Source organism: Bos taurus, chromosome 11 (genome assembly GCF_002263795.3).
Source record: "Bos taurus isolate L1 Dominette 01449 registration number 42190680 breed Hereford chromosome 11, ARS-UCD2.0, whole genome shotgun sequence".
NCBI lineage: Eukaryota > Metazoa > Chordata > Mammalia > Artiodactyla > Bovidae > Bos > Bos taurus.
Window position 1 is genome coordinate 8743550 of NC_037338.1, and position 144179 is coordinate 8887728.

General features: G+C 42.3%; 1 long non-coding RNA gene across 3 annotated transcripts; it reads right to left on the reverse strand.

The window, feature by feature from the left end:
- Positions 1-623: 623 nt before the first annotated feature.
- LOC112448748 (uncharacterized) lies at positions 624-81364 on the reverse strand. 3 transcript variants are annotated; one of them, XR_003037095.2, is made up of 4 exons: positions 81154-81364; positions 67045-67125; positions 5990-6028; positions 624-889 (listed from the first exon to the last, which is right to left on the reverse strand). It is a non-coding gene; the product is annotated as an uncharacterized lncRNA (long non-coding RNA). The 3 variants fall into 3 exon arrangements; XR_009496370.1 differs by lacking the exons at positions 624-889; positions 5990-6028 and adding an exon at positions 46180-46973 and having other exon boundaries at positions 81154-81356; XR_003037096.2 differs by lacking the exons at positions 624-889; positions 5990-6028 and adding an exon at positions 46180-46976 and having other exon boundaries at positions 81154-81355.
- Between the last annotated feature and the right edge of the window lie 62815 nt (positions 81365-144179).

Here is a 144179-nt window from a genome sequence, read left to right on the forward strand (position 1 = left end):
CGAGAAGAAACCAGTAATTCATGAGTGGTGAGGTTCTTCCTCAAGAATGGATGGTGTAAACTATGAAGCATTTCTTTCACGAAGTCAAAAACATATTTATATCTTTCAACTAATTTTTTGTATTACACTTAAAAGTTTTACATTTAAAAATACCTGAACCCCTGAAGTGTGTATAAGGTAAGATATGACAATTTATTTTTCCTTCTTTTTTTTTTTTGATGGTGTTGTTTGATGCGTATGCTCAGTTGCTCAGTCATGTCTGACTCTGCAACCATTTGGACTGTAGCCCACCAGGTTCCTCTGTCCATGGAATTTTCCAGGCAAGAATGCTGGAGTGGGTTGCCATGCGCTCCTCCAGGGGATCTTCCCGACCTAGGATGGAACCCACGTCTCCTGCATCTCCTTTATTGACAGGCAGATTCTTTACCACTGAGCTGTTGGGGAAGTTACTAATAGATAGTCACTGATGTCAGATGTACAGGTGATTCCCGAGCTCATCAGAGTAACACGTTCCTGCAGTGTTACCGGGCATATTCTTCAGGTCTCCTTTCCCAAACTACTGACTCAATTTAAGATTCCATCCTCCATCCTCTGCTTGTATTGAATCTGCCTTGTAAAGCTCATTCCTTTCAAGTGATAGGGTTTTGAGAGACATGAGGGTGGGGGGGAGTTCAAGACCAGGCATGAGATTCATCCGATGCTATTTCTTTAACGTGATCCATTCTTCCTTTGATCTGTGAAGTTCCCAGCATCCAGTCAAGGTTATTGGGATCCAGAGATGGAGCGTTGGCAGCCGCTTCAGTGTCAGTTGTCTGGCGTTAGATGATTTTTCTCTCAGCCACATTCTACCCGCTACCTTTGAGGTATGGCATTCAGCCTCACTGCATCACTGAGAAAAGAAATGGTAAAATTAAGTACATTTTAAAACTGCTCATTGAACGCACATCATTAAATAATTCTATAAGAAATTCATAAACAGAGACAAGTAGGAAGATTAAACTGCTACAAATTATGTGGTGGAGGTAGCAGGGAGTGTACACTTACTTTACTCTTTGTTCCAGCCACAAAGTGTCTAGGGCTAGGCATGGTTATGCCCATGGCTTAACAATGAGTACCTTTAAGGAAGTGTGACCCCTGAGTGCCCCCAAAAGGGAGACTATTGTAACAGCATTTAGCTCATATCTAGGAACTGGTAAAGAACAGGTCTGCCAATGCAGGAGATGCAAGAGACACAGATTCAATCCCTAGGTCGGTAAGATCCCCTGGAGGAAGGCATGGCAACCTACTCCAGGATTCTTGCCTGGAGAATCCTATGGACAGAGCAGCCTGGTGGGCTACCCTGGGGTCCATAGGGTCACTAAGAGTTGGACATGACGGAATCAACTTAACATGCCCACACATACAAAAATTGGTTTAAAATGTCTTTGTGTTGCTCAAATTACAGTTGTTCTCAGTTGAGGCTTTAAGTTTCTATCTTTCTTCCTTTCTCTGTCTTGGTCCTTCTTCACCTTAATTCCCATCCCACTAGCAGCAAGTAAGTGGGGAAAGGAGCAACTTCCTCTCCTTCACCCCAAAATGCTGTGACAGTGCTGGCCACCGGTGGTCATTCCTATTCTCTGCCATTCTTCCTGACCATCCCATCCTATCTCTTTGACAGGTGTTGAGTCTACTTACCTCTGTTTTCTCTGTTTCTACCTGTTCTGTATCCTTCATGAGACCAAGGGCTTCTGTGTTTTCAAACAAATGAACCTCAGCACACGAAATGGCACTGGGTCCCCAGGTGGTGCCTTAGCATCCAAGGCTGTGTAACAAACCACTCCAGAATGTAGCTGTGCAAAGCAGCAGCCTTCCCCTTGTCATCTCTCTTGTGGGGTCTTTGGGTCAGGAATTAGGGACGGGCTAGTTCCTGACACACAGGCTCAGTGGTTCTGCCTCAGGACCTCCGAGGCAGTTGCAGGAGACATAACAGCTGGGGGCTTTCTGGGCATCTTTTTCTCTTCTGTAGTCTCGAGGGCTCTCCATTTGGTCTTTCTTCATGGGGTTAGTTGGGCTTCTCCAGAAGTGGCTGGGTTGGCCCCTTTCTAGGTGTTTCAAATAGAAGCTGTTTAATAAAAGAGATCAGAGAAGGCAATGGCAACCCACTCCAGTACTCTTGCCTGGAAAATCCCATGGATGGAGGAGCCTGGTGGGCTGCTGTCTATGGGGTCGCACAGAGTCGGACACGACTGACGCGACTTAGCAGCAGCAGCAGCAATAAAGGAGATGACTATGCAAACATCAGAAGTGCAGAAAATGACATGAGGGTCATGATCCCCTTCAGATATAGCAACATCATGAAGGACCAGAGGGATAAAAAAGGGACAACTGCGAGGCATATTCAGAGAACCCAGTGGAGTCGAATGTTCATCTTACTGAACCAGCCAATGACAGCTCCCATCTCTCTCCAGGCATCACAGAAGGTGAGAAAGTTATTTACTTAATCTGCTATATTCATTGAATCTGCTGTGATCAGGGTTTTATTTTAGCCATAAAGAATCCAAAATGTTCTGTAAACAAAGTTAACCTAAAATGCACACTGTACTTCATCTAATCACTTCTCCCCATTTATTTATTTATCACTTATTTGTTTGCTTTAGCAGCCCGTGTGATAGACTGTGCACTGGATGCGTGCGTGTCCTCATGTGTCATATACTGTTCATCATAGAGTCAAGACTGTAAGGAGACAGACTTCTAAAGATCTCATCTCTGCTTCCACTACTTTTTTGAAAAAAATTTTTATTTTACATTGGAGTATAGCTGATTAAATTTCCTTGGAAGAAAAGCTATGATCAACCTAGACAGCATATTAGAAAGCAGAGACATTACTTTGCCAACAAAGGTCCATATAGTCAAAGCTATGGTTTTTCCAGTGGTCATGTATGGATGTGAGAGTTGGACTATAAAGAAAGCTGAGTGCTGAAGAACTGATGCTTTTGAACTGTGGTGTTGGAGAAGACTCTTGAGAGTCCCTTGGACTGCAAGATCAAACCAGTCAATCTTAAAAGAAATCAGTCCTGAATATTCATTGGAAGGACTGATGTTGAAGCTGAAATTCCAATACCTTGGCCACCTGATGCGAAGAACCAACTCACTGGAAAAGACCCTGATGCTGGGAAAGATTGAAGGCAGGAGGAGAATGGGACGACTGAGGATGAGATGGTTGAATTGCATCAAAGATTCGATGGACATGAGTTTGAGCAAGCTCCAGGAGATGGTGAAGGACAGAGAAGCCTGGCATGCTGCAGTCCATGGGGCATGCCACGGAGAGAGTCAGACACGACTGAGTGACTGAACTGAATAGCTGATTAATAATGTTGTAATAGTTTCAGGTGGACCTCAAAGGGACTCAGCCATACACGTGCATGTATCCATTCTCCCGCAAACTCCTTTTGCATCTAGGCTGCTACATGACATTGAGCAGAGTTCCCTGTGCTATACAGCAGGTCTTTGTTGGTTATCCATTTTAAATGCAGCAGTGTGTGCACGTCCTTCCCACACTCCCTAGGTAACCCTTACCCCATTTGTCCCCCATGGCAACCATAATTTCATTCCACTTCTTTTTGAAGCAAACTATTCTGTTCCAGGGGTGTGTCTTTCTTATGCTCAGTCACTTGTATGCAAGAGTCAACCCAAGCCACAGCAGCACACTTAACTCTTGTCTCACATCAACTCACATTCCATTGGCCGGGGCAAGTCATGGGGCCACAAACAACATGAATGAGGCTCAAAAGCGTTTTTCCCCACAAAGGGAGGGGAAAGAGAGAGCTGGAAAATACCTCTCTCACTTTCCCATGCGTCAGAATTCCTGGAGGGTTTGTTTGTTAAGCCTGACTATGGGTCCCAGTGCCAGCGTTTCTGATTTGTTAGCTTGGGGCCTGTCGATCGGCTTTCCTAACAAATCCCCTAGTCGTACAGATGCTGCTTCATCCAAAGACGACACTTTGAAAACCACTGATCTAAACTCTCACTGTTGGCATCTGGAGATGCCATGCGACGCCTGAGTAGAGAACAGGAAAGTGTGAGTGCAAGAGGAATGAAAACCCCAAATGATAAAAGTCTTGGGATAGTCTTTGTGAAAAAAAAAAATGCAATAGGATCTTGGTTTAATTAGCCTAAAGCAAGGCAGCTAACAGAGAACTTAATGACAGTCTTCATGTCCGCAATGGAAGAGGAACAGCTGTTTTTTTGGAGGATGAGACCGGTATGACAATGCACTGGGAGAGATTCAAGGTAGCCGTGAGCAACAACAATCCATCTGCAAGGCTGCAGAGGTGACGCGCGCACTAAGGACTCTGAGAGAAGCAGAATTAGATCACTTCAGGCACAAGCCATAGCCACTCTGCAATTATTTGACTTTTGTTCTTTCACTGGAGCAATATGAGAATTGTCTCTGAGGGTCGCTTTCGGCTCCGTAATGAGGATAAGGAAAACAATGAGGAAGAGGTAAAGACCAGGGGGAAAATGTCGTCTGCATTTGTGAGTGCATTTCAAGATGCCACCAGTCGTTTTCTGTAAAAGCAAGCATTTCTTAATTTTGCTGTCACCCCTAACATGTGATGAACCTCATTCCATTGTGAAGCTGACCTTTCTGGCTGAAAAAAGCATTCCAGAAGACAGAATACCTGGCTCAAAGTCTCAGTTCTGGCATATTTCTGTTGTTGTTGTTGATTGCTTAATTACTTCAATCTTTCTGAGTTTCTTGTCCATAAATGAGGTTAATAATTTCAACAGTATTAGTGTGCTGCAAGGATCCAAAAAGCTAATACATGAGAAGCTGCTTTGCAAACCATAGAGTGCTGTTGGCAGGCTGAATTTGTGGTGATTGTAGGTGGGGAGCGGGGGAGTGGGAGGGATGCCGTCTTAACGGGCAGCTATGCTTCTCCAACAGGAATTTCAAAGTGAAAGTCGCTTGGTGTGTCTGACTCTTTGCAACCCCATGGACTACATATAAGCTGCCAGGCTCCTCTGTCCATAGAATTCTCCAGGCAAGAATACTGAAGTACGTTGCCATTCCTCTCTTCAAGGGATCTTCCCAACTCAGGGATCGAACATAGGACTCTCGCATTGCAGGCAGATTCTTTACCATCTGAGCCACCAGGGAAACCCAAGAATACCAGAGTGGGGAGCCTATCCCTTCTCCAGGGGATCTTCCCGATCCAGGCATTGAATTGGAGTCTCCTGAGCACTCTGAAATTCTGAGGATGGTGTGTGTTTTGGACCTCAGATAATGAAGGCAGCTGACTGAACTCTCAGTTCAGGCATGTTATGAACATCAGTTGTCACAAGGCCCTTCTCTTGTCTCATTTTATTATTTTCCCTTTAACCCCATTTTCAATCCTGTCCTCCCTGATCCCTCATTTTTGATATGCATAAATCTTTAGATATGCATAAATCTTTGAAACACAATGCATGCTCAATCACTTCAGTCATGTCTCACTCTCCATGACCCCATGGATTGTGGCCCACCAGGCTCCTCTATCCATGGGATTTTTCCCAGCAAGAATACTGGAGTAGGTTGTCATTTCCTTCTCCAGGGGATCTTCCCAACCCAGGGATCAAACCTGCGTCTCCTGCATTGCAGGTGGAATCTTTACCCCTGAGCCAATTGTTGGGAAGTCCAACAATTAAATATGTATGATTGTGTGTTTTAGACCTTGCTCCATGTTTTACAGAGTCAATTTATTGTATACCTGAAATTAACACAGCATTGTAAATCAATTACACTTCAATAATAAATAAAACCCTGAATACTCTCCAAAATATATACATTATATATATATATATATAATTATGTATATATTATTTACCTATATATACATTCACACATACACACTTTTCTTACATGAAATTTCAGGAGTTAAAGATCCTCCAAGGGCTGAGGAACAACTATCACAGATCTATGAGAACAATTAAGCATTCATCCCTGAGGGATATTCAAAGCTTTACTCACTTGTATCAGAATCACAAGCTGCATCCATGATAGAGCAACCTGGAAGAAGAGGTACATTCTTAAAAGTGTGAATTAACCAACATGAATCCTAGAATCTTCAAGTCCTCTGAGGACAAGGATGACGAATGGAGGCTTGGAGGAATGAAGTACCCCAGCCATCTTCAAGGAGCATTCTGCATTCCCAGTGAGGAGCTCTCTGTGGCTGCTTCTTCCGCTTACTTTCAGGGTGGTGAGTTTTGTTCAGAAAATGTGATTGATAGGGCAGTGTCTCCACACACATCGTTAGCCTGTGGTGGGTAAGCTCAGGTGGTCAGAGCTTCGTGCTAATGAGGCAGAGGTTAGGAGCTCAGTGTGCACGTGGACCACAGCTTTTGTCTCGTTCACATCCCCAGCCTACTCCCAACGTGGGCCACCTGTCTTGGAAATGAATTCAGAGGGAGGAGCCTTGTGGAAAGGCCTGGATGGACTGCTGCACATGTATCATGACTCTGGGTAACCAACTCCTCTCAGAGCTCCTGATGGCTGATGAGGATGGTCAGCTTTATTTAAAAAGGACAGCAAGCATAACACTCAAGACATTCACGCTCTGTGGATTTTGTGATGATGTTAAATTGTCACTAGATTTTATATCCTTGGGAAATACATATTTGAATGTGAATGTATTAGATAAAATAGTGAGTATTTACTGACATAGAGATGGGTGAGCATTCAGTCTGCAGAAAGCTCATCTGACTAAAAGCAACCTTGAATGTTCTGGAGTTCTTAATTGGCAAATCCTGGATGAAATGTTATTAAACAGTTGTTGAACTGAACAAAACTTTTCAGTGTATTTCTCTCATAGAGCAAAGCCTAGATTTGTGGAGCATCCTGTCCATGTTTGGGAGCACTTTAGACACTCCTCATTTTGGGTAAAAGCTGTACAATCCAAAACAAGCCAGAGGTCAGGAAATGGTTCTCAGATCCTCCCTGACCCATAGACTTTTCTTCAACCCATGCATGCATGTTGAGTCGCTTCATCATGTCTAACTCTTTGAGACCCCATAGACTGCGGCCCTACCAGGCTCCTCTGCCCATGCGATTCTCCAGGCAAGAATACTGGAATGGGTTGCCATGACCTTCACCAGGGGATCTTCACGACCCAGGGATTGAACCGCCATCTCTTTTGTCTCCTGCATTGACAGGCAAGTTCTTCACCACTAGCGCCACCTGGGAAGCCCTTCTTCAACCCATAAGAAGTCAAATGGTGTTTTAGCTCCTTCATGGTTGTCATGTCTGCCCCTCCCCACCCTCCTTATTACCACTTCAGCTAAAACCCTGGTTATTTCCCTACTGGACTGGCTACAGTTCACAGCTAACCCCTCACCAACACTGAGGATGAGTTACAAGGTGAGCTCTAGAGTTGGACTGCCTGGTTAAGCTTGAAATCCATAGAACTTCTCTTCCCTCTAAGCAAGCAAACTTGCAAATATCCTTTGAGTCAAACAACCACAAAAGTCATTTGTATTTTTTCTACTGGGTGATCATTTCAGACCTCAAAATTGATCCAACATCCTGAGGGCTTTTATCTTCTCCATGGGACCCTAGAGAGAGGCGGGTGCTGCTTCAATTGGAGAAAAGACATGGAAGTCACAAGCTGTGTATAGTGTATGTTTTTATCGCCTGCCCTCCAAGCTGTGTCTCACACATATGCAGACTAGAGATGTGGCACTTAAATAATTAGCTCTTGATTAGAAAGATCTGGCTGGCTAGTTCTCAGTTCTTTTTCCACCACCCCCCCCTTCATTTTCTTTTCTTTTTTCTTTAGATAGAAATAGCAGATAATAGATAAATAGATAGATGGGCGTGTGCTCAGTCATTTCAGTCTTGTCCAACTCTGCAACCCCAGGGACTATAGCCCACCAGGCTCCTCTGTCCATGGTATTCTCCAGGCAAGAATACTGGAGCGGGTTGTCATTTCCTCCTCCAGGGAATCTTCCCTACCCAGATCAAACTCAGGTCCCTGTGTCTCTTGCATTGCAGGTAGATTCTTTACCACTGAGCCACTGAGGAAGCCCCCAGATAGACAGACAGATATAGTAGATAAATAGATAGGGTTGATAGCTGGATAGATAGATAGAAAGATAGATATATAAAGAGATAGACAAACATGATATGACCTATGATAGAATCAGAAGAGTCAGTCTTGGCGCTAATCTAAAATGATCACAGCTATGCTTTCAAACTGATTCATGTCCAAAGTGCCCCAACACATGGACAGGATGCTCCAGAGTGAATTCCACAGTACAGGCACTCCTTGGAAAGGTGCGGGGGTCAGGGGTGGGGGGAGAAGGGGGAGAAGGGAGGGTGGGTTTCTTTTCACTCTCTGGTCACCCCAGTTAGAGGAAGGTTGGCAGCTCTCAGTAGACCACAAGCCAGGAACTGAAAGCAGCACATTTAAAATAAATAACTCTCCCAAATACAAACCACAGAATATTAGTTACCATCAGAGAAAAAGTGAAGGAGAAAAAGAAATGAGGGGGAAAAAATCGAATCCTCCCCACTCAGCCTCAGAACGCCCCTTGGAGCTGGGCAGGAGTTCTTTATTACTCAGATAATTCAGAAGAAGAAATCTCCTGTCTGGACAGGCATCGCCTCTGGGCTGAGTAGGTTATCCATTTGAACTCCCTTCTGCAGCCTTGCTGCTCCACAGGTGAATGTGGCCTGAAATAAAGGTAGAAATTATCAGCACGGTACATGGGGATTTAACCTTCCAAGGCCCCTTCATTAACCTCAAACCTCCTCTGCCTACAATCACCATGTGGAAAAAAGGTCCTATGTGTGGCCTGGCGGAAGCTAACGCAAATGTTTCACTGATTTTTGAATGAAGGAACAACAACAACAAAAAATAACCCTAACTGCGACCCATAAAAGACATAGCAATTTAGAGTTTGGTTGTTTCCTATGGAATGTGTATGATTTTTTTCACCCCCTCCTCTGATTTTCCCTTTAAAAAAAAAATAATTGTTAAGTTTTTTCAACATTGTGGCCTTAGGAGGTAATTTACTAAACAGGACAAAATTAGCTGATTTTTGGACCATTTAAAAGAACATTTCTTTTGAAAGCATATAAAATGTATTAAAGCAATCTTCGAAGTCTTTACCCCTGCTTGAGATTTTAATTTACTCCAAGCTAATAAATTATCCCCTTTCTCAGAAGCTATTGAAAAATTTCAGTTAAATCCTTTTTAAATTTTAATGTGTTCAATTGAATCCCAAGCAATTTAGACGCACACACTCCCAGCTTGGGGTGGTCAGCTCACCAAGGAAAGACTGAAAAGGGGTCAGATTAACGGGAACCCCCTCCCGCCCCCTGGGATTACCAAGGTGGTATTAACGAATGTGATTTCCCCTGCACGTACAAGGTCCGATTGTTGGATAATTACTTTTCCACAACAGCATTTAACAAACGCTCCTGTTTGAAGGCTAGGACCATTTTCTCTACAGCTGGAGGATGTTCAGGAAAGGCAGGATGATGGGGAGTGGGGGTGGGGGGAGCAGGAAGCCGGGTGGCTCTAATCAGAGCCAAATCGGGTGCTAGGGTCACTTTGGTTGTAGCGTTTGCCCGAGCACAAAGGCTCACTTCATCTCCGGCAGGGCTCTGCACACTTATCAGAAATATTTTTTCAGGCTATCAATTATTATATTTGAACATTGCATCCTGGCTCAGGGGAGCCCTCAGCAAGCTGTAGCAAAAATCAATCCAGTTTTACAACTTTTACCTTGGCAGGGCTCCAGCTCTGTCCGTTACCCGGTAATTTAAAGATGCCATAGCTCTTTCGGTGCCACAGATATATCCCCGAGTATGACATGTCCTTGATCACAGCAATCATTTTTTAAAGTTTGCCCAGGTGTCCTGGGTAGGGTTAACTCTCACGGAGGTTGCAGGCATCACCTTAGCAGTTCCGCTTTGTCCGTAATCATACCTGATGATTGTGGTGAACAAAACACTTCCCCTTCCCACACTGTCTGCTCTATATGACAGCAGCCACGCAAGCTCATTTTATTTGATCAGGTGGAAGAAGGCTGAGCAGCAAAGAATTGGTGCTTTCAAACTGTGGTGCTGGAGAAGACTCCTGAGAGCCCCTTGAACTACAAGGAGATCAAACCAGTCAATCCTAAAGGAAATCAGTCCTGAATGCTCATTGGCAGGCATGGTGCTGAAGCTGAAACTCCAATACTTCGGCCACCGGATGTGAAGAGCTGACTCACTGGAAAAGACCCTGATGCTGGGAAAGACTATGGGCAGGAGGAAAAAGGGGTGACAGGGGATGAGATGATTGGATGGCTTTAATGATTCAATGGATGTGAATTGAATGATTCAATTCAAGCAAACTCTGGGAGATAGTGAAGGCCTGGTGTGCTGGGGGCTTCCAGTCCATGGGGTCGCAGAGTCACACATGACTTAGCGACTGAACAACACAGGAGAATCTGTGTTTTTTTGTTTTTTAACTTTACAATATTGTATTGGTTTTGCCATATATCAAAATGAATCTGCCACAGGTATACATGTGTTTCCCATCCTGAACCTTCCTCCCTCCTCCCTCCCCATACCCTCCCTCTGGGTCGTCCCAGTGCACCAGCCCCAAGCATCCAGTATCGTGCATCGAACCTGGACTGGCGACTCATTTCATATATGATATTATACATGTTTCAATGCCATTCTCTCAAATCATCCCACCCTCTCCCTCTCCCACAGAGTCCAAAAGACTGTTCTATACATCTGTGTCTCTTTTGCTGTCTCGTATACAGGGTTATTGTTACCATCTTTCTAAATTCCATATATATGTGTTAGTATACTGTATTGGTGTTTTCTTTCTGGCTTGCTTCACTCTGTATAATAGGCTCCAGTTTCATCCACCTCATTAGAACTGATTCAAATGTATTCTTTTTAATGGCTGAGTAATACTCCATTGTATATATGTACCACAGCTTTCTTATCCATTCATCTGCTGATGGACATCTAGGTTGCTTCCATGTCCTGGCTATTATAAACAGTGCTGCGATGAACATTTTTGAAATCACAGATTAGGAATAGAGTCCGAGTCCTACTTGGAAAAACTTAAAGCCAACTAGGATGTGAACTGCACGAGCCTCTAGAGCTTGGCTCTTTGACTGACACCCTTGGGGAGATGGTCCTGGCCCAGGGAGTAACCGCCTGTTAGCTGAGTGCACACGTGTGCAGTTTAAGGGCTAGGCTCTGAGGATTGGCACCCTAGAGCAGGCTGTGTGTCATAAGCCAGGGCAGTGTGATTTTAAGAGGATATGGTACTGCTCCGGGAAACATTTACGACCTCTCAGAAGGTGGGAAATTTGGATTGCAGCTGCTGGTTTCATATACGGATGAGTTGCTGTAGATGGCAGGAAACGAGCCACCCATACCAGGCTTTGGAATATCTGTGAAGTAGTAGGAATAAAAGAGGAAGGCTTGCCTTAGGGCTACGTTTGAAAATAACTTTTTAAGTTTATTTTTATTTTTAATTGGAGAATAATTGCTTTACAATGTTGTGTTGGTTTCTGCTATACAAAAATGTGAATCAGCCATAAGCATACATATATCCCCTCCCTCCTGAGCCTCCCTCCTACCTCCCTATCTCACCCTCTAGGTTATGCAGAGTGAAGTTAAGTCAGAAAGAGAAAAACAAATATCATACTTTAATGCATTTTTTGTGGAGTCAATTAATAGAAAAATGGTACAAAAATTCCTGTAGGGCAGGAGTAGAGATGCAGAAGGAAAGAATGGACATGCAGACACGGGGAAAAGGAGAGGGTGGGAACAATTGAGAGAGAAGCATAGACATATATATACTACCATATGTAAAACACATAGCTAGTGGGAAGTTGTTGAAAAGACTTTTTGGGGGGAGGTTTTTTTTTAATTTTGAAATTCCTTATTCTTTTAACTAAAGTATAATTACTTTATAATACTGTGATGGGTTTTTGCCACATAACAACATGAATCTCATTAGGTATACATAGGTCCCCTCCCTCTTGAACCCCCCTCCCACCACCCTCCCCATCCCATCCCTCTAGTCTGTCACAGAGCACTGGCTTTGGGTTCCTTGCAACATACATCGAACTTCACTGACTGTCTATTTTGCATACGGTAATATATATGTTTCAGTGTTATTCTCCCAATCACCTCACCCTCTCCTTCCTCCACTGTGTCCAAAATGTTGTGTCTCCTTTGCCGCCCTGCAAGTAGGATCATCAGTACCATCCTTCTAGATTCCATATATATACATTAATATATGATATTTGTCTTTCTCTTTCCGACTTCACTCTGAAAAGACTCTTTAAGCAGGTATGCTTTAGAAGCCAGGAGCATCTCAATCTCTTCAGTGAATCCGCATATGTAGATAAAGCAGTGATTAGATGGGGCTTGTTTTCGGTGCATGGGGTGAGGTGTGGAGTCCTTAGCATGGAGAATGGAGTGTGGATGTTAAGAGTCATTCATTAACCACCCAGTGGGCTGGCCAAGTTGGCTCAGAGGGTGGAGAATCCCACCTGCAATGTAGGAGACCTGGGCTGGGAAAATCTCCTGCAGAAGGGAACAGCTACCCACTCCAGTATTCTTGCCCGGGGAATTCCATGGACAGAGGAGCCTGGCAGAGCACAGTCAGTGGGATCACCAAGAGCCGGACGTGACTGAGCACTTTCACTTTCACAGGATGAACGAACTGCTCCTGTCTGCCTTGTCTGATGACAACTAGGGTGAGCTTGGGGCATCTTTCTGCAACTCCCGCGAGCATGAAAGTCTAGATACCCTTCAGCTTAGGTGGCAGGAGGGTGGAGTCACATATGCTCTGTCAAGAGTACTTTTGTCAAGAGTACAACTTTAATTGTATAAAAGGTTTGTGTTTGACTCAGCTGGACACCCCCTTCCCCAACCTGTAGCTTTTCCCGGTGCTTTCATGGTTGAACACTTTGGCATTTTCGGGTTGCCAGCTTCGCCAGTATCTGGTCTGAGATTCACGTTGTTGTTGTTCAGTCACTCAGTCATGTCCAGCTTCCTTGCGACCCCATGGACTGCAGCACGCCAGGCCCCCCTGTCCTCCACTATCTCCCGGAGTTTGCTCAAACTCATGTCCATTGAGTCAGTGATGCCATCCAACCGTCTCATCCTCTGTCCGCCTTCTCCTCCTGCCCTCAATCTTTCTAGGGCTTGGGGTCTTTTCCAATCAGTCAGGTGTTTGCATTAGGTGATCAAAGTATTGGAGCTTTAGCTTCTGCATCATACCTGCCAATGAGAATTCAGGGTTGATTTCCTTTAGGGTGGACTGGTTGGATCTCCTTGCAGTCCAAGGGACTCTCAAAAGTCTTCTCAGCACCACAGTTCAAAAGCATCAATTCTTTGGTGATCAACCTTCTTATGGTCCAACTCTCAGATCCATACATGATTACCGGAAAAACCACAGCTTTGACTATATGGACCTTTGTCAGCAAAGTGATGTCTCTGCTTGTTAGCACGCTGTCTAGGTTTGCTACAGCTTTTCTTCCAAGGAACAAGCATCATGAGGCACAAAGAAACCCAAGTACACACACTGACACGTCCTTCCAGAGTCTGCAGGTGCCAGGCAGCTGCCTTCTCTCCACCTTGCAGTGTTTCTAGTTCTTGTTTCATATATAAGGTCCCTGGGTTTCAACTGCTCTCAGCAGGAGGAGGAGGGAAAGGTACATTTACTCCATCTTCCCAGAAGCAGAAGTCTTTTCCTGATGTCTTCTCAAATTATGATTTAGTTTAAAAATAACTTTGTCTCATGACAGTTCTATGGCTGGCTTCACAGATGGACAAATGAGCTATTTTTTCAGTTATTGAACTTTACCACATAGTGGCATTTGTGTTCATTAAAATTTGAAAGTAAATAGAAACAACAAATAGTTCTGATGATAACTGTCTTATTTTAATATTTATGTGGAAGCTGCAGCATCATAAATATTGAGTTATGCTATTATCCCTGTCTGTCCTGGCTTTTAATAAATGTAAAATCTGGCAAATATTACTACATCTATGCTTTCTTTAGCTTTGAACTTAAGAATAGAAAACACATCCCCTTATTAAAATTTGAAAAATGTCTGTTTGGTGAACAGGCTGTCTCCAAATCTCATTTACCATCTCGTTTCCACTTCCCAAATATTCTCCCAGAAGACTCTCCCCAATCTTCATCATTTTTGCAAATGCAGGTAAACACGAGATAATTCACATGCTGTATAGTGATGAAAAAGCAGTGGGATGAGTTGTTTCTCACCTGCTCATGATTTCCTTCCTAGCTACACAGAAAAGGAAGCTGAGAGGAAGGGAGAGAAAAGACAAGGGTAAAACTGGGCACAGGGGTGACAGAGTGAGGGAAGGGAAGGAACGCAGAGGGAAAAGGAAGCTTCCAAGGTATCCTGGGGGACTGACATGGTGCTGCGTCTGCAAGGCCAGATTAAGATACCTCCAGATGTTGGGACCCGGAATTTCAGTATATGCTAACAGATAAATGGATGAAGAAGATGGAACGGTGGGAATTCCCTGGCGGTCCAGTGGTTAAGACTCCACACTCTCACTGCTGAGAACCCAAGTTCAGTCCCTGGTTGGGGAACTAAAATCATACAAGCCGCTCAGTGCGATTAAAAAAAAAAAAAGATGGACTATTATTCTTCCAATTGTGTGTATGCTAAGTCTCATCAGCCGTGTCCAACTCTTTGCAGCCTCCATGAACTGTAGCTGGCCAGGTTCCTCTGTCCAAGGAATTCCCCAGGCAAGAATACTGGAGTGGGTTGCCAATTCCTCCTCCAGGGGATCTTCCCGGATCAGGGATCGAACACTCATCTCCTGTGTCGCAGGTGGATTCTTTACCACTGAGCCACCTGGAAAGCCCCACCTTATGGGGAAAAAGTGTTATACCCATTTACACATGAGAGTAAGAGGCTCAGGGAATTAGAGCCTAGGAAGAAGAGAATGATGAGCTACATGAAGCCATCAGTGCCTGCGTCCCCTCTTGCTGGGATGTGAAGAGGTGATGGAGAGTGAACAGCACCGTGGCCTAAAGTCAGAAGCCTTGGGTTCCAGGTGACTCTGATTCATGACCTGGTGATCTTGGGCTACTCACAGAATGACCCGGCCTTTGCCTGGGGTGTGTAAACAGTGGATTGGACAATCAGATGAAATGCCTGTAGAAGCTTTTGCTTGGCTGTCAAGATGTGTTAGATAGCGTGCCACCTGCCACATCTCACCTTGACTACCTCCCTGAAGCCGTTTAAGTCTGCCACCTCTGCATAGCCTAACTCTTTCCAGATCCTACAATTAACTCCAAATAACGGGTTTTTCCCCCAGTATTTGTACCAAAAATTCATGTTCAGCTTTCAGATCTTGAAACACTGGCTTTATTCTGAATGGAGCACCTGAAATAATTTAACACCTAGATCCTTCCTAAGACGTAATTCTCTGCACTAACCCACCAAATACTCAACTCTTTTGAAGGAGCATATAATTCAGCCCAACTCTTTGTAACAGACATCCAAGACATCAGGTTAGATCAAAGGAAGGGTTTGAACTAAGGTGGGTATTTTTGATCTCAAGTTATGAAACTGGCCCAGAACTCCACCGCTGGGTGTGGTGTACCAGCCAAAGCTTCCCATGGGCCCTAATGGAATTCTGAGGGTGGCCATCGTGCTACCTTCCATCAGATGAGTTGGATCTGTGGCAGGTGAACATGGAGGTCTTCTGGGATTTTTATATGAACCTTCTGAAATGTTTATGACAGATGACTGTGTTACAGACAGAGACAAGTCAGTCGTCAGAACCACCTGTTCATCCCTTTCCCCTTTCCCAAATTCCCCTTTGAGAAATGAGAGGAACCTCATTCACTGTGGAGGGCAGTGTCAGCAAAGAGGAAGCACCGTCTCTGAGACACACACTCCCCAGTGCCAACCCCACCATCAGGCATGCCCACACCTGCCAGCATTCCCAACCAGAGGGGGACCTCCAGCTGGAAGGGTGGCTACAGGAGGCCTGGCCTATCCCTCCTGGAGCCAGGTACCTGCCTGCCACACCTGGAATGGTCCCAGTTGGGCGGGAGTCGGGAGGGGACTCCATGTTTGTGGTTTGACTGGAGATGGATGTGGCTGGGAGATGCCAACAGAGGCACTTAGCACTTCAAAGAACTGAAGACCTTTTTCTTAAACTTGGGGCTCGGGGAGAAACGTCAGGACACAAATAGACTACAGTCCACAGGAGCTAGTGTGCGTGGTAATAGCCAGAGATGCCCCCCAAGGCAGAGACGGATGGGACCAAGGCAGCCAGCGTGATCCTCATCAGGCAGGAAGGCAGGCCGATCGCATCAGTTGTCACCTAAGACACCAAATGCTTTAAGAAGTGGAAAAAGAGAAAATGAAGTGCTGGTCACTCTTGTGGATAAGGATGCATAGCTCTGACAGGAAGGGGAGCCCTGGAGGATTAGTGGACAAGGTGAATGCTTGGACTCTTGCACACTATTGTCAGGCCTGCCCAGGTGGGTCAGAGGTAAAGAATCTGCCTGCCAATGCAGGAGAATTAGGCTCGATCCCTGAGTCAGGAAGATCCCCTGGAGAAGGAAACGGCAACCCACTCCACTATCCTTGTCTGGGAAATCCCAAGGACAGAGGAGCCTGGTGGGATACAGTCCATGGGGCTGAAAGGGTTGGACACGACTGAGAGACTGAGCACGCATGCATGCACGGTATACCTGGAAAGGAGCCCAGCCATTTCAAAAGCTCTAACATTCCTCAGAAATATTGTTTCTCAAGCTTGGAATTGAGTCTGAAATGCTAAGGAGAGGGAAGCTTTTGGCTGCGGGTGAAAGCTCTGAGTTCTGCTCCTAGAGGTGAAATTCCCAGCATTCCACGCTCAAGCATGCTCTGGACCCCTGGACCACACACGGCAGGTGTAAATTCCTCCTGTATCTGATGCTGTCTGGGCGGGGGAGCTGTATGTGTGCGTGCGCATACTACATAAGCAAACGCTCCTGTTGTCTCGCTTTTCCCACTTCAGATGACAGGCTATGTTTTGGCAACCTTGACTCCTGCGGGGATGTGAAAACCTGTGGCCCCAGTTGGTGTCCACAGGTAGCAATAATACGCACGCCACTAAAACAGAAGCACCAGCTCTGAGGTAATCTCTTTTAACAACACCCAAGGGATGGAAACGAGGCATTTCTTTTACCGGGCTTATGGCATTGCTACTCATGAGTAAAATTTAATGTTTTATTTGAAGATGTCAATGGGTTTCAAGGCATTGTTTCTCTTTGGCAATTGCTTGTTTATCGGTGATTCTCTGAGAGCCAACAGCCTGCTAGGAAAATGTACCAGGCCTGGGAAGCACATACATTCAGGATAAAAATTAATTTTGCCACTTTCCCATGCTACTAAAGCACTGGATCTGATTACTACCCTTTGGGTTTCGATTTCATTTATTCTTGCTAATTTCCTAATTTCCTAGGTGGAGAGCATGATAAACAAAGACAGAGCATCCAGTGGAAATGCCCTGGTGATGTTTTGTTGAGTTAAACATAAATGGATCAGAGGCTCAGGGTCATAGTCTCCTGTAAATCACTATACATGGTCAAAAAAAAAAAAAAAGAATAGTTAAAAACTTTACAGACAAAGCAGCTGGAAAAATCAGTGAAGACATCTAATATTTATACTTTCTTCTCAGGAGCAATCAGTGTTTAAGATCCAAAAATGCTTAAATTATAGCATTTTGCTAACTGAAACTGTGATTTATGAAAAGACATTTTAAACATATATAAGATTTTTCAGTAGCACAGTGGTAAAGTATTCACCTGCCAATGCAGGAGACACTTGGTTTCGATCCTGGGTCAGGAAGGTCCCCTGGAGCAGGAAATGGTAACCCACTTCAGTATTCTTGTCAGGAAAATCCCATGGACAGAGGAGCCTAGTGGGCTTAGCCCATGGTGCCGCAAAGAGTCGGACACAAGTAATGGACTGAGCATGCATGCACAAGATTTTTTTCGCAGAATTTTCTGAGATATCCTTTGGTTTATTTGTATGACAGTTGGGTTCTATTTCTTTATTGGTTGGTTCAGAAAGGAAATGAAAACCCAAGTATAATTTTCAGCTTTTATATTTGAAAGAAACCTTCTGAGTCATAGCGATTCCATTTTGTATCTTGACATGTGTAGTGATTTTTATTTATGGATCAAAGAAGCAAAAAAGTTGGCAAACTAGTGCCGTCATTAAAATTGAGTTAGAATAGGGTTATACTCATCATCAAAAAATGTTTTCATTTATGAGTCAAAGTGGACCACAGAGTGAACCCAGGCCCTTCCATTCCTGGATCAGAAATGCACACAAGCCAAGCAGAAGGAAGTCTTGGAATGCAAAACTCCCAAGGCTCTTCAGGACATGTTTGTTTGGTTTTGTTTTTTTTTTTTTTTTTGGTTTTTTTGTTTTTTCCTTTCAATTCTGTGTTAGGATAACTGCTTCGAAATGTGAGACCCAAAAACCAAAAAAGGATTTCGTATTTTCACCAGATTTTAGATCAAACTGACAGGTGTCTAATCTATTTCTGAGCACAATTGGGCAATTTAAAATAAACTTCCAAGAACTGATTTGCATACAATAACTTGTCCAGTCTGGTTTGTGAGTAGCATCACCTGTTATCAGTGCTTAGGGAGCAACAGCAGGGATGAAGAATTGCAGGTCTTCCTGGGTCCCTTCTCTTAACCTTGATTCCTAGTCCTTCAGAAATGCCTAGTTGCAATTATTTCTGGGGACTTTTGCTGCTTGCTTCTTTGGAAAATCAAGCCTGCTGATTGGTAAATGTGAAAAGTGCCAGCTTGTAGATGAGCAGGAAGCTGAAGCAGAAGTGTCTGTTGTGTTCTTGAAGATCAGAGTCTCTGAAATGGGGTTGGACTAGGTTAGTTCCACATGCTTTAAGAAGTATTTCTTTCATCTACAAAGGTCAGGTAAGTTGCACATGAGTGCATGCTAAGTCATTTCAGTAGTGTCCGATTCTTTCCTACCCTATGAACTGCAGCCCTCTAGGCTCCTCTGTCCATGGGATTCTCCAGGCAAGAATACTAGAGGGGTTTGCCCATGCCCTCCTCCAGGAGATCTTCCCAACTCAGGGATCAAACCCATGTCTCTACATCTACTGCATTGGCAAGCGGGCTCTTTTCCATTGGCATCACTTGGGAAGCCCCTCAGTAAGTTACCAAGACTTAAAAGATGCCAATGAAGGAGTTGGAGAACAAACAGAGCTGGGCATGATCAAGCTACACTTTAAACAATTGTGTACATCAAGGTTTCAGCCTGAGGAGTCTTCTTGTTGGTATTTTGGGGGCTTCCCATTGGAGAAGGAAATGGCAGCCCACTCCATTGTTCTTGCCTGGAGAATCCCAGGGACAGGGGAGCCTGGTGGGCTGCCGTCTATGGGGTCACACAGAGTTGGACACGACTGAAGTGACTTAGCAGCAGCAGCAGCTAGTGGCTCAGTGATAAAGAATCTGCCTGCCAATTCAAGAGACACAAGTTTGATCCCTGAGTCGGGAAGATCCCCTGGAGAAGGAAATGACAACCCACTCCAGTATTCTTTTTTTTTTTTTTTTAATTTTTAGGGGCCGCAGCGCGCCCGAGCCCTCCGCGCCCTCCCCGCCCACCGGCCCGCGGCCAGACCTCGCGCCCTCCGTCCGGCTGACACTCTCCCACTCCAGTATTCTTGCCTGGGAAATCCCATGGACAGAAGAGCCTGGGGGACTACGGTCCATGGGGTTGCAGAAGATCAGACACGACTTAACAGCTAGATAACAACTTGATGGTATTTCCTTAGGAGGGATTCAAAATTTTGTAATGTAGCATGATATACTTTTAAACCTATTTCAAGGCTGATGAAGCCTGAAATTTTACTCTTAATTACAAGCCTTTACATCTATAATTAGCAGAATAACTCTTCTTCCACTTGGGTATTTATTCACAGATATAATATTAGATCCTAAATCACAATCACTAAAGCATAATTACTTAAATCTAGGTGATCAGTTATTCCTAGTACCAAGTCCACATATGACCCAACTTTCAACACTGTCCCCAGTCCTCCAGATATTTTCCATAATTAAATACTCATTCATTAAGTCATGTTCGAATCTTTGTGACCCCATAGACTGTAGCCTGCCAGACTCCTCTGCCCATGGGATTTCCCAGGCAAGAATACTGGAGTGGGTTGCCATTTCCTACTCCAGGGCATCTTCTCCATCCAGGGATTGAACCTGGGTATCCTACCCTGGCAGGCAGATTCTTTACCACTGAGCCACCTGGTAAGTACATAAATGCTATGCTATGCTATGCTAAGTCACTTCAGTCATGTCCAACTCTGTACAACCCCACAGACAACAGCCCACCAGGCTCCCCCATCCCTGGGATTCTCCAGGCAAGAACACTGGAGTGGGTTGCCATTGCCTTCTCCAATGCATGAAAGTGAAAAGTGAAAGTGAAGTCACTCAGTCGTGTCCGACTCTTAGCGACCCCATGGACTGCAGCCTACCAGGCTCCTCCGTCCATGGGGTTTTCCAGGCAAGAGTACTAGAGTGGGGTGCCATTGCCTTCTCCGAAGTACATAAATACTCAGTATCAAACATCCAAATCCATAAGTGTAAAAAATTCCCTGTAGAAAAAAATTCTAAAATTTCCACACTGTTTCAATGGAGAACCTCATGTCCATTATGTATGCAATACATTTACTATTGCTAGAAGATGCCACCTGTAAAATCAGATCATTCACAGTAGCTAACATAACACATTTAATCACTTGAGTCTCTGGATAACAAACCCAGGCTGAAATCTGTTTTACACAGTCATTTAAGATTTAAGTATGGTTAATTCTCATGCACAAACTCACAATTCTAATAATCCCCCCAAAACATCCAGCTGGCCTCCTGTGCCTCTCGTCTAACACTTGAGTTTTCTCTCTCCATCACTACGACTCCATTAGGTACCGTCATCCTAATGCTTTGCACTCATCCTCCTCCTTCCACTCAACAGTTTTATGAGCGTTATTCCATCAATCCTCACAAATGCCTCTTTTAACAGAATCTAACATTAGCAATGCATGATGAAGAATTACTGTAAATAATCAACATTAAATACCTTCCTGTCAAAATAAGTGGAAGAGGACGTTTTGCAGTGCAGGACTCCTGATTTTTATTGTTTTTTCATGTACTCGCTAATTTGCAAAATTCTACAATCCACAATGGGTCCTCCCGTCATTAGTGTTAATTAGCGGGATTGTACTGTACTAATAAATCAACATTACCCAAATGCAGCGCATGGAGATACATCCCTGTTTATGCATTTTTAAAAATTAGATCTTGTTCACCACCGAAGTCCTAGTCTTCACTGATAGAGTCTGGATATACATAGATCCCTTTCTACAACGAGGTTTGCATGGAGACAGCAGGTGTGTTTGTAATAATTGTGTTTGTGTATGCTCAGCCGTGTCTGACTCTTTGTGACCCCATGGACCATAGGCCACCCAGGCCCCTCTGTCCATGGGATTTCCCAGGCAAGATTACTGGAGTGGGCTGCCATTTCCTCCTCCAGAGGTTCTTTCCAACCCAGGGGTTGAATCCACATCTGTTGCACCTCCTACACTGTCAGGTAGATTCTTTACCCCTGAACCACCAGGGAAGACCAATGATTGTGTATCTGTTCTCAATCTCACACACTCAGAGGGAGACAGTGACCAAGGCAGGACAGGACCACTGGTTTCACATCATCCAGCACATTAATATAGAAAAAAGAAGCTTGTTCAAAGTCCAGTTGGAACTCAGGTGTTCTCACACCCAGGCCCCAGTCCATCCAGCACAACAAACTGGCCACTCGTGTGAAAAGTGTGAACACGAATCTCCACCAAAGACTTATTTTTCCCAAGCCCATCCATTTCCCAGTCTTCCAACCCCTACCGTTAATGGCACCCATCCTGCCAAACTGACCCTCTCTCTGCCCCTTAACTGCTTAACCGAGAACTCTGTGATTCCTGTGTGTGGCACGCTGCGTGTATTACTTTTTCTCATGAGAACATTCAGTCGATTAAATTAGACTTATGGTTGGGATGTACTTCAGAATTTATCCAACCTGGGATCCACTGACTGAACGGCATACCTTTCTTCTAACCTCGCATCATCATTTAATTATAATAGACGAAAGTGGTTTCCCTGGCCAGTCGGCACGAAGGAAGGTCATATGGCCACTGACCCACATCTGTACAGCTGTTCCTCGTCTCTTTTCACAGGCGCTCTCTCTGGTGGCCAGTAATGGCTCAGAGCCTGTCAGCACAAATGCTTCCCAACTGTATTGTTATTCTACAATAAATAATGCCCACCAGTGCTCAGGGAAGACCTCATGTTTCTCTGCCTCTTGACAAGGAGATGGGTGACAGAGGGAGAGTCTCTAGATCGCAACAAAAGCAAGTCATCCAACGTCACAGAGACAGGAAAGAGGCCGGAGCAGCGTCCTCTCTAGAGACTCTCTCCAGAAAGGGGACAGTTTTCCCTTTGAAATGGGAAGGGATCTTCCAAAGAACTTTTAAGTTCTGTGGCTCTTTGATTCTCCCGGCAGTTGCTTTGAATTGTCATTTCTCCCAAAATTTTGTGATCTTGTCACCAAAGGCACATCTATATGCATGGATGAATATTCAGTGTATCTATGAACAGTATATTGGAAAAAAACTCGAGCATAATTTTAGTATCCCCGTCCTATACAAAGGGTACTCAGAATCTCGGTAATAAATACACTGGCACCCTCCGCTGCTCTGTAATCCAAGATGGAGAAACTGTCTGGTTTCTGTTAAAGCTGGATGAATTAAGAAAGACTGTAAGATTGCATTTGGACAAGAACCCTGAAATTTGGATGCTTATTCAAATCTTGTGCAAATTTCTGTAGACTGCCGAATTGGTCTGAAGCGAGGGGTTAGCCTGTAAATATTATGGACCTTGACGTGCCTTTTCATCTGCTGTTTTTCCTATCAAATTGTAAAATAAACTTGGAGGTGGCTCGGGGAAGTGAGAAAGTGTTGGGAGACACACCCCAAAGCCAAGTGAAAGGAAAGAATGATACAAAATGGGCCATGTTAGGTTTCAAATTAAGCATATCACAGTGGGAATGCTAAATATCCTATTTTATCATAGGAAAAATAAGGGAAATAGAATATGTTTTTCCAACTGTTTAATATTGAAGAGGTCGGGGCTGTGTTTGCAGAAGGAAGTCTTTGATATAAGAAAGGCTCTGGTTAGTTCTAAAGTCTCATCTGAAACTTTTGAAATGTGACTTTTACTGAAGCTCATGACTGTGTGTGTGTGTGCGTGCGTGCGTGCATGCACACACAGGAGTATGTGGACCACTGGGAGGACTGGAAACTTAATTGTATTTATCCATCACATTGTTGTTGGTTAGTCGCTCAGTCATGTCCGAATCTTTGGGACCCTATGGACTGTAGCCCACCAGGCTCCTCTGTCCATGGGATTTCCCAGGCAAGAGTACTGGAGTGGGTTGCCATTTCCTTCTCCAGGGGATCTTCCTGACCTAGGGATCAAACCCACATCTCCTGCATTGGCTGGCAAATTCTTTACCACTAAGCACCTGGGAAGCCCATTTATTCGTTATACTTTTTCACATGTCAATATTCCACTTTATGATGACTATTTTAGTAAACTGAAAATAGAAAAACTGTATGAAGAAGAGAGAATCCTTAAGCATGCTTACAGTATATTTTTAGAGCTTATTGTATTAGATGGATTTGACTGTAGACTTAGCCCTTATTTACAGAAATAACTGGCAAGACTTGATTTTTGGCAACAGAAATGTACTAAATATAATATCCTAAGCATTTATCTACTGCTGCACTTCATTGACTCTCTTCTAGTTTCACGAAGTGACAATCTCATCATCCGATATCAATTATAAGTTACGCCATTATAAACGATGTCATATAGAAAACGTCTGTCTGCTAAAGATGAATACACAGGTGAAGCAAATTGTCTCAGTGAATAATCAGCAATGAATTTTCCCAAGTGGTTCCTGCAAATTCCAAAAATGAGTATTGACTTCACCTGCTTCATGAACAACAAAAAGAGCAGACAGCTGGCTGTAAAGATTCGGGACATAATTACGATTAGTAATTACTTCGTTGTTTCTAAACAGGAAGTTCATGAGGAAGATCTTAGGATGCTCTGTTTAGCTACATGATTCTTTTCATCGTTTTATGTCGTGAAAAGAGTCGTTGATGGACTGCCTCATGAAAATCAAAACTGTTCATCACGTTGCTGGAAAAGGCATCACTTCTGCTCCAAATTTCCTGCAGAAGGGAGCAAAGAGAGAGCACTGAAAAGAGAACTGTGTGTACAAGTGCGCACTGTGGCCCAGATTTCTAAGAGGTGAATATGTTTAATTTCCTGAGGGTTTATCCCTTCTAACTCTTACGTATAACATATGGTTCACTGGATGCAATTCAACGCCAATTGTTACCATACAGAAATATTAAAAGTGAGTCCTTAAGGCCCTGTCTCTGTCCTGGGCTACTGTGAATATTGTTTGTCCATCAGTTCATGATCCAGTGAAGGGTACCATGTTTCAGCAAGTTGAGCTAAGGCAGTGATCCTCAACCGGGGTCAGCTTTGCTCCCCATGGGACATTTGGCAAAATCTGAGGATGTTTTTATTTTTAATGACTGGGGAGGAGGAGAGTGAGCACAGGCCTCTTACTGGGCAGAGACCAGAGATGCTGCGAAACATCCCGCAATGCACAGGACAGCTTCCACAACTAGGAGTTATTCAGCCCCAAATGTCAAGAACACCAAATCTGAGAAACCCTAAGTCAGGGCGAGCCGGGACAGTGACCAGGGTTGGAGAATAGATTTCTCAAATGTCAATTGTCTATCACCTAGTCTCTCAAAGAAAATGTTCTAAAACATCTTTCCCATGAAAGAATCTCGTGGGAACTCTGATGGCTCCTTGCAGTAGGGTGCAGCTGGATGCAAATTTGCCCGAAGCAGAAATCCCTTTTGTCTCTCTCTATTTATCATCATCATCATTACTTTTTTACTTTAGTTAGCAGATGTTTCTTTAGTGCTCTGACATCCTTTTTAATTTGCACATTTATTAATTTGGCTGGCGGAGAGCAGAGTTCTTTACCTGCCGATCCTCCCTGTGCCTTGGGGCTGGCGGCATCGCACATAGAGAGTTGCTCTGGTCCACCATCCATCACTGGGAAGCATTTTTTTAACCTACAGCATCTTTAAATGGGATCATTGGCTGACCAGTGCTTTTGTCCTATCTCCGGCTCCAAGTGAAAGGAGCTGATTGCTCTGAAGTCCATTTACCCTCCACTCCAGGGGAATTGTTTGGATTCTCACGTGCACCCTCACAACATCCCATTTATAGCTGTGACAAAGAAGTAAGCAATTAATCAGACATCTCTCCTAACAATACTGACCTGCCAGCATTCAAATGCTTTAATTAAAATCGCAGCACAGTATATGCCAGGGGTAACAGCCTAGCAATGTCTCCGCGAGGCAGGAAGCTGCTCTGCTCACCAGCCCCGAAGCAAACACACATATTAGGGACGTCCTGGCATGAGACCCGTAATGAGAAGGAAAACACTTCTCCGGGGAGGATTTGCACACACTGACGCTCACCTACAGAAGTAGATTACATCCACATCGTGCTCAGTCACAGACTGCGACATAAAAGGATGCGCTGGATAGAGTGCATTGTATTTTTCTTTCTTCCTTTTTAAAAAAAAAAAAAATTTTTTCCAGAAACTTACACAGACAAGGAGGAACCATAAACCTAACCCAGCAGTGTTGGGCTTTATTCACCTCTGCAGTTTTAAAAATAAAATGTCAGTGCAACTTCAAGATTTACAAGGTTTAAATATCAGTAAGCACAGAAAAGGCTGGGTTGTTTTTTCTTTCAATGTCAAGTCACCCCAGTGACAGGTTTTAGTTTCATGATATTCAAGCATGCTCCCCAATTGTTCTGCCTTTCAAGTACACAGTCCTACAAAGATTTTTAAATTGCCAAGAGGCATTGCGTTTAGAGTACTGTGGAGTGTTTGGGAAGATTGCCATCCACTTATTTTTACTAGGCTTATAGTTATTTTTTTCAAGGTCATATGTAATCCATTGATACAGGTCAGCATCCTTTGAAATAAACACAGAATCCATTCATCTCTTCTTGAAGTACAGCACATCCACAGTTAACAATTGCCTATATTGCCTATATTTTAACTGGTAAGCTGGACATATTAACAGGTAATAGGTAACTTGGACAGGTTACTTTTCAACATCATCTAAGCTAACTTAAAATGTTTCTAACGTGTATGGTCATTGCACTTACACTCCAGAGTTTAAGTATTATGTTGTCCTTTGCTTCTAGCTAAAATTCCCTAACACATCCTCCATGAAAAAGTTATTTTATTTGTTATTTATTTTCAATTTTTAAATTTGATATCAGAGTATGGTTGATTCACAATTTTGTGTTAGTTTCATGTGAACTGCAAAGTGATTCAGTTATACGTATTTATTTATCTATTCTTTTTCAGCTTCTTTTCCCTTATATGTCCTTACAGAGTATTGTGTAGAGTTCCCAGTGCTATACAGTAGGTCCTTATTAATGATCCATTGTACAAATAAGTTCACTTGTACGTTTTTTGGATTCTACATGTAAGTGATATCATATGATAAAAATCTATTTTTTATTGAAATATGGTTGAATCACAAAGTTTCAGGGATACAGCAAAGTAGCCCAATTATACATACAATATCTATTCTTTCTAAGATTCTTTTTCATTATCGGCTGTCACAGAGTATTGAGCAGAGCGCTCTGTGCCGCACAGTAGGTCTTTGTTGATTATCCATTTTATATACAGCAGTGGCTTGGCATTAACATGCAAAATGCTCTTTAAGAGTTAGTCTCATTGGTCAGTTTGCACCAGCACAGCTGTCCAATGGTGCTAAAACTGGTCCCCTGTCACCCGGGATTTCCAGGGGATTTTGAAAATCCCACGTGCCTTTTTCTAAGACTCCAAATCCTGAATGTCTTTACTCAGTTGCTCCCGCCAGCTGCCCTCAGAACTTGTGACCTACGTGGGTTCTACTCTAAGTGCTTTCACGGTTTATCTTTCTTCCACATGTGGCTCATAGACGTTTGGGGCACCGGCGGAAAGTTGCCCACATTGCTTGCTGCCTCAGGAGGGATCTCTGTATCAGCTGCTCCCCCCTCGGCTCCTGTCCACTCCCGGAAGCCAGCGTCCTCTAGCTGTGTTTATCCACGCTCCCCTCAGGGCACCGCATGTGGCCGGCTTCCTCCTCCACTCAGCAGCCCATTATGCTCCCTCTTTCTCATATCCTGCCCCCTTTCAAGTTTGTATCCTTTTTCCTTTGAAGGACCTTGATCCTTCCCACAATGGTTTTCAAGTTGGAAATATGAAACTCCAAACGTCCTTTACTTCCCTCCTCCCCACACTTCCCTCCTGTGTTTATTAAAATAATCTCTCTCTTTTCCTCTCTCTCTCTCTCTCTCTCACGCACACACAGTTTCTGAGATGAATTCAGGTTCGGAGAAAAAGACAACTGTTCTTTCATCTCCTCATCTGATTGTCATGGAAGACAGTGGGCACCCTCAACAGAGAAGACATGGATCCAGGCAGTAGTAGTCAAGTATAATTTAACTATTTTTACAGGAACTTAGCAAGTTGTAATGACTGTTGGATGCAGAGAAAGCATTTTTTTTAATCCGAAGTTTGATTTTCCTCTCAACCCCTTCATTATTTGCTCCTGATTCTCTTTAGCCTAATCTGCTTCCTAAATATTACCTAGATGGTTACTACTCAGGATTCTCCAGAGAAATACATCCAATATATATATGTGTGTGTGTGTGTGTATGTGTGTATGTATGTATAGAGAGAGAGCAAGAAAGAGAGAGATTTATTTTAAGGAACTTGCTTATGATAGTGGAGGTTTGGTCAATGCAAAATCTGCATGGATAGGCGGATTGGGGGCCTGAAAACCTGGGGAACAGTTGCAGTCTGAATCCAGAGAAAATCTTCTGGCAGAATTGTTTTTTGCTCAGAAGAAGTCAGACTATGTTCTAAGCCTTCCACTGATTTGGTGAGGCCCATCTACAATGATGGATGGTAATCTACTTTACTCAAAGTCCTCTGACTTAATCTTGCCCAAGAAACACCCTCACAGAAACAACCAGAATAATGCTGATCAAATATCTGGGCACTATGGCTCAGCCACACTGACACATAAAATTAACCATAGGAATTCCCAAATCACCATCTACGGAACACTAGTTCTCTGACTCAAACCCTGGGTTAAGCTGTGTCTTGGGTGTTTCCTTTTATTATCTCTTATTATTAAAGGGAAGAAAAACAGCATTGCTATGTACTGAACACCTCCTAAATGTCAAATGCTCCATATTCACTATCTTATTTAATTCTTACTTAATAACGACTTTATGAAATAGGTATCATTATCAGAATTCTTGATGTGACAACCGTCTTACAGAAAACAAGATACTGATTAAGAAATATTATGGTTTTTCAAACTCATACTTTATGAAAAAAAGATTCAAACTTTTCATTACCATCTCCATCATTAGACCGGCCACTTTAGAATCATCTAATCACTCTGCTCTCACATCACCTTTATTTACATCTAATTTGTTGAGCTACGGCATTTTTAACCCTTCATCCAAAGCCACAGACTATTAAAACAGGTTATTTATTTCATCTATGCCAGAGAAGTACATCGATCATGGATTTTACTAAAAACATTTGAAATTTCTTAAACTCATGAGGTAACAAAGTCCTCAGCTTACCCCTATCAGAATCCAAAAGCCAAAATTGATCAAAATGGCTTCGAGGTATAAAGCTTTTCCTAAATGGGACTTAGTAGTTTAAAAACAAAAAAAGTGATTGAGAGAGCACCCAGAAGGGGCAAAAAAGGTTAACAAAGGGTCAAGTACAAGGCAACCGTGGTTGGTTGGTTTGTTTCCTGAATGACAATTTGGTGCTGATGAGGAGGATGCAAGGACTTTGCCTTATAATCAGTCACCACCTATGGTGACAGATTTCAGCAAAATCACACAGCAGCTTAGCTGCTACAGGGTCAGTACATCCTTTAACCTTGAGGGTCACCAGAGGTAAAGCCCTGCCCATACTTTTCAAGGCAAGAGTATGGGAAAAATAAGAAGAAAAACCAGAGAAAAGGGAGAGGGACAGGGGAAAAATCATAGCAAAGTCCCGTCATATTGAGGTGGGAAAAAGAAAGATTCTTCAAGATCAAACGTGTGTCTGCTGCTTCAGATTCTCCAGAGCAGAGTTCTGTCATCTAGACCTGGAAGTCAAATCTGTCTCATTGCTTGTTTTACAAATAAAGTTTTATTGGAATACAGCCACAACCATTCATCTATGTATTGTCTGTGAGTGGTTTTCCTACATGGGCACAATTGAGTAGCATCACTGACCAAGACCATATGAGTTTCATAGCCTAAAATATTTACTCTTTAGCCTTTGACAGCAAGACCAGCCAGCCCCTGACCAGTGCAAACCCAGCATACTAAGGGTGTCCATTTCCCCGGACAGGTCTCTACCCCTTACCCTCTCTACAGGTTCTTGTAAAGACAGCCCTTATCCACTTGGCAGTAATTTTTTTAAACATCCTGTTGACCTCTGTGGAGCAACACTTGATTCTCCCTGTCTTACCCAGGATGACTACTGAGAAAATTAACTTTAAATTGCTTAGATACCCTCTGAAAGAAAAGATTACATTCACCAAGGTAAAAACAGGTTTGACCTACTGAAGGTTTTTTTGTTTTTGTTTTTGTTTTTTTTTAAGTGAAAACACAGTCATGTTCTGAAGAATATAGAAGAGAGCAGAAATTCCTAGTTTGGAGTCAGGCTGTCCTGATGTGAAAGAGTCACTGACCAGGAATGACATAAGGAGCACATTCTGGTCTGTCAAACGGGGAGAAGAGTGTCCCCTTTCCTTTGTGTTTATGAGGATTTAAAAGTCTGGCACAGAATAGGAGTGTAGCAAACCACATCAAAACTGAATGCTGGACATAGAGAATAGATATGTGGGCATGGAGAGGGAATGAGAAGGTAAGACAAATTGGAAGAGTAGCATTAACATATGTGTTAACGACCATGTGTAAAACAGACAGACAGTGGGAAGCTGCTGTATAGCACAGGAAGCTCGGGGGGAGGCTGGGAGGAGGCTCCAAAGGGAGGGGATATGTGTGAACACATTGCTGATTCAGGTTGTACAGCAGAGACCAACACAGATTGGTAAAGCACCCTCCAATTCAAAAATAAAAAATCAAGTTAAAAATAAATTTTAAAGCATGAAGAAAAAATATCTACGGCACAGAAATTTGATCACAATCACATGGACAGAAACCAGAATGAAATGCCCACAGCCTCATGACTCCAATAAATCAATTTTTTAAATTTCGAAGAATAAAAACTGAGTGCTGACGAACAATGCGTAACTCCTCCCCGCCATGTGGTTTTCTGGATGACTTTGCTGATCTCACCTGAGCTTCCAAGAGCCTCCTGAGTCACCTGCGGGGTGCTCAGGGCTGTGCCAGCTGGGCCCGTGGGTCTCTCTCCAGGGCAACCCAGCCTGCACTTGGCCTCTGGGCTGGCATCTACCACGCGGCTCCTTGCTGTGCATTTGCTGAAGTCCCAAAGGCCCAGACAAGCCCGCAGCCAAGCCCTGTGGCCACGTGGTTGCAAGGTGGCCTCCATTCCTGATGGAGGGGGCAAGGAGGACTGGCACCCTCAGCTCCACACGCCTGCTAAGGATGAGGCTGAGGAAAGGCCGTTGTGTGCCTCTCATTCTGTGTCTGTGCCTGTTCCATGGCACCCCGACCCCTTCGCATGTGCCAGGAATGTTCCAACACGCCAGCGTTACTCCTTTCCTGGGAGTCAGACACTGTGCTCAGACGCAAGCATCTGTGAATTCTGCAGCTGCAGTCACTGTCCTCAGTGATTCTGGAGCCCAAGAAAATAAAATCTGCCGCTCTTTCCTCCTTTTCTCCATCTCTTTGCCAAAATGTGATTCCTCTAAACCCACGTTTTCTCATCTGCAGAATGGATAAGACACTGCCCACCATTCAGAGCAGGGGTAAGAACTGCACACAGTTCCTGTCTCAATTACCCTCAGGGGAGCTCAGGTGTAATTATCCACGGACTCGCTTTTGCCCTCAGAGGCTTTCCAGTTTGTGTAAAATACTATCTGTCCACCTCATATCAGAAACACTTAGTTCCAGTATCTAAGACTCCGTGCTCCAATGCAGGGGGCCTGGGTTCAATCCCTGGTCAGGGAACAAGATCTCACATGCAGCCATTAAGACCCAATGAAGCCAAATAAATAAATATTTTTCAAAAATACTTAGTTCCAGGCCTGACACACAGTGCATGCTCCCTTAGGCACCATGGTTTAATATACTGAAATTCCCCCAAATTTTGCATTAACTTTTTAAAAACGCATTCATTTTTAATTGGAGGAAAATTGCTTTATGATATTGTGTTGGTTTCTGCCATACGTCAACATGAATCCGCCATAGGTATACATTTTTCCCCTCCCTCTCAAACCTCCTTCCCACCTCCCACCCCATTCCATCCTTCTACGTTGTCACACAGCACCGGGATTGTTACAAAGCTACTCTCTCAATTCGTCTCACCCTCTTCTTCCCTCACCATGTCTACAAGTCTGTTCTCTATGTCTAGGCTCATCAGTGCCATCTTTCTAGATTCCATATATATGTTAATATATATTAACACATTTGTTTTTCTTTGTTTTTCTTTCTTACTTACTTCACTCTGTATTAATAGGCTCTGGATTCATCCACCTCACTATAACTGACTCAAATGCATTCCTTTTTATGGCTGAGTAACATTCCATTGTATAGATGTACCACAACTTCTTTAACCATTCATCTGTCGATGGACATTTAAGTTGCTTCCATGTTTTAGCTATTGTAAATAGCGCTGCAATGAACATCGGGGTACATGTGTCTTTTCAATTATGATTTTCATTAACTTTCTAAAACGTTTACATTTCAAAACTGTTTTTAGCAAAAAAAAAAAAAAAAAAAAGTTCCAAAATGTGCAACATTGTCAGGCCTTGTGGGCACCAGAGCCTATAAAACAAAAAGGCATTTTGGAAAGAAGGAAATATCAATAATACTGCCTTTGTTTGCACAGTGACATTAATAATATATCAATACTGTTAATGCATACAGACTCTCATTGTGGTGGAGCTGCTCAATGTGTGTTACATGGATTGACCCCTCCACATCTTCACCCCACTCAGTCGTCATTCTCACCTTACGGAGGAGTAAACGGTCATCCCGGTCAGAAGCAGTGATGCTAGGTTTGCAGCCCAGCCTGTCTGTCTCCTGAGACTGTGCTCTGGTCTTGCTGAATGCGCTCAGGACGGAAATCCCAACCTAGTGGTTACCCTCTTGGTTGCCTGTCCCGGGCTGGGAACCCATGTATGATAGGAGGCTCTTCTATGAAAGAAAATAGTTTCCAAGGCACTCAAATTTCCTATCACCATTTTGGCCTCTTGGTATCTTCTTCAGCTTCTTCCCAGGTTCTCATTTGTGTTCCAAGATAGCTGAGGTTCTAGAGAGATAGTCCTATTGTTTGAAAAAATGACACATTTTTCCTCTTGAAAATCAACATATTTTACCCAAGGGATATTTCAGAATATACCTTGCCTCCCTATAATGCTGATCATTTTTTCTAATAACTACCTGATTTTTTTTCCTATCACACCTAGACAAGACATGAGCTCCACTCTAAGATAATAAGGATGCCTCAGCTTCCACTCTCATTAATGTAATGATTCCATAACACGATGACAGATAAAAGAACTTTCTTTCTCTTCTACTCAAGGCTGATTTTACATAAAAATAGACCATAACTCAGAGTCTGTAATGTCTATGGAAAGGTTATACTCGTTTCCATCCAAATAGGCTGAGCTAATAAAAATTATATTTGTTACAATCCAAATAGATTAACCGGCCTCAAGGGCTTAGCTATGTATTACACTTTTCAATTTTCTTATAATTAAATTAACATAAAATAGTCTTCACAAATAAATGGCTGCTTCAGAAATAGTTAAGCTCTGTTTAACAAAAACGGCCATTCTGTTTACACTTGCAGCTGCTCAGGTGGATCTAGGAGGTGGGAAGAGGCACTTCTCTGTGGAGTGGACACGTGATAGAAGGATTAGCGGAAAGACCCCCTCTCACGTGCCCTGCTGGGGCCATCAGTGCCACGGCTGCAGCGCAGAATAAAGCCAGGATCAACACCACCTGTGCCAACCTGCCGCTCTTCACCAGGTGTGGTCGGCCACCAGCCAGTGGAGCTGATGGCAGAACCTCAGCTGCTGCCCTGAAAGCTCATTAACAAAGGGTCTGCTGCCTTTTCTCGGCTCATCTTCCCTTGTCTTCTCCAGAAGCCTGACCTCTACGTATTTGCCTTCCTCCTAGAAATCCTGCTAAAATATTGCTTCTGTTTGTACACTCCTTTATTCAGGACTTTCTGTGCCATGGTTTCACTCATGTTTTCACCCAGAGGGTTTACAACATCCAATCATCAAGGAAGATTCACATCGTGCTACTGGAAATATCATGAACCAAGGAGAAGATGGCCCTAAACTGCTTGAATCCCTTCAGAGTTTGTATCTGCCCAAAGGAATTAACTTCAAATCGGCCTTTTGTTTTATTCTATGGATGTCTCCAGTGCTTCCCTGGTGACTCAATGGTAAAGAACCTGCCTGCCAATGGAGGAGACCAAGGAGAAGGGGTTCCATCCCAGGGTCAGGAAGATCCCCTTGAAGAAGGAAATGGCAACCCACTCCAATATTCTTGCCTGGAGAATACTATGGACAGAGGAGCCTGGCGGGCTACAGTCCAGAGGGTTGCAAAGAGTTGGACACAGTGACTGAACAATAACAATCGATGTCTTCATAAGAGGTACAGTGCAGTAGCTGTTGCCATTTGAAACCATCAGAAATAGAGATTTCTTGGTTCTGAAAGTCAAACAGGAGACCATTCAAAGTAAGGACGTGGGCAGTGATGTGGGCGGGGTGCCGTTCGAGCTACAGCCATTCCTCAGGTCTCTCATCCATACGTCCTCCTGCGTTTTAACAGATCCCACCCCATTTCAAAATGGGAAAGCTGGTGGGAAACCAGGGAACAGGTGTGTAAAAGCTCTGAGTCTTGATGACAGCCTGAAGCAGGATCCCTCCAAGGGTCAACCTTGTATACAGGTTCTGGAGGAACTCTGACATGGACCCAATGGGAGCCATCCATCCTGGGAGCTCTTCTTTGAGCTCAGTGGTCCGACAGCATCAATGGGAAAACACAGCCTGATAGGACAAACGATGGTAGAATGCCAATATTCACACCAGCAACCCTTTCTACATCACTGTGATTATCTTCTGAAAATAAACAGAAGTTGGGATTTCCCTGGTGGTCCGTGGCTAAGACTCTGAGCTCCCAATGCAGGGGCCAGGGTTCAATACCTGGTCAAGGAATTAAGTCCCACATGCCACAGCTAAATATCCTGAGTGCCAAACTAGGACCCAGCACAGCCAAATAAATAAATATTTTAAAAACAAAATTAAAAGCAAACAGAACTTAGAAAACACCTTGATTGTGTTAGGGCACAGTGCAGGCTCCTTCACTCTCCCTAAGCCCCTCACCACTGCCCACGTTTGGAATGATGAGTCCTTATTAGCACCTCTGCAAAAGACTCAGAAAAACAGAGAGGAGGCTCACATGAGTCTGTATTGCTGCACATCTGCAGTTTTTTGTCAAAGGTTGGTTGAAGAAAGAGGTCAAAACTGATAGTACAATAAAAGAACTCAATCATCTGTGGGGCTCTTCTATTTATGACACCCTGGTTCCCTCTCTTCATGGACCAGCAAGACCTGGCCTCACACTTAAGATTAAAGTCACTTTGGGTCAAGGGTCCCAGTGAGCTGAGCAGGTGAGCAGGTGAGCAACACTTTACTTTGCATTTTATCACATCTCCTCTTTTAGTGTAGATGCTAGAGCAAGAGCCTCTTCATAAAACAATGCATTTGAGTGTCTCCTTTCATCCCAGCCACCCAGTGTGCAGAATAAAATCCCCCATGAAATGACCCCAACTCCTCTCGTCCCTCCTCCGGCCTCCCCTGTAGGGCAGCAGCCCTTCCAACTGCACATCGTGAAAGTCCACACCCCAGCATTTCTCTCACTGACTCCTGGTCTTCAAAACCCTTTCCCTATTTGTGGTTTGGTCACTCAGTCGTGTCCGACTCTTTGCAACCCCATGCGCTGCAGCACGCCAGGCTTCCCTGTCCTTCACCATCTCCTGGAGTTTGCTTAGATTCATGTCCATTCAGTCAGTGATGCTATCTAACCATCCCTATGGCTGAGTAATATTCCATTGTCTATCTGTCCCATATCTTTTTTATCCGTCTCTATCAATGGACTTTTTGCAGCAACATGGATAACCTAGAGACAATTGTAGTAAGTGAAGTAAGTCAGAGAAAGACAAATATCATATGATATCATTTGTATGTGAAATCTAATTTTTAAAATGGTGCAAATGAACTTATTTACAAGACAGGAACAGACCCACAGATATCAAAAACAAACTTATGGTTACTTAGGCTTCCTTGGTGGCCCAGATGTTAAAGAATCTGCCTGGAATGCAGGAGACACAGGTTTGATCCCTAGGTTGGGAATCTCCTCTGGAGAAGGGAATGGCAACCCACTCCAGTATTCTTGCCTGGACCATGGGGTCGAAAAGAGTTGGACACGACTGAACGACTAGCACACATCAAGACTTCAGTCCAGTGATTCTCAAGCTTGGACAGTCATCAGGATCACCTGGAGGGATTCTTAGGATGTGGACCACTGAGTCCTCCCCCATGCCCAGCGACAGTCCTGAGTCAGTGAGTAGGACTAGAGAATTTTCACATCCAACAGGTCTGCAGGGGGTGAAGCTAGGCTAATGCTGCTCCAGTCAGAACACACTTTGAGAACTGCTGCTGGAGTCCCATGTTGTGGAACTCGCACCCTTAAATTTCATCCTGAGGTTAAGTGTGGAGCCGTCCTGATCTCCATAGAGATATCAGCTTCAGGATAATGAGCATACTGACGGAAAGCTAGGGGCACCAATGAAAGTGACCCACAAATGAAAACAGGAAGGCAGCCGTGAGAACGCTGCCCTGCTCCGCTAGAACTCACAGAGACTTAAAACTCAGCCCAGGCTCTCAAGATGTTATCGTCCCCAAAAGGGAAAGGAAAAAGCTTTATCAGACTGAATGTCTATACAAATAAGCAAAGCTGACCTCCTTCTTCCTTTCAACAAGTAGCTGACAGCTCAGGACACCAGACAGAGGAAGGGAGAGTGGGGCCAGGCTGTGGGTCCTGAGAGCAAAGCCTGTGATTAATCTGGAGGGAGAAGAGGGAATTTGGAGCACAAATGCTGTGAAACAAGAGGAATGTGAAAGAAAGAGGGAGAGAGAGAATGAAAAAAGGAAGGGGACACGGGAGGGGAGGGAAAAGAGGGAGGAAGAGAGAAAGCAAATGAAAAAAGGAATGAAAAGTTAAGCAAAGGGAAAAAAAGGTTGAGAGCAGTCCTGCTCCTGGTGTCACTCTGGAATAGTTTATCTTCTGACTTACGGGGCCAGAGACCAGTTACAGCAGGTCTAAGTGTGATTCCATTTCCCACAGTCCCACGGGGCGGCCCCTGTGAACAAAGATGCGGTTCTTTCTCTGAGGAGCTCAGGTGAGCCATCGACAACAGCCACCTGGAGTGGGGGCCTGCTGATGGCCTTAAGAGAAAAGAATTTGATTAAAATTCAAAGGAAAAAAAAAAATCAGCCGAGATGATTTAGAAAGCATTATGCATTTATTGAACAAACACTGCTAAAGACATTTCAGCAAACTGTGTGCTTAAAAAGTAATAAATAGCTATTGTGCTTACTTCATAAACTTGTCAGACTGTCTTCATTTTATTTTCCTGAACAAACTGAATTTCTGTACTGCTCATCCCCAGCCAGTTAATAAATACATCACCCTAAAAAGTGCTGTGGTATTAAATTTACAGCAGATAAAATATGGATGAAGGTGCTATGCTTCAGGTACGTCAAGTGTGATTTAATATCTCACACTCCTCTCAGGAGGAGTAAAAGATTACTAGGGCTGCTTCACCCGCCAGGGAGCGACCTTTGCTCCCAGGTAACAGCCACTCAGCAAATAGAGCCAAATGAAGACAGAGAATAGCATATAGATTTGCCATAAGAAAAAATTGATCTAAATCCACGTATCAAATCTGCTGATCAGAGCTCTGGAGCAAGCTGGAGAAGTGCCTTACAATCTTCATGTGTAATTGAAGAAACGTTGGGTAGAAGGGACGCCCTGAAAATGTGTGGGGTGATTTGTGGTTCTTTCGAAAATTTTTACTTTATTACTATTATTATCGGGCTTCCCTGGTGACTCAGAGATCAAGACTCCTCCTGCCAAAGCAGGAGACTCAGGTTCGATCCCTGGACCAGGAAGATCCTCTGGAGAAGGAAATGCCAACCCACTCCAGTATTCTTGCCTGGAGAATCCCATGGACAAAGGAGCCTAATAGCCCCAGTCCATGGGGTCAAGAAAGAGTCAGACATGACTTAGCAACTAAACCACTGCGACCACTGCTATCATTATTACTGTTTGCCTGTTGGATCATTGGAATAAAATGTCCTTAGAAGAAAATACTCCTTGACTTCAGGTCTCAGCGAAGAGTGTTTTCTTCTCTCTGTAGGAACTCTAAGCTCTCACTGAGCATTTCAGAGATCAGGAGAGTCTTATAAAAGAAGGCGCTGCTCCCCAGGCAAGTTTCTCAACAAGCTGATTTAATTTATATCTTTTTTTAAAGTTCTGTTTAAATGACAAAAAAAAAAATCTCCAAGGAGAACATTTGTTAGCACAGAAAATAAATTCTTATGATTAACATTTTGCCATCTAAAAGGGCTGGTGACTAAGAGAGTCCTCTTCACTTCAAAGGTAGGAGAGAAATGAGTTTTAAAACAAGGGTAAGAAAGAAGCAAATTGCTGCTGAGCTATTTTTATTTCAAATATATAAAAGTAGAGTTGGTAACTGCCATGTATAAATCTTCAAAGTGCAGATTGCCAAGGGTCTTCCTCTAAAGACTGCTGTGAAAAAATAAACTCGGGCAATTAAAGCGGCTTTTTCCTTTCGCCAGGGAGGTAAGGGAAGTGGCCCCGTGTCCCAGGGGCTCCTGGCTTCCTCTCTGTTCCCAGGGAGCAGTGTGTCTTTGCTCATTTAAAAAAAAAAAAAAAAAATCTCTCCAGCTCTGGGCCTTTGCAAATAAAAGCTTTTGTTGCTTCCCCCGAAGTGATGGCTCCACGGTTTGAGTTTTTTTTTGTTTGTTTATTTGTTTTTCACTGGGCATATTTGTGCTCAACTGGTAATTGGTTTGAAGGAGCCAGAGGGGGCTGGGGACAAGGTTGTTTATTTCAGATTTCTTCAATGGTAAACAGTGAGGCCTTGGCTCTACCGAATAGGTTTGCACAAAAGCGCTGATTTTTGAAATAGATGGAAGTGGGGGAAATATTTCAAAACACGTGAGAGAAAGGATTGAGCGGGTGGTTGGAGAAGCGTGTGTGTGTCTGTGTGTGTGTGTCTGTGTGCCCATGTACATTTACCATAAACAGGAGAGTTCAAAATGAAAACTCTCTTTAAAGTCAGTTATTGAAATTTTTTTTTAAAAATGAAGCACATTCAAAAATATCCATTTAGCTCTCAGCAAGTGAAAATGAGTTTAAAATTTCTTGTTTGGAAACATTATCATGAAATCTAAACATTTGAAAATATGAGTATGTTTTAATTTATTGAGCTGTAACAATAAAGGAAGAAAACTAAAAATCAGACAAATGGAGACCCCCTGGTTTTCTGAGTTTCTTTTCAGTTATAGACATTTCTGTGACAGAATTTTGTTAAAAGCCATTTTTGATACCGGAAAGGGCAATAGAGTTTTTTTATGAAGTCAATTAGTGAGACAGGCCTACCCACTTCCCACACCAGCCTCATCTCTCAGACAGTCAAATAGGGGTCCTTGCCACATCTTTCTGTTGTTGCTCAGTCGCTAAGCTGTGTCCGACTCTTTGCAGACCCCATGGACTGCAGCACACCATGCTTCCCTGTCCTTCACTATCTCCTCGAGTTTACTCAAACTCATGTACATAGAGTCAGTGATGCCATCCAACCATCTCATCCTCTGTCACCCTATTCTCCTTCTGCCCTCAATCTTTCCCAGAATCAGGGTCTTTTCCAGTGAGCCAGCTCTTCGCATCAGGTGGCCAAAGTATTGGAGTTTCAGCTTCAGCATCGGTCCTTCCAATGAATATTCAGGGTTTTTTCCCTTTGGGAGTGACTAGTTTGATCTCCTTGCTGTCCAAGAGACTCCAAACAAACCCTTTTCCCATTATGCCTGTGCTGTGGATTGGCCAAGGCAGACTAACATCATGACTCACAGATGTATCTACCCTGGCATCAGCGACTCCAGAAGGAGTGAGCCTGTTCCCTTAGTTTGGCTCTGTGGGGAGGGCGGTGAGGTGGGTGGGCTAGGGAGGAGGGAGACACAGCGACAGGGAAGAGAGAAGAAGGGACACTAACTCTGTTTGCTTGGGGTTATTTAATTTTTCAAATATATGTGTGTGTTTTGTGAACTCGGGGAGGAGAGCTGGAAGCAACTGGCAAGGAGGTAGAGGTTGTGCAGGGACAAGAAGGGATTTACGGGCACAGTTTCAAACCCCATGAAAGCTTCCTTATAGGCACCTCTTTCCCAAAACAACCAGACAGGGAAGGGTTAGTGTTTAGCTAACACTTGAAGGGAAAATAATGCCCCCAATTTAAGTACCATCATATTTCCCAAAGGCTAATTCCATCTCACCATGCCACTCTTGTGTTTATTCTTTATTTCCCTTCTGTCCCCAGTTTATAGATCATTTTGTCAAATTATCTTTCAATATGGAATCTGTTTTTTTAAAAACAACTGGGAAATGTCTCCCACTTCGTTGAGGGAACCCTGCCTGAGGAGGTGGTAAGGAAGGATCTTCAATCAAGACCCCTTTGGGGGTGATGGTGGGGTTGGGGTTTAGCTGCTCAGTCATGACCGACTCTTTCGATCCCACGGACTGTGGGATCTTCTGTCCATGGGATTGTCCAGGCAAGAACACTGGAGTGGGTTGCCATTTCCTCCTCCCAAGACCCCTTTGTTTCCACCTAATATCTGTTGAAAAAGTCTACATAAGAGCAATGTCACTAGGGGTTTTAAACAGGGTTTGCAAAACTGGAGAAATAAACTTGACTCACTGGAGAGGATCCCGAGGTAATTCACTAGCATTTCAAAACAACTACTAAGTGGCCATTTATTTTGAAAATTTGTAAAAAGCTAACGATACCCTTAACTGTCTGGTTTATGAAAGCTGGTAATAGCTGTTTACTTGCCATACCCCACTACCACACCACCAGGGATGGACACCCCTGCCTGCCGCTGTACTTTTGCCTTCAACAGGCCACCAGGTGGACCCTGCAGTTCTCTCATGAAGAGGGGGTGACAGGTGTCACTCAAAATCTTACAGCTCCTGGAGTTTGAGTCACCAGCGTGGATTTCTATTTTCTGCTGTCCCCTCTGATGGACTCTTTCCTAGGATGTGCCCACTTGATGTCCCTGTGTAACGGAGAAGAGATAGTCTTGGCACTCACCTCTCTAACTCAAGCGCTTATTAGTACCCCGTGTCCAGCGCAGAAGTTAAGTTGTAATCATTGTTTTAAATTTAGTTTAGTTTTTTAATTCATATTAAAGCCCAGATCACATCCTGGTGCATTTCTTAATAGACTTTATTTTTTTTTTAGAACCGTTTTAGATTCTTCCTGGATTTGTTTTTTAATATTGTCTTTATGTTTGTAATTCTCATTCAATGAACATCACTGAAAATACTGGGAAATTATAAACCATGGATTTTGAGCTGCATGGATTAGCATTTTTTATGCCCTTGAAACAATGCTAAAGAAGGAAATGTCATTCAGAATTGTATTGGTGGTATGACTAAAAATAAATTTACCTGAAATGTTACAAAAAATAAAGACATACAGGTAAAAGACATTAGTATTTATAAAGAAACTAGTTAACTAGTTTGTTTAAATTGTTTTCCTCAGGAAAAAAATATTATAGATGAAATTGCTAGATGAACAAAAAAAATACGTTCTTAGAGTACTTTTTGTTTATGTACACACACACACATATTTACATCTGGATACTCCTAAAAGCTTGTACCAGTTAATACTCCTCACATTCAATTAGGAGGGCCTGTCTTTTTTCCCAGACATGGAAAATGCTGATTATTCTCTTTCTTTTAAATCTGTGATAAATTGTGCCTTTTTTTTGTAATTCATTGATAGCCACAGTTTGAAATTTTCACATGTATTTTTCTCTGATGGATACTTTATGACTTTCTCATGGATCTATTGGGATGTTCAGCTTTTTTCTTATTGATATAGTAAAGCTCTTTATTATATTAAGCATGTTAACTTTTATTATTTAGTTGTAAGAACATTCTTCAATTTTGTTGTTTGCTTTCTAACTATTTTTTAATGTTTTAGTTTGTTATAATGATATAGAACCTGGGAGTGGGTTGCTTAATCTGTGTTTATTTTAATATAGTAAGGACTTCCTTGGTGGCTCAGTGGTAAAGAACTTGCCTGCCAATGCAGGAGACTCAAGTTCCATCCCTGGTCTGGGAAGATCCCCTGGAGAAGGAAATGGCAACGCACTGCAGTCTTCTTGTCTAGATCCCATTGACAGAGGAGCCTGGCAGGCTACAGTCCATGATGTCCCAAAACAGTTGGACATAACTTAGCAACCGAACAACACCACCATATGGTAAACGTGTTGTGTTTCCCTGCACACTTTGCCTTCAGTACTCTGCTAAGGTAGACTTTGCACTCACCCCAAAACTGCATATTTATCTATATTTTCTTTTAACAGTTTATCTGAATAATCTGACTATGGCTGCACCAGGCCCATACTATCTTCAGCTTTATAGTATATTTTAGTATCTGTTAAAGCAAATCTCTCCTCATTTTTATTTTCCAAATTCTCTTTGCATTCTGGAGTGTTAAGTCTTACTAGTGGATTATTTAGAATAATGGTAAATTCCAATCTCTGAGATTTTATTAAAATTTTATTCAATTTACTTTTTTTTTTTACTTTGGAAGAAGTTAGTGTTTTTATTATTACTGAGTCTTCCCATCTCAGAGCCCTGCAATCTTTTCATTTATGCAAGCCTTTTTTTATCATGTTGTTCAGTAGTTTTACTCTTTCATGTCAGCCACTTACTTTTCTTTCCAAGCATATTTCTGGATACGAGATTATCATACCATTTTTAATACTTATTATAATTCTAGGAAAAGTTATCACATTTGATTTTTATTTTCTTACCTGCCAAAGCTTCTTCCTAATCCTGATTGCTTGTTGTCCCTGATTGACCCCTTTCAATTTTACCAGTCCACAATCATTGTCGTTGCTACTCAGTCGCTAAGTCATGTCTGACTCTTTGCCATCCCATGGACTGCAGCATGCCAGGCTTCCCTGTCCTTCACTATCTCTCAGAGTTTATCCAAGTTCATTTCCACTGAATTGGTGATGCCGTCCAACCACCTCATCTTCTGCCGCCCTCTTGTCCTTTTGCCATCAATTTTTCCCAGCATCAGGGTCCATAATCATGTCATCGACAGATAATTTTCTCTCTCCTTTCTTAGTATTTGCACCCCACATTTTTATTTATTACCTAATTGCATTCATTGACTTTTTGTGAAAAATAAAGAACAATGGTACTGGTGGGTAGCCTTGCCTTCTCCTGTGCTTAAGGAAATACTTTCAGTTCTTCTCCACAGAACACGATGCTGTTTTATAGTTTGAGATATTCTATGTGTGTTTTGCTTCAGGTTGTTATAATCAAGCACAGTTCACTGGACCTCATAAGATAATGTTTCTTCTTCTCCTGTGTAGTTGTTATTGTTTAGTTGCTCAATCACGTCCGACTCTTTGAGACCCCGAGGACTACAGCCCACCAGGCTCCTCTGTCCGTGGGATTCTCCAGGCGGGAATGCTGGAGTGGGTTGCCATGCCCTCCTCCAGGGGATCTTCCTGACCCACGGATGGAACTCAAGTCTCCTGCCTTGGCAGGTGGGTTCTTTATTACAGAGCCATTGAAGAAGCTCCTTTCTCCTTCTATAGACATGAGTTATACTAACAAATGTGAAGACATTTTTACATTCCCAGAATAAACCTTAATTGGTCAAGGTGGGTATGTTTTTTAAATACTGCTGAATTCCTTCTATTTATATGTACTGAAGAGTTCTTCATTTATATTCAATCGTGATATGGATATATTGTTTTCTCTTTTTTGTTCAATTTTGGGCAAGATTTGATTAAAAGGTTATGCTACCTTGATAAAAAGAATTAATAAAAACTTGCTTCATTTTTATTCTATTAATACATAACAGTGTATATGAACTGGAAAATAATTGTTCTTTGAAGTTTTAGCAAGACCCCTTTGGGCCTAGAACTAGCTTTTTTCCATTCTTTTCCTCTTGGTTACTGACTTTTTTAATATTTCTAATTCTTACTGAATACTCTTTTATAATTTGAACCCTGAAAAAGATATGTACTTTGTTCAGTATTTAAAATATATTTGTATAAAGTTGCACAAATATTCTCTTACAGTTCTTTAATTGTCTATAGCCCCTGTTATGTACTGTCTATTCCAAAAAGCCAGCTATTGAGTTCATTTTTCACTTTTATTTTTATTCCATTGAGCTTATTTATAATACTAATGTATGTGTAAAATGTTTATCATTTATTTACTATACTTTCACATTTTTACTTATGGAAAAGTATAAAAAACTATGAATTTTTACCTGAGTACAATTATGGCTATGTTTTGTAAGAACTGATGTGATGTAATAATGTTACCACCATTATTTTAAGGTATTATACACTTTGATTTTATTCCTCTGACTGCTTTAAAAAACTAACCAGGATAGTTTCTATAGTTTTATTTTTAATTACAAATGTTTACTATACTCTTATCAGATATAATTAGCAACACTGTTATCTCAAAAATTATTTTTTATGTTGACATATTTTTGGCCTTTCTTTATTTACATTTTATACCTCTCTTGTAAGCTCTTTGTGTGAAAAGATAGAAAAATAAGTATACCAATATTCCTTGCTATTACTGTATTTCTCCATTTCTCCTTCAGTTAATAATTTTTTCACATATTTCAGTGCTATGTGATTTTACAAACAAAGGTTCATAATATTTAACATTTCACATTAGATCATATCCAAATTATCATACTTTGTCTCATAACAAATGCATATTTTGGTATATCTTTAGCCATCTTTAATATAACATTTTCTTTTATCACTTTGTATTAGGTATAACTCATAAGCAACATAGAGTTAACATCTTAACCTTTAATTAAGGCTTTATTTGTATTAAAATGTGAGTTTTCCCCTCATATTAAAGCCATGACAGATAGACTTACCAGCATATGGCTGTTACATCATATTTTGTGTCTTTGCTTTTTTTAATGCTTTCTTGATATTTTCCTGCTTTCTGCATTTTTAAAATCTGGTCAGTATTTTCTTTAATTTCTTCCTCTTTATAATTTTGGATTTATGTATCTATCTTTAGTCACTGACACTGTAAAATTTTTAAAAACACATGTCTGTTTCAGAGATCATTCTCCACAAAAATAAACTCAGCATTACCGTAGGGCTTCCCACCTCCCCCAGATCCCTTCACAGGTTTTTTTTTCCTCTGAGACTTTTATCCAGACTTATTATGCTTCTATTATTACATCTTTTTCTTTCAAGCTTTGTAACATTTGTATTCTTCTGTCCCTGATATCAAAATGTGCTGCTTATTGATTTGTTTAGGTGGTATTATGTTTACCACAGGTTCTTATGCATTATAGCTTCTTAATTCACAAGTTTCAAAATGTATTATGCTTAATGTCTCAGTTGACTTTATTATATTTTAAATACTTTTTTCAGAAATGAAACATTATTGATAAACTTCCTCCTAGGTTCCTTCCACATCTGAGAATGTCTTTCTGTTCTTTTCGCACATAAACACAGTCTGGTTGGTATAGATTTTAGAAATCGGGTCACTTTTTCCTCAAACTCTGCAGACAAAGCCCTGTTGGTTTTCTGGCATTTAATATGTGTAGAATATTATGGCTAGACTGAGACTATTCACATTTTTCCAAACCTCTTTTTATCATAGTTTACCATTTTTCCCTGCTTGAATGACTTCTATAGCCATAAAATTCAATTGTTTCAGCAAAATGTTTCTAAGTTGTAGTGTTTGTTTGGTATTTCACTTAAGCCTTTTTAAATGAAGATTATTAAAGATTCAGGAGGATGAAATGCAGACCTTCAAAGCCTCTGATGCCTTTTTTCGGTCCTCACAGTTCCATTTTTATCCTTTGACTCCCTTTTAGGGTTTTGTATATCTTTTCATTTGATGGAAAAAATGTCAGCTGAGAAAAAACATTTTTACATCCAGTTTCTGATTAAAACTTTGAACAGTGTTTCCCTTCCAATTGTTCTATTCATTCCATTTCATTTCTTGGCCACCCTTTTTATATATAAATTTGTTCTTCATTACCTTGCCTTCATTTGCATCATATTATTTTCATATGGTTGTTCTTTACCTCTGTATCCTGAGGGATTTTCTCAAATTCATCTTCCATAAAACTGATCAATTTTCTGCAATATCGGTGTTCTTAGCTGCCCCCCATTCTGCTATGGCTATGGCAGAAAATATTTTCTTCATCTCAATGAAATTACTTTTTAATTCAATGTTTTCTTATTCTCTCATCTTTTACTTCCTATTTTACAGGCACAGTTATTTTTAAATTGCTTTTGTTATCCAAACTTTATCTCTATTTCTTGAATGTATTTTTCTTTTTTCCCAAAATATTCTCTCCTACTGTCTCTTGTATAGTCTGATGATCTTCCTTTTTAAGGCTGCAGAATTTGTTTAGAGAAAGTCTGATTATTTATCTGTGATATCTTCTTTATGCAACTACTTCTGTCACCAAATGTGTGAGGTTCTTATCAGACATCAAATACTTGTCATGTTTTCACACCAATTCTCTGACACTAATTCATCCATTCAGTTCAGTTCTGACACTAACTACCCAGACCTCATAGGTTAAGGGCTCAACTCCGTAAGACTGACCTCGCTTCGAAAGCCACTCAAAAGTCCCTGCGGCCACCCACCCATACTTTTGATTGACTGGCTCTAAATTTAAGGATTTCCTCTACCCCTCCTCAGGTTCCACAGTTCACTAGAACAACTTATGAAACCTTAGGGAAGCATTTTATTTTACTATTAGTGATTATTACAAAAGATGCAACTCAGAAACAGTGAAATAGAAGAGATACATGGGTCAAGGTACAGAGTGGGGTGGGGTGGGGGTGCAGAACTTTCATGCCCTCATGTCCATTGAGTCACCATCCAACCATCTCATCCTCTGTAGCCCCCTTCTCCTGCCCTCTGTCTTTTACAGCATCAGTGTCTTTTCTAATGAGTCGGCTCTTCACATCAGCTGGCCAAAGTATTGGGGCTTCAGCATCAGTCTTTCCAATGAATATTCAGGGTTGATTTCCTTTTGGATTGACTGGTTCGATCTTCTTGCTGTCCAAGGGACTCTCAAGACTCTTCTCCAGCACCACAATTTGAAAGCATTAATCCTTCAGTGTTCAGCCTCTTTCATGGTCCAACTCTCACATCCACACACAACTACTGAAAAAAAAACACAGCTTTGACCATACAGACCTTACCGGGCAAAACGATGTCTTTGCTTTTTAACACACCATCTAGGTTGGTCATAGCTTTTCTTCCAAGGAGCAAGGGTCTTTTAATTTCATGGCTGCAGTCACTGTCCACAGTGACTTTGGAGCCCAAGAAAATAAGATCTGTTATTGTTTCCACTTTTTCCCCAACTACTTGCCATGAAGTGATTGGACAGGATGAGAAATGAGCTTGAATGCTAATAATAACATAGGGTAGTATTACAGAGCAATTATTGTGTACCAGACACTATGTTATGTACTTTAAAACCATTATCTCATTGAAACCTCTCAAACTAAGATACAGGTATTATTATCCCTATTTTTAAAATGAGGAAATGGAGGTTCAGAAATGCTCAGGGTCATCCCCACAGTAATGTAGCAAATTAGCAGAGAAACCAGGATTCTAACATGTTCACCTTAGCTTGGATCTGTGACATCTCTGTGTTTGAAAGAGAAAGACTTTTCATCGTTTCCACAAAAACAGAAGCCAGGGTACGAACCACTGAGATACTGCCTGAATCTAGTGAAGTGGGGTGGAATAGAAAGTTGGAAAGCAGACCCTGAGGCAGGGGCTCAAAGGCACGGTGTTTATTGGGAGGTGCAAGAAACGTGAGTTGTGGAATGAGGACAGGAGACACAGAGGGCAAGGCAGCCAACAAAAGTTTTAAATAACCAAACAACCGCCATTCTGGCAAATGAAGCTTAATCCAATAGGAAAGAGCTACCCAGGTGGCTCAGTGGTAAAGAATCTGCCTGCCAATGCAGGGTATGCAAGAGACACAGGTTCCGTTTCCAGGTTGGGAAGAGCCCCTGGAGGAGGAAATGGCAATCCATTCCAGTATTCTTGCCTCAAAGCTCCATGGGCAGAAGTGCCTGGTGGGCTACATGGATCTCAAATAATCAGACATGACTCACCATGCACACTTGCATGCATGCACGTGCACACACACACATACACCCCAGCAGGAAAATTATGGAAAATGAAGTACCTAGAGTTATTTCAACAGAGGACTGAAGAAGATGGGATATGTATAGACCCATTCCAACCTGGTAGTTGAGGACTGTTTCTGTGAATTTTAGTTCCCTGGACCTCTGGGCAGGAAACTACCATGAGGTGGAAAAAGCACCCAGAGATGCAGATACTGCAGGCAGAACTTAGTTACAGCACCACAGAGTCATGCAGCACCTTAGACGGATATGAGTGTATTCCCAAAGGGGCTGCTGTGGAAAGAACCCACCAGATGTACTGACTCTAGTAACAAAGTTAGGAAAGGCCCTGGTGGAGAAGCCACGCTTTTCCAGTGCAGGGGGTGCAGCTTCAAGCCCTGGTCAACCAAAATTTAAAAAAAAAAATCTCTATGGAGACTTCCCTGACAGTTTAGTGGTTAAGACTCCACATTTGCAATGCTTGAGGTGAGGTTCAATCTGTGGGAGCTAAGATCCCATATGCCACTTGGCACAGACAAAAAATAAATTAAAAATAAATGAATAAATAAGGAAAAGCCATCAAAAATCTGTTGACATGAAATCTCCCTCTATGAAAGTCATAGGTTCTCAAACTTGATTGTACCTGGAAAGGTCTTTAAAAAATGCTAATGGAACTTCAATTCTGGAAAAATCTATTTGTGCTTGTTCAGTAGTGTCCAGCTGTTTGTGACCTCATGGACTGTGGTCCACCAGGCTTCTCTACCCAAGGGATTTCCCAGGAGAGAATACTGGAGTTGGTTATGATTTGCCGCTCCAAGGATCTTCCTGACCCAGGAATCGAACTGACCCAGGGATCTCCTGTGTCTCCAGCATTGCCGGTAATCTTTACCTCTAAACCATAAGAGAGGCCCAAGTTACATATGTATAATGTGTAATAAAATCAGCAAAATTTGTTGTTTTTCAGTTGCTAAATCATGCCCAACTCTTTGCAACCCCGTGGACTGCAGCACAGCAGGCTTCCTTTGTGGGATGAAGCTAAAGCAATTCTTAGCATCTGAAAACAAGTCAGCTCATGGGAAATATAAAAGACAAGAGATGAAATTCTTCACTGAAAGTCCTGATTTCCTACTTTCACTGTCCACTGCCCTTTCTACCTTTCTTTAAACCCAACTTGTCTAGTCAGCTTCCTAGAAGTCTGGTCTGAGTCCCACTAAAGGGAATCTCACCATTTGGGATAGAAAGTCCAAGAAGGGACTCATTTTTCTCATTAGCATTGCTAAGTATTCAAGCACTCACCCATTTCCCACTAAGTTCAGTGGAACAAGATCTGAAAGAACTCGAGTGGAGCCAGATAGTCTCTAAGTGTATTTTAAAATCCTAAAATTAGTTGGCCTTGCATTTACCTAATTTAACAAATGAGCTCAACTGATTCTCAAAAACTGAGAAGTGTCTTGAGTGTCTGAGTATACTACCCAAAGCAATCTACAGATTCAAGGCAATCCCTATCAAGCTACCAATGGTATTTTTCACAGAACTAGAACAAATAATTTCATAATTTGTATGGAAATACAAAAAACCTCAAATAGCCAAAGAAATCTTGAGAAAGAAGAATTAAACTGGAGGAATCAACCTGCCTGACTTCAGACTATACTACAAAGCTACAGTCATCAAGACAGTATGGTACTGGCATAAAAACAGAAATATAGATCAATGGAACAAAATAGAAAGCCCAGAGATAAACCCATGCACCTATGGAAATCTTATCTTTGACAAAGGAGACAAGAATATACAATGGATAAAAACAATCTCTTTAACAAGTGGTGCTGGGAAAACTGGTCAACCACTTGTAAAAGAATGAAACTAGAACACTTTTTAACACCATACACAAAAATAAACTCAAAATAGATTAAAGATCTAAATGCAAGACCAAAAACTGTAAAACTCCTAGAGGAAAACATAGGCAAAACACTCTCTGATGTAAATCACAGCAGGATCCTCTATGACCCACCTCCCACAGTAATGGAAATAAAAGCAAAAATAAACAAATGGGACCTAATTAAACTTAAAAGCTTTTGCACAATGAAGGAAACTATAAGCAAGGTGAAAAAACAGCCTTCAGAATGGGGAAAAATAATAGTAAATGAAGCAACTGACAAAGAATTAATCTCAAAAATATACAAGCAGCTCATGCAGCTCAATTCCAGAAAAATAAACAACCCAATCAAAAAATGAGCCAAAGAACTAAACAGACATTTCTCCAAAGAAGACATACAGATGGCTAACAAACACATGAAAAGATGCTCAACATCACTCATTATTAGAGAAATACAAATCAAAACCACAATGAGGTACAATCTCACGCCAGTCAGAATGGCTGCCATCAAAAAGTCTACAAACGATAAATGCTGAAGAGGGTGCGGAGAAAAGGGAACACTCTTACGCTGTTGGTGGGAATGCAAACTAGTACAGCCACTATGGAGAACAGTGTGGAGATTCCTTAAAAAACTGGAAATAGAACTGCCTTATGACTCAGCAATCCCACTGCTGGGCATACACACTGAGGAAACCAGAATTGAAAGAGACACATGTACCCCAGTGTTCATCCCAGCACTGTTTACAATAACTAGGACATGGAAGCAACCTAGATGTCCATCAGCAGACGAATGCGTAAGTTGTGGTACATATACACAGTGGAATATTACTCAGCCATTAAAAAGAATACATTTGAATCAGTTCTAATGAGGTAGATGAAACTGGAGCCTGTTATACAGAGTGAAGTGAGTCAGAAAGAAAAACACCAATACAGTATATTAATGTATATATATGAAATTTAGAAAGATGGTAATGATGACCCTATATGCAAGACAGCAGAAGATGTACAGATGTAAAGAACAGACTTTTGGACTCTGTGGGAGACGGCGAGGGTGGGAAGATTTGAGAGAATAGCACTGAAACATGTATATTACCACATGTGAAATAGATCACCAGTCCAGGTTCGATGCATGAGACAGGGTGTTCAGGGCCAGTACACTGGGACGACCCTAAGGGATGGGATGGGGAGGGAGTAGGGAGGGGTGTTCAGGATGGGGAACACATGTACACCCATGGCTGATTCATGTCAACGTATGGCAGAAACCAGAGAAGGAACTGGCAACGCAATCCAGTATTCTTGCCTGGAGAATCCCAGGGACAGAGGAGCTTGGCGGGCTATAGTCAATAGGGTCGCAAAGAGTCGGACACGATTGAGCACGCACACATGGTAAAAAACCACTATAATATTTAAAGTAATTAGCCATCAATCAAAGAAAATAAATTAATTTAAAAAAAAAAGAAAGACCCTGATGCTGGGAAATATTGAAGACAGAAGAATGGGACAACAGAGTATGAGACAGTTATATAGCATCACTGACTCAATGGACATGAGTCTAAGCAAACTAAAGGAGATAGCGAAGGACAAGGAAGCCTGGCGTCCTGCAGTCCATGGGGCTGCCAAGAGTCAGCACAGTTCAGTTCAGTTCAGTCGCTCAGTCGTGTCTGACTCTGCGACCCCATGAATTGCAGCATGCCAGGCCTCCCTGTCAATCACCAACTCCCGGAGTTCACTCAGACTCACGTCCATCGAGTCAGTGATGCCATCCAGCCATCTCATCCTCTGTCGTCTCCTTCTCCTCCTGCCCCCAATCCCTCCCAGCATCAGGGTCTTTTCCAATGAGTCAACTCTTCGCATGAGGTGGCCAGAGTACTGGAGTTTCAGCTTTAGCATCAGTCCTTCTAAGCAACTAAACAACAACGACTGAGCCAGCCTGCTCTCTGCTCCAGAGTAAACCACCTTCATTTTCTTACCAGTATTTGTGAAATGCTGGTGGACTAATCTGTTAGCTTACAAGTGAGAGGAAATCTCCTTTTCGCTCCAGATGGAGATGCTGTTTGCTCTACAACATCCTTGAAGAGATGGTCCAGAAGGAAAGCAGTCAATGCTTTTGTTCACACGATGTCCCAAAACACAAGAGCCCATGGAGAACTGGTGCCCAGCCTAGATACTCTGAAAACTATGACTCAGAGTTCTTAGCTTTCTGTGTGCTCCAAAATTGTTCAGGTTATTTACCTTTTATGGATGAAAAGTGGTTAAAAAAATAACTTGGGAAAATGTTCATTTAGCGTTTTATGTTTGCCTGTTTGAAACTATATAGAATAGAAATTTGATGGCATTCTCAAAGGAAAATAGGAGAACTCATTCACATCACTCTGCCAGTTATCGATGGCTATTTCTCAAGCTACCCACAACATAATGACTTAGTTTACTGTTGTTTTTCATGGCTCATCTGAATGTCATTCAGAACCTCTCTTGTGGTTGCTGCCACGTGGTAGCAAAGGCTGAGTTCTTTAGAGGCTTCTTCACTTCCAAGTCGGACACATGAACTGGAATCAGCTATTTCTCTTTGTGTGTGGCCCCTTGATTAGGAGCTGGACTTGCTCCTGGCACGGTGACCTTGGCATGGTCAAATTTCCTTCTAAGAGGATGCCTCACTCCAGATTGTGGGTACCATGACCCTAATGCCAAAGCTGCAGGTCTTCCCAGGATCTCAGAGTGAATGTCCCCCTGCATCACCCCCTCTCCTTCAATTAGTAACACAGGGAAGTCTATTCTCGGTGGGAGGGACTCACACTAGGTTTGAGAAACAGGATGTATGGCGCTTGGGGGCCTTTTCATTTAAATCTACTGCTTTCGTGATGGAGAAGATGCTGTGTCTATCGTTACATTTGTGTTTTCATGGGATCTATTACACTCAGGAGGGGAGATATATTTATCTGAAATCAGAAGCCCCAAGTTTGAATTCTGATTTTTGATACTTAGTGACTGTGAAATCTTTAAACAAGCCATTTGTCTTCTTGAAACCTGTTTCCCTCACTTAAAAGTAGAAATAACATTACCCCACACACAGGTAAACCATGAGGAATGCTTGAAAGCACTTTGAAAACCCAATAAAAATATACTGTTAATGCTGTAGCTTTATACAGACCACATTCCTCTCTTGACTTGCATAGTTTTGAAATTGTAACTTTTTCTTTTTATAAGATGGAACGTTCCCTTCATTCTGTGCTCAGTCGCTAAGTCGTGTCTGGCTCTTTGTGACCCCGCAGACTGTGATGACCTGTGTGTGCTTAGTCACTCAGTCATGTCCAACTCTATCCAAACCCATGGTCTGTAGCCCACCAGGCTCATATTCTGTCCATGAGATTTCCCAGACAAGAATACTGGAGTGGGTTGCCATTTCCTTATCCAGGGGATCTTCCTGATCCAGGGATCAAACCTGCATCTCCTGCATTGGCAGGCAGATTCTTTATCACTGAGCCACCAGGAAGCCCAAGAGGAATTCATACAGGGAATCAAAAGAGGGCAGAAACGCTTTTGGGTTCACAGTAGCTGGAACAGTAACAGATCAGGCTGAGATTTTAACAACATAACTCACCCCCTCTTCTGATGGCTCAACAGGTAAAGAATCTGCCTGCAATGCAGGAGACAGAGGAGACTTGGGGTTCGATCCCTGGATGGGGAAGATCCCCTGGAGAATGAAATGGCTACCCACTCCAGTATTCTTGCCTGGAGAATACCATGGATACAGGAGCCTGGCGGGCTACAGACCATGGGTTTGGATAGAGTTGGACATGACTGAGTGACTAAGCACACACCCAGGTCATCACAGCAGTGTTCTCTGCTAATTCCAACATATGGCCTCTTAACTGAAAGCTGCACAGCCCTCAGTTGTGTAATCTTTGTCTTTGCGATGGGACAAGCCGTTCTACTGTCCCTTCTACTGGACACGTCCAAAAGTATTCAGAAAGCATGAGTGAATGCAAAAATTGCTGTATTTCACAGAGCGTGATTCTTCCCAGGCCTGAAGAGTGCAAACACAAGCAGGATACACTGCTTTCAAACTGTGGTGCTGGAGAAGACTCTTGAGAGTCCCTTGGACAGCAAGGAGATCAAACCAGTCAATCCTAAAGGAAATCAATCCTGAATACTCATTGGAAGGACTGGTACTGAAGTTGAAGCTCCAGTACTTTGGTCACCTCATGTGAAGAGCCGACTCATTGGAAAAGACCCTGATTCTGGGAAAGACTGAAGGCAAAAGAAGGGGATGGCAGAGGATAAGATGGTTGGGCGGCATCACCTACTCAATGGACATGAATTTGAGCAAACTCCGGGAGATGGTGAAGGACAGGGGGGTGTGTCGTGTTGCAGTCCATGGGATCGGAAAGAGTTGGGCATGACTTGATGACTGAACAACAACAGCAACACAGGCTGAATGGCTGATGTGATGCTGAGCTTTTATGAATCCTTGGGTGATGAGAGTGGGCAGAAGAGTACAGGCAGGGTGGCCAGCTCCAAAGCTATGCGATCAAATTAGTCTGTCCTAGGAAAGTGGTCTCTTCTTTCAGCACAAATATGAGTCCCAGAAACTATAAAAAAAAAAAAAACCCAAGCATTCTAAAATAGGCTGTCACATACAACACCAGAAGCTACTGCAGCCAAATATTCCATCATCCACTCACTGTAGAACTTCACGCTAAGAAGAGCGGTCTGCCTGAGGGCGGAAAACACAAAACCGAGACCTCGATTCTGATTTCTTTTGATTCCCTCTCTTGCCTGCTTCAGGAGAAGCGAGAAGACAGCTTTATTTAATTATGTAACACCTTTTGAGTTTCAGGTATTTAAAAGCTTCATGGAGCAGCTCAGGATGGAAAAGAAAAGAATCTGTTTTGGGAAAAAGAGGGAGACAACCATGCTTACAGATGACTGTGTCAAAATAGTGAGGAAATCACATATAAAACAAAATACAGAGAGCAAAAGATATATTTCCACCTTGATTTCTATTATAGTTTCAGGTTTGATTACTCCTGGGAAGTTGATCTAAAATGCAATACAAATCACTTCTTAGAATCTTTCCATCTATCCCAAGGAACACCCTGACTTTACTGCTATGCCTTCTCTGTGCATACAATTCAGCATCTCCTAATAGCTGATCAGATAAATAGTTGGCCCAGGAGACCCTGACACACTCACTAATGTGACATGTTACTTCGAGAACTGCCATTTGTTCAGAAGGTCTTAAACACTCTACCAGGCTTCAGTGTAGGAGCCAACAGCAGCCACATCATTGTTCCCAGTATCCAACAAAATTCCAAAGCCCAGCTAGCCACCAGGAGGCTACTGTGGACTGAATGTGAACCAAACCACTTCATTTTCATCCCATGGTTATCAAAGGATTGGGGCAGAGTGAAAGAGTCCCATTATCTGTTTAGAAGAACTTCTTGTCAGTGACTTTTTTAACACCACCCATTAATATCAATGTTAACTAGAATAGCCTTTCTAAAATGAGAAATATACCTGCAAAATCATTTCTATAATTTGGGGGGAAGTTTTCATTTATCTTCAACCAGCAAAAAAACCCAAGGTAACTATCAGACTGACATACAATTTATGCATGGATAAATGACAAATAGAAGATAGATATGTATATGGATAGATAATATAGAGAATGCATGATAGATAATAGATAAATGATAGATGACAGATGATGATAGATGATAAATAGATAATAGATAGATGTGTTTGGGCAGGGGTGTGTGTGTGCTCATTTGTGTCCCATTCTTTGCACCCCCATGAACTGTAGCCTGCCAGGCTGCTCTCTCCATGAGGATTCTCCAGGCAAGAATACTGGAGTGGATCACCATTTCTTTCTCCAGGGGATCTTCCCTACCCAGAGCTCAAACCCAAGTCTCCTGCACGTGGAATCTTTAGCCACCAGGGATGCAATAATAAATACAATAAAATAAATAAATAAATATGGTAAGCATTTTGCCATTCTTAAAGATTAAACACCCTCTTCCAACAACACAAGAGAAGACTCTAAACATGGACATCACCAGATGTTCAACACCGAAATCAGATTGATTATATTCTTTGCAGCCAAAGATGGAGAAGCTCTATACAGTCAGCAAAAACAAGACCAGGAGCTGACTGTGGCTCAGGTCATGAACTCCTTATTGCAAAATTCAGACTGAAATTGAAGAAAGTAGGGAAAACCACTAGACCATTCAGGTATGACCTAAATCAAATCCCTTATGATTATACAGTGGAAGTGAGAAATAGATTGAAGGGACTAGATCTGATAGATAGAGTGCCTGATGAACTACGGACGGAGGTTCGTGACATTGTAAAGCAGACAGGGATCAAGACCATCCCCATGGAAAAGAAATGCAAAAAAGCAAAATGGCTGTCTGAGGAGGCCTTACAAATAGCTGTGAAAGGAAGAGAAATGAAAAGCAAAGGAGAAAAGGAAAGATATAAGCATCTGAATGCAGAGTTCCAAAGAATAGCAAGGAGAGAAAGAAAGCCTTCCTCAGCAATCAGTGCAAAGAAATATAGGAAAACAACAGAATGGGAAAGACTAGAGATCTCTTCAAGAAAATGAGAGATACCAAGGGAACATTCCATGCAAAGATGGGCTCAATAAAGGACAGAAATGGTATGGACCTAACAGAAGCAGAAGATATTAAGAAGAGGTGGCAAGAATACACAGAAGAACTGCGCAAAAAAGATCTTCGTGACCAAGATAATCACAATGGTGTGATCACTCACCTAGAGCCAGACATCCTGGAATGTGAAGTCAAGTGGGCCTTAGAAAGCATCACTATGAACAAAGCTAGTGGAGGTGATGGAATTCCAGTTGAGCTATTTCAAATCCTCAAAGATGATGCTGTGAAAGTGCTGCACTCAATATGCCAGAAAATTTGAAAAACTCAGCAGTGGCCACAGGACTGGAAAAGGTCCGTTTTCATTCCAATCCCAAAGAAAGGCAATTCCAAAGAATGCTCAAACTACCGCACAATTGCACTCATCTCACACGCTAGTAAAGTAATACTCAAAATTCTCCAAGCCAGGCCTCAGCAGTACGTGAACTTCCAGATGTTTAAGCTGGTTTTAGAGAAGGCAGAGGAACCAGAGATCAAATTGCCAACATCCACTGGATCATGAAAAAAGCAAAAGAGTTCCAGAAAAACATCTATTTCTGCTTTATTGACTATGCCAAAGCCTTTGACTGTGTGGACCACAATAAACTGTGGAAAATTCTGAAAGAGATGGGAATACCAGACCACCTGACCTGCCTCTTGAGAAACCTATATGCAGGTCAGGAAGCAACAGTTAGAACTGGACATGGAACAACAGACTGGTTCCAAATAGGAAAAGGAATACGTCAAGGCTGTATATTGTCACCCTGCTTATTTAACTTACATGCAGAGTACATCATAAGAAACGCTGGGCTGGAAGAAGCACAAGCTGGAATCAAGATTGCTGGGAGAAATATCAATGACCTCAGATATGCAGATGACACCACCCTTACGGCAGAAAGTGAAGAGGAACTAAAAAGCCTCTTGATGAAAGTGAAAGAGGAGAGTGAAAAAGCTGGCTTAAAGCTCAACATTCAGAAAATGAAGATCATGGCATCTGGTCCCATCACTTCATGGCAGATAGATGGGGAAATAGTGGAAATAGCATCAGACTTTATTTTTGGGGGCTCCAAAGTCACTGCAGATGGTGATTGCAGCCATGAAATTAAAAGACGCTTACTCCTTGGAAGGAAAGTTATGACCAACCTAGATAGCATATTCAAAAGCAGAGACATTACTTTGCCAACAAAGGTCCATCTAGTCAAGGCTATGGTTTTTCCTGTGGTCATGTATGGATGTGAGAGTTGGACTGTGAAGAAGGCTGAGCGCCGAAGAATTGATGCTTTTGAACTGTGGTGTTGGAGATGACTCTTGAGAATCCCTTAGACTTCAAAGAGATCCAACCAGTCCATACTAAAGGAGATCAGTCCTGGGTGTTCTTTGGAAGGAATGATGCTAAAGCTGAAACTCCAGTACTCTGGCCACCTCATGCAAAGAGTTGACTCATTGGAAAAGACCCTGATGCTGGGAGGGATTGGGGGCAGGAGGAGAAGGGGACGACAGAGGATGAGATGGCTGGATGGCATCACCGACTCAATGGACATGAGTCTGAGTGAACTCCGGGAGATGGTGATAGACAGGGAGGCCTGGCGTGCTGCAATTCATAGGGTCGCAAAGAGTCAGACACGACTGAGCGACTGAACTGAAGTGAAAGATTATTTGTTAATATGCTGTTTTCTTTTTCATTTTTATGGCCTGCATTTTTATTATGATAAAGAACTCAGCAATGATGTTGCTTCAAAGCATAAAATGAGATGAAATTTTAAAGCACATGACGGTCCCAGGCTCAATGTTTCACAGTTCTTTGGACTCCTGCTTTAACTGGCCAAATACAAAAACCATTAAGGCAGCATCACCCAGGTCAACAAACCTAGGTTAATTTTTATCTTCAAGTTAAAGAAAGCTGAGCTGATGAGCTGGTTTTGAAGTTCCAGTGATAACAACAACACTGGTAACTTGTGCACCCCGCCTCCACCACCACCATAGTGAATTCAGCATTCACCATGCCAGGCACTGGGCCTACACTCTGCAAGCATCTGTTCAGTTACGATGTTTTTAGGTTGCATTTTTCTGATTAAAGTAAAACAAATTGATTTGGAAATATTTGAACATATGTCATACATTAGTGTATAAAGATATAAGTAAAATCATTATTAAACATCCATCAATTGGTGAAAAAAGTTAAGTTTTGCATATTTTTATAATTACTTAAGGGTTAGATCATGTTACAGCTGCTATTATAAATACCACTTTTTTGTTACACGTAGTATCAAAGCCATTTTCTCTGACATCAGGAAAGTATCAAGTTTTGCTCAGTGGCAGTTTTGTAGCCAATGAAGTTTATTCAAGGTGGGATTATAGCTAAAAGAACATATCAAAAACATATTTTTTAAAAGTTTCTTCCTATCCCATCACAAGCAACCATGTTCTGCTTAATTGTAGTCGTTTATATTGTTTCCAATGTTTTTCTTTATTTCCTACTAAAATCAACATTTCTTGTGCAGACATCCTTAGAAAAATGACCATCATCTCAAATCATTAATATTCTATCCAAATTACCCCAGATAAGAAGAAGCCATGCTTTACCTGTTCAAGTCAGATGTTGTTATTCATTCCTAACCTCCACGTAAGGACATTTTACCATGTCTCCTCCAAAACATATTTTTCTGAGTTTTCAAAATGCCTACTAGTCAAGTTATCTATTGTTGCATAACAAACCAGTGCAACATTTGCATAAGGGCAGGAGGAGAAGTAGATGACAGAGGATGAGATGTTTGGATGGCATCACCAACTCAATGGACATGAGTTTGAGCAAACTCCAGGAGATAGTGGAGAACAGAGAAGCTTGGCATGCTGCAGTCCATGGGGTCACAAAGAGTTGGACGTGACTTAATGACTGAACAACAAATTTATATTTATAAACTAATCATTAATTAGTTTACATTTATGCATAAATCATCAATTATTTATAACTCTCCCAGTTAAAACAAAGAGAGCCATTGGGGGCCTTCATACACTTACATGTAGATGTGACTGTGGCTTGGTCTTCTGGAAGCTTTAGCTCTCACATGTCTGGCATGGCCCCACACAACCTCTCCATGTGGCTGCCTTGGGCTCCCCCACACTATGGCAGTGTTGGGATAATCAGATTTTGGGAGACACTGGCTCCAAATTTATTGCTCTCAGCGACCCAGGCAGAAATCCCAAGGCTTGTTATGACTTGGTCTCCAAAGTTCAGAAATGTCCTCTCTACTGCATTCCTTGTGCCGATCAGGTCAGAATAGATTTAAGGGAATGGGAACAGGCTAGACCTTGCCTCTCACTAAGAGGAGCATCTAAAAATGTTCGCTTCACTTTCATCCTTCACATCTTCTCTAAGGGGGGGGAAAATGTCTTCAAAAGGCTGGACTTCCTGTGATTGCCTCTTACACACTAGTGATAGATGTATAAAACAGATAACTAACGAGAACACACTGTAGACTCAAGGAACCCTACTCAGTACACTTGGTGATCTAAATGTGAAGGAAATTCTGAAAAGAGGAGATATTGGTATACTTCTGGCTGATTCACTTTGTTGTACAACAGAAATTAATACAACATTGCAAAGTAACTATATTCCAATAAAAATTAATTTAAAAAATAACGCTTGAATTATACACCCAACTGAAATTTTCTTATTGTAATTTAAAGCCATTTCCTTATTCTGTCTTCTTGAAGATACTCAAGACATTAGTAGAAAGCTTTCCTTTGATATCAGTAGTTTCTATAGTGAAAGGTGTCTGCATCTTATCTGGATTAGATTTTCCCTAACCACAAAATGAGGTGCTAGAACTTAGGTAGTGCTTTTCAACTCCAATGTTTAGGAGTTATTTGGGACTCTCTACTCATCTTTGTATGTAAAGTCTTGTACAAAAAGTCTAAAACTGCTTCCTAATAAATACTTATTTTCCATGACTGAACCCCAACCCCTCAAATAACTGACAAAAATTTCTTTCCCTTCATATGAACTACCCCTGAATTACCATTGTCCAGATAGAAACAGTTGTGAATTTACACATAAAAGATAAAGTTATTACAGCATTTGGAAGAAAATCTTTGAAGCTAATTATCTAAAGATTAGAGAAAGGATATCTTTTAATTAATTTCAAACCCTGGATTGAGTACTAAGCAGAAACATGAAAGAAAGATTTCCAATAGAAAGCAGTGGTTATGGAAGAGACTACCTCCCCTTGAGGATTACCATTTAATTTTCAGCATTGATTTGAAATAAATGCTGGTATGATCTCTAAGGGAAGACCCTCCGTTATTAACCTAATGAAGGAGCACACAGTGTAATAAGCAAAATATATGCTGGGTTCCTTGTTAAACTGTCTTCCATAGTCTGTGCTGGTTTCAGTGAGGGTACTTAAGTTTACACCTTTGCTGTCCTCTTGGATAAATGGCATGGAGGCTGAGTCATTGAAAGCTGTGCCTCGGACCTTCACTAACCTTTTTATTTGCTTTCTCTCCACCCAGCATCCAACATGGCCCTTGGCACTTAAAGTTTTGATAAGTGAGTTGCCACAAATATTTTGCTTTTTCTTATAATAACAGAAAAACTTAAAATTTTAAAGTATCCAACTTAAATTATGAGAGTAAGGCCCACTCTGTCAGGCCAAGCTTAAAATTGTTATGTGTATATACTCAGGTGCTCAGTCATCTTTTTGACCCCATAGACGGTAGCCCACCAGGTTCTTCTGTCCATGGGATTCTCCAGGCAGGAATACTGGAGTGAGTTTCCATTTCCTTCTCCAGGAAATTTTGCAGCTTAAAATTATCTACAAGTTACTGTTACAACTCAATAGCAATAATAACTAATAACCTGATTTGATTGGACCATTTCTCCAAAGACATACAAATGACCAACAGGTATGTAAACATCATTAATCACCAGGGAAATGCAAATCAAGACCACAATGAGCTATCTCCTGTTGGAATGGCTGTTATCAAAAATACAAAGGCGAACATGAGGAGAAATTGGAGCTCTCATGCCATGTAGGTGTGGATGGAAACTGGTGCAGTTGTTATGAAAAATAGCATTGAGGTTCCTCAAAAAAAATTAAAAATTGGACTATCATATGATCCAGCAACTCCTCTCCTGAGTATTTATCCAAAAGAAATGAAATCAGAACTTCAAATGGATGTATACTACAACTACATAGGTTTATAAACTCTACAGCAAGATTATGCACCATTACATCCAAAAATATAAAATATTTTAAAAAATAGCTACTGGAAGATAATTCCTCAATTGTCATATTTTGTATCACACAGCAGAGATATTCTTTGGAAGTGGCCCTCATGTTTTGTCAACTTGATATAAAGGAAAGCATTGGCCCCAAAAAGCAAGATCAAAGCTAATCCTTTCTTCACATCCCTCAATCTAATGCTGTAATTATTTATTTTTAAAAAAATATAGTCATTCACACTCTTTCACTGGAGACAGCCTTGGCTAGTTTGGTATGTTGAGAGTCCAAAAAGTTGTCTTTCTCTCTTTCAACTTCTAAACTTAAAACCAGATCTAAACTCTTGAAGAAACATCTGAGGCCAGCACAACAAAGACTTCAACATGTGTGCAATCTCCCGAATTCTCCCCAACTTGGAAACTTTAATACATAACATAGTTCTGACAATGTGTGTTAGCCAAGGTTTTGAGTTGGGGCTCGGCTCTTTCCTTTTGGCCAGAAGTTTATGAAAAAGGAGACCAATGAGAGTAGGCGCGTCTGAGTCCTGAGACATCCTTGTGAAAACCTCTCTCCCCAAGGAGCTTGGTCCATGCCCTTGGGTGTCCCAAAGTCTGCAACTTTCCATAGCTTCATGTGGCCCATTGACAATTAGCAGTTGTCAAGTGGAAGGACCACACACCCCAGCTGGTCAACTGAGGCCACGTCTAGATGAAATTAATGACACAGCTCCTGGTCTCCATGTGGCCATTTTGCAGACCAGCCTGGGGCTCATCACCTCTGCAGAGATGGACATGGAGTTCATCAGAGTGGAGTTGACAGTCACCCCGTGGTGCCAGCTGCCCGGGGTGGGCTTAATGCAGAGTAATGACAAAGGAAAGGCCTGAAGCCAAAGCCTGTTGTCCACGTCCATGCTAATCAGTGACTCATTTTGGCCTCGGGTCCCATCACCAAATGGCCCATCTCCAAAAGCATGCTCCTTATGTGATCTCTGAAAGCATCTTGTTAGAAGGATGCTTTAGAAGAAGAAGTTAGAAGAAACTAAATGAACATTCCAAAGGCAAGAATCTCCTTATCAAAGATCAGCCATGATAGAAAAGGAATATTTTTATTTTATTAACTTACTTATTTTTATTGGAGTATAGCAGCTTTATAATTTTGTATTAGTTTCTACTGTACAGCAAAGTGAATCAGCAATATGTATAAGTGAATCAGCTTACACACACATATATCCCCTGCCTTTTGGGTTTCCTTTCCATTCAGTTTACCACAGAGCATAGAATAGAGTTTCCTGTTCTGTACAGTAGGTTCTCATTAGTTATCTATTTTATACATTATATCAATAGTGTGTATATGTCAAAGGAACACTTTTTTAAAAGCAGGAAGTAGTGAGTTTTCTCCCAACTGTCATCATGTGACATATACATATTTTTTAAGTTAAAGGACATTTACTGACAGATTAAAAACCGTAACTCCAGGTAGTTATGGAGTTTGCAAAATACACCACTGAGCCCAGTTGCAAAGAACAGATGTTAATGTTGTTGTTGTTCAGTTGTGGCTGATTCTTTGCGACCCCATGGACTGCAGCATACCGGGCTCCCCCGTCCTCCACTATCTCCCAGGGTTTGCTCAAACTCATGTGCATTGAGTAGGTGATGCTGTCTAACTGGTGTTAATACACAAAGTTTAAGCAATGCTGTACTTATCATTGGACAAGACCCTGATGATGGGAAAGATTGAAGGCAGGAGGAGAAGGGGATGACAGAAAATAAGATGGTTGGATGGCATCACCGACTTGATGGACATGAGTTTGAGTAAACTCCGGGAGTTGGTGATGGATAGGGAAGCCCGATGTGCTGCAGTCCATGGGGTCACAAAGAGTCGGACACAACTGAGCGACTGAACTGAACTGACACTAATTTCTGACCAAGTACTGTATTGTTTAGTTTGTGTATAAAATTGACCATTTATGAACCAATCAATACAAAAAATTTCTGCAAAAACAGAAAAAAAATTAAGCTCAAGAAAACAAACAGCCATTTATGCATTTATTATGCATATGTTGATGTACAGTATATAACCTAATCAAATGTCCCTTCTGAGTTTTCAAGTTGTCAAAAAAAAAACACAAAAAACCTGTAGTCAGAAACACATCAGGAAGACACAGCACAATCTACAATACTCTTCAATCTCTAGAACTGATGCCCTGACCTTGAAAGTGTTCATAATTTTACCTGAGGGGGAAAAAAAAGTCACTTAAAAAAAAGATGCACAATTACTGATTAAGATTCAAACCTCCTCAGGAAAATACAACCAAAAAAGCAAGCAAAACCTCTCTTACACACCAAGCCTGGAAACACACACATCTAATCTCCCCAAGTACTGGTTTGGTTTCTAGAAGTCCACCTAGAAAACTTCAGGTAAACACAGAGCAAAATTGGGCATTTAACAATTACTTAATTTTTTTAAAATGCTTTAAGGAAAATTCTCAGTGACACACAAAACATTATCCACTCAATCTGCCCTCCTTGGAATAGTAATTTCTCCTACATAAAGGATATTATTGCAAATAGAAAAAGATATCCTTATCTGTATACTTTCCAGGATCTGCTTTTCCACTCCAAACCACTTTATGCAGTCGCTAAGTAATGTCCGACTCTTTGAGACCCCATAGACTGCAGCACGCCAGGCTTCCCTGTTTTTCACTATCTCTCTGAGTTTGCTCAAACTGCTTTAATTGGTGTCCTATATCGAATTTAAAACTGCAAAGTGCAATACAGTCACAAACTTAAAATGCCATTGAACAGATCATTCTGCCTTTGACCTAAACTTTACACTACTTAAAAAAAAAATAACAAATCTCTTTTGAAGAATTTCAAAAACCAACACAAAATCCTCCTCTCATACATAAAATATTTCTATGTAAACTTATTAGTAATCTAGCACCAGGCTAGCCTTTGTTACAGATAAAGAAAACTAGTTATCAAAATCTTTTCTGTGAGCTTCCAGACAGCAAAAGAAAAGAAAAAAAAAAAAAGATAGAAGCTTCTACAAAAACCTGCTCCAGGATACCAAAGTTGTATGGCACCCCTCATCTCCGGGGCACAGGCGATGAACCTCAAACTCCTCACCAATACACATGGCCCCATGCAGAAATATGCCAAAACAGCACTGTTTGGGCTCATTGTGTCCCAATTAATACTATAACAAGCTTCCTTAGGTAACCAAATCCTTAATCAGCCCTCTCAAAACTATGTATGCTCCAAGAAAGACTTCTGTTAATTCTGCTTAATGCCTGACAGTGGTTAAGCACCATTAAAACTCCATAATTTCATTGTATGTTATTGTAATCATATCAGCATATATCTCAGTGGCCAGGCAACGCTCAATAGGCTGCCGTGAATTACAGGTCACGTGACTCTGCTTCAGCACGAGACTATCTTCCATCACAGCCAGCCCTCCTCTGCCCTCCCCGCAGTCAGTAGCCTAAGCAGGTATTAATAAAGGTCTCCTTTTTTAAATTGCACAGCTCTAAATGGTCTTTAAGGGACCCAGCAGTAATCTCAAGATCCCTATATTTTAGCAGGAAAGCAGGACAGAGGAATTAATAAGAGCCCTTTCTGTGCAAACTGCTTCCTGCTCTAGGGCTCGAGCGCGATGTCAGGGCGCTAAGAGAATTTTAAATGCACAGGATGGATTGTTTGTGTTGCAAAAGCGAAACAGGGGGCAAAGGCTAAGAGACTTGAGAAAATTGAAAGAGTGCCAGGGAAGCTGGGATGCAAATAGCAACAAAACAGGGATAAATGCTCCTGTTCACATATGCAGGAGTCCTGCAGAAGGGGAGGGGGGGAAAGGTTATTAATTTTCACCAGGCTGTATCTTACAGCTGGTGGCTCAGCATCAGTTTTGGGTGTAATGAAAATGGTCTGAGCAGAAGATAAATGGTTCATAAAGTGGACCATTTAGATGCAATCGAGGCTCAATCTGCCCAGTGACTAATCACGTCCCCCCAGTAAAGCTGAATTCCACTAACAGACTTTTTTTTTTTCCCGGCTGTACCAGTGAATTGTAGCCGGGTCTAAGTTCAAGGCAGGCAGAGAATTATCTTGATTTATTAGCACACTCCCTGGCCGTGCCACTCGCCCGGCTGTGCCTTTGTGGGCTTCTGCCCTGTTGCTGTCGGAGCGTAATTTTTACTGTTCCCCTGGGAATGGTACACCGCATCATTGCAGCCGCTAGAAAAATGGGCTGCTTTTGCACCTGTAATTTTTCTTCTTTTGCTGCTGAAGGTATATAATATATCTCTAAAGTGCGTAATAAGTTTCTGAAAAACGTGTTTTTAAAAGAAATTGATTCCAGGGGTTTATAAGCCTGAGCAAGGCCACGTAAGGAAATGTACCAGATTGCAAAGGTATGCCTAGCCTGGTAAGGCAGCCATTTTTCCCTCCCATTTACTAAATCCTGACTTGGAGTCCAGAGCATAATTTAAGACATTTTTCTATACAGTAGTTGCTTCTCATAATGAACTCTGATCAAATAAAAATGGTGTTTATATTGAGACTTTACAAGTCCTGATTACGTATAAAATGGAGTAGAATCCCTCATAATGACATTTAATTGTGAGAAAGAAAAGATTCCAATAGAAGAGCATTCAGCTGCATTTGTTCAATGTTCCTTTGCATAATGCCGTTTATAGATCGTTCAATTATGACATTATTCTGAGCTGGATAAGAGTAACTCACTGGCTCCCCGTATTTTTAGACCTATGGAAAATCAACTTGGGTGTGATTTTTCATGATTTCAACTGGGAGTTATTCACAGAAGGCCCTTGGTTTTTACAAGGATTGACAATACCCGTTTGGCTGATGAATTCTGATGCTTCACCCTGCAATCTTGGAAGCATCTTCAGATGGGAATTCATGATGCTGGGGACACCAGGAGAAGCCAAATCTCCTCATGGGATCTCCAAAGTCTCTAACTGAACATTATTAATAACACAACCCATGGCTGAGGGAGGGGTCTGAGCCAGTTTACTCTGAGCCTTGCAAGCTTATTTTTTCTGTTTTCTAAAGAGCCTGATGGATATCACAGGGAAACTAGCAGGCAATAAGCAGGGGAGGAAACCTCAGTGATCACATGGCATCTTTAAAGGAGCCCAGGCTCTCAGATGTCATCCCTTCTATGACATCAGTTTTCTGAAGGCAGCAGAAGGTGTAGACTCATTACTTGCCGAGCAGCCTCTCAGACCTGCATTCGTCTCTGTCACAGGGTGATCTTTCCCCTGCCTTCCTCCATTTCCCATAGAGCTTTGACCGATGCAGCTGTGAACTGGCTTCTGCAGGAAAACAGACAAACCTGTGGGGTGCTGACCACGCCTCCAGGTTTAGCAGCAGAAAAAGGTGGTGAAGCATTGCAGTCATTCTCAGCAGAACACGTCTGTAACAACACAACCCGAACAACCAATGCTTTCTGTCATTCATGTAACCAACATTCACTGCATATTTGGTATGTGTCAAATACTATGATGGGTTTGCGAAACACACAGATGAAGGAGGCAGAGAGCCCTTCCTCAACAACTTGCGATCTTGAATGACTGATGATGAAGGCTGTGAACACATGGATATCTCTAGCCTGGATGATGCTAATACATCAGAAAGAAAAAGACCGAGGGTCACTAACCTCTGCCTCTACCAGAGCTAACTAGGACCAGTGTTACTCTGGGAAAGTCACAGAGTATCTCTGTACTTCTGTTCCATGACTGTAAAATAAAGATCTTTGCTCCATCCATCACTCAAGGTGATTTGGGAAATTAATGAAGGGTATTTGTACAGTTGCTTTGATGCACCACGGAGTAGAAGGAATTATTATTACTATTGCCTGAAAGGTCAGGGGTTGTTGCAGGGTTATGGACACTATATCTGCCTTGCTTAAGGGTCTCTGATTGAGGAGGGGAATGGTAAGTGGAAATACAGCACTTTCCTGGTTCACCAAGCTATGTGATGGGACAGGGGCTGGGTCACTCCAGGAGTAAGGGGTATACTTTCCTCATTTGCACAAAGGCAGCACACGAGGAAGCAATAGGGTGTGCAAATGTGCAAACTGTCAGAACAGCTTTGGAATCTCTCTTGGTAAATATCACATTGCACTTGAAAATATGTGGGTTATTTTCAAATATCTTTTGATATTGATTTCTAACATAATTCCACAGTGATAAGAGAATAGACCCTATATTATTTCAATACCTTTAGACCATGAAATTTTTTGCATCTTGTTTTAAGTCCCTGGATATGTTCCAGTGTCTCCTAGTTTATAGTCTTTGGGAACTTCAAAAGAATGTGTATCCTACTGTTGGGTGAAAATTGTATAAATCTTAATTATGTTGAATCGGTTCGTGGTACTTTTCAGGTCTACTATATCTTTCTACTTTTCTGTATGTTCATTCTATTAATTTTTGAGAGTTTGATGTTGAAACTCCAACTAAAAACTCTTATCTACTTTAAAAAATAATTGTAATATAAAGTAGAACTATGTGTAACTGTGTTCTGTATTTTCCAAGTCTTCTGTAAATGCGTTATCATACTTTCATAATTTAAAAAATAAAAAAGAGAAAAATAAAGAACAGCTTTTGGAATCATTCCATTCCTGAGTGTTTTCCATAACTCCTTGAGATTTTACCCACTTCCATGATACCTTATATTGGCCTTTGACACCAATTTATACTACCTTAGAAAATTGCATCTTGGTTAAAAACGTGATTCATTAAGAGATAATTTAACTGGAATAGAATATCACTGAGAATGCTATTACCTATTTCTTTTTTTTTTTTTACTTTTTATTTTACATTGGAGTATAGCCAATTAACAATATCGTGGTAGTTTCAGGTAGACAACAAAGGGACTCAGCCACATGTTGACATGTACCCGTTCTCCCTGAAACTCCCCTGCCATCCAGGCTGCCACACAACACTGAGCAGAAACATTTATTTAGCCCATGAAAACACAGCCTTAAATTTTATTTATTTGTTTTAAGATTTTATTTATTTGTTTACTTTTGGCCATGCCACGTGGCATGTGGGAATCTTAGTTTCCCTGACCAGGGATCCAACCCGGGCCCCCTACACTGGAAGCTCGTAGTCTTAACCACTGGATGCCAGGGAAGTCTCTAGCCTTAAACTTTAATTCACAATAATATAAATGTTCACGTCTGAGAAAGTTTTCATGAAGGAAAGCAAAGCTTATACTTTGGTGGGTGGATCAAATTCTTTGGAAATATTTATTAACTGAATTGCCCTGCTGAGGGTTAAATTGGTCCAATGTAACCGCAACACAGGACCCATTCAACTGAAAGCCAGAATGATCTTTTATGTGTTCCAAGCTTTCCCCCACAGCCCACACTAATCAACCCCACCCCTTCACTGACTCTGCCCTTGCCCATCTTATTATAGCACTGATAAATACTGAAACTGTATTTTGGGGGTTGTTGGCTTCTTTGTTTTCTGTTTCCCCAGGTAGGTGAGCTTGAGCAAGTCTTAAACCTCAGCTCTCTCTCACCTATCCAATGGAGATGCCAACACCTTGTTAGACCATTAGGGGAGAGTGAAGATCAAGACTCTATAAAGACTTCGATGAGTCTTTGACAGAACTAGCCCAAGAGCCTCCAAGAATGCCTAGATCCTGCCTGAAACATAGTAACTCTTCCATAGTAACTCTTCCAAGTCCCTGAGGGACATATGTTTGAGTGACAGTAGCAAATAAAAATAACCCTCCCCCTCCCTACACCCTGTGAGGCTGGAGCTCAAAACCCATCTGTCAGACTAAGCTGCCTCCAAGGAGAACAGCAGATACAAGAGATGAAGTGAGAAGGCTGAACCAGGTGTGTGTGTGTGTGTGTGTGTGTGTGTGTGTGTAATGGTGTGGGGGCAGGGTTGATGAAGGGAAGGTAGACCAGTTGCCTGAGCACCCTTTCTGCAGCTAGCAGGAAAGAAAGAACATAATGAATCCATGGGCCTCAGTTTTATTAATAACTTACAGTGGCCTTATCTGCTTATTTCATTCCACAATAAGACCAATATCTAACAGCTGCTTCCTGGAGGCAGTGAACTGGGGGCAAGGAGGTGGAGGGCTGACGTGGGGCATGGACCTTTATCCCTACACAGAGGTCCCCAGGACCTGACGCCTGCAGGGTACTCAGGACATGACCGTGAAGAAATCACAATGATCTCATTATATTAATAGAACATTCTCCAAATAAAAGGGATCAAGCAAATTCACTTCTTTGAGCACCCTGAATGAGAGTGACCTTCAGATTGCTATACCTGAGTGTGGTCCTCTGTGAAGGGACCTCTCAACCCAAGCCAAGTTTAGCCAGCATCTTAGTCACAAAACCACCCCCCTCCACCCACCCAGAGGCTGGGAGACTTCAACCACAGATGTTATTTCTCACAATTCTGGAGGCTGGAGGGTTCAGGTAAAAGACTCAGTTTCCAGTGAGACCCACTTGATGGGTTGGAGATGGCTGTCTTCTCATTGCGTCCTCATGTGATGGAGAGAGTGGTCATCTCTCTTATGTGTCTTCTCTTTTTATTGAAATACAGTTGACTTACAATGCAGTTCTAATTTCTGCTATACAGAAAAGTGACTCACTTATATCAGTTCAGTGTAGTTCAGTCATGCAGTTGTGTCCGATTCTTTGCAACCCCATGGACTGCAGCACACCAGGCCTCCCTATCCATCATCAACTCCCAGAGTCCACCCAAACCCATGTCCGTTGAATCAGTGATGCCATCCAACCATTTCATCCTCTGTCGTCCCCTTCTCCTCCTGTCCTCAGTCTTTCCCAGCATCAGTGTCTTTTCAAATGAGTCAGCTCTTCACATCAGGTGGCCAAAGTACTGGAGTTTCAGCTTCAGCATCAGTCCTTCCAATGAATATTCAGGACTGAATTCCTTTAAGATGGACTGGTTGGATCTCCCTGCAGTCCAAGGGACTCTCAAGAGTCTTCTCCAACACCACAGTTCAAAAGCATCAATTCTTTGGTGCTCAGCTTTCTTCACAGTCCAACTCTCACATCCATACATGACTACTGGAAAAATCATACCTTTGACTAGATGGACCTTTGTTGGCAAAGTAATCTCTCTGCTTTTTAATATGCTGTCTAGGTTGGTCATAGCTGTTCTTCCAAGGAGCAAGCATCTTTAAATTTCATGGCTGCAGTCACCATCTGCAGTGATTTTGGAGCCCCCAAAAATAAAGTCTCTCACTGTTTCCATTGTTTCCCCATCTATTTGCCATGAAGTGATGGGACCAGATGCCATGACCTAGTTTTCTGAATGTTGAGCATTTTTTTTTGTTTTTGTTTTTGTTTTTTTGCATTTTTAAAACGTATTTATTTATTTTAATTGGAGGCTAATTACTTTACAATATTGTACTGGTTTTTGCCATACATTGACATGAATCAGCCATGGGTGGACATGTGTCCCTCATCCTGAACCCTCCTCCCTACTCCCTCCCCATCCCATCCCTCAGAGTTGTTCCAGTGCACTGGCTTTGAGTGCCCTGTTTCATGTATAGAACTTGGATTGGTGATCTGTTTCACATATGGAAATATACATGTTTCAATGCTATTCTCTCAAATCATCCCACCCTCGACTTCTCCTACAGACTCCAAAAGTCTGTTCTTTATATCTGTGTCTCTTTCGCTGTCTCACATATAGGGTCATTGTTACCATATTTCTAAATTCTGTATATATGTGTTAATATACTTTATTGGTGTTTTTCTTTCTGACTTACTTCACTCTGTATAATAGGCTCTAGTTTCATCCACCTCATTGGAACTGTGGAGAAGGACATGGCAACCCACTCCAGTGTTCTTGCCTGGAGAATCTCAGGGGCGGGGGAGCCTGGTGGGCTGCCGTCTGTGGGGTGGCACAGAGTCGGACATGACTGAAGCGACTTAGCAGCATTGGAACTGATTCAAATGTGTTCTTTTTAATAGCTAAGTCATATTCCATTGTAGATATGTACCATAACTTTCTTATCCATTCATCTGCTGGTGGACATCTAGGTTGCTTCCATGTCCTAGCTATTGTAGACAGTGCTGTGATGAACACTGGGGTACACATATCTCTTTCAATTCTGGTTTCCTCAGTGTGTATGCCCAGCAGTGGGATTGCTGGGTTGTATGGCAGTTGTATTTCCAGTTTTTTAAGGAATCTCCACACTGTTCTCCATAGTGGCTGTACTGGTTTGCATTCCCACCAACAGTGTAAGAGGGCTCCCTTTTCTCCACACCCTTTCCAGCGTTTATCGTTTGTAGACTTTTTGATAATAGCTGTTCTGACCAATGTGAGATGATACCTCATGGTCTGAATGCTAAGTTTTAAGCCAACTTTTTCACTCTCCTCTTTCATTTTCATCAAGAGGCTCCTTAGTTCTTTTTTGCTTTTTGCCATAAGGGGGGTGTCATCTGCGTATCTGAGCTTATTGATATTTCTCCTGGCAATCTTGATTCCAGCTTGTGCTTCATCCAGCCCAGCATTTCGCATGATGTACTCTGCATATAAGTTAAATAAATAGAGTGACAATATACAGCCTTGATGTACTCCTTTCCCAATTTGTGTGTGTATGTGTGTATTCTATTTTAGTATTCTTTTCCATTTTGATTCATCCCATGAGACTGGATATAGTTCCCTGGGTTACACAGTAGGATCAGGTTAGTTATCCATTCTAAATACAATGTGTTTAGTCACTCAGTCATGTCAGACTTTTTGCAACCCCATGGACTGTAGCCCACCAGGCTCCTCTGTCCATGGGATTTCCCAGGCAAGAATACTAGAGTGGGTAGACTTTCCCTTCTCCAGAGATTTTCCCAACCCAGGGATCAAACCCAGGTCTCCCGCATTGCAGGCAGATTCTCTACCAGCTGAGCCACAAGGGAAGCCCAAGAATTCTGGAGTGGGTAGCCTATCCCTTCTCCAGAGGATCTTACTGACCCAGGAATCAAACTGGGGTCTCCTGCATTGCAGGTGGATTCTTTACCAGCTGAGCTATCAGGGACGCCCTCTAAATGCAGTAGTTTGAGCCTACTAATCCTAATTCCATCATGAGGGCTGCACATTCAGGAGCCAGTCACCTTCCCAAGGCCCCACTTCCAAATGCCATCACATTAAGGCTTGTTGTTTCTGTTGTTCAGTCACTAAATTGTGTCCAACTCTTTGCAACCCCATGGACTGCAGCACCCCAGGCTCCCCTGTCCTTTACTCTCTCCTGGGGTTTGTTCAAAATCATGTCCATTGAATCAGTGATGCCATCCAACCATCTCACCCTCTGCTTTCCCCTTTTCCTGCCCTCAATCTTTCCCAGCATCAGGCTCTTTTCCAATGAGTCAGCTCTTTGCATCAGGTGGCCAAAGTATTGGAGTTTCAGCTTCAGCATCAGTCTTTGAATGAATATTCAGGATAGATTTCCTTTAGGATTGACTAGTTTGATCTCCAGCACCACAATTCAAAAGCATCAATTCTTTGGTGCTCAGCCTTCTTTATGGTCCAGCTCTCACATCCATACCTGACTACTGGAAAAACCATTGGAGAAGGAAATGGCAACTCACTCCAGTATTCTTCCCTGGGAAATCCCATGGACAGAGGAGCCTGGCGGCTACGGTCCACAGGGTCACAAAGAGTCAGACACAACTGAGTGACTAAAACAACAAACAAGCCTTCAACATATAAATTTGGGGTGGGACACAAACATTGAGTCCATAGCATCCAACCTGGGGGTATTTTTTCTAAATAATTGATAAAAAGGAAAGACAAAGCTATACTCTCTCAGAATTCCTACCACTTTTAAAAACATGCAAAGCACAACGGCATAGGAAGTTTTGGCTGGTGTCTGTGTACTTATTATTTCCACTATGGAAGTCTTAGAAAACTGAATGGCTTACAGGTTCTGTGTTGCAAATAAAATCAACACCTCTCTAGACGATATCAGCTTGTCTCCAAAAACACTTGGATTAATCTAGTATCTCCTTGTCTCCACATTAAGATAATCATGACAACTGGGTAAAATATTTATCAGTAGAAAGTGCAATCCAAAGACACCAAAACACTCACTGAACAACTTTTACAAACTGTTAGGAATTCAGCATAAGATCTCCATTAAAGCAAGCGTCTTCCCATGTTATAAATATCGGGGACATGTTTCGTAAACTGGATCTGAGAACAAAAATAAAGAGTAAGAATTCACATTGACAGGGGCTGTCATGTCAGCACTTTACAGGTTCACAGGCTGTGTATGTTTCCGAGAACCTCTTTATATATAATGGTGGGACAATATATTTGTCCTGACAGTAGATCTGTGTGTCTGCAAGTGTGTGTTACGGGGGCTGGGGTGAGGGGGCATGTGTTCTTCATGCTGGGGCATAAATATGCTAATTAACTATTTACTGATTAGATAACTAAAGATAATTTTTAAACCCAATGACCGCAAATCTTTGACTTTCTCCCCCATACTTAGGAACACTGTTCTTTCCATGGAAAATCATAATAAGAGTAATAATAAAAATAATTAGCATCACTCCAAAAGCTGACATCTCAATTTTGTCTTCACACACTGCCTTGTCTAGTTACCCTCACATTGCTTAACAATGAATTCCCATGTCTTTTCATTTTTTCCACCTTGACAAATGACATTGTCCAGGGTCCAGTCTCTCTGTACCTACAATCAAGACTGAAAAGAAGGATTAACTGAGCGAGCAGGTGAGAATTTATGAAAACCTCCAGTTTTCAGGTTCTAGTTCTATTTGCTGTGTCTACCAGAGGAGGACTGACAATTCCATAGGAGTTGTTAGGACAAGAAGTGGGACAACATGGGGATTTTAACCAGATGCGCCTATAGCTGCAACTGTATAGTAACTGTCTACGTAGTAACAATAGTTAATATATTCAATATTCTGAGTCCTCCCCTGAGGACAGACCTGGTGAGCAGGGAATCATAGGTGGGGGCCATGCCTTCCCTCTGTTTGTCCTGCAGTCACATGGCCAGCAGGTTCAGAAGCCAAGATGGGTCCTCACCCACCCACCTTGGTCATCCTTGTTTGGGATGTAGTGTTTCCTATTAAAGCAGCAAAAAAGGCATAGGTTGCTCAGATAAATTGTTCTTCTACTGAGACTTTGAAAGCACTGGTATGGCCTGCACCCCGCATGCCCACACCCTGTTCACAGTCGTGGACCACAGTTGCAAGAGCTGTGGAGGATAAAACAATCATTCCATTCGCAATCTTTGTTCATGTCTCAAAAATCGAACACTCAGGAGTGTAGGCACTGCAGACCCTTAGACTGGGACAGGGAAGGACCCAAAGTCATGTGGCATCTTAAGAGCATTCAGATCTAGCCCCTGGATACTCTTCCTGGCTTTAAAAGGGTGTATTTCTTTTTTTAAAAAGCCTTTTGTAACTTTTTCCATTTTAATTATTTTATTCTTTTTCTTTGCTATTACTTTATTTAGAATTCTTGAGTTATTTTTGTGAGAACCCTAAAATGGATTTTCCTAGAACTTTCTTTGATTTTGGCCTTATGGGAATCTTTTTTTAATTTATTTTTAATTGGAGGATAATTATTTTACATAATTTTATTGACTATAAGTTGGTTTACAATGTTTTAGGTAATACAGCAAAGTGATTCAGCTGGTTAAGAATCCGCCTCAATGCAGGAGACCCCGGTTCAATTTCTGGGTTGGGAAGATCCCCTGGAGATGCGATAGGCTACCAATCCACTCCAGTATCCTTGCTTAGAGAATCCCCATGGACAGAGGAGCCTGGCAGGTGACAGTCCATGGGGTCACAAAGAGTCAGACAAGACTGAGCAGCTAACACACAGTCTGATTCTTTTCCCATTATAGGTTATTGCAAGATATTGATTATGGTCCCCCTGCTATAAGTAAGAACTTGTTTATCTATTTTGTATATGAAAGAGTGCAGTCTTTATTTCCTAATTAGCTCATTGAGGACTTGGAGTCTGCAGTTCTCAGGATGAATTTTACTCTACCAGAGCATTCAAATGATGTGTGGGAGGAGCATCAGTGGAAAAAAAAGTAAAAATTCTGGAATCTCTGAGTTGTAGTAAATATTTTTAGGAACCCAGTTGCTATAACCTCACAAGGAACCACCCCCATGAGACTCCAAGTTGCATATCTGAGCAGTTGCAAATGTCCATTCTTAAAAAAGTTAGCAACCAGAAAAGAAAGAGCTGAAGTTTTCCCCTTTGTTACCACTCAGTTCTCCACATAGGAGAATTTATCAGATACTGACCTGATACGCCAGTAACCGATGGCCCCTGTGCCTCTTTAGAAATGACTTTCCACAAACAGGGTCAGAAGAGATCTACCCACATAGGGTTAAGTTCCCTTTTTCCGTACAAAGAGTAAAGGCTCAGTTCTTCTGAAGTCTGAACCAGAAGTGCTCAGTTCCCAATTCCCAGAGCAAAGGTGAACACTGGAGAAAGCGACACTCATAGCTTTGAGGTTGAAAATCACTGTTCAAACAAGGAATTGGACCCTTCCGTCGCTGTGCTGTTGGTTGAGCACGTACTGTGTATCCACCTCTGCTCCAGGTGCTTGAGATAAGTTAGTGAACCCAACAGGCAGAAGCCCTTGCTCAAGGAGCAAAAGATATTGGTTATTGATTTGGTTCCCTGGTGGCTCAGTGGTAAAGAATCTGCCTGCCAATGCAGAAGATGCGGGTTTGACCCCTGGGTTGGGAAGATCCCCTGGAGAAGGAAATGGCAACTCACTCCAATATTCTTGCCTGGAGAATCCCATGGACAGAGGAGCCTGGCGGGCTACAGTCCATGGGATCACAAAGAGTCGGACACAACTGAGCGACTAAACAACAACAACATCCACAACCCCAGCATTCCTGTGAAGACTGTTAACCAAAACCACCCAATTCCTTTTTCACGCAGTGTTGGCCTCCAAACTTTGCTTACAATCAAAGGCACTTTAATAAGCACTTCAAGATGTGCTGATTAAAAATGGCAACATGGACAGAGAACACTAGTCTACTATTTCTGTGGGGCTGGAATTGTCAGCGCAGTGAACCAGTGAAAATCCCAAATGTTATGTTTGGAGTTGAATTCAGCCAAACCTACCGTGAACCAGTTCCAGGAATGAGGTGCCCAGGTAAGGGTTCAAACCCCCCAGTCAGTCTCCACATGGGGACCAGTTCTGTCCGTCTTCATATTCGAAAAGCTCGCAGCTTACCTCTGCAGACAACACCCCCAGAAGGGTGGCCTGTAGCTTTTGGGGGTCTCCGAGAGTACCAGCTGGATGCCAGCCAGCCATTCAGAGGTGCAAGCTGTTCTGCCTCCAACTAGCCCCCCAGCCCTCCAGTTCCCGGAGAGGTATAATGGCTGGCCTGTGCATGCCCATCCTTCTTCCTGCCTTCATTTCTCATTTATCTTTATCAGTGCATGTCTGGAAAACTTAATTGCTCTTATTTCCATCTTGAACAGGCTAATAAGGATCAGGAAAGGAAAAGCTTTTTTTCCCCCCTTCTCCCTAAATTTGCCCACAAAAATAAAATAAATAATTATAATACTAAAAACAATAAAATAAAGGCCCATACTGATAAGGGAACTCTCACTAAATCTTTGGCTTTCATGAAAACAGGACGCACAGCCTTGCTCCTAGGTTTCTTTGGGGCACTGCATTCACCGGCGTAAATAAACCTACTGCTTGTGAGCTGGGAAAGCTGCTATTTTAAAGATGAAAAAATTTCAGCTTCTGGATGGCTGCTTTCATTTAACACAGCTTCAAATGAATTTATGAACTGTTCTATAATGTTTTCTGCATACACCAAATGGCAGGCTTTAGGCAGAAACCCAATATATGTTTAGTTAGTATATAATAAACATAATATTTACATGGGCGATGCACTGTGTTAAGAATCTAGAGGAGATGCTCTATAAACTGTCATTGAATTCTATAACATAGAGCTCTACACCAAGTGGTCCATCAAGATCCCAGGAGAATTTTTGCAGAGAGACATGGCCCACCCCAAGTACGTACACGCGCACACACACACACACACATGCACACACACACACGTTTGTTGGCATGTGCATGTAAGCACACAGACCTGGATCTCCTTCATTTAAAAAAAAGAAAAACTCTAATCAAAATCTTGACAACAATCTCATTTTCTTTGGCCGCTAGAATGACAATGTCACTTAAGATATTGTTTTTAACTTTTAATATATCTCTGTTGTTCTGAAGACTGTTTCAGGGCCTAAATATATATGTGTATATATATATATATTTAATCCCAGTAGATAGAGAGGTTAGTTCATTTCTTAAGCAATAAACAGAGAGCAGGGAGGTGCTGAATAAACGTGTTTAGATGGAATTTTTCCTTTGAAAAGCCCACTAGTTAGGCCCTATAACACCTCGGTTGATATTTCTACAGTGCAAACACGATAGTGGAAATTAAGTTGCCCCAGCAAATTCAGTTTCGTGGAAATTTGTTATGAATAAAATACTGCTGTTGGCTCTAGAACATTGAATTTATCCCCCAAATAATATCCCAGAAATACCACTTCAGACGAAATCAACTCTAAATAATTGATAAATTCAGTTTGTTTAGAAACCTTTTGACCTCTGTAATAGAAAGTAAAAACACATTTCAGTTATTAGAGTCACATATATTCCCTCTGGTAAGAGGAGCTTTTAATTTTAAGCTGGGCTCTGTAGGGGCCATTTGATAAAGCTGCAAGAAATTTTTCAACTGCTGCTGTTGGATTTGGGTCAACCTCCTTTGGGAAAATGGAAAAAGATAAATTGGTAGCTTTTCATAACACACAAGGAAACTTCAGAGATTTTAAACATTAAGACCTATTGGAAGTGAAAGATTTTTGGTAGCCTCCTCAATTTCCCATCCCCCAAATCTCTCTCTTAACTCTCTTCCTCTCTTATCTTTAGAAATAAGGTTTAAATGTTTGTGCTATTAAAATAAACAAACGGAATCAGCATTTCCCATTAATGTCATGCATTTCTTTTTACATAAGAGCTATCATTCTTATCTGCCATATTTAATGCAATTCTCAAGTTTCATAGAGAAAATAGCAAGGTACTATTTCAACTATTATTTTAAGATTTTTTTTGATGTGAACCATTTTTAAAGTCTTCAACTGAATTTGTTATAATATTACTTCTGTTTCATGGTTTGATTTTTTTGGCCACGAGGCATGTGAGATCTTAGTTCACCAATGGGGAGTCGAACCCACACGCCCTGCCTTGGAAGTCAAAGTCTTAATCATTAGACCACCAGGGAAGTCCTTCAACTATTTTCTTAAACATTTGGTATAAATACACTTATTAAATAATTGTATTGACTATTTCTCTTTGGTGATAAAAGGCATAGCTTGGCAAAAGTTCTCCAATATGGTTCTCCATGTTGAAAAAAATGCACAAACAATAACAAAAGATTTACATTTATAACAGTATTATCAATATCATTCATAAGTATTCAAAAACACAACCTTTCTTTATGATGAAGAAACTGAAATTTTAAAAATTCATCTCTATTGTTACCTAAGATGTGCTTCAATTACACAACTCAAGGAAGTAGATTTTTATCTGTACTTGTTAAATGTTGTGTTAAGAATTTACATGGAAACTAGTTTTCTGTGACCCAGTATGCCTAGCAAGACCTCAATTGGATGTGGACGTTTAGTTATTACACTGTGGACTTGTGAGACAAAGGATTATATCTGATCTTTATATGTTCTTTATGAACCAAATTTGCCCTTTTTCATATGATAGATGATTTAAAGTCTTCATTTTTGGAAAGTCTTAACCCTGACTCAAACATCAGAAGCAGGGACAGAGGTCTCTCCCTGGGGGCTTCGGATTCTGTTTTTCAAAGCTCTCCACAAATGTTTTTGCTTCCCCATCAGATTCTACCCCTTCCCTCTGCCTCCTCTCCATCATTTCTTGGACCAGCACATTCTCTTCCAAGTAACGTATTGAATTCCTCATGCACCAGGCACCCAGGCTGGTCAGAATGGCTAGATTCCCAGGGTTCCTGGATAAAGATACAGTTGGGACCAAAAAAATGGAAGAAAGTTTCTTGTTCTGTGGCAAAATACACTGACTTTTGATAGTGAGCTCATGCTTCAGCTCGACTTTGTGGTCACTTGACTGAAAGAATATTGGGAATTGGTACAGAATCATGCAAAGAAAACAATACACCTAAATAAGGGACTTCGCTGGTGGTCTGTGTCTAAAACTGCATTTCCAATGCAAAGGGCTCCAGGTTCAATCCCTAGTCAGGGAATTAGATCCCACATTCCACAGTAAGACTCGGTGCAGTGGAGGTGTTCGTTGCTCACTCATGTCTGACTCTTTGCAACCCCGTGGACTGCAGCCCACCAGGCTCCTCTGTCCATGGGATTTTCCAGGCAAGAATACTGGAGTGGGGTGCCATTTCCTTCTCTAGAGGATCTTCCCAACCCAGGGACTGAACCCGAGTCTTCCGCATTGCAGGCAGACTTACCACCTGAGCCCCCAGGGAAGCTTCAAGACTCAGTACAGTCAAATAAATAAATATATAGATATAGGCTTCCCAGGTGGCACTAGCAGTAAAAAACCCACCTGCCAGTGAAGAAAAAATGAGACACAGGTTCCATCTCTGGGTCAGGATGTTCCCCTGAAGGAGGGCATGGCAACCCACTCCAGTACTCTTGCCTGGAGAATCCTATGGACGGAAGAGCCTGGCAGGCTACTGTCCATGGGGTCACCAAGAGTCAGACATGACCGAGCAAGTAACACTTTCACTCATTTCAGCAACATTACTGACCAGAACCAAAAGGTTAAAACAACCCAAAGTCTGTTGAAAGGTGAATAAATGAACAGTATGTGTTCCACAGCGTGGAGTATTTTTCAGTCTTAAAAAGGAAGAAAATTCTGACATGTGTTACAACATGGATGAACCCTGAAGACCATTGTGTTAAGTGAAATAAGTCAGTCACAAAAGGATAAATATTGTATGATTCCACTTCTATGAAGTACCCGTGGTAGTTAAATCCACGGAGACAGAAAATAGAAGGGTAGGTGCTAGGGGTTGCAGGAAGGGACACGGAGAGTGTTTAACAGACAGTTTCAATCTGGAAAGAAAGTGGTTCTCAGCTGGATTGTGGTGGTGGTTATACAACAATGTGAACATCTTTAATGGCACTGAGCTGTATATTTAAACCTGATTTAACTGGTACATTTTATGTTACACATATTTCTCCACAATAATAAAGGACCAATGCCACCGCTCACTAAAATCTCATGATGAAAATAAATCCAGTGTGAGTAGATCGTCCTATCTGATCCAAATAAAAGTGTGCCCAAGATGATAAGCCCAAGTTAATATTTTTGTCACTTCTTGTTTCCTGTTCTCTCTTTGGCCACATCTGTCTTGTTGCCTTACCTCCACTAGCAGTGTTGAGAGGGTTCCTGGTCTTGTTCTTGACTCTAAAGAAGCTGCCTCTAGACAACCCAAGGGCTAGTTTCTCAAAAGTCCTCCTTAAGTCTGGGACACTTCCGCTACTCCCAATGTACTAAAAATCCACGTTAAGCAGGGACAGTTGGTTCCATTAAACTGATGAATCAAAACGTATTTGTTCCTCTTTGAGGACACCAGCGTTCTGTGGATTCACATGATTTCAGTTTTTGATTATGAAGATTCTTCAGATACTCGTATGACCTAGTTTTCTCACACTTAGAATAAGCTCTAGATTAGTCATATGAAAGCACTTTGGGGACTTCCCTGGCAGTCCAGTGGCTAGGACTTCACCTTCTAAACAGGGGGTATGGGTTCCATCCCTGGTGGGAGAGCTAAGATCCCACATCCCTTGAGGCCAAAAAATCAAAACATAAAACAGAAGCAATATTGCAACAAATTCAATCAAGACTTTAAAAATGGTCCACATCAAAAAAAACAATCCTTTTTTAAAAAGGCATTGTCAATATCCGTAAGTCAATGTCCTCATCCATTGTCAGAATTTTCCGTGAGTCCGAAACACTTGTCACGGATAAATTGTTCTTTCCTTGTTTCCTTATTCTGGTACTCATATCCACTAGAGCAGGCCTACCATAGCCTTAGTTTCCCCAGCATTAATTCAGAAATGATTTAAAGTTCTGTCACCCAAAACCAGATCAAACCTTCTAGAAAGGAGCAAACCACCACTTACGATGTTATACATGGGTTTTGCAAGGGGTTCCAAAGTCAATGTTTGTAACTAGTTTATGCTCAGCTCTCAGTTTGCTCAGACGACATCTCTTGTGGCTGTTTTGTGCCACGCCAATTCAAGTCAATTAAAGTATCCTTCACGTGATTGAAAAATAATTTCATAATTGAGCTGACAATGCTATCAATAGCTAAATTCTTTGTCATTCGAATGTTTGTTACATATAGAGCTTATTTTCTTTATTTTCATAGCTAATTCTGGCAAAGATCAAATTAAAGGTACTATTTGAGGAAAATCTTCCTAGCTCTCCGAAACAAGCCAGCCTTTGACAAGCACCCTGGTGCCCAGTTACATGCTTGAAATTTGTTGCCTGATCATTTGACCCCAAGTCCTGCTTTTATTACATCAATCACTCACTCAACAACTCCTTTTTTCCTCAAAAGATTTTTTTTTCAGTGTTCACAAACTCCTGGTTGTGAAACGTGAGTTCCATGTGGAGACCTCGTATGATGTGGAACTTTGTTTACTGGGAAGAGAGGCAGGTTTTTTCACGTTTGTCTGTGCACACATCTTTACAGTTTAAAAAAATAAATGTGCTAGAACAGAATGAGTTCCTTACTTTCAACAACGTCATACAAAGAATTTGGTCTCAAAAGATTTCATTTTACTTATTTTAAATGACACATTCTATTTGTATGCTATGTCTCTGCCCCTTTAATTTACATACACTATGTTTATAATTAAACATGAAAAGTATGCCACTAAATATATCCCTTTCCCTCTGAAACCCAGAATAAATGCATGGCTTGTTGAATTTACCTTCATGGCTTGTTGAATTTACCCATTAAAATAAAATCTTTGTGACTCCACATGGGTATCATCTGTCCTAGTTTTTCAACCAAGGTTCAGTCAATGCTTAACTTCCTGTTGGGTATTTTGCTGAAAATGGCTACAATTCCTTCCCAATCCATGTCCCAGACTGTGGGTATGTTCCCCAACCAAATCAGGAAGTCTGTCCCCTCCGAGGACACAACTGTGATCCTAGTCTTCAAATCTCGTGCCCTCTTGGATTCATTCCTTAATCCCAGTATCAGACCAATGACATCAGTCTGTCACTGATCCAGTGTACTGTCTAGGGAGTACCAGGCTCATTCTGCCTCTGAAGTTTCTAGAACCCATCTCTTTCTCCTCACTCCTCCTGTCATTCGCATTCGGGTTCCCATCCCCTCTTGCTGGATTCGTGCAATTGTTGCCTTTTCAGTTCCATCCCTCAAGCCCCCTCCCCCGCCCCCCACACACACCCCAGCAGACAGCAAATCCACCCATGGCTAAACAGTATCTTGAAAAGGTCTCTTTTGTTAAGTCAGGCTACTACCAGATCCATCCATTCACATTGTACCATGTGGAATCTGAGCTCATTTACTTAGTCACTGGCCATTTATTAAACATCTGATATACCTACAATTTCTGTCTTTCCAGCCTGCTTCTCATCATGACCCAATAGGTGATATGGACCCCACCATAATACGGATTCAATCACAATATGGGCCACCATAAAATAGGCATCATATTAATAAGGTCTCCATCATAATAAGGGCTCCACAATAATATGGACTCTAATAATAGGGACTCACGGCCATGTTGAACTCATTTCTGCTTCCAACACCATCTCTTCTTCTCTTTCTTCACCTCTAATCTTCTCTATTCTTTGTTTCTTCAATCCAAATCACTTCTACCTGGGAAAACTTTCCTGATAATTCCAAACACTGTTGACATCACACTCCCCTGGAAAACATTGAATCAGTTCAATCCAGTCTCATACTGACCCTTTATCATCAAGTATACTTTCTTGCCAACCCATTCATAAACTCATTCACATGAGAGTCCTCGTTCTACATTCTACTTTGGGGCACCCAGAGCACTTTGCTTGTGGAGGAAACATGCTGAGTAACACACATCCCTCAGCTCCCTCCCAACTGTCCTGCTGTATACACTAGGTCCCCCAAGGACAGTAGAGGGCAGCGAATAATGTGAACGATCCTTGAACGAGAACTGACCATCTTCCGGAGAGAGACACAGTTGGATCGCTCCAAGGGAAAGTCATTTGGCAAAAAGTCAGGCCACGTTTGTAGGCAGTTTGACACCCTCACTCTAATAGAAAATGATGTCTGGTCCAAAAATACATTTTTGGAGCTGCTGAGCTAGAGTTCTTCTGATTATTTGCCTACTTAAGATTGTACGTATCCATACATGTTCAAATTATTAGGGTGGATTGGATGGTCTATGACATGCCCATGCTTGAGCTCTTGGCCTCAGCTCTCTGACTGATTTGCATGGACAGACCCTGTCAATATGTTTCTGGAGAGTCTGGTGAAAAATACAGGAATAGAGATCAGAAATTGCATTTCCTCCTTGGCATCCAAGAGGGGAGATTTGAAGGGTGGGAGCTGGTGGCCCGGTTGGCTGGGAGACAATTGTATCAGAGTGTTCTGTTTTGTTCTGGCTGGATAGTGTCTGCTTATCAAAAGCAGGAAATTGTATTTTAACTTGGATCTGTAGGAAGCCTGCCAGGGTGGGGCTGATCTGGTGAGGGGGGTGGAGGTGGGAGGCGGACCAGGGCAGAGAACAGTCAGTGCTAGACCACTGCAGGGCCTCAGGCAATGAGAAGCTCAGCAGGAGTAAAAACTGCTTTAAAAAACAAAACAGAAGACCTGGGTTGAAGATGTGAACGAGATTGTCTTCTCCAGATGGGAAGAAATTGAGGAGCTGTTTTCAGCTCTGGAGGGGAACACGGGTCCCCCTGTAGATCAGGGGCTCCTTACCAGCTACGTCATAGGAGAGCTGACTCAGTTATAGTTCCGAAGAGAAAATAAGCAGAGTTGTTTGATGCCAGATCTCAGGCCTCACTGATACTGAGATAGGAATATCTTTGTGCCAGGAAGGAGCATGCAGGAGAAATGAAGGGAAAGCATATTTTTGTGAGCGGTCTTTTGTTTGTGCTGAATTTCTAATGAATGTGGTAAGAGACTTGAGGACTAATTTTAGCTAATGAAAAGACAATGAGAGCTGTTAGGGAACTTTAATATACAGGAATATGAAAGCAGCATCACATTTATTCACTCTTCTGTAAACAAAAGCAAATAAATACTAATTGGACATTCAGCAATTAAAATTCAATCTAAGAGAATGAGTAGAACTAGTTGATTCTTACCTTTTAAATAGGTGTTCAGAAAGTATGGGATTCATCTGCTTTCCGAGTGAAAGGTGTGTGTGCATGTGTGTTCTGAAGAAATGAAAAAAGCAAAGTCAGGCTTCAAATATTATATATATATAAATATATATATATGGGTATGTGATATACATATATACACACATGGAGAGAGATATAAAAAATGAATCTGTTAGAAAGCAAAACAGCGTGAGAATATTACTGAAGTCACAGCTAAAAGTCAAAGGTAGAAATATGAAATAATTTCTCTTCTTAGACTTTTCATTCTTTTATATTCCCATAACTCAGGACACATTAAAATGACCATTCTGGCATTAACTATTTGTGTAAGTAGCAAATTAAATACACAAAAACACTATTATATTTTTAAATTTTTTTTTTTTCTGTTCACCTTATAACAGTTTTTCAGTAAGGAAACCACTAGAGTGGGTGTTTTCTGTTATTTTGTATTTCATTTTCTGTAATAATATTAAAGAAATACAAGTCAGAAAATAAACCAGTTCAACTAAGGTTTATCTTCATTTTTAAAAGTTCAGTATTTGAGAATGGTGCTCACAGACTTGGAACCAGACATTCACTAGGTAGATTTTCTGCAGTATATTTAATATAAAAGTTTAAGCAGAGAATATTTTGAAGGTAGAACTAAAAGAGAGAGGACTCAGATATAAAGAAACAGTTTGTGTCATTTTTTTAAATGTTAATGTTTTTAAATCTATTTAATTGAAGTTACTAGAGGCCTAGGACTCCGTTTTGTATTGAAGTATTTCTAGCAATTAAGACCAAGCTTCAGTGTGTTTAAAAAATTTTTTTTCACTGTTGGAGCAGTTCTCCGTTCACTGTAAGAGCCTAGGCTTTCTTTATTTTTTTATTTTCTTACATCCCAAGCAGCTCTGGTTAAAACATAGTTAATGTACCAACTGCAATTAGCCAACTGTCAAAGGCTCAACCGTTGATAAGCTTCATTTAACTAATTTGAGAAGTGGAAGTTTTAATTTTTTTTTTTTTCCAGGAAGGTAACTTCTTTCCTTATTTCCTGTCAAGAGAGCCAAGTCCTGTGACCTGTGGTTAAAAGGGCTCTTTGTAATTAAGACAGGGGGTCTCCAAGTGAACTGGTTCTCACAGTAGGAGGGGAAAAGGGAGAGGGGAAAAGAGGGGAAAGGGAGGAGATGGAAGAGGAGGAGGAAGAGGAGCAAGCGTGACACCCCTTAATGCAGGATGTGAGCACAGCCAGGGCTGGTCCCCTGAGCCCTGAGCCACCCGGCCATCTTCGGGGCCATTGGCTCTGTGTCCTTTTATGGAGCAGGAGTCTATTAAGACCTTGGTGAGCTGGCCTGTCGTGGGGAGGTGCCCCCTCTGCAGTGTCCGTGCATAGACAACCAGAAACTGATCAACCGTGTTATATCAATAACATTCTCACACCAGGTTGTGTAAATTGATCTTTTACAATTTCTCTCGGTGACAGTCTCTGTAACCAACAAGATAAATCATTCCTCCTGTGGCTTTTTTATTGATTGCTGAGACCTGTATAAAAATTACACTGCTCAAGCTGTGAAGTGAACATCCTCATAAAAGAAGACTTTTTATTTACAATCAAAATATGTTTGGGCCCAGATCAAGTGCAGATTTACAAGCTCAGAGCTACAAGAACAGTGAAATTCAAGAGACTTAGAGAAATCTAAAAATTAAAAAGAAACACTGCCCCTCCCACCAAAAAAAAAAAAGCCATCACAACTTTAAGAACACACACAATGTGCCTCAATTTAAGACCATGATTTAAAAAAAAAAAAAGCTTTACACATTTGACGCTAAGCTTAACAGACAGCCATCTGCTAAAATAGCAAGACAGAAAAACTGCCACAACCAAATTAATCTTTCTATTTTGTCAAGAAAGCTTTGGTAGCTTAGACAAAATCATAGAACAAGACACACTTCAAAGATGAGACTTGATCTTTTTTAAGAAGTTTAATTCGCATTATTTTGCAATCATGAAAGTATCTTTAGTTCTGCTTGAGGAATAATTTACAATTCTGGAGTACTTAGAGTTCTTAAATGTCGTTGAAATACAGACAATTGATATCTTTGAATATATGTTTTACACAAATAGCATCTTGAAATATAAAGTCTTTTTTCTTTTCAATACTAATTTTACATCCTACTACAGGAATAAACCTACTCGCCATTTGAAAACATTGTGTTGAGAAGAGTTTCAAAGTGAAAATGGAAACTGCATTTTTTTTTTCTTGAACTTCAAGTCGGTTTTCCTTCTGGTGCACAATTTTGAATCACCTGCTAATAAATACAATGACTTCCAGAATCCGCCTTTTAGAAAAGTGCAAAAGAAAAATGTCAAATATTTTTGCATCATAGCATGAGTTAATGATGTTTATAAAATAAAATGAATTACCCTAAGTTATCGCGAGCCTGAAACCACTTCCCATGCACGCCCTGTGAGGCGGGTATTGTGTTTCAATTCAAACAGCGTTTCACAGACCTAAGAATCCAAGCATAGCCTTTTGTGTACATCTAAGAGGGGACGACAGAGATGGTCCTTTTTGTCCCTTCCCCTTGAGCCTCTGCCCGGTTTCTCTGAAGCTAGGCTCTTTCTTTGCAGTTTTAGAGAAGGCCCTTTCAATGGAGCAGGCCACAGGCGCGGGCGGGGGACCGCGCGGGGAGTGAGTTGGGCTGGTTTCCTCGTTTCCAGGAGGAAAAGTGAAGAGTGTGGCATCTGGGGCCAGCCTCCCTCGCTTCTCTGGGAAACACTCTCACGGGGACAGAACCGCAGCAACACACGTCCCGGACAAACACTAAGAAGCAGAAAGCTAGTGGCTCCAGAGGCGAGGCTGGAGTGGTACCCTGCTGCCCACAGTATCGCCTCCTCCTAGAAGCTCTGCAGTCGCGCATCTCCCGGCCAAGCCACCGCTGCCCGCCCCGCCGGGGCCACGGCCCCTCTCCCGCAGAGCGGGGCCCAGCCCTCTTCCTATCTGGGCCGCCCTAGCCCCTGTGCCCACGTTCACCGGCTGCCTTTTGGTTCCTGGTCCCTTGTGCTTCAGTTCTTTTTACGGCAGATCTTCGGTGGGCAGTGGCACTAAACCCCAGTAAGAACCACCACAGCGGCCAACTGCCTGGGGTCGGGGGTGGGCAGCCCGCATCCAGACGCGCGGCGCCTGCGGGGTACACAGCCTCCGGCTCCATCCCCGCTGCGCGCTCGGCCCCGCGCGCCGAGGAGAGATGCCCGCGCGCCTGACCGCCGGGATCAGGGAACAGGGGGCGCGCCGGAGCTGCGGGGACCTCGGGGGCCCCACCCCCTCCCGTGTTCGAAATTGGCTGCGCAAAGCCGAGGTCTCGGTAGTCCAGGGACCAAAAACTGCCGCTGAGGGCATGACTAGGCGAGTCAGGACCCGCCTGCCTGGAAAGAAGCGGCGCTTTTCCACATCTCCTTCTTGGGACTTAGAGCAGCAGAGGTTAGACAGGAGGGACAGTTGCAGGATCCAAGAGCAAATTCCCGGGGGAAGCGGGCCCCCTGGGCTCCCAGGTCGAGCAGAATGCAGAGGACAACAGCTGAAGTCCAGGGACCAAGGGGGCCATCCTGGCCCCAAAGCCTGGGGTGAGCCTTCTGCGCCACCCCAAGGAAGCTTGGCCCCAGTCTAAGCAGGAGAATCCTGCTGCTCGAAGAGGGTTTCTTCTCTTTTCTTTTCGTTTCCTTTTTCTTTCTTTCTTTTTTTGCCCTGTCTTTTTTTGAAAAGTATTTAAGTACAGATCTTGTCCGACAGGGACAAGATGGGAAAAATCACTAGATTGGGTGTTGTATGTGGGGTTTTTTCCCCCTTATGGAAGATATACATATAATGTGAAGTACCTTTTGAAGTGTTTTTATTTTAAACCAAAACAGTTTTCTAAGGAAAAAATACTGTTTTGTTGTTGTTGTTGTTCAATCTCAGGGAAATATATGACAACAGGTTGCTCATTCTGGTTTTTATTTTGCATCAATAGGGGTCTTTGTTTCTCCAGGGAACAGAAAGAGCAAAAGAAGCAGAAACAGTGGGGAAAGAAGGGGAAGCTTACAGGGAGAGGATTTAAGTGAGATTTTCAACCCATTGAAAAAATGGGTTTTTTAAAACGTTTGCCAAAACAACATCAATAAATGTTGCCAGATAGCTGGTTTAAATAAGATGATTCAGGTGTTTCAATCTATTGCTGGCTGGGGAGTGGGGGATGGGAGGAGTTCCAAAATCCTACACCAGGCGGTCCCCAAACTCAGGAATGTCAGTTAAATGAGCCCAAGAGTTGATTGCTGAACATAGTAAGTGTTTATCTCTGAAACTGTGTCTGCACGTTCTGGCTAGAGGAGGCATCTTCTTTTATCCCATTCTTTTGGGGATGAGAATGTGACGCTTGGAGGACAAAGGGTCAGCTGAGAACTGGACGTGGGGATGACAGTGTAGGTTTCTTGTACCTTTGTTCTTGTTATTTAGTCGTTAAGTTGTGTCGACTCTTTTGTGACCCCATGAACTGTAGCCTGCCAGGTTCCTCTGTCCATGGGATTTCCTGGATAAGAATACTAGAGTGGGTTGCCATTTCCTTTTCCAGGGGATCTTCCCGGCTCAGGGATGGAACCCACATCTCCTTCGTTGGCAGGTGGATTCTTTACCACTGAGCCACCAGGGAAGCCCTAACACTAAGACTTGGGTGTGAACAACTCAGGCCAGTACTGAGCACTGTGCACCCCCCCACCCAGCTCCGTGTCTTTTCCCCTGAAAGGGTATAACTCACATCACGCCGCTGAGACATGAGTCTGCAGACACTGACCTCCCTTGTCTCCCGGGTAAAGGGACCCACAGGTTTCCACTGCCCTGGGTCAGGGTGCAGACAATGCAGCAGCTGACCCCTCCCCTGCCCCACCTGCAGCTGCAGGCACCTGCCTTAGCACCAGGACACAGGCAGAGGGGAGGCAGACAGGGATGTGATGTCATCTACCCTCCTATCCCCACCACCACCCCCCAGAATGAAGGCAGGGGAAACCCACTGGAAACTGCATCTTTCACCTCCCTCCTTTGTCAAGTAGAGAGGGTGTGTGGCCATGAAAAGCTAGGAGTGGTGAGGCAAAGAGGCAGGAGGGGATTGGTAGCTAAAGAAGGGAGTTATGCTTTTGTTTTACTGGAATATGATTGCTTTATAATGTTTGTGTTTGTGCTGTACAATGAAGTAAATCAGCTATATGTATACATATATCCCCTCCCTCTTGAGCCTCCTTCCCACCTCCCACCCGCATCCCACCCTCTAGGTTATCACAGAGCACTGAGCTGAGCTTCCTGTGCTGTACAACAGCTTCCTATCAGTTATCTATTTTACATGGCAGTGCATATATGTCAGTGCTGATTTCCCAGTTTACCCCACCCTCTCCTTCCCCACCTGCGTCCGCAAGTCTGTTCTCTACGTCTGCATCTCTGTCCCTTCCCTGCAAAGAGGTTCATCAGTACAATTTTTCTAGATTCCACATACATACATCCTTTAATATACAATATTTGGTTTTCTCTTGCTGCTTTACTTCACTATGACAGACTCTAGGTCCATCTGCGTCCCTGCAAATGACTCTGCTCTGTTCCTGTTGCTGGCTGAGTAACATTCCATCTTACATGTGTACCACATCTTCTTGACTTAGGGATAAGCTGAAGGATGCCTTGCTTGCTTGCTTGGTTTTCCAGTTTTATAACTCTCTGAAATCAAAGGCCTAAGGTTGCTTTAAAAAAAAAAAAAAAAGGTGAGTTTTTCTTTCTATCTCCAATTTTCCTGGTGCAGGAAGAGCACTTTGAAATAAAGAGAAAGAGAATTTAGGTGGGAGGAGCTTCTCTAGGAAGAGATGGGCCCTCCTTCTCTTCATACAGAGCCAGTGAATTAGTTAAATATGTGTTTGAGTCTTACTTCTGGAAATCTGAAAAAGAAAACTTACTTCCAAGGTAAATAGGATTGGGTTCCCCTCTTAATATGATTACCTTCAAAGACATGGCTGCTTCCTGATAACTGAAATCTTCTCAGGGAAAGGATTGCTGAAAAAAACAGGCAAAAAACAAGGGTTGTGTTCCACATTTGGGCCCTACGTTAAGCTGAATAACCATCTTCCTCACATTCTTCAGATGCTTTTCAAAGATCCCTATAAAAATCACATTTCCTCATAATGTATGAGTTGCAAGAGACACAGTTCGATCCCTGGGTTGGGAATATCCCCTGCAGAAGGAAGTGGGAAGCCACTCCAGTATTCTTGCCTGGGAAATCCCATGGACAGAGGAGCCTGGTGAGCTAAAGTCCATGGAGTCACAAAGAGACAGACACAACTGAACACACACACATTATTTATGAATACAGTATTGATTTCTCCAAAACATACCCAAATGCAGAATTCTCTAACCATTCCCAAAATCTTACACTGAAAGCTCCAGTGTTCCTTTTAGAAGGACATCGAAAAGAGTCTGTTCTCTGAGACGTGAAGCCAAGAAATCCTTTTCAACTAACAACCTTTATGCAACAGTTTAATAGTTTTCTGTACCCTGGAGTAGCTTTTTAAAACGCTATATTACAAAATAAACCTAAAAGGTAACTGGAAATTCATATTCCTACAGACTTCTGCTGCAGTGACTCTAAACAATTAAAAGAACCTTTGAACTCACAGCACTTATTTGTGACACCATTAATATTCATTCTTCCCCTCTATTCTTTAAGCATATGTGAGTAGAGTGCATGTGTAGCTTTCTCACTCGAGTGCATTTCCCATCTGCTCGGGAAAAAGACTAGATCCACTTCTGGATTCTTCAATGATTCCATTCGAGCATTCCATGTAAAAAAGCTTGAATGACTTCTCCGTTTCCCACCTACTTCCAAGTTGTTGAAATAATACATTTTAAAAGAGAAAGACAAAATAGAAGAAAGGATATTATTATTCCGACCTTGTATTATAAGCATGTCACGTGTTCTTAAAGAATCCTTGGCAGAGTGAAGGAGTAACAAAACGTGACAGGTGGAAGAAAGGAAACGCAGCCAAGGGGCCCTACTGCTGCTCGGTCTAAACAATAGGGAACCTCTAAGGATTCCCATCCGAGATCCTGGAGCTGCCGGCAGTGCTCTGTATGCCTTTGGGTAAGTCACTTAACCTTTCTGGCTCTCAGGTTCCCCACGGGCAAAATGGCAGTTATTATAATAGCACTCTTACCAGTATTTTGCAAAGAACAATGATTACAAATGAATGCAAATCATCCTGTGTGTGTTAAGAATGACATACAAGGGCTAAGAAATAGCATAAGCTTGTAGTTCACAATACACTTTTCCAGAAACAACAAGAGGATGTTGCAAGCGTGGCATGATAACAAGAATAAGCGACCACCAAGCAAATTAGAACCAAGAGGATATTTTAGAAAGAATTCATGATGAGTCAGTGGTAGGAAAAGGAGAATGAACTCTCATTTCTTTCATGTAAATGATTGTCGAAAAAACAGTTTTGGCGTAACAAACCATGAGGTATCTTTAATACAGTTAATCTAACATTATTGTGGAAATACTGGATGGGTGCTTTATGTTTGCATGTGGAAGATACATATGCAATTAGAGAAAGAATTTTCTGTTAAAAATATGAGATCTTGTTTAGTACTTATAATGCATATCTAGTCTGTGAGTGAGAAGGGTTTCACATGCAGCTTTTTAAGCGGATGAAAGACCATTTAATGATTAACTAAATCTTCTATAATGTTTTACTTGGGTTTACTTCTGAAGAATCAAAATTACCAGATTTAAAGGCAAGTTATATTTAAAAGCACAATGTAAGTCACATATTTCTATTTTTATAAAAACCTCAATTTTGAGGCAAATGACAACTTAGGAACATATTAACTATTTATGACAACTAAAAGTTAACAGCAGGCATGCAGGCAGAATTATTACAGACCGATTTTTTTAATGAATAATGTATTAGGGAAAAAAGGGCAACTGACATGAACAAGCAATTAACAAAATAACGTACAATTGTCTAACTCACATGTGAAAAAATGTTAACCTCAATAAGAAATAATTAAAATACTCTGTGCCACGCCTCGGGTGCAAAAGAATACCCTGACACCTTCTGAGGACTAACCAGAAGTCGTTATTAAACACTATAAAAAGTGCTGGGCCTTTATTCTGACTCCTTCACTTCTAGGAGTTTATGTTAAAAAATATTATTTTGCCCCGAGATTTAACTATAAGGATGACTCTTACAGCACTGCCTGTTGTACTGTGTGATTGCAAACCACAACCATGACATGTGTATAAATAACTGTTATCTAACGAGAAGAAAAGATGCCGTGGTTTTAAAGAATGCATGCTGAGAGGAAGGAGACCTGAAATGTGTTAGATGGAAAACTGGAGAGAAACAAGGCAAAAAGTACAATCCTATTTTGAGGAAAGAAAGAAGGATATCAGCCAGGATAGAGAAGGGAAAAAAGGAGCAGCAACAATTTGAAAGGAAAAATGTAAGACACACATACACGGGCAGACTTCTGCAGAGAGCTCAGTCTGCTTTGCTGGTGAACTGCTGTCTAACCTGGGCACGTCCCCATAGTATACTCACCCTCAGACACACTGGGGATTGGCCGGTTGATGGATGGCCCCACTTCTCCCAAAGAAAACTTTGTCGTTGCTGTTGTGCAGTTGGTCAGTCATGTTTGACTCTTTTGTGACCCCATGGACTTGCTTTCACTTTCACCAGCCTCCTCTGTCCATGGGATTCTCTAGATAAGAATACTGGAGTGGTTTGCCATTTCCTTCTCCAGGAGATCTTCCCTACCCAGGGATCGAATTCACCTCTCCTGAATCAGCAGGCAGATTCGTAATCACTGAGCCACCTGGGAAGCCCAAACGAAAGCTTCAGTTCAGTTCAGTTCAGTCACTCAGTCGTGTCCGACTCTTTTCGACCCCATGAATCGCAGCACGCCAGTCCTCCCTGTCCATCACCAACTCCCGGAGCTCACTCAAACTCATGTCCATCGAGTCGGTGATGCCATCCAGCCATCTCATCCCCTGTCGTCCCCTTCTCCTCCTGCCCCCAATCCCTCCCAGCATCAGAGTCTTTTCCAATGAGTCAACTCTTCGCATGAGGTGGCCAAAGTACTGGAGTTTCAGCTTTAGCATCGGTCCTTCCAATGAACACCCAGGACTGATCTCCTTTAGGATGGACTGGTAAGACTCAGCAAATGTACGTCTGTGTTCTGATCAGTCCAAACATACTGAAAAACCTGGAATTACACCCTCCAGAAGCTTTCTTGTCTTCATCACTTGCTAATGGGACCCCATGTGATTTCAAATTCATTCCTTTCACTTATTTTTATTTTCAGATCATCTTTAAGAAACTAATAGTGGTCAAGATTGCTTGCCACATCCTTTGCAAAGGCCTCGAAACAACACACAGCCATACTAATTTCAGCTCCAGGACAGCAGGGTAACACACCCAGGAATCTGGAGGCAGACCACTGGGGTCTGAATTGCTGGCAGATCAATCTTTGACAGGTTGTGTGGCCTCTCTTCCTCTACTGATCCATCCACAAAATGGGGATAATATCCCTATGGTTTCCACAGGGCTGTGTGTAAAACTCCAAATCTCTAAAGAAGCAAAAATCCTGTTTTCAAATTCAAAATAAAGACTGAAGTCGGCCAGCTATGTGCCAATCTCCATCTGATGTTTAGGGAAACGATGGTATATTTCCTCCATCTTTTCTCATCCCTTCCTCCTTAAAAGAACTCTACCTTGCAGAACGAACTTGTGGACACAGCAGGGGAAGGAGAGAGTGGGACGAACTGAGAGAGTAGCCCTGAAACATGTACATTACCATGGGTAAAATGGATAGCTAGTGGGAAACTGCTGTATAACTCAGAGGCTCGGCCAGGTGCTCTGTGATGACCTAGAGGGGTGGGAGAACAGGGGAGGCAGTAGGAGGTTCAAGAGAGTGGGGACATATGTACACACAAGGCTGATTTGTGTTGTTGTACAGCAGAAATTCAGTCGTGTCCATCTCTTTGGGACTCTTTGTGACCCCATAGACTATAGCCCACCAGGCTCCTCTGTCCATTGAATTCTCCAGGCGAGAATACTGGAGTGGGTTGCCATTCCTTTCTCCAGGGGATCTTTCCAACCCAGGGATCAAATCCAGGTCTCCTACACTGCAGGCAAATTCTTTGCCTGGTTTGGGAAGTTCTTCTGGAGGAGGAAATGGCAAACCACTCCAGTATCCCTTGCCTGGAGAATCCCATGGACAGAGGAGCCTGATGGGCTACAGTCATATGGGGTCACAAAGAGTCGGCCACAACTGAGCACGGTAGCACAACACAGCAGAAACTAGCACAGCATTGTGAAATCATTATCCTCCAATTAAAAATAAATCCGAAAGACAAAGAACTCTACCTTGGAACTGTCCCCTCCCCCTCTTCATATTTGCGCAAGCCACTGATTTGTAAGGAGAAAAATACAAAGACTTTCACATTTTTGCAGCTCTATCTCCCAAATCAACACTCCACTGCTGAATTTAAGAAACCAAGCACCATTCCGTGTTTTAAGAGTGAATAGAATATATAAAAATTAGAATGGCTTTGACAAGTTAACATCAATTTGAATGAGACTAGAGAAATGAAATTCTGTAGATGAGTGTTTTCATTTTAAATGGTTTTACCAGCTTTCAAACGATTAGACAATTTTGTTTCATTCCCTCCAAATTTACAAATTAATATTTTTAAGAGGTGGCATTAATAACCAGTTGCATTAAAACATATTAAAAATAAAGGTTTCCTCAATTGAAGTTTGGAGTTTTGCTATATAAAACCGACTTAGAGTTACCATAAAAATAGCAATATCATGCAAGACTATGTTTGCATTTCTCAGTTCAATTGCTTTTTATTTTCAAACTATAGGCAACTAAGACATGGCTGAGTGAAACTTCCTAGGAGCCAAATAATTAGTCCAACATTTGTCCATGACGCTGAACAAAAGTACAGACTTCTTCAAATGACTATCACACCTTTGATGGTGATATACAAATTGTTTTCAGCCTTAGGCTTAAAAAAAGTGTGTCGTAAAGTTTTCTGATTAATCAAGAAGAACACCTTGTAATTTGTTATGTTTGGAATGTAGGTACCTAACTCCCTGAATATTTTAACAAAATACTTGTAAAATTACACCACCAGAACTGTACCTCCACGGAGCAAAGGGACAGGAACAGTGCCAGTACCAACAGCCGGGATGAGGAGGATAAACCTCAGAAGATTCTAGCAGTTTCTGTGCACCGTGCACCTCAAAGTGAAATCAAGAATTGAAATGGATTATAGGCTTAAAATTCAATTAAAGTAAACACTTTAGACTCAATTATTTTACTATGTGGAATAAAAAAAAAATCTGGTCAAATGTTTTGGTTCTCTGCCTCTTTTTTAATTTTTTCATATGTGTGGTCTGATTTTAAAGTTCCACGGAGGCAATACACATACGCCAGCCAGAAAATGCCAATATTACAGGATTTTATTCATAACAGGCTAAATTTGTCTCTTGTGAAAGATAAAAACACTTTAAAGTTGATGAGTCTATGATTTTAAGTAAAATCCTCATTCAAATGTGATTGCTTTATAGGTTTAACTCTGGTCAGAGTAATTTGTGTTCTTTCTATATATATTACTCCAACGATAATAAAGCTGTTTATGCAAATGTGAAATTGTGGCTATTGCAGAATTTTTCCAACCATGTAAGGTTCTAATGTTAAACTCCCATTCAAGATCAAAATTCCACATATTTACAACCTGCAAACATCCAAAATTCACACTTCAACATCTGTGTGGCTGCCAATTTCTACGGCAATCATATCGTGCTTTTTCAGAAGTGGAAGGAAAAAAAAACTTGAGGTAAGTACAATTCAATAATTATAGCAAATATTTACCAAATGTTTGCTATGACATACATTTTATTAATTGATAACACTTACAAAGTGCATTAGGCATGCAAAAGCCTTGAAAGTTTGCAGAATTCTAACAGCAGACTGTGGTTCATATATTTAAAACCTGACAAAACCCCACAACGTGTACGACTCTCATACATAAACCTTAAAGGGTGTTTCATCTACACTTACATAGTTTCTCTAAATTCCTCTTATTAACTTTGACATTTTTCTGATAATGTGCATGTTTGCACTCAATAAAGGATTTGTTTTTGCATATTCCCTCCTATTGAAAAGTCAAAAGTTTCCATCACATCTGTTAGACTAAGTGCCTCAAAGTGAAAGTGAAAGTGAAAGTCGCTCAGTCTCTTTGCAACCCCAGGGAGAGCCCATGGAATTCTCCAGGTCAGAATACTGGAGTGGGTTACCATTCCCTTCTCCAGGGGATCTTCCCAACCCAGGGATTGAACCCAGGTCTCCTGTATTGCAGACAGATTCTTTACCAGCTGAGCCATCAGGGAAGACCAAGAATACTGGAGTGGGTAGCCTATCCCTTCTCCAGGGGATCTTCCCAACCCAGGAATCGAACCGGGCTCTCCTGCATTGCAGGCGGATTCTTTACCAAATGAACTACTAGGGAAGCAAAATACCTTCAAAATCAATCATTTTAAATGATTTCATTTGTAAACTATTGTTCTCAGATCTTCAATACCTTAACCAAGCAGTGAGGATTAAGATCACCAATAATTATTTTACTTTTACACAAGGTACCTCCCCATATGATACACTGAGGACAATATATCACTTCTGTGGTATTCCTGAGAAAAATGTATAACCTGAGCTGAGGCTGTATCAGAGAAACCTAGATTGAGAGACATCCTATCAACTAAGCGGCCAGATTCTTCCAAACTGTTAAGATTATGAGCGACTAAGAAACTGTAGCAGTTTGGAAAAGACTACAGATGTGAAACAAAATGCAACAAATAAACTGGACTAGATCCTGGACCAAAAAAGAACATATATGGGACAGCTGCTGAGATTTGAATAATGCCCCTAGATTAATTAACATTATTATATCAATACTAGTTTCCTGAGTTTGATCATTATACTGTGTGAAAGGTTAAAATCTGGGTAAGCTCAGCAAAGGATATACAGAAATGTGTATTCTTTCTGCAACTATTTTTTTTGTAAATTTTATAATATTTCAGAGTAAAACAGTTTTTAAAGGAATATAAATGCACTAAAAGTATACTTTCAAGGCTTTTTTTTAAACTGTTTAAAAGATATTAACTTAAATATGGGTGATGAAAGCCCTTCCCATAATAACCATGGGCAACCCGATTTCTCTGCTCATTCTTTGCCTTCATCACCTCTGTTATTCCTTCAGTGGTAGTATTCTGGTCTCCCTGAATTTGGAATTAAACAAGGAGGGCAGTAGATTCTGAAGGAGCAGAGAGTAATGTGGTTGGCTGCTCAGACACAGGAGCCAATGGCTGACTTTGGAGGAGCGGGCATTACAAACTTCATAAGAAAAGTGACTCCGCCTTTCTGCGCATATATCTGATCAAACCCAGATGTCTTACTCTCCTTCCATGCTTGAGCCCGGCCATCCTAGCTATTCTGGCTCTCCACCTTGGAAGCCTCTCTACTCTTTCACCTACTCACCACAAGATTCAATTCATAATGCCACCTCTACCAAAGCTAACATCTCCTCCCATCACTGCCTTTCTAGAACCTCTGTCATTTTTTTGTTTTCAACTTTTTTAAAACTTTTTAATTCAAATGTATTTATTTTTAATTGGAGGATAATTGCTTTACGACACTGTGTTGGTTTCTGCCATACATCAACATGAATCAGTCACAGATATACATATGTCCCCTCCCTTTTGAACCTCCCTCCCACCTCCCACCCCATCCCACCCCTCTAGGTTGTCACAGAGCACTGGGCTTGAGGTCCCTGCATCACAGAGCAAATTCCCACAGGCTATCTAATTTTCCCTATGGTAATGTATACGTTTCCATGCTACCCTCTCAATCGCCCCACCCTCTCCTTCCCCTGCTGTGTCCACAAGTCTCTTCTCAGTGTCTGCATCTCCACTGCTGCCCTGCAGATAGGTTCATCGGTACCATCTTTCTAGATTCCATATATGTGCATTAATATACGATATTTGTCTTTCTCTTTCTGACCTTACTTCACTCTGTATAATAGGCTCTACCTTGGTAGAACTGAGTCAAATGTTTTCCTTTTTATGGCTGAGTAATATTCCATTGTATATATGTACCACAGCTTCTTCTGCATTGGTTCTAACATTGTCTCTGTGTGGCTATTAGTCATTTAGCCTCTCTGAGCCTGAGTTTGCTCATTGGTAAAATATGGACAAATGACAGGCCTACCTCCACATAAGTTTTGTATGCACTGGCAAACCAAAAAATTCATAAGATTGACTGTCTTATAATATTTGATTTATTGTAATAGCCTGCAACAGAATGTGCATAAACAGCCTCTGTGATAATAATAACATCTCCCTTGTTATTTATTTAGTTATTGCTACTTTTGTGATTCCCCTGTACCTCATTCACTGACAGAAGTTAATTTTGTACAATGACTAAATGCACTGAGAACATTGGGAAAAGACTATGGTGAGTTTTCTTTATCGTATGATGTGTTTTCCCCATATTTTCTAAAAGGAATTTTTGCTTAATATATAAATTTACATACTAAGAGCAAATGTTCATGAAATCATAGATAAGCAAAAGAGAAAGGAGGCTCTAGGGGAGGTCTCCCTGCAGAGGAGTGGAGGCCTGAGCAGCCCCAGCTGCATGCTGGTGTCCTGCCTGCTCGGGAGAATGACTCGGGACCCAACAGGCCCAGAGGGAGAGAGGGCCCTTACCCTGGAAGGAGGAGGGCCCTTACCCTGCAAGGAGGAGAAGGGTGGGGCTGAGACCCTCACTGAAGGCATCTCCTTCCTAGAGAGGAACAGGGACGCCCTTCCCAGAAAGAAAGGGCAAATGGATGAAGGGGCTTTGCTTAGAGGCACGGAGTGAGGGTACTGAAGAAATGCAGCTCAGGAGAAGCTGAGAGATGCAGCAGGGACCACTAGCCAGCTTTGGGAACGTCGTCAAGACCCAGCCTCCGGAATGGCAGCTTCATGCATGTTAGAGCCAGGCATTCTCTTTTTGAGTCTTCTCTTCTTCTTCTTCTTTTTAAATTAATTTTTATTGGAGTATGGTTGTCTTACAAAGGTGCGCTGAGCCCCCTCATCTTTCCCTCATCCGAATTTGTCTAGTCATCCACTGAGCAACGGTCACGGTCAGAAGACCCCCTGCCTGAAGCATTCACATAACAGCTTCTTCGTGAAGGCATGATGGGCAGAATAAGATGATGGCATTCTCAAATCCCACAGGTGAGCAGCAATCCGCATGTGCTCATGAACTCTGGCTAAATCATAGCTAACGTATTTAGTGTCTCCTGTCCACAGAGGAGAAGATGCTCTAATTACAAGGTCAACCTCACAGCAGGTTTATCTCCTCTTTCTTCTCAAGAAGATAGCTTCTGAATCTCCTTCACAAACGTATTTGTTTTTCAGTCAAAGAAATACCTCACTTCATTTCTTTAAGTAAACTGCTTCTTCTAAATTTACCTGAATTTTCAAAACAGTCCAGAACTGAAACCTCCACTGTAGCCTGGTAGGAATGGGACTTCCTGAGAGTTTTGCCAGGAGTGCTTGGCCTCAGACAGACCAGGAATACCATAGTGCCCTTTATTACTAGGTTTCAGTATTTCCATTTCAAGCCCTGGTAAATACAGGGCTAGGAGAGAAAAAAAAAATTAATGGGAATATTTTCAAACCTTCGGAAAACTCAGGATTTGATATTTGGCAGGAGGGCTAAGAGGGTGGTTAAAGAAAAAAAGTGCAAATGCTCAAAACTTTCTTGAAGGTTGAGTCGGAGTCCAATTGACTCCGTTCTCTTTTCACACTGGTGCTAGTGAGGGTGCATTTTTTTTTCCCCCTGCTAACAACTCTTCTCTTATTCTATGGAATGTTTAATTTGCCCTTTGAAAGAAAGTATGATTTGTTCCATTTTTCCATGTGCAATTTCTGTGCTATTTACAGACTGAGATAAGAATCAAGAGGGATTCATATGCCAAAAGCAGAAATTCAAGGCTGAGCGAGGAATTCAGAGTCCCAAGTCCCAGCTTGAACCGACTCACGCTATTTCTCCCCGGGACAGGGCCTCTTAGCGCCCCGCTGTCGCTGGCCTCAGGGGCACGCAGCGAGCCGACAGGGACGACGGTCCCCGGCAGCCACCGAGTCGAAGCACGGTCTACACCAAAATCAAAGCATTCGTCCAAGCGTCACGTGTTCTAGAAGATTTGCCATATAACGCTACCAAAGACGCACAGCAATTGCGGCGTGAGCCAGCCTGCCCTCGCTACTCAGTGATGACTGTGTGATTGGGAAACAGTCACTGTTTCACAGGTGAAGCACGACTGTCACCAAACAGTTCAAGTCAAAATCCAGCCCCACTGCAGGGAGGGAAGGGGAAATGGGGTGATTTGGGAGAATAGCACTGACACATATACACTACCATGCATAACCAACTGCTCAGGCACTAGTCCTGTTCCACCCTTACCCCCATGGACCACAGCCCACCAGGCTCCCCCGTCCCTGGGATTCTCCAGGCAAGAACACTGGAGTGGGTTGCCATTTCCTTCTCCAATGCATGAAAGTGAAAAGTGAAAGGGAAGTTGCTCAGTCGTGTCCGACTCTTAGCCCCATGGACCATACCCCACCAGACTCCTCCGTTCATGGGATTTTCCAGGCAAGAGTACTGGAGTGGGCTGCCACTTCCTACTCCAGTGGATCTCCCTGACCCAGGGATTGAACCTATGTCTCTTATGTCTCCTGCATTGGCCGGCAGATTCTTCACTACACGCACCGCCTCAGAAGCCCCACGAATAAACCAGTTAGTTAGTGGGAAGCTGCAGTATAGCACCAGGGAGCTCAGCTGGGTGCTCTGTGATGACCTAGAGGGCTGGAAGGCAGGTCCATGAGGGAGGGGATCTATGGATACTTACAGCTGATTCACTTTGTTGTAAGGCAGAAACTAGCACAACATTGCAAAGCAATTATATTCCAATAAAAAATAAAGATAAAAAATTCATCCCTGTTGATATAAGACAACATCTAACTGGGGACTTCATTTTCATAAAACTTTGTAGACTGAAGAAACTCAAACTTGTGACCAAAACAACATGTTACACAAGTTAAGCAAAGTAGGAAGGAAACCAGGGAAATCTAATTTCACAGCACCGTTTTGTTAACCAATCCAGCTCTGAGTTCTGTTTACCCACGCTCTGCCTTCTCCTTGGCGTCTCGGTGATGGGTTGTTTCGTGGCTTTTCACCCTCCTGAAGAATTTACGTTCCAGTCCAGCCTGCCCTGGGCTGTCAGGCCCAACATGAGCGTTGGCGGCCCCCACGCCAGCCACCCCCACGCCACCCACTGTCCAGTCTGAGGGGGCAAGGTGCCCATCACTGCTCACAGCACAGAGAAACCACTCCTTGTTGGTTCACACAAATGTATGAATAGCCATCACACTCATAGCAAAAGGAAGGATTTTCCTTTTCACCCTGCTCTGTACACAAGCTGAGATTCAACACAAATCTCCATCTCACGGTCCCATGTGAGTCTTGTCTCTTCTGAACGGTGTTCACTCTTAGGAGATTGAGATTAACGTGTACACACTGCTGTATATAATAGATAACTACTAAGGACCTGCTGTATCGCACAGGGAACCTACTCAACACTCTGTAACAACTATATGGGATAAGACTCTGAAAAAGAATGCACATATGTATCTCTATATATAGCTGAATCGCTTTGCTGTACACCTGAAACGCAACATTGTACCTCAACTATACTCCAATAAAATTTTTTAAATAAAGCTATAAGAAAATTATATCAGTAATTCAACACACCTACTGTGTGCCAGGCACTGAGAATGTAAAGATTTTCCCTTACCTCAGCTTTAGAATATTTGCTGAATACCTTTAAAAAATATACATCAACAATTAACTTTGAAAAAAATAGTATGCACTCTTTCCAACAAACAAACAAACAAACAAAAAGCCCTGGCCGAATAAATGCACAGTGTATAGGGTTGGCCGAAAATTTGTTTCTGGTTTTTTCATAACATCCCATAACAACCCAATGAATTTTTTGGCCAACCCAATATATATTCATATAAAATGCACCCATCATCATGGTGAATTTAACTTTTCATATTAGCCTGATCAGGTAAAGAGCAGGTGATCAGAGGGACTCAAAAATATCAGGGCATCTGTAAGTAGCAAGTACAGCATCTTACGACAAGGGGCAGTGCTCCTCAATTCAACTACTCTAACTCTATTACCAGCATCTTTTCTGCCATGGATTATTGGGAAGCACTGTAAATTTAAAAAAAGAAAGAAAAAAGAAAAAAAAAGATGTCATTTTTGATTCCTATTTAAATGTCAAGAACAAATTCTTAGGCAAAGCCAATGGCATGGACCCAGAGTTGGTACCCAAGCATGAGTGAGATTAAAGGGGGTCTCCGTGCAGCAGAAACCATGCTCCCTAGTTCCTGGGGATGCACTGTCCTCCCACACGCAACAGGGAAAGTGGGACTCCTAGGGCCAAGGGGTGCAGATTAATCACCAAGTGAACGATATTAGTTCAATAAACATTTAAAAATAATGAAAAATTAAAAAATAAGAATGCTGTTCATAAAATAATTGCAAGCTGCATTTATTTTTTTCATATTTACATATTTATAGACTTTCAAGTTCATTTTAGTACTCCAGAATAATTTTCCAAAGGAAACCTGTCCTGAAGGTCTATTCTCCTGAGATCATCCAAAAGTCACTCCTAGAATCAAAACTGACAAATGGAAAGTTCTATCAGGTCTCTTGTCGTGAAGATGATGTGTGTGTTTAGTCGCTAAGCTGTGCATGCATATGATGCCATGGTCTGTAACACGCCAGGCTCTTCTGCCCATGGAATTTTCCAGGCAAGAATACTGGAGTGGGTTGTCATTTCCTCCTCCAGGGGATCTCCCCAACCCAGGGATCAAACCAGTGTCTCCTGCATTGGCAGGTGGATTCTTTACTGCTGACCCATCTGGGCCTCCAAAATCAGATTCTGTCCATTGCTCATTAACGGTCAAGGTGTGATAAAAACTCCTCTGTCTTACTGCAGAGAATATAAATTTAGGGCAAACTTCCTGGAACTCAGATTGGCACATGGATCAAGATTCTTACAAATGTTCTGATCCTTTGACCTAATAATTACGCTTCTTGGAATTTATCCCAAGGAAATTATCAGAGAAACAAAGAATTATGTACAAGGATGTTCACTGCGATGCTATTTATAATAGTAAAAAATCGTCACTGCCTAATTAACCAACAATAGAGACTGAGTTAAGAAAATTATACTAAATACATAGAATAGAATGCTATTCCACCATTAAAAGCCACGTGTTCAGAGAATATGAAATAGCTCAGGGAAATGCTGACGAGATAATACTGAGTTAAAAAGCAGGCCATGGCACATTCACTGCAGTGTGACCCCTCTTTTGTAAATACATACACATGTATATCGTATGCAATATGCACATGTAAAAACTGGAAGAAAGGATAAAAACAGCAGACTGAGTTTCCTAAGCACCAAAGAATGCGATAGAACTTTGAAGGAATTATTTCTTTTAGTCATGAAAATAAGTCACAGGAGGGATACTTTTCTGCTTTTTATTTCAACAGTGATGAAAGTCTAGCAAAGAGAGATTCAATTGTCTAGCATCACACAGCTAATGAGCAGTCAGTCAGTGTTGAATGCTAGACAATCTAAGTCCTACATAATCTTCTCCACCCTGCGTTCTAGTGCTTATTTTTTCCCTCCTATTATTTTTGTATCTGTCCAAATTTTCTCAATAAACATTTTACTTTTGTAACCAGATTTTTAAAAGTTTATAATGGTGTATAGAGAGTAATTGACACAATGATTGAAATTAGGGCTTCCCAGGTAACACTAGTGGGAAAGAATCCACCTGCCAATGCAGGGGATGCAAAGAGTTGGACATGAATTAGAGACCGAACAACAACCAGTCACCAAGCAGAGAAGTAGATGCCATGAACCCTGGGCCCTAAATCCAGAGGGCAGACCTAGCCTCCTCCTCTCCTGAATGCTATAACCTCAATCAAAATTTCTGGTGAAATATTTATTTTATTTTGATTTTAAACTTTTTATTTTGTATTGAGGTATATAACCTCTACCTCAATAGGACCCAACTGCCCAACTGAGCGGCTGATCTGAACTGAACTGATATAACCTATTAACAATGTTGTGATAGTTTCAGGGGAACAGTGAAGGGACTCATCTATGCATATACATGTATCTATTCCCCCCAAACTCCCCTCCCATTCAACCTGAACATTTCTGGCAAAATATTTAAATCTAAAAACTTAGTTTTATTTCCCCACAACCATTTCTTACATCTGTTTTCTGCACAATCAGATCTTAAGCAACCTGAAGCCAAGACAGTCATGAAGATTTCACGGGGGAAGAATTTCACAGAGCATCTTTTGTTACCTACTGCTTAAGGAACTGACTTACTGGAAAAGATCCTGATACTGGGAAAGATTGAGGGCAGGAGGACAAGAAGGCAGCAGAAGATGAGATGGTTGGATGGCATCACCAACTCAACGGATATGAGTTTGAGCAAACTCCAGGAGACGGTGAAGGACAGGGAAGCCTAGTGTGCTGCAGTCCGTGGGCTGCAAAGAGTCAGACACAACTTAGCAACTCAACAACAACAAAGCCATACAGACCCACACCCTGAAGTACTCCATTCCAGCATCCTCCAGCTGCTCCTGGGGAGGCTATTTAAACACAGGGTATTTTCTAGAGCGCTACACTCTTAATGTGGATCCTTCATCGTATTCATTACAGCCCATTTACACTCGTGTAAACTGATGCTCCCAGAGTAACCAAACTTTAAAATGTTAATATAAACATGATACCTCTTTTAATTGCAATAGACACATTCTTAAGTCATTTAATCCAACAGGACCCATTACCAGTAAACAAAAAGCACATTTTTGGCCGCTTCCCCAGACAGTACAAAGGAAGGAGGAAAGTAAACGTTTTCCCCAGTGAGTGGCCCTGTCCCCTCTGTGTTTTGAGTGGGGATTTGTAGATGTAAACTCTGGTTCCAGGCCAGTGGCATAGGAGATGGAGAAACTCAGGGAAGTGTGTGAACCGGCTAACTTCGGGCTCGTGGGTGAGGTGTGGGAAGGCACAAAGAAACTCTTCTCCACACCATCAAGGATGCTTACTGGACCTGTGGCCCAGACGGCACCCAGGTAGCCTGCAGTGGAGCCAGCCAGTGGGTAAATCCATCACCCCCCACCCCCGGGGACCACCAAGCATAGCCTGAGCTGACTGCTGCTCGTTTGGAGGGCTTAAAGAATGTGCAGTTTCAAGGGAATTTGCTTTTATTAACTAGTTGGATAATTTGATGTGACGGGACTGTGTTCACACATAGAAAACTGAGAGGCATTCTTGCCGTCCACTGAAGAGGCTGTTTGACTTTTTATTGCAATGGATTTCCTTTCTCGAAAGCTAAAAATCTTTTCAACATACTCCTGTGTCTACATGATTCAATTTAGGTTTTAGTAAACTAATTACCAGACAGTTACCATTAAATTGGTTTCTTCCTTTCCAATCTTGGTAGAATTGTCATTCTCCACCCTCCTCCCCACCCAACCCACCCAGACTGTGATGTTGGCACAGGACAGAGATCTTGAAAAATACAGGGCTTTGTTAATATCATTTTTAAACATTTATTGGAGTATAATTGCTCTACAATGTTGTGTTACTTTCTGCTGTACAGCTAAGTGAATCAGTTACAGGTATACATATATCCCCTCTTTTTTAAGGATTTCCTTCCCATTTCAGTGACCACAGAGCATTAGAGTTCCCTGAGCTATACAGTAGGTTCTCATAGGTTATTTATTTTATTCATAGTATCAATAGTGTATATGTGTCCATTCCAATCTCCCAATTCATTCCACCCACCCCCTTCCCCTTTGATATCCATATATTTGTTCTCTAGATCTGTGCATCTATTCCTGTTTTGCAAATAAGTTGATCTGTACCATTTTTCTAGAGTCCACATATATGTTTACTATATGACATTTGTTTTTCTCTTTCTGACTTATTTCACTCTGTATGACAGTCTCTAGGTCCATCCACGTCTCTGCCAATGGCACTGTTTCCTTCCTTTTGTGGCTGAGTAATATTCCATGTTACTCTCATAACACATGTACCACTTGGAGATCTGTGTGCTTCCACCAGCAACTGGTTTCTCAGAGCAGGTTCACTTTCAGTTCTGGGGTGCTGGCTTTGGCTAATTTGTGTATCCTCATTCTATTTCCAAATCCATCTCAGGAAGGCTCTCTTCTGCCCCAGTGATGGATCAAATTCAATGATTGTCAGTATGACATTCACATCATTGCGTTGAGTGACACTGAGCATAAACGAGGTTTGAACCTGCCTCTGAGCTTTGAGAAAAGAGCAGCACAACTGCAAGCAGTGACACTATCGCTTTGGTGTTTCCAAAAGTGGTCTTCCATCAACACTCGATGAGAGCATCTCTCTTTAGACGGGCAGGCTCCATTGAAATATAATTTTTAATGTCATTCAGTGCAGTTCAGTTTAGTCGCTCAGTCGTGTCTGACTCTTTGTGACCCCATGAATCACAGCACGCCAGTCCTCCTTGTCCATCATCAACTCCCGGAGTCAACCCAAACCCATGTCCATTGAGTCAGTGATGCCATCCAACATCTCATCCTCTGTCGTCCGCTTCTCCTCCTGCCCTCAATCTTTCCCAGCATCAGGGTCTTTTCAAATGAGTCGTTCTTCACATCAGGTGGCCAAAGTATTGGAGTTTCAGCTTCAACATCAGTCCTACCAATGAACACCCAGGACTGGTCTCCTTTAGAATGGACTGGTTGGATCTCCTTGCTGTCCAAGGGACTCTCAAGAGTCTTCTCCAACACCACAGTTCAAAAGCATCAATTCTTCGGCGCTCAGCCTTCTTCACAGTCCAACTCTCACATCCATACATGACCACTGGAAAAACCATAGCCTTGACTAGACGGACCTTTGTGGGCAAAGTAATGTCTCTGCTTTTGAATATGCTATCTAGGTTGATCATAACTTTCCTTCCAAGGAGTAAGTGTCTTTTAATTTCATGGCTGCAATCACCATCTGCAGTGATTTGGGAGACCAGAAAAATAAAGTCAGCCACTGTTTCCACTGTTTCCCCATCTATCTCCCATGAAGTGATAGGACCAGATGCCATGATCTTAGTTTTCTGAATGTTGCTCTTTAAGCCAACTTTTTCACTCTCCTCTTTCACTTTCATCAAGAGGCTCCTTAGTTCTTCTTCACTTTCTGCCATAAAGGTGGTATCATCTACATATTTGAGGTTATTGATATTTCTCCCGGCAATCTTGATTCCAGCTTGGGTTTCCTCCAGCCCAGCGTCTCTCATGATGTACTCTGCATAGAAGTTAAATAAGCAGGATGACAATATACAGCCTTGATGTACTCCTTTTCCTATTTGGAACCAGTCTGCTGTTCCATGTCCAGTTCTAACTGTTGCTTCCTGACCTGCATACAGGTTTCTCAAGAGGCAGGTCAGGTGGTCTGGTGTTCCCATCTCTTGAATAATTTCCACAGTTTATTGTGATCCACACAGTCAAAAGCTTTGGCATAGTCAATAAAGCAGAAATTGATGTTTTTCTGGAACTCTTGCTTTTTCAATGATCCAGAGGATGTTGGCAATTTGATTTCTTGTTCCTCTGCCTTTTCTAAAACCAGCTTGAACATCTGGAAGTTCACGATTCACATATTGCTGAAGCCTGGCTTGGAGAATTTTGAGCATTACTTTACTAGGATGTGAGATGAGTGCAATCATGCAGTAGTTTGAGCATTCTTTGGCATTGTCTTTGTTTGGACTTGGAATGAAAACTGACCTTTTCCAGTCCTGTGGCCACTGCTGAGTTTTCCAAATTTGCTGGCATATTAAGTGCAGCACTTTCACAGCATCATCTTTTAGGATTTGAAATAGCTCAACTGGAATTCCAGCACCTCTACTAGCTTTGTTATCAAACTAACTACAAAACTGAAAATGTTAATATAAAATGGCTTGTATATAAAATATAAACATTTTTAAAAGGATGTTAACTTTAAAGAGGGAAAATTCTACCCAACCTTTATGAAATTCATCAAGTAAAGAACAAAATCATATTGCCTCACTGAAGTATAAATCTTGTAAAGGCAGAGAGAGACATAGCAATAATGTCAGGCAGGGGGTTAACAGAGAAGTACTGCAGAGACAGGCAAGGTACCGCTAGGATTTGTAACCATACAATCCCTAAGGTTGCTCCACTGTTCTGGTGTTTGCCAAGAAGTAATTTTGTGATGCGGCAAAAACTAAGATCCAATCCCAAGTAATTCTCAGTCCAAAGAGCCATAGGCGCCAGTTAGAAGCAATGTGGAGATCCCTGAGGTCAAGCTCAGAAAATTGGGATTCAATGTTTCTTCAGTTCCAATTGTCCACGTGGTGAATCCAACTCCTTCATCTCAACATGTTGATAACAACTTAGCAGCAAGAACTGGCGATCATACACAGACAGTCATCACGAGCAAGGCAGCTGAACCTCAGGCTCCTTGGCTGAGTCCCTGAAGCGCTACTAGCCCCTCGATCAGTCCAACAGGCAGAGCGTAAGGGGAGGGCTCCGGGCTGAAAGAGGGTGACCATAAAGGAACCAAATGGAGTGAGGAAACCACTTTAGACCTTGAAGGAGATGCAAAGTTGATGGAAGAATTAGACACTGAAAATAAGGAGCGAAAACCTCCTTCAAGATCCAGGACCTCAGTGTCACCAAGTAGCTCCACAGTGAGAAAAACTTTTGGCAAAACAGTGGAAATCAAGACAGAACTCCTGACCTCCCTCTGTTGCCGTCTGCTAAGTGTCTGTATTTAAATATCCTTTGTGATTGGTAACAATGAATAGAGTCCCTGTCAGTTTTCCTCATCCACAATCCATTCTCTTCTCTGAAGTGTGACTGTGAGAATAAATTTGACTATATCCACTAGGATTTGGACTTCCCTGATGGTCCAGTGGTTAGGAGTCTACGTGCCATTGCAGGGGACACAGGTTGGATCCCTGGTCTGCGGCGATTCCACACACCGAATCGTCTAAGATTTGTGTGCCACGGCTCCAGAACCAAAGCACCCTAGAGCCTGTGCCCGGCGATGAGAAGCCCTTGCACTGCAACTAGAGAAAGCCTTCTCAAAGCAAGGAAGACGCAGTGTAGCCAAAAATAAAGTAAGAGATTTAAATTCGCCTGTATATTTTAATACACGATAGTAAAAATTACATTTTACATTTAAATATAATAACAGTAGACATTTATTGAGCACTTGCTATGTCCCAGGAATTGCTTTCAAAGCTTTCCAGATATTCATCCTCACAACCCTATGTGTGAGCTCTATCTCTAACCTCATCTTGCAGAAGCACAGAGAGGGTCCGTAACTTGCCCAGCATTGCCCAGCTGGTGAGCGAAAGAATCAAGATACAAACAGAGGCAGCTGGACCCTAGAGACTGAATTTGTTCACAACTACTTTGTTGTTTATTTATTTTCTTTTTGCAATGTTGTGTTAGTTTCTGCCATACAACAAAGTGAATCAGCTATATGTATACATACATCCCCTCCCTCTTGTGCCTCCCTCCCACCACCCCACCCCCATCCCACCCCTCTAGGTCACCACAGAGCACCTAACTGAACTCCCTGTGCTATACAGCAGCTGCCCACCAGCTATCTACTTTACACATGGTTCAGCTACATCCTTGCTACACATATCTGCTAATATTTGCTTTCTAACTGAATCCTGGGTGCAAGGAAAACGTTAACATCTGCAGATACTTTCAAATAATGCAAGAAATAAAAACATGAAATTTCACCTGTGAATCGATCCAGAAAAAAAAAAATGAGGAAGAAGTAAAGTAAGTTCTTAAATGTGCTATGTGTTAAATTTGAAATCAAAGACATTTCTAAGAATCCTTTCCAAGGATACCACTCAGAGTACAGGTAACTAAAGGTGATCAGCTGTTTCTTGAGGCCCATTGATTCTGGGCTTCTGGTGTGATTAGGTGTAAGTAGCAAAGACTTAAAGATTGAACTATATACGGCTCTTCAACCCATGGTGGTATCTTGGTGCCATTTTTCATTAGCTCTTTGCAGTATCACGAGGTGTGCCCGATAAAACACACACCAAAGCTCCCTCTAAAAGAACCACTTCTACAATTACAGAGTTTAATATTTTCTAAATAGCACTAGGTTACTGTCAGTAGTAGGCTTCATTGATGGTTCAGATGGTAAAGAATCTGCCTGCAATGCAGGAGACCTGGGTTCGATCTGTGGGTCGGGAAGATCCCCTGGAAGAGGATGTGGCAACCCACTCTAGTACTCTCTTGTGTGGAGAATCGACATGAACAGAGGAGCCTGGCAGGCTATAGTCCTTGGGATCTCAAAGAATCGGACATGGCTGAGCAACTAAAACTTCCTTTCACTGTCAGTAGTAAGGCATGCACCATTTCCTGAAATGATATACAAAAGTATTTCATTCGGACACATTGTTTTTGTTTTCCTTATCTATCACATAGTAGGGACTCAATAAAAATGGAATAAATTGAATTGATTTGAAAAGCAAATCCTAAGTCAAATACAAGGAATGATGGATTTCCTACAGGAATTATTACCCACAGACTTCAAGGGAAATGTTTTTAGATGTCTTTCTAAGGGATTAATTTTTTTCTTCTGTTTCTCAAAATTGTTATCTATGACTGATTATTCATAGGTATAACTCAAAGTATATCAAATTATAGAGATTTGGGGAGTGGCTCTTGGCAATTCAAGCCTACATTTTCAGCCCCTGAGAAAACTTTAAATAGTTTCTCTGCAAGTTTATAATCACCTTGTTCATTTTCGGGTCCACAAAAACCCTACATGGAGGAACAAAGAAATATGCTTATTGAATAGGTGGCATCCTGAAAATAAAGAGTATTTGCTACCAATCCTGAAAAAGAATTTGACTAAAATGGTGGGTGTTGAACAAAGGTTACGTAGAACTAAGCAGATCAATAATGGAATGCAGGAGAGAAGCTGAACCGCCCCCCAAGGAATTCCCATTGGTTAGAATGTTCCTTAGCTTAGCATCCCTCTGTATGGTCTCCAGAGTTAATGTGCCATATTCTCCATGGTTTGATGAAGACTCCAGAGCCCTTAAGATATGAATTGCTATAATTCCTAAATCAAACAGCATTCAATTCAGTTCCAGACCACTGCAGGGTAATAAGACCGGTATTTCTTATTTTAATTAGTCATTTTCTACTTCTAACAACTTCTTTGACAATCTTGGATTACTTGTTTGTTTATATGTGATAAAAGCCATGTTTGGCTAAAAATATGAATGCCACATTTGAATGTCCATTTACATTTTAGTAGTTATAGAAATAAACTTTCTAGGCCTTTAGATTATAGCTTTTTATAGACACTGAATACAATCACCTAATCTATTTTAATATTATCCCTTTCAGCTGCCTCATGAGTATCTCCTAACACAGCAGAGAGATCAAGTTGATAATATAAATTCAAGACAAAATGCCTGAACACTCATCAGAAACTGTCTTTTAGTTTGCAGAGAAATTTGCTTGTGACATTTGGAATTTTCAAGACAAATTAAAAAGTCATGTGGCTACATAAAAGTATTGTGTGTTTTTACTGGATTGTATGCTCCTTAAATGTGAAGACTATCTCAGATTCCTGAGTCCTATCTCCTGCTCAATAAATATTTATTGCAGGAAGGAAGAGAGTTCATACCATTTTTCTCAAAGAGTATATGCCAAATAGTGAGAGCACCCCTGAAGCACACAGAACAGCTGCAGTTGCCCCTCTGTATCCACGGAGCGTTGGGTCCAGGACTGGTGGCCAAACTCTACCTACATTCTCATTCCGTAGCCCACCCTCAGCTCGTGTGGTTCTGCATCCCACAGAAGCTCATCGTGGCCCTCAGGGGATCAGACGTTTTTGCCTTCACAGGATTTTTCCTCCAGAAAAATAAGATTAAAAAATTGCATTTCCCAACTGTTTTTTAATATAAAAACAAATATGCATGCATGCTAAGTCACTGCAGTCGTGTCTGACTCTTTAGGATCCCATGGACTGCAGCCCGCCAGGTTTTTTCTGTTCATGGGATACTCTAGGTAAGAATACTGGAGTGGATTGCCATGCCCTCCTCCAGAGGATCTTCCCAACCCAGGGATTGAACCCACATCTCCTGCATTGCAGGCGGATTCTTAACCTGCTGAGCCACCTGGGAAGCCCCCAAACAAATATATTAATACTGTATAGCCAAATACTTTATTTGACTCAAAAGCTCATTATTTTTTTCTTCTGAACTTAAGAACTGAAAACATTTTTGTGAGCTCCTGAAAGCCCTGTGAGCTGTAGGCACAGCTCCCATTCCCCACCCTCATCCCCATGTGCCTAGTAGGGTCCTCAGGCCTGGCCTCGGGAGGTCCCTGCTCTGGCCGTATTCCCCGTGGCTCTCTGCTGCTGTGTTTCCGTCCTCAAAACTGATAACTGATCGCAGGCATGCCGTATGTAAGCTCAAAGAATGAAAACCTCCAGTACTTCTCTATGATGTCAAAGAATTCTCAAACCTAGAGCCATGATTTTAATCTCTCTGCTTTTGTCACACACCCAACAGTTGAACTGTCACCAAATACGTTTGTATCACAAAATATCTTTAAATCAGCTGAGCTCACCCTTCCAGCTGTTGCAATAAATGAACAAACTAAAGGAAAACCAAAACCCCAAGTGATGAGGAATGATTGATTTCTATTTCTCTTTCCTCTTCCCTGCGTTTGGCTGCATAGACTCCATTGCCTCCCAGTGTTTTTGGACCTTGAGTAAGAGCATGCCCTTGCCAATGTGAAGAAATTGAGCTCCATTTTCATGCCTTGGAATGAAGAGTACCATGAGTACTATGAACTCAGCCCCCAAGCCTTCTGAGCTTCAGCCGTAATTAGTTGCAATGTGTTTATGGGACCAGGAGAATTTATAACATGCAAGACATGAGTCCAGAAAGGATGATACCAAAATCCTTGTTTATTCTGGGTTTTAGTCTAATCTCATTGGGTTTTCAAATACATCATTGTTTTTCTTGAATATTAGTGACACGGGGAGGAAAAAAATCCCCACACAATTGATTCACTCAGGCCCGGTACCCAAATGAATCAGATTTAAAAGGGGAGGAGCTGATGTTGCTTTAAATTCACACCCTGGATACGGGCTCAGCCCTGAAAGGCCCTGTTTTGTTTTCCTTTCATTTGGCGAATAACCTGGTAAATATTTGCTCTCATGACCAAAAATTGTCTTGAAATGTATGTAAGCACGCTGAATGCCAACAAGAACAGGCATCCTTTGAAAAAGTGTGATGTCAGAAGCAAGTGTGACATCAGGAAGCTGGCTTCACTCTCTGCAGCCCTTAAAGCAGGCTGGCGTGAACTCTGCACACAGCGGTCCTCAATCCATGCTTGTTTCAATGACCCCTTGTAAATTCCTCCATCTTCCATACCTCACAAATGCTATGAACTTTTTTCGGAAAACTAAGCCAGGGGTGGTTTCAGAAAGCAGCAAAATAGACCACTAACTCCATAGTGTAATTTATGAACCTCCAAAAAACATACCCTTTCCCCAAGAGAGGCCATCCCACACTCCCCAAGTTTCCACCCCTCAGACTTACCACCAGGTCAAGATTTCATCATTTAAAATATTACTCAGTCTTAAAAAAGAATTCAATTCGGACACAGACTACAACACAAATGAACCTTGAAGACATTGTGGGTGTGTGCTGAGTTGCTTTCAGTTGTCTTTGACTCTTTGTGACCCTATAGACCATAGCCTGCTGGGCTCCTCTGTCCATGGGATTCTCTAGACAAGAATACTGGAATGGGTTGCTGTGCCCTTCTCCAGGGGCTCTTCCTGACCCAGGGATCAAACCTGAGTGTTTTATGTCTCCAGCTTTGGCAGGCAGGTTCTTTACCACTAGCACCACTTGGGAAGACATTATACTCAGTGAAATAAACCAGTCACAAAAAGACAAATGCTGTAGAATTCCACTTATAGGAGGTCCCTCGAACAGTCAGATTCACCCAGACAGAAAGGAGAATGGTGATTCTGAGGAAAAGAGAAGGCCTGGGGTTGCTGTCTAGCAGGGACGGGGTTTCAGTCTGGGAAGATGCAAACGTTCTGAAGATGGATGGTGATGATGTGAACAGCAGTGTGAATATACTTAATTTTTTAGAACTGTATACTTAATCATCACGAAGGTCAGTTTTACGTTATATATATTTTGTTGTTGCTCTTCAGTCAATAAGCTGTATCCAACTCTTTGAGACACCATGGACTGTAACCCATCGGGCTCCTCCGTCCATGGTATTTCCCAGCCAAGAACACTGGCGTGGGTTGTCATTTCCTTCTCCAGGGGATCTTCCCTACCCAGGAATTGAACCTGCGCATCCTGCATTTGCAGGTGGATTCTTTACTACTGAGCCACCAGGGAAGCCCAATATATATTTTACTGCAGTTTAAAAAAAAAGATTCCAGCATTGATGGAATCCCGAACCCACATCAGTCATCGATTTGTGCCTTGATCCACTTAATAAACACAGAGATAGCAAGGCTGTCAAATACTGTCAACTTGACACTGAATTCCTCTTCATACCCTAACAATATCCAGCAAGCTTTTACAATTAACTAATTAAACAACTAACACATAACACTGAAAACTATTAAAACAAGAGTGAGCAACAGACAGCAAATAGCTGTATTGAGGAGGAAAGTCTTGGCTTTCTTATCCTGAGTGTCAACAGTCGCAGGTCTTTCTGGAAGCTCAGTTTCACTCAAATCTTTGGGGAAAAGCTCCAGGTTATTTCATTGGCAAAGTCACACTTCAAGATTAGAACGTGTGCTGACATGTTTCAAGCTAGAATGTAAAAGATACATGGATTTTCATGCTTTGTAGCTATTCATTACATAAATTATATTGTGAAAAATTTTAAACATAAGCAAAAGTCGAGAGGCTTGCAATATAATAAATCCCTGTATATCCTTACAGACTTGACTATTATCAAGACGTTTGGGGACTTGCCTGGTGGTCATTGTGTTTAAGACTCTGCGTTTCTAATGCATGGAGTGCAGTTCAATCCCTGGTCAGGGAAATAAGATCCCACATGCTGCTCTGCTTGGCCAAAATTTTTTAAAAATTAAGACGTTTCTATCATTCGTTCCTTCCTTTCTCTCTTTCTCCCTCCTTTCCTGACTCCCTTTCTTCTTGTTTTAATTGGTAAAGAATTTCAAAATAAATTTCAATCCTCATGTCATTTCATTCCTGCTCAGTTGCTCAGTCGTGTCCAACTCTTTGCAGTCCCATGAACTGTAGCCCACCAGGTTACTCTGTCCATGGGATTCTACAGGCAAGAAGACTGGAGTGGGTTGCCATGCCCTCCTCCAGGGGATCTTCCTGACCCAGGAATCGAACCCACACCTCTTATGTCTCCTGCACTGGCAGGCAGATCCTTTTACCACTACACAGTTAGCATATATCTGTTTTCTTTTAATTTTGATTCTGAATGTTGTGTTTTTGCTGTTTGCTCCCTGCATCTGTAATTGTATAACTGGATTTGTTTCTAGCCGCATGAAAGCTTTTAAGTTACAAATGGTTGCTCAAACTCCTGCTACTGCTGTAGCTTCCTCCAACTACTATTTGGGGCCCCTGGATAGGATTAGGAGAATATGTTGCCTCACCAATTTAGAGACAACGCCCCTTGTCAGCTCAGAAGCAGTTATGGAACGAGAACGACGCCCCTTTTCCCTAGGCAACATAATTCTCCTAAAAGAAAAGGGGGGAATGAGAGAGTCAGTTCCTAGGCAGGTTGATAAGGAGTCTAGGGGTTCCCAAGGAGAGAGGGGTCTGGAATTCTCAAGGAGGAAGAAAAGACAAACTTTTTTTTCTTTCTCCACATTCCTTAGGATTATATAACAATAATGTATCCTGCCTAAGGACAGTCTTTGGATTCAACCTTCTGTTATCTTAAAATGTTAATTATGGGAGTAGACCTGGTCTTTACAAGGATGTATTTTGCCTGAGGACAGTGTTATCTTAAAATGTAAATTATGGGAGTAGGTCTGAGGAGGTCTTTACAACCTCCAGACATTCTTTGGATTATATAACCTCATTGTTAACACTAGCAAGCGGGTACTCTTTCTGCCCCCTTCTGATGCCTATGTCAGAAGCTTTCTCTATCTCCTTTATACTTTAATAAAACTTTATTACACAAAAAAATAAAAAAGAAAAAAAGAAAAACAGACACATCTTACTTAACCACCATGTCATTATCACAACCTCAAAAAATGAAAATAATTTCTTGGTGTCATGAAACAATCCATATTCTATCTCTTGGAGTGTCTCGGGTGTTCCCACAAGATCTGTACACAGCGTGGCTGAGTCCCTCTTTTCATCTAGAATCATCCCTCATCTTTCTCTGTGGTTGGCTCTGTGAAGATCAGCCAGGTCTGTATGCTGTAGAAGTCTCTCTCCCCAAATTCACTTCTTCACTTCTTCCCGTCTTTGAATTTGTGATTCCAGGGCTGTGTTTTCTCTAACTCAGAAGTGGGCTCCAGGGAATTCATCAGGTTCAGGTTCAACTCTGAATCTTTTTTTTTTTTTTAATGCAGTAAGATTTTATTAAACATCAGTGATAGAACCAGACAACCACCCACCCCCCCAAATATTTCTGAGCTCCTTAGAATTTTTGCTTACTTCTTTTTTAAAATTTTTTATTTTGTACTGGGTTATAACATGGTGGCTCAGTGGTAAAGAACCCATCACAGTGAAGGAGACATAAGAGAAACAGGTTTGATTCCTGGGTCAGGAAGATACCCTGGAGGAAGAAGTGGCAACCCACTCCAGTAATTTTGCCTGGAGAATCCCATAGACAGAGGAGCCTGGCAGGCTACAGTCCATGGGGTTGCAAAGAGTTGGACGCAACTGAAGCAACTTAGCACACACATAACCGAATAACAGACAAAGTTATGATAGTTTCGGGTGGACAGCAAAGGGACTCAGCCATACATATACATGTGTCCATTCTCCCCCAGACTCCCCTCCCATCCAGGTCAACTCCAAATCTTTTGCATTTTGCATTTTTCACGAGAACATTTCATGGGTTGTTTCCTTCTTGTTGCCTCACACCTAGTTGCCGAACATCTGATGTTCAGATGGTGACAGTCTGCTCTTTCCAGAGTAAAAATTCCTACCCACCTTTCATGTGCATATTGATTTCCTCCTTGATACTCTGTGCCTGAACTGGATGCGTCACGAGAGACCACGAAACAGTGACTTTCCAATTAGTTATTGCTACTGCATAACAAACAACCCCAAACTTAGTGGCTTTAAAACTGCAACCATTTTGTTTGCTCACCTTAATATGAATGACAGTTTGGGTGAGCTCAGGCAGGCAGTTTTTCCTGATCATTCTCGTGGCACTGGCTGGGGTCATTCATCCTACCAGATTCAGCTGGGCTGGGCTGGAGAGGTCAACACACTGCTAGGGTCCTAGCTCTCATGCAGCTGGTGTCTCCTTCCACATGCCTGGCTTGGGCTTCCCATGGCACCCTGGTCCCTGGGGAGACTTACAAGTCTCCTGGTTTTGAAGACTACTGGTTTTACAAGACTCCTGGCTTTACAAGACTACTGGTTTTGAAGACGGAGGGTTCCAGCTGACAAAGAAGCTGCAGGTCTCTGAAGGGCCAGTCCCAGAAGCCACATAGCATGACTGTCACCTCATCTATTGGTCAGAACCAGTCCTGAGCCCAGCCTAGATCAACAGAGCTGGAAAGAGCTTCTCTCACAAGGCCACCCTGCCAAAGAGGCTGGGAGATGTTATTGAGGCCACCCTTGGAAGCACAATCTGTCACAGCAGTGTGTGGGTGGACCAGGTGGTGACAGGCTAATCCTTCCAGCATAAAGTTCCCATCACACTTTGACCGAGTGGTTTCCTCCATGGATGACCTTGGCCTGAGTCACATCATTCATTATACGCTGCAAAATGGTGACATTCTAATTCAGGCCAGTATTCCAGACATTTTGTAGTGTTCCTCCATCCACAAAAGCTACTACATTTGTGCACAAAAAGCAGGATACGCACATGATTCTTTTTCTTTTGTTGCCAGTGCTCAGATAGACCACTTGCCGTCCTAACTACCTGGAACGATTACCAAGAAACTGTTGTGTTTTGTTGAACACGTGTGCTTTTTCTTTTGTCCCGTTCTGTTGCTGATTTGGGCTCCCACCGCTATATTTAGTATCACTGACAATTAATGCATTTTCATATTCCCTGTATGAATATATCCCAGGTCACGATTTTTGGATGCTTCAACGGCTGTAACTTGGATCAGTGGTGCCCCTTCACAATATCCAGTGGGTCATTTTGCCATGAGTCCAATAGTCTTCAAAAGCTTTCTTTCTTCCTGGCACACCAAAATGTCCTGCCTCACTGGTGTCCTTTCTGTCCCAGAACTGGTTTCCCTCTGATGGGCAATTTCATTTCGAGACCACCATCTAGAGAAGCCTTTGCTTCTAGGCAGAGCCAGTCATTTTTTTTTTCTTTTTTCTAGTTGAATATAGTTGACCTAGAGGAAAGTGAAAGTGTTAGTTGCTCAGTCTTGTCTGATTCTTTGCGACCCCATGGACTATACATCCCACCAGGTTCCTCTGTCCATGGGATCCTCTAGGCAAGAATACTGGAGTAGGTTGCCACGCCCGTCTCCAGGTCATCTTTCCAACCCAGGGATCGAACCTCTCAGGCATCTCCTGCATCGGCGGGCGGATTCTTTACCACTGAGCCACCTGGGAAGCCCACTTATTCCCACAGGCCCTGTTAATGGAGACAGCTCGGTTGCATACCACTTTATACTTTTATCATGAATGTATTATCTGTTTTCTTACAGCCTCACCCACAAATTATGCTGACACAGGTTTTTTTTTTTTTTTTTTTTTGCTAGTTATGTCTAAACATTGTCTGACTTTGCTTTTCTTTCACCATGAAGGAGGCTGATCACCTTTTCATGTGTTTAAGGGCCATTTCATCTTTTCTACCAAGTGTCTGCTGAACTCTTTAACCCACTCTGCCATCAGATTGTTCATCTTTTTCATCTCAGAATTTAGGAGCTCTTTGCTACTAACAGTATCAGCTGCTTAGGATACCAGCTGGCCATGTTTGTCTTTTGAATTTGTGTGTGGTGGGTTCTGACCACATGGGGGTTTTTTTATCCTTAATATATATATTTTATTTAAGTGTAATTGACTTACAATGTTTCAGGTACACAGCAAAGTGATGCAGTTATACATGTACACATATATTACTTTTCGGATTACTTTCCATTGTGGGTTATTACAAGATATTAACTAGAGTTCCCTGTGCCATACGGTAAGCCTTTGTGGGTTTTTGAGATGACACCCAGTGTCCTCTGGCCAAGCCAGCACACCAGTGAGGTTCTGTGCAAAAGTCTGAGAAACTGCTGCATAGACTCAGTTAAGCTACTACAGCTGACAGCCAGGCTCAGCTCTTGGGCACTTGGCAACCTTTTGATTTCAGGAGCTGAAAACTCCACCCTTGGATCATGCTAACTGTTCCTGCTTTTTAACATGCTGAAGCCCAGTGACCGCAGGAGCAGAGCCCTAGGATGACGGGCAGAAAGAGTGTGTCATGGCTGTCCTTTCTGTTCCACAGGAAATAGATGTCATATTCAGGTGACATGGAGCCCAGGGAGATAACATTTAGGCCAGAGAAAGAAAGAACATGGATACAACTGTCATCACCTTGTCCATTTTCAGCCCTACACATGAGCCCACGATTCCTAAGGAGGTAGACAAAGCTAGAGCCTATTGTATGGAGTGAAATAAGTCATAAAGAGAAAGACAAATATTGTATATTAACACATGTCTATGGAATCTAGGGGCTTCCCTGGTGGTTCAGACAGTAAAGAATCCACCTGCAATGCAGTATACCCGGGTTCAATCTCTGGGTTGGGAAGATCCCCTGGAGAAAGGAATAGCAACCCACTCCAGTATTCTTGCCTGGAGAACCCCATGGACAGAGGGGCCTCGGGCTGCAATCCATGGGGTCGCAAAGAGTCAGACACACTGGGCACCTAAGCATGCATGCGTGCGTGGAATCGAGAAAGATGGCACTGCTGAGCCTGTCTGCAGGGCGGCAGTGGAGGCGCAGACGCGGAGAACAGACTCCCGGGCGCGGTGGGGGAGGGAGCGGGCGGGGAGAATGGAGAGGGTCGCGTGGAAACATACATCACCACGTGTGGAATAGAGAGCCAGTGGGGATTTGCTGTGTGACTCAGGGAGCTCAACCCAGTCCTCTATGCCAGCCTAGAGGGGTGGGAGCGGGTGGGAAGGAGGCTCAAGGGGGAGGGGACATATGTATATCTGTGGCTGATTCATGCTGATGTATGGCAGAAACCAGCACAATATTGTAATGCAAATATCGTGCAATAAAAATGTTTTTAAAAAGAAATGAAATCACAAGACACAGCTCTGTACTGTGTTTTAAAATCCACGAAGCATTTTCACAGTGTTGCTCACGCCAAGGAGATGAGTGTGCGGGAGGCAAGTGTAAAGGACATTCAGGCAGGGTCTTCTCTTGCAGTCCAGGGGCTAGGAGTTCACCTTCTAATGCAGGGAGTGTGGGTTCGATCCCTAGCTCGGGACCTAAAATCCCACATGCCTCCCAGCCAAAAAACCAAAACACAAAACACAAGCAATATTGTAACAAATTCAATAAAGACTTTAAAAAATTATTTTGGATTATGGGGAAAGGGAGTAAATGTTTAAAGGGGAAAAAATAAAGGATGCAGGAGAAGATCAGAAAACCAACGCCAGGGAAGTGCAATGAAGCCAGCCAGGACCACAGACACACCAGCCCACACTTAAAAGGACCCCTGCTTGGTTCTGGACTCTGCTGTTTTGTTTTTTGGTTTGGGTTTGGGTTTTGTTTAGATTTTTTATTTTTGGAAAAAAAGGCTCTTTGCACAAAGCCCCACCAACCACAGAATCAGACCCATCCAAACTCCATGTTTTCTCTTCTAAGAATTAAAGTACCAAATCAAGATGTACTGAAGCAAGATTTCTTGAACATATTTTGTTTCAAATAGAATCGATAATTTAGGCTCTGTTTAAAAAAATGATCGGATGCATTGAAAACCCTGACACCCACCCCAGGGAACTCTGACTGCCTCTCCAGATTTAGGCCCCAGCACTGGGCCATGAGCAGGTGGGTACCTGATGATCCCCGTAGATAATATTCTTCAGTGTCTAAAACATGCGGGACAGAGCTCCTTTGTATAAATCAGGCGAGAAACCTTTTAAAAAGCAAGAAAGCCTAATACAGGGTTTGTTTTTTAAAAAAAGGAAAAAGGAAAATGTTTATTTTCCTGGAATTTTATTAACTTGAGTATTAATATGTGGGCCATGATATGGAGCTTCCCAGGTGGCACTAGTGGTAAAGAATCTGCCTGCCAGTGCAGGAGATGCAAGAGACATGGGTTCCATCCCTGGGTCACAAAGATCCCCTGAAGGAGGAAATGGCAACCCACTCCAGTATTCTTGCCTGGAAAATCCCCATGGACGGAGAAGCCTGGTGAGCTACACGGTCCATGGGGTCGCAAAGAGTCAGACACGACTAAGAGACTGAGCACAGACCATCATCAGTTTAGTTCAGTCACTCAATCATATTCGACTTTGAAATCCCATGGACTGCAGGACGCCAGGCCTCCCTGTCCATCACCAACTCCCAGAGTTTACCCAAACTCATGTCCATTGAGTCAGTGATGCCATCCAACCATCTCATCCTCTGTCATCCCCTTCTTCTCCTGCCCCCAATCCCTCCCAGCATCAGAGTCTTTTCCAATGAGTCAAATCTTCGCAAGAGGTGGCCAAAGTATTGGAGTTTCAACTTCAGCATCAGTCCTTCCAATGAACACTCAGGACTGAACTCCTTTAGGATGGACTGGTTGGATCTCCTTGCTGTCCAAGGGACTCTCAAGAGTCTTCTCCAACACCACAGTTCAAAAGCATCAATTCTTCATCACCCAGCTTTCTTTGCAGTCCAACTCTCACATCCATACATGACCACAGGAAAAACCATAGCTTTGACTAGACGGACCTTTGTTGAAAAGTAATGTCTCTGCTTTTTAATATGCTGTCTAGGTTGGTCATAACTTTCCTTCCAAGGAATAAGCGTCTTTTAATTTCATGGCTGCAATCACCATCTGCAGTGATTTTGGAGCCCAGAAAAATAAAGTCTGACACTGTTTCCACTGTTTCCCCATCTATTTGCCATGAAGTGATGGGACCGGATGCCATGGTCTTAGATCTCTAAATGCTGAGCTTTAAGCCAAATTTTTCAGTCTCCTCTTTCACTTTCATCAAGATGCTCTTTAGTTCTTCTTCACTTTCTGCCATAAGGGTGGTGTCATCTGCATATCTGAGGTGATTGATATTTCTCCCGGCAATCTTGATTCCAGCTTGTGCTTCTTCCAGCCCAGAGTTTCTCATGATGTACTCTGCATAGAAGTTAAATAAGCAGGGTGACAATATACAGCCTTGACATACTCCTTTTCCTATTTGGAACCAGTCTGTTGTCCAGTTCTAACTGTTGCTTCCTGACTTGCATATAGATTTCTGAAGAGACAGGTCAGGTGGTCTGATATTCCCAACTCTTTCAGAATTTTCCACAGTTTATTATGATCCAGACAGTCAAAGGCTTTGGCATAGTCAATAAAGCAGAAATAGATGTTTTTCTGGAACTCTCTTGCTTTTTTGATGATCCAGCAGATGTTAGCAATTTGACCTCTGGTTCCTCTGCCTTTTCTAAAACCAGCTTGAACATCTGGAAGTTCACAGTTCACATAGTGTTGAAGCCTGAGCTTGGAGAATTTTGAACATCACTTTGCCAGCATGTAAGATGAGTATAATTGTGCAGTAGTTTGAGCATTCTTGGCCTTGCCTTTGTTTGGGATTGGAGTGAAAACTGACCTTTTCCAGTCCTGTGGCCACTGCTGAGTTTTCCAAATTTGCTGGCATATTGAGTGCAGCACTTTCACAGCATCATCCTTCAGGATTTGGAATAGCTCAACTGGAATTCCATCACCTCCACTAGCTTTGTTTGTGGTGATGCTTCCTAAGGCCCACTTGACTTCACATGCCAGGATGTCTGGCTCTAGGTGAGTGATCACACCATCATGATTATCTGGTTCATGAAGATCTTTTTTGTGCAGTTCTTCTGTGTATTCTTGCCACCTTTTCTTAATATCTTCTGCTTCTGTTAGGTCCATACCATTTCCTTCCTCTATTGAGCCCATCTTTGCATGAAATGTTCCCTTGGTATTTCTAATTTTTTTTGAAGAGATCTCTAGTCTTTCCCATTCTATTGTTTTCCTCTATTTCTTTGCACTGATCATTGAGGAAGGCTTTCTTATCTCTCCTTGCTATTCTTTGGAACTCTGCATTCAGATGGCTTATATCTTTCTTTTTCTCCTTTGCTTTTTGCTTCTCTTCTTTTCACAGCTATTTGTAAGGCCTCCTCAGACAGCCATTTTGCTTTTTTGCATTTCTTTTTCTTGGGGATGGTCTTGATCCCTGTCTCCTGTACAATGTCACGAACCTCCATCCATAGTTCATCAGGTACTCTATCTATCAGATCTAGTCCCCTAAATCTATTTCTCACTTCCACTGTATATTCATAAGGGATTTGATTTAGGTCATACCTGAACGGTCTAGTGGTTTTCCCTACTTTCTTCAATTTAAGTCTGAATTTGTCCATAAGGAGTTCATGATCTGATCCACAGTCAGTTCCCAGTCTTGTTTTTGCTGACTGTATAGAGCTTCTCCATCTTTGGCTGCAAAGAATATAATCAATTTGATTTCAGTGTTGACCATCTGGTGATGTCCATGTGTAGAGTCTTCTCTTGTGTTGTTGGAACAGAATGATCTCTGTTCGTTTCCAAGGCAAACCATTCAATATCACAGTAATCCAAGTCTATGCCCTGACCAGTAATGTTGAAGAAGCTGAAATTGAATGGTTCTATGAAGACTTACAAGACCTTTTAGAACTAACACCCAAAAAAGATGTCCTTTTCATTATAGGGGACTGGAATGCAAAAGTAGGAAGTCAAGAAACACCTGGAATAACAGGCAAATTTGGCCTTGGAGTACAGAATGAAGCAGAGCAAAGGCTAATAGAGTTTTGCCAAGAAAATGCACTGGCCATAGCAAAACCCTCTTCCAACAACAAAAGAGAAGACTCCACACATGGACAGACCATCATACGGAGCTCTAAAATCTTTTTTTAATAAAGAACCATATATGAAAGCCCTGTTTGTGTCCATAAGATTTAATCAGCCACCCCCCACTAACCCCCTCCCCCCACCTTGCCAGTGAGCTAGGAGAGTCCTTGCCACTTTGAAAGCTACCTGACATGACAGGGAGACCTAGAGAAGTCTGACTGTCATCTTAAGATCATAAAAGCTTTCCACTTACAGTGTAGCTCTAATTTTTCTCCAAAAATGTGTATAGGTTGCAATCTAACATTTGAAAATTCACTGAGTAATTAATTTAAAGATGGCAAGAGGAAAAAAAGAGAGAGAGAAAATGAACAGCATCAGTTAAAGATTTTAAAAGCGCAATCGATGGGTCAACTTAAAAATAGTTACAACCTAAAAGCTGAGAGTTAGGCTTCAGGACTTCAAGCCCAGGACACAGCATCTCAAGTGACCCTGAGAGGAGGTGAGGGGAGGAGCCAGGTTATATAGAAGTTTCATAATAAAAGGCAGGTAGTCTGAACATCAAAAGATTATTGTTATTTAAAGAAAACCAGAATTCCCAACTGAAGGAATTTAGCTGTTTTCTATGTGTGGGAAGATGTAAGAGTCTGGGCTCCTTTGACATCAAAGAAATCCTGGGCCAGTATCCCGTGGTTTTTTTTTTTTTTTTTCATCCTGACCTCCCCTGGGGCTCACTGTAGGGAGTGGCTGAAGTCTGATGGCTGCTAGATGGCAGGTATTCTCCTTCCTGAGTGCCCTCAGAGCTCACTAGCTCACCTTAGGGGGCTGAAATAGCTGATGAGTGTGACATCCTTGTTTACTGATATGGCAGGAAATATTCCATTTCTCAGATGTATAGTTGCTTATTCCAATAACATTTTCTATGTTCTAGACCCTTAACTAAACACTGAGATTCAGAAAGAAATAATATCAATATAAAATATTTCCTAGTAAATATAACTGAGTGGGTCCTAACAACTTATGGAATATACCAAGGGTCCATTTTTTTTTCTTTGCTATCCTGGGTATTCTGCTAAAACAGTGTATAAATTTGAAAAGAGAGGAAAAGGCTTGCTAACAGCCATGAGTTGAAACAGTGTGATGACCAATTCAACCAGTTTCTTAAGTCAATTAGAGAAGATCTTTAAGATATCCGATTTGATGTATTATTCACTTGGGAATTAACAGAGAATGGATCTTGATATAAATTCCTCGAGGTTTTATTATATTGACATTTCAGTGGATAGATAATTTATAGAACCCCTGGGTATGTTACTATCAAGGATGCTATTGATCCTATCAGCAGTATTAGCTTGCAATTTTCCCTCATAACTATTTATGCAGCGCCCCATGATTTGTAATTCAGCAGGAATCATTGTCTGTGGCTGTTGCAATTTGCTTTCCATAGAGTACTGAGAATGTGTCCCGAAACGAGGCTTGATTTTAAGCCCAAAGATTTGGGGTTTTGTTTTAGGAAATCAGGGAGTTGATCAAGGAAGTTTTAGAATTAGAAGTCATCGTTAAGGATGAGAAGGAAACATTAGTCTTTTATTAGTTTTCGTGAGGTGGATCAGAGATAAGCAGTGGCAAAGTGGGAGAACGCAGATAAAATCAGAGCATTTCCATGAGGGCAGAGTGAGAGGAAATGAGCAGGAATCTGATGCTTGAACAAAGTTGTCTCTTACTTTTCCTTGACCTCAAGGCTGCTGGCTCGTCTGGGAGCTGCTACTGCATTTCTGCAGACGAGGACACGGGGCCGGGATCTGGGAGCCAGGCTGAGGGAGAGGTTCGGCTTTCCTGGCTTAGTTGAAGGATGGCAACATCAAGGTGATGACACAAAACGTGCTCAGTGACTTTCCCCTCTCTCTGGTGAGGACAAAATGAAAGGACACGGACTTGGAAGGATATCGAAGCTCAGAGTGATGCAGAATGGGAGAGGTGTGTTCACAGTTCAAGGTGCATGCCTAGGAAGCTTCAGGGTGCTCTAGGGCAGGGGTCCCCAACCTCTAGGATCTAACACTTGATGATCTGAGGTGGGAATAATGTAATAATTATAGAGATAAAGTGCACAATAAATGTAGCATGCTCATATCATCCCAAAACCATCCTCCGCACGCCCCCAGTCTGTGGAAAAATTGTCTTCCGTGAAACCAGTCTCCGGTGCCAACAAGGTTGAGGACCAATCCTTTCGGGGATTGGACAGGAATGCACTGATTTAGGTCTTCATGACTGAGGGTAGCAAAAATCCCAGAGCTATAACTCATGCTTTTGCTGGAACTTCATCTCCGAGATAACATGTTCCCACTCACAGAAGCCTGTCAGTGTATTTAAAGCAAAGGTAACGTGTAAGTCTGCACCACAGGGCAGCCGGCCATGAGCACACACAGTGGCCTTGTTCTCCTGCAGCTTGAATTGGTCCGAGAACATGATACCTCCTGGCTACATGGGACCAACGCGTGTTCGCATATCAGAGTCCACCTGGACCAGGGCTCACAGATGCCTGCCCTTTGTATAGCATGACTCAGTGGAGAGTCCTCTGGCAAAGCCTCATCAGGAATGTTATTTCCCTTCCCTGCACACTCCTGCTAGAACAGAGAGGCAAGACACCATTAACATTTGCTTTCTTAATCTAAGGGATGCACGGAGCCCCTTGTCTTGTAATACACAGTCTGTCTCATTCATAAAGTCTTGTCCTGGGAAATGCCTCATTCATTTCTGCAGAAGCCCCGCAGTTGGGTGAGCAGGGGCATTGAAAACCTTGGGAGCTGGAGGACAATAGTGGAGTCTTGGCAGCGGCCCCAAGGCTGCTCTAGCAACGTGCGCCAACGCCAGGGAGCAGATAAACGCCACGGTTGTTTACTGGTCTCTCTGGAGCAAAAGCATCTCTTTGCCTGGAATAAAGATGCCAGATCCTAGGGACCCCTAGAAAATGATGAGCTTTGCCGCGGATGGGCACGAAGCCGTGGACCGCAGGACAGTGGGGCATTCTGCCTGAAAGCACTTGCTGTTCAGAGAGCAGACAGGGACTGTGGGACTCGGCTGTTGGTCAAGGGTGAGCCGTCTGCCTCTCCCACTGGGTATTACACGGGGGTGCCACCGCATGCTCCCGGGAGAGCTGACCTCCTCCTCCTCTGCCACCAAAGATACACAGCTCTCTTTCAGAATCGCATCACAGGCAACTTCCATCTTTCCAATGAGGCCCATGTTAGTAATTGCAAAATAATAAACATGACAAAATTCAGATTGATAGAGCATCCGGCATCGGTCCTGGGGTGGAGAGAGCCTTGTGGAATCTGAAGCCTAATAGATCTGTGTGTATTTCTCCCACGGCCACATAATGTGACTGATTTACAAGAGTTTAACTCAAGTGTTAATCTGACAGTGACGGAGAGCTCCTCGCCTGAGCGTCACTTGCACTATCATATTAGTTGCCTCCTCTATTAAAGCAGCGCGGTCGATAATTGGGATGCTTGTACATCTAGTGGTTCTGACAAGTCTCTCCCCGAGTCGCAGATGGGCGGTCTGGCTCTCTGCTCAGCCCAACGGCGGCCCATCCTTTCCACTGAGAAAGGATTGTTCTCCTTGCATTGTGGAACAAGGGCAGTTCAGGGAAAGTGAGACTGTGCGTGGCTACCTGCTGGTGTGGAGTAAAATAAGATGGACATGATACTGGGCTGGGAGGACAATTAAATCTATTTTGCACCAATGTGTGGCCGGACAGATGACTTTCCACATGGCAGAGCTTTATGATCTTTAAGGTAGACTGAACTAATAGATTGGTGTGGAACGCGCTAAAGTTACCAAGGATGAGAAAGCAGACAGGAGTGCATTTGAACTGCAGGTTTCTCATATGGTCCGCGCCCTGCTGAGTTTTTATAGTTCCTGGCTTTCAAAAAGCCTGTTTCAAAGAGGTTTGCGCTAGACTGGGCATGCAGTTTTGCTCTGCAGATATTGTCGCTACCGATTTAGTGGAATGCAATTAGGAAGCCTAAATTAAGTGGTAATGGAGAACCAGCTCTTGAAACTGGGGTTTCCACGGCAACCACTGCTTACAATACAGCCTTCAGTTAGTTTTCCCACTTTATCTGCAAAATGCACAATTGAGCTTTAAAACAGCTCGGCGCTGGAAAACGCACTGTAAACAACTGTTTGCGATGAGAGTTTTACACTGTCTTTAAATACAACAAACTATCACATAAAATTGGCTTGTCCGCACTCATAAAGCAAAATCTGAGTTACCAATTGGTGAGTGATTTTTTTTTAAGGTATTTATTCTTTTTTCCCACTGGGGGGTTTGTTTTTAATGCAAGACGTCACGCACGAGTCATCAGGTCTCTTTAACGGTGGTCATTCCTGCTCCCCTGACAATCTCCAGATCCCAACAGGCCCTCGATAAAATGCATTTTTCATGCCAGCAAATGCAGAGTTGACTTAAGTAAATGCTCAGTGTTCTCCTTCCCAAGTTTCCTTTCATATTTTGATACCATTTCCAAGATTTTTCTTGTATTTCCTCTTTGCAACATGTTGCCTCTCAAGACTTTCCTGTTTACTGACTTGTGTTTGGATTACTATTCTTTTGTAATTTTTTTTTAAAAAACACTTAAAAAATTTTTTTAATTAAAAAGAAAATTTTTAAATTTTATTGGAGTATAGTTGCTTTACAGTGTTGAGTTAGTTTCTAAAGTATGGCAAAGTGAATCAGTTATACGTACACATATATGCCTCTTTTTTATATTTCCTTCCGGTTTAGGTCACCACAGAGCTCAGAGTAGAGTTCCCCGTGGTAAACAGTAGGTTCCTGTTGGTTATCTATTTCATATATAGTATCAATAGTGCGCATGTGTCAGTACTAATCTCCTAATTCATCCCATTTCCTTCTTCCCCCTTGGTATTCATGATTTGTTCTTTGTATCTGTGTCTCTACTTCTGCTTTGTAAATATTTAATAAGATTGTCTATACCAATTTTCTCAGATTCCACATATACGCATTAATATACGCTATTTGTTTTCCTTTCTAGCCTCCTGAAGCTCAAGCTTCATCTCTCCATACATTCAAGGGTTAACCATCTTGGAACTTCTTGTGCCAACAAAGGTAGATAAGACAGAGTTCAAAGAGCATATCAAAATAGGTGTATTTTTAAACACATGGGTGTTTAACCATGGAGAATTTGTACTTTTGTAAACTCCCTTTTCTTTCAGAGTAGGGAATCCATATTTTATTATAGGGCTGTCACATTTGTTCAGGTGTATTAGGAATACACATAAACACACATAGACAGCTATGTGGACGAATGAAGTATTTTAGTAGGGAAAAAAGTCAAATTGGGTTCCACAAAGAGGAAGAGAATATGGAATGAAATTTGGGGTCTCCTAGCTGGAACCCTGTGTTTAATTGCCAGTCGTAACAGGATGAGCAATGCAACATGTCCGGACAGATCCAGACAGCTGGGGAAAACTCATGACTCCTGAGCAGCACAGACAGTCTCATTTCTCCCGGCAGTTTAAGCTCTGTCCAGGCTGTCGTGTTACATGTGTGCTACTGAGAACACGCAGAGAGGGGCAGGAATCTTGTGTGTGTCATTAGAGTGCTTCCCATTTATGTGGCTTTGGGTGTCAGGGGTCGTTTCTGCCTCTCTGTCTGATGTATTCACCGCAGCCCTGCTTCTCCAGGTGAGGAGCGTGTCCTTCCCAGCCAGCCCGGACCTTCCCGAGTGGAGCCCGGCTCTTTGAATTCTGACTTATTGCAGTCTCAGTGCTGACCTAAAGCGGATTTAGGTGGTACCGGTGCTTTATAGAAAACTCTGTTTTTCTCACTACTCAGGACTACTGTGGAAGCGGGTTCTACCATTTCCACAGTTTTAGAATGTAACTGTTGAATAAACCAAAGAATCCCCTAAAAAAAATGGGGGCCGATATTTTAACAAGGCTTGTAGTATTTTGAAAAGGATTTTTGCTGCATATCCTGACATTTTTGTAAACTCAACCAGAGCTTTATTGTAGCTCTTTGTTATGAAAATATGTCTGTCAACTTAAATCTTTAAGAATCAAAACTGGAGAAATTGTACACATCCTTTGGTTCAGTCACTGATAAACTTGAGAGATATCGTGCAACTACCGATGAAACACTGTTTAAAAATGTTAATTCAATGAGCTTTAAATTTTTTTTTTTTTAATGAGCTTTAAATTAAAATCTTCCATGGAGAAGGAAATGGCAGCCCACTCCAATATTCTTGCCTGGAAAATCCTATGGACAGAGGAGCCTGGCAGGCTACAGTCCATGGGATCACAAAAAAGTCAGTTGTTTGAGTAACTTAGCAAAAACACGTGGGGAGAACCCCGAAGTAGACCTGTGGTCACAACTCTTGGTCAGCATCTTTCAACATGGCTGGTACTTTCTCCAGAATCAGAAGGACACACAGAATTCTCATCCTCTGGCAACAATCTGCATGCTGATGTTTATGAGCAAAGGGGAGGTTTCTGTGTAAGAAAATAGCTTGCATGCGTGCTAAGTCGCCTCAGTCATCTCTGACTCATGTGACCCTATGGACCATAGCCCACCAGGCTCCTCTGTCCATGGGATTCTCCAGGCAAGAATACCGGAGTGGGTTGCCATGCCCTCCTCCAGGGGATCTTCCCAACCCAGTGATGGAACCCCCGTCTTTTGTGTCTCCTGCATTGGTAGGCCAAGTCCTTTACCACTAGGGCCACCTGGATTGATAAAGGAATAGCTTAGCATATGCCAAAACTATGCTTTTTGAAAAGTGCATTTTTAGACTAAACATAACTTCACTGATTTGCCCTTTTCAGGGAGCAGATTTTAATTCAGGTCTCAAAGGCTACATCACAGCAAAGGTCACATGAAATCAGAAGGTCCCAGAGCATTTTACTACAGAGCTCTCCTCCTTACTGTACAAAAACACCCCACGCACTCCAGGATCAGGGTGTCTGGGACCCCCAGGGACCTACCTTACACATGTCTGCCTATGAGCACACGCCCCTGCTTCCCTGGGAAGAATGGTCACCACAAACGTTCAGCTCCTGCCCAGCTTCCAGCCCTAGAAAATCATGCCCTGAAAAGAAAAGCATCACCACCAAATTCTTATAAAGTTACGACTATCCCCTTTAACTCTTTTAATTTCCTTCTTCTACTACTTAAACTTTAATTTCAGATATCTTCTATATAACACGGAAGTCACGTTCCGGACTGAATGAAAAGGAAAATTAACTTGAAGCATAGGATGGACGTTTTTTGCCTTATATTTCATCTTAATAAGTCAAAGTCAACCTGAATAATGGGGATATTATTAATCTATCTCCACTTTTCTACTTTAGGTCACAACTTACATTTTGGTTCCGATTGGTGTTATTTTAATTAGGGTAATGAATGTTTCACATTTTATTATGAGGGCAGCACGTATAAAAGTGTGCTGTGGAAGTTCTATTGGATCTTTGTGATTCATTTCAGTTTTGAGAATTAACTGTGTGTTTCATCTTTTAATGAATATGTAAGTGTTGAATTTATTTTGGAAACTATGGCTAAGTTATTGTGTCAAATTATTATATTTCATTCTGTCTCCACTGACGGGGAAGAGGGTGCTGAGGGTGGATGTGCGAATTTTTTCTTAAGCTATGTTCTTTTTATGTATGTAAGGAGCCCAAAGGTTAAAGCATATAAAAATGCTGTCTGCCATGAACCTGCGAAATTGAAATAAATATGGTCGGTAAAAGAAGATGATCTCTGTTTTGATTACACAGAAATGCCTTTGTAGTCCTTTTCTTTCAGGTGAAATAAACATCTATGCAATAAGCATAATAAATATGTTTCTAAGCATGGTGTATTATAATTGTAATTAGCTCTGCCTCTTACAAGGTGGCACGCATCAGATTACGTCTAATTACTCCCTAGCAGTTCGCTGGTTTCCTATTTTTGTGCAAAGTTTCACAATACATCTTTAAAACCATAAAGACACTTATGCCTTATACTGAGGGCTCTGTGGGCAACTTGCATTCTTGTTCTTTATATCTGAGGGAAAAATGAGAGGTGAGCATCATCACAGATCTCCTTCTGCGCCAGGCAGTCTGTGCAGACTGGAGAATCAAAGCCTGATAGACTGGCAGATATTCAGTAATAAATTCTTGTGTTTATAGGCTTTTTCTTGACAAAGTAGCTGGTGATGCCATAGAAATTGATTATTTGTGATGTTCTTATCACTGCTTAAAATATCTAATTACTTTTACACCACGGATTTGGATTTGACTCTCTGAAAACAGAGAAATTAATAAAGTCTTTTAACTGGACAGACCGTCCCAGGGCACAGGGTGTTGATAGGGAACCTGACCTGAACAAATGGCGTCGTATTTTATTTCAATGAAATTTAAGATCTCAGAAATTAAGACACAGCCGAGTTTTCTATGCTTCAGAAGCTTCTTTCATTTTCTGGTCTTATTTAAATTTTTATTTTTAAAATTTTTAATTGGAGGATAATTGGGATTTTCCTGGTGGCTCAGTGGTAAAGAACCATGGGCCAATGCAGGAGGTGTGGGCTCGATCCGTGGGTTGGACAGATCCCCTGGAGAAGAGAATAGCAACCCACTGCAGTATTCTTGCCTGGAGAATCCCATGGACAGAGGAGCCTGGCAGGCTACAGTCCCATGGTATCACAAAGAGTAGGACATGACTTAGCAACTAAATAACAACAAAATTACTTTGCAATGTTGTGTTTGTTTCTGCTGTACAACAACCTGAATCAGCTAAATGTATACATTTGCCCCTCCCTCTTGAGCCTCCCTCCCCCACCACGCCCCAACCCCACCTCCCACCATCTGGGTCATCACAGAGCACTGAGCTGAGCTTCCTGTGCTATACAGCAAAAAGTTTCTTTTCATAAAGACTTTATACCCAATAGAAAGTGTTCATAGTGTATAGCATTACTTAAAACACATGGGCATTTCTAAATGTATTTTCCATAGATATAACATACCCTATAATGTTTATTTTAATTAGCACACGGTAAGTGACTTGGGATTCTGTGGATGATCTTAAATGAGTATAGAAGTTAACAAAATTAAAAAGCTAATTAAAATGAAAGACAGAAAGGTAAGTGAAAAGGACTAATCTTCCAGAAAAAAATAACATGATCACAGAGCAATAATCTAATATCAATAGTTGTTGCTAAGTCATGTCTGACTCTTTGCAACCCCATGGACTGTAGCCCATCAGGCTCCTGTGTCCATGGGATTTCCCAGGCAAGAATCCTGGAGTGAGTTGCCATTTCCTTCTCCAGGGGATCTTCCCAACCCAGGGATCGAACCTGCATCTCCTGCATTGGCAGGTGGATTATTTACCACTGAGTCACCAGGGAAGCCCATCCTAATTGTAACTACACTTAATTATCCAATTTAACAGTTCTAGATATTACCTGCTCTCTTGATTACATAGCAATATATCAATTCATATTATGTCAATACCTTTCAATACCTTTCGGAGAAGGCAATGGCACCCCACTCCAGTACTCTTGCCTGGAAAATCCCAGGGACGGGGGAGCCTGGTGGGCTGCCGTCTATGGGGTCGCACAGTCGGACACGACTGAAGCGAATTAGCAGCAGCAGCAGCCCCAGTATTATAAGTTGATGCTCTTGACTTACAGTGATCTAACAATCAGGCTATATATCTTAACCACTCAGTTATGTACAACTCTTTGTACAACTACCCCATAGACTGTAGTCTGCCAGGCTCCTCTGTCCATGAGATTTTCCAGGCAAGAAATACTGGAGTGGGTAGCCATTCCCTTCTCCAGGGGATCTTCCCAACCCAGGGATCAAACCCGGGTCCCCTTCACTGCAGGTGGATTCTTTACTCTCTGAGCTACCAATTAGGGATTGAGTTGAACCAACTGCCTTCTGTCCTAGTTGGAAATAGCTCCATCGATCCTTCAACCTGAGCATGTCTGCCTTGATAAGCTCAGAGGAAATTTTTATTCTTGCTAAAACTTCATAGATGAATTCCTTAGGTGAGCCCTCCTAAAACATAGTCCCAAGCTAAGTCTGCTTCCACCTTCCTTACCCTTATTACTCTGCAAACCTAGGACCCTCTCAGCAAATCTTCTTCTCTTCTTTTATCCTTAAGTAAAGTGTAGTTGATCTATGATGTAAATTTCTGCTGTACAGCAAAGTGATTCAGTTATCATATACATTCTTTTCCATTGTGGTTTATCACAAGGTACTGAATATGGTGCCTTGTGCTCTCCAGTGGGACCTTGTTGTTTATCCTTCCTCTACATAATAGTTGGCATCTACTCACCTCCACCCCCCACTCCATCCCTCCTTCAGCCCCTCCTCCTTGGCAATCACAGGTCCGTTCTCTATGTCTGCGAGCCTGTTTCTGTTTTACAGATAAGTTCATTTTGTCATATGTTAGATTCCACAGACAAGCAGCATCATACGGTGTTTTTCTTTTGCTGGCTCATTTCACTTAGTATGATAGTCTCTAGGTGCATCTGTGTTGCTGCAAATGGCACCGCTTCATTTTTGTGGCTGAGTAGTATTTCACGGTATGTATGTGCCGCATCTTTGTGCCACATCCGCTGCTCTGCTGATGGACATTTAGGTTGCTTCCATGTCTTGGCTACTGTGAATGGTGCTGCTATAAACATAGAGGTGCAGGTATGTTTTCGAATTATGGTTTTGTCCCACAAACACTGATCATCTCACAGTTTCTGAGGCTCAGGCATCCAGGAGGGAGTCGGCTAGCCAGGTCTGGCTCCAGATCTCTTGTGAGGACACAGTTGCTGTGTCCACTGATGGCTTGTCTGGGGCAGAGGACCAGCTCCCATGCATACCCAGGTGCTGTGGGCCCAAGTCGTCCCCTGGCTGTTCACAGAGGCCTCAGTGCCACACTGCCTGGCCTTCCCTACAGGACTGCTGGCCACAGAGCAGCTGGCTTCACACCCCATCCGATGACCCAAGAAAGAGCAGGTGACCATGATGGAAACCACAGTGTCTTAGACACAAGTCTCAAAATTGACCACCATCACTCTGTTGGGGTCTATTGCTCATGCAGACCCACCCTGATGCCAACTCTCCACAAGACTGGGGCACCGCCATGAGGTGGGGCTTATCGGGGGCAATCCTAGAGCCTGGCAAGCGCACCAAATTTTCATTTTGCTGAATCTTTTATTAATATCTGATGTCACAATTGCTTCATAAATACAGATGAAACTAATTATAAAATGCTAAAATATAATACTGATATGTGAGCAATATTCCACCTTAATTTCATACAGCTATATGAAAAACACATTACTTTCTCCTTGTTTTTCTAACTTTGCCAAGAACAAGTCTGTATCTGCTGGCTTTATTTACCATCACCTATTACCCCAGCTAGAACAGGTATTCTGTCTCTAACTGACTGCTAGATACCCCGTGGCAACAACAGTCATGAATATAAAGTAGGAGACATAGAAACGTTCCTCAAATGAATGAATGATGAACACATTACCTTGGGTTGGTAATTAGCCACAGATGAAAGATCAAAACAGTGATCTTGGGCCTCAACCTTAAGCCATTCTTTTTTTTTTTTTTTAAGGATGATTATTCAAGTATGAAGTTCTTACTCTATACATAAAATGGTGTAATTTTATTTTCTATCTCCATCTCATTTTTTTTTAATTTTTACTGGAATATAATTATTTTACAATGTTGTGTTAGTTTCTGGTGTACAGCAAAGTGAATCAGCTGTAAGTATGTGTATATATGCCCTCTTTTTTTTGGATTTCTTTCCCATTTAGGTCACCACAGAGCACTGAGTAGACTTCCCTGTGCTGCACAGCTGAAATCATTCTTTACAACCAAAAGGACAGAATTGGTCCAGCTGAATGCGTGCATGGTGAACTAAATCCATGGTCTCACAGAGCCTCAACTTAGACACACATCTCACAGGCACACCCAGGAACTATTTGCAAGGTACCGAGGGCAGGAATATGTCAAGACTGAGGAATAACGTTCATGGGATTTCATCTTTAGATGAAATGTACATCTAAGTGCATATATTGAGAAACATAGTCTTAAAGGAAAGACTGTGGCTGAAATTCTCATCTTAGCTGAATTTCCATGTCAATTTGAAGGGTTATATAACCAAGATAGGAGAAGGCAATGGCACCCCACTCCAGTACTCTTGCCTGGAAAATCCCATGGATGGAGGAGCCTGGTGGGCTGCAGTCATGGGGTTGCAAAGAGTCTGACATGACTGAGCGACTTCACTTTCACTTTTCACTTTCCTGCATTGGAGAATGAAATGGCAACCCACTCCAGTGTTCTTGCCTGGAGAATCCCAGGGACGGGGGAGCCTGGTGGGCTGCTGTCTATGGGGTCACCCAGAGTCAGACACGACTGAAGCGACTTAGCAGCAGCAGCAGCAGCATAACCAAGATGGAGAAGACTCGAGAGTCCCTTGAACTGCAAGGAGATCAAACCAGTCAATCCTAAAGGAAATGAACCCTGAATATTCACTGGAAGGACTGATGCTGAAGCTGAAGCTCCAATACTTTGGCCACCTGATGTGACGAGCCGACTCATTGGAAAAGACCCTGATGCTGGGAAAGATTGAGGGCAGGAGAAGAAGGGGGTGATAGAGGATGAAATGGTTGGATGGCATCACTGACTCAATGGACATGAGTTTGAGCAAACTCTGAGAGATAGTGAAAGTCAGGGAAGCCTGGCATGCTGCAGTTCCTGGGGTTGCAAAGAGTCAGACACGACTGAGTGACTGAACAACAACCATACCGAGGCCAGGTGGGGTAACATTTATGTTCCAGGTCACAGAGTCAGATCCAATCAAGATTTCTCCCCCTCTTGCTCTTCACTAGCTGGGATCATGCCCACCCCACACTCCCTCCCACTTCAGGATGGGAAAGATCAGCCTGGGGTGGCCCTGGGGTCCACAGACATTTGCCCTCCCCTCTCCCCAGTCCAAAGCAGGAAGTCAGGGCAGCCCCACCACCCATATGTACCTGGAGGCCCCGCATACCCACCCCCCATCAATTCTAAGAAGCCAGAGCCAAGGTGAGCTCAGCTTTTACGGTTCATTGCTGAGAAACCCTCCCCTCCCAAAGAAAGCTTAGTAAAGTGAGTTATAACTCAGTCTACAAATGTGCTTGACAAACCCTTCTGCTGTTCTTCATTCTGACACACCCTGTCTAATGCAACAGGTGTGTTCCTTTAAAAAAGGAAAAAGGAATTAATTTTAAAAAACACACTAATAATTTAAATTCACTAGAGAGTTAGCTATTTAGAGGAAACCTGTTGTAAATCCTTTCACAAACTGAAGACCATTTAAGTAATTACCCTCTAATTTACGTGCTCTGCTAGGTCAACTATTTAAATGTCTGACTTTCTTAATTCGAGGCATACCTGCACTTACAGACCCGCTTTAAAACTCATTATAGCTAACAAAAGTATTTCCTTCTTTTCTTTAACAGAAAAAAAGAAACAGTATTTTGGTGAAATAGGCAGAAGATTTCTATTTTCCTGGCAACTCTTCTAACACCAGCAAAGAAGATTTCTAACTGATCTAGACAATATGATCTAAAATCAAATTATCTTATATCACAGGTTTTATATATTATATCTTTAAAATGTATTGTGAGTACATACATCTTAAGTTCCTACAATTTGTATTTAATCTTTAAACTCCTATCATTTGTATTTAACCAGGTTCTCCTGTCCCATCACTTCATGGCAAATAGATGGGGAAACAGTGGAAACAGTGTCAGACTTTATTTTGGGGGGCTTCAAAATCACTGCAGATGGTGACTGCAGCCATAAAATTAAAAGACACTTACTCCCTGGAAGGAAAGTTATGACCAAACTAGACAGCATATTAAAAAACAAAGACATTACTTTGCCAACAAAGGTCCGTCTAGTCGAGGCTATGGTTTATCCAGTAGTCATGCATGGATCTGAGAGTTGGACTATAAAGAAAGCTGAGGTCAGAAGAATTGATGCTTTTGAACTGTGGTGTTGGAGAAGACTCTTAAGAGTCCCTTGGACTGCAAGGAGATCCAACCAGTCCATCCTAAAGGAGATCAGTCCTGAATGTTCATTGGAAGGACTGATGCTGAAGCTGAAACTCCAATACTTTGGCCACCTGATGCAAAGAACTGACTCATTTGAAAAGACCCTGATGCTGGGAAAGATTGAGGGCAGGAGGAAAAGGGGATGACAGAGGATGAGATGTTGGATGGCATCATCGACTCAATAGGCATGAGTTTGGGTAAACTGTGGGAGTTGGTGATGGACAGGGAGGCCTGGAGTCCTGCAGTTCATGGGGTCAAAAAGAGTCGGACACGACTGAGCAACAGAAATGAACTGAACTAATGCCTACAGTGGTGAACCATGACATGTTTTTATTTCTTCATAAACTTAATTTTTAAAAAGCAATCCACTAGATTAAGTTCATAATAAGAAAATTAGAAATATTTGAAAATATTCTTTTAAAAAGTTAGCTCCTGCATGTCATTAAGCCAAAATAAAAAAACTCAGTAATAATGTGGTCTTCCAATCTTGGTCTTTTTCTGATGAACAAAAACTTGCCACAGCACAGAATACCAGAATTCCCAAACCCAGAAGAAACAAAATACTGTCTATAATGAGGGTTTGGAGCTAGCTACTTGGCCATGAAAGAGAAGACCTTGAAAGAGCAAAAGCAACAGAGGCAGGGCTTCACTGATGGCTCAGTGGTAAAGAATCTGCCTGCCAATGCAGGAGGCTCCGGTGAAATCCCTGGCCCGGAAACCTCCCACGTGCCGGTGAGCAACTAAGCCCATGCGGCACAACTCCTGAGCTAGAGCCTGGGAGCTGCAGCTACTGAGTCTGTGCACAGCAACTACCGAAGCCCACATGCCCCCGAGCCCATGCTCCACGACAAGAGGAGCCACCACAATGAAAAGCCCGCACACAGCAACTACAGAGCAGCTCCTGCTCTGGACAACTAGAGAAACGCCCACACAGCAGTAGCCCACCCCCGAAAAAAAATCCACTGTCCTTCCCTTGAAATGGCAGCAGAAGCCTCTTTGGCTCTGACAGAAAAAACAAAAACAAAAAACAGAAGGCACAGGGTGCTGCTGAGTCCTGTGGACAAGACCTAGGGGACCAGAAAAACGCAGGTCTTCCTGCGACCTGCCCAGACAGGCCACCTCTGACCTCCCGAGATGCCCTTCACCTGAAGTCTAGCGTGCATGGCGCCCCCTAGAGCGCAGGTCGGGAACAGCTCCCCACCCAGGTGACCCAGACTCGGCTCAGAGGCTCAGGCCTAAACACAGGCTGGAGGAAGGGTGTTGTGGTGACCGCCCCAGTGCCCTGAGCTGCACTCAGAATCACGTGGTGTATGGGCAACCCCAGACAACATGAGCTTTAACTCAGAAGAGTTAAAGCTCACACAACCAGCAACTGCTGCGGACACCCAGTGTGACCTCTGGATGTGGTCAGTGTGCATGACCTTTAAGGGCAAACGGGTGAAGCATCCATACGGCCAGAGAGCCTGATGAGCCCCGTAGATAGGACCGTGCGGGTTCAGAGCCGCATGTGTCACAAATCTGACCTGTAGTGGAGATGGCACTCAGACAGGGGACTGCCCAACTGGCTGACATCGGGAAGCGGCACCCAGGATACTTCCAGAGTGTGTGACCACCTCCCAGGGGAGGGACATGCACGCAGTCTGTCCAGTGACACTTGGCTCTTTCTGCTCCAGGTGTGAATAGTGACCACACCTTCATCATCACCGTCACAGCTAACATTCCTGTAGAGCAGGGGTCCCCAACCCTCGGGATCTACTGCCTGACCATCTGAGGTGGGGCTGATGTAATAATCATAGAAATAAAGTGCACAGGAAATGTAGTGCACTTGAGTCATCTCAAAACCATCCCCCCCACCACCACATCCCTGTCCTGGACCATGGAAACACTGTCTTCCATGAAGCCCATCCCTGGTGCCAAACACGCTGGGGACCGCTGCTTTAGAGTGCTTTGAGCACTTACCTGCTGACTGTACACCACCCCGTGAACGTCCGCAGCATCCCCACTCCAGCCCAACTGCCGTTCATCGTGGATGCAGCACTTCACTCCCGCTCCTCACACCTCTGACCTCTGGCCCCAAGGCCCTCCCTGAGGCTGCAAGGAGAGCCCACAGAACCCAGTTCAGCACTCGCCATATGCAACTGAGAAGCCGAGAGCACGGACCACCCTGGGTCAGAGGCATCCAGTTCTGAGATCCTGCATGGCCTAAGGTCCTGGAGCCTCAGCTGCTGGTGGGAGCTCTTTCTCCCCTACCAGGCCTCTCTCCCCACAACCTCCCAATCCTGCTCCCAGAAAGAACTCGTATGTCAGCCTTTGGTTTTGGCTTAGCTGGGATGGCTGGTGACAGGGCAGCCCTGGAGAGCAGAGGCACAGACGAAGACCTGGGAGCTGGATAACCAGCCAGTCAGATGGCAGTAAGGATGCCTGTTCTGTCACAGGCGCTGGGATTCCGGTCTGTGATTGGTGGGGCTGTGGGGCATGTGGGCATGAAGCGGAGCTTAGCAACGGCCATGGCATTGAAATGGCATGGGGCAAGCATCACTGTAAATATCATGGAGGGGTTTTTTCCATTGCTTTGAAAATCTCAAGAAAGAAAAACAGGTCACTATGCACCTTTCAGAACGTAAAGAATGAACAACCCGAAGAGTGAACCCTGATGTAAGCTGTGGACTTTAGTTAATAATATCATTGATATTATCAATATTATTGAACCAATCAATATTGGCTCATCAATGTTAACATATGCACCACATTAATGCAAGATGTTACTAGTGGAGGAGACTAGCTGGGGAGACTCGGTGGGGTAGGGAGGGGAGGGGGTACAGGGGCCTTCTCTGCAATGTTAGTAAATCACAAACACTATCCCTCTTTGAGGTAAGTAAAAAGTATCTGAAATTGGTGAATTCTTGATTTCCTAAAAAATTGTTTTACCAACTTAATTTTTCTGAGATAACCACTTTTATAAGACTAAAATTGTTTTACAAATTAAAACATATATTGTTTTATTAATACTGTCATCAGATATCTGCTTCAGAAAAAACAGCTTAGTTATTTTCTATCATGGGTGACTTTTGAGGTTGTCTCTTGATCTTGGGATAAACACACACACTTTGTCAACATGGTATACATAAAGAAAGATTTTGTGCAAGGGGTTAGATCTCCATTTACTTTTGGTGTTGTTACTATCTGGCTATATGACACTGGACAAGTCTTTAGCCTTGTGTAGTATTTAAGGTTACTCTGTATTTCCTAAAAACTATTAGTATGGTCTGTGACTAAGCATGGAAGTGTCAGTCAAGTGGCATAAATTCCTGAAAGTTACCAAGAAGTGAAAACGGGAGTTCTGCTGCCTGTTACTTTAAATTTTTAAATATTAACCAAGCTTGAGCTTTTCTGAAAATTAACCTGAGAACTAGAAGGGCAAGTTATTGCTGCAAACCCAACTCTAATTAAGCCCGTCCGTGAAAAAGCAGGAACGGAGGCAGCAGGCCGTTCTGTGATTTGCCAGAATTAGAATTAAGAATTAGAATAATAATTGGAATTGAGATCCTTATTCCCAAATGTAACAAAGAATTTTGCCACTTCCATCTCGCAGTCCCATCCCCATAACACAGTCGGAGAACGCTGTCACACAGCCGTGCTCTCAAGGTGGGACAATTTGGGTCACAAATCACCCAGACTCTAAGGGGCGATGACTCACCTGGCTCCTTATCACTGCCTCCTTTGCTGTGGCTGTGTATTTTTATCTGGGCTCCACCCCCACTCCCCTTCCAGCACTGATTACTTACCCTCACTCCTCACCCTTTCTTATTAATTTATTAAAGTAGGGGTCCTAGCAGAATCAGGAGAACCCACTTAAGTTAAGAGAACCTTTCCAAGACCCACTGACTCAAGGCGGCCACAACACCAGCCTAACTCAGCTCCCTCTCAGGCAGAACCCTCAGCCACCAGAGCACCAAGCAACTTGTTGCTAAGAGCCAGGCATCCATCTGTTGTTTACTTGGTAACGTGTTGATTGCCTGCTTTTTCCCAGACTTGGACTCCACCCTCAAGTGTAGCGTGGGGAGAGAAACACATAACAGATCAAGATCATCCTCCAAGGTGCTGGGACACACGTGAATTATAGTAGAGACACACAGCAGGGTTGTGAAGCACCTTGGAAAGTCAAGAAAAGATTCCTGGAGGGTGACACCTAGATAGACCTAGGAGACGCAAAGAAGGTTCTAAGGTTCTAAGACTGGGAGGGTTAGATGGGAAAGAGGTCAGCCACAAAAATAAAAGAAATGAGGCTGGAGACACTGGTGGGCTCCAAACCATGAGAGGTTCAGACTTCACCATGCATTGATGGATGATTCAGAAGGACAGGCCAAGCTTAGATGCGCTTCAAAAGCTCATTCTGTTTTGCAAAATGGCAGATGGGGTCAAGAAGAGCAAGACTCTCCTTGATAACAAAATTTTTTAGATT